The sequence below is a fragment of the Lampetra fluviatilis genome, chromosome 37 (assembly GCF_964198595.1).
Source record: "Lampetra fluviatilis chromosome 37, kcLamFluv1.1, whole genome shotgun sequence".
Classification (NCBI taxonomy): Eukaryota; Metazoa; Chordata; class Hyperoartia; order Petromyzontiformes; family Petromyzontidae; genus Lampetra; species Lampetra fluviatilis.
In genome coordinates, this window is record NC_136311.1 from 11,410,476 (window position 1) to 11,516,038 (window position 105,563).

General features: G+C 51.8%; 5 protein-coding genes across 6 annotated transcripts in view; 4 read left to right on the forward strand and 1 right to left on the reverse strand.

The window, feature by feature from the left end:
• The window catches only part of LOC144945467 (uncharacterized), a 16,912-nt gene extending 13,517 nt beyond the window's left edge, over positions 1 to 3,395 (reverse strand). Inside the window, exon 1 of the mRNA XM_078873985.1 lies at positions 3,217 to 3,395. The gene's annotated coding sequence lies outside the window, so the exon portion shown is untranslated. The remainder of the gene's footprint in view (positions 1 to 3,216) is intronic.
• A 3,360-nt stretch (positions 3,396 to 6,755) lies between these two features.
• Positions 6,756 to 23,688, forward strand: ARMC5 (armadillo repeat containing 5). Its single transcript, XM_078873986.1, has 7 exons — positions 6,756 to 7,019; positions 7,175 to 7,205; positions 10,015 to 10,122; positions 11,320 to 12,523; positions 14,223 to 15,490; positions 17,544 to 17,676; positions 18,516 to 23,688. The coding sequence occupies exons 1-7, from the start codon at positions 6,756 to 6,758 to the stop codon at positions 19,492 to 19,494; spliced, it is 3,987 nt and encodes a 1,328-aa protein (XP_078730112.1). The 3' UTR covers positions 19,495 to 23,688.
• Positions 23,689 to 29,665: 5,977 nt separating this feature from the next.
• On the forward strand, positions 29,666 to 39,378 carry LOC144945469 (tudor domain-containing protein 5-like). Its single transcript, XM_078873988.1, has 11 exons — positions 29,666 to 29,903; positions 30,185 to 30,291; positions 32,122 to 32,352; positions 33,710 to 33,859; positions 34,120 to 34,191; positions 34,850 to 34,906; positions 35,444 to 35,594; positions 36,568 to 36,677; positions 37,585 to 38,141; positions 38,507 to 38,716; positions 39,273 to 39,378. The coding sequence occupies exons 1-11, from the start codon at positions 29,669 to 29,671 to the stop codon at positions 39,376 to 39,378; spliced, it is 1,986 nt and encodes a 661-aa protein (XP_078730114.1). The 5' UTR covers positions 29,666 to 29,668.
• A 514-nt stretch (positions 39,379 to 39,892) lies between these two features.
• On the forward strand, positions 39,893 to 45,830 carry LOC144945379 (uncharacterized). The gene is made up of 6 exons (XM_078873875.1): positions 39,893 to 40,056; positions 40,707 to 41,812; positions 42,683 to 42,818; positions 43,455 to 43,579; positions 44,080 to 44,206; positions 45,319 to 45,830. Exons 1-6 carry the CDS (start codon positions 39,913 to 39,915, stop codon positions 45,412 to 45,414), a joined length of 1,734 nt encoding a protein of 577 aa, XP_078730001.1. The 5' UTR covers positions 39,893 to 39,912; the 3' UTR covers positions 45,415 to 45,830.
• Positions 45,831 to 50,571: 4,741 nt separating this feature from the next.
• Positions 50,572 to 94,907, forward strand: LOC144945376 (paxillin-like). 2 transcript variants are annotated; one of them, XM_078873872.1, is made up of 12 exons: positions 50,572 to 50,810; positions 65,902 to 65,952; positions 77,306 to 77,592; positions 78,245 to 78,333; positions 80,265 to 80,398; positions 80,985 to 81,240; positions 81,818 to 82,268; positions 84,072 to 84,236; positions 85,068 to 85,241; positions 85,896 to 85,977; positions 86,996 to 87,144; positions 87,935 to 94,907. In XM_078873872.1, the coding sequence occupies exons 1-12, from the start codon at positions 50,798 to 50,800 to the stop codon at positions 88,199 to 88,201; spliced, it is 2,118 nt and encodes a 705-aa protein (XP_078729998.1). In that variant the 5' UTR covers positions 50,572 to 50,797; the 3' UTR covers positions 88,202 to 94,907. The 2 variants fall into 2 exon arrangements, with proteins under 2 accessions (XP_078729998.1, XP_078729999.1); XM_078873873.1 differs by lacking the exon at positions 65,902 to 65,952 and having other exon boundaries at positions 87,935 to 94,906.
• The last annotated feature ends 10,656 nt before the right edge of the window (positions 94,908 to 105,563 follow it).

A 105,563-nucleotide genomic window follows, 5' to 3' on the forward strand; every position in this document is an offset into this window, starting at 1 on the left:
GTAAAAAAGGTGTCAGTTTTGTTGCCAGATAGAAGGGTAAAAAAAACAATTATCAGTGCCATACCTTGTTACAGACCAGCTCACACCGTACTGGCCACCCCGTGCCCCTTATACAGCTCAGCGTTCATCCTACAAAGTGGACGTGAACATTCAATTTTCCCTGCACAAGAACACGGGTAAACCGCATGGCTTCACAGCTATGTAGACACATGTTATAAGACGCACAAAGTACATCTGAAAACTACTGTGTGTGTGTGTTTTTCAAGGTTCGTCAAGACGCAAAACATGCATAAAGGATGAAAAAGCCTAAATCGCGTGAAAGTGTTAACTTGAATTAAAACCAGAAAGTATTGTACGACATAACACTCTTAAGCATTCAAAATGGAATGAAGGCTGAACCATTAAGAACTGCCCACAGACACACACACACATAGATGATTTGTACATTACAGTATTATGATTACCTTGTTAATGGGATGGATTATGTCATGTAACGCACTGTGAGGCCTTGCGAAAATGTCGCCGTGGAGAATCAGAATTCAAGTTCTTTATTTCGACACACGTGCCCAAACACTCAAGAGGGAATTGGCTAAAGGGGCCGTCCATAAATGACGTCACGCACCTGGGGGGGGGGTCAGAAATTTGTGACGATGCGTGACGAGGGGGGGGGGGTTGAGAAATGTGACGTCACATCAAAATGCGCAACTTTAAATAAATATAGACAACACGTTCTACTTAATTAAATAGACGTTTTAATAAATGTTCTCTCCTACAACATCAGAATGCAGCGCCACATTAAATACGCACTACAATGACAATAGTTTAAAGCGATTTGAAGCATGTTTTTTTTTGGGGGGGCAGAGCTTTGTGACGTCATATTTGAGGGGGGGGGGGTCTGACTTTTTGTGACGCCGTGTGACGAAGGGGGGGGGTCAAAAATCGTCCAAAATCGCGTGACGTCATTTATGGACGGCCCCAAACAACATCAAGATCAACAACTTACCTTCGTTAGGCACTCATAATGTATGGAACATCCCACCCATACAGGTTCCTCAGGAGCTGTGTGACGCACAGCCCTCGTGGGTGCACTACGTGGGACTTCTTTTGCACCGTACCGTGCTCATCGGAGGAGCCTGGGAATCGAGGTCACCGGGTTCATAGCGCGGCGTGGCGCTAACCACCTGGCCCACCGATCCAACCACACGCAAAGACAAAGATCCCCCCGATAGCCTCGCACACTGCTGGTGGCAAGTGCTGTTTGCGAGCACCTATGAAGGCCGGCACGTACACGCGTGGCCAGCACCACGCCGCCCGGCCGCCTTTGTCTCCCTCGTGGCAATGTTTTTGTTTTTACACATAGCACTAGGGTACGCAATTGAGTCTGAGTCGACTTAGGGGAGGCCCAGGACCGATTCAGATAATCGTCACCGGTGTTGGCCGTGAGGGGGGATCACAGCGCCCGGACATACACACCCACACACATATGTGTCCACACATTTATACACAGCATACACCTGGACACACATCGACACATTGATACGCACGCACATGACATAAGTAGCGTGCCGTGTTAACACAATGCACATTGATACATATACACGTTGACAAGCTCTGTGTGCATTGCGTACACATGATGGTCCAGATGTCTTGTGACCCCCAATTAATTTACCAATTTTTTTTGTTCATCCCTTTACACGACGTTCATTTCTGTTTTAAACAACCCTTATTTCAAACAAAAATAATAAGTTTCATAGAATTAAATGGGGACCACAAGACATGTGGACCCCCCCCCCCCCCACAGTACGACTGTATTGTTGAGTCCAGCTCTTGCACGTTGACGTGTCCCGCAGAGTCGCGACGGGTTCACGCAGCAAACGCCACTCACGCTGCACGGAGTTGTTGTTGGTGTTGTTGTTGATGTTGTTGTTGGTGATGTTGTTGGTGTTGTTGGTGGTGATGTTGTTCTGCAATGTCCCCCCCCCCACGTCGACGTTTCCCGTGTTATGTATGCCCCGCCCCCCCGCCCCGATCGACACAATGATCCACAAGTACAATTCATGTTCCGTGCAGAAGGACCATTGCCCGAAACGTCGACGAAAACACTGCTGCGTAGAGACGCACCCGCGAGCTCTGACGATGACATCGCATTGAGAACTTCCCCCTGAGCCCCCCCCCCCAATCACGACGTGGTAATTGCCCTCATCCAGCAGTGGAGTGAACAACAGGGCATTGCGAACAACCCAGAGGGCTGGTTAAACCCACGGTGGCAACGTCGTGCCCGACGTTTGTTCCGACGACAAACGCAGTCGCCCTTCGCTGGGGAACATAAAACAACACGCGCTGTGTCACACGCACTGACGAATGCACACGGCAGCCACTCATCCAGCAGTGGATTTAGCAACAAGGAGTGGCACACGCGCGTACGTTGAGAACAATTGCGACACCGATTTGATGTGAAAACAAAACGAATTTCTTGACAGGGAAAGCTCACTTCTTGCTTTTTTCCTGTGTTTAGTTTGGTATCCTTTCTCCCCCATGAGCAACGGGGTTTGGCTACGTGCGGTGCAAAAGAAGTTCAACACACACACATCACAAAGACAAAGATCCCCCCGCCCGCCCTATAGCCTCAACGAGCTGTTGGGGCAAGTGCCGTTTAGCGATGCACGGCACATCACGAGGCGCTGCTCATGTTTCACACGCAGACACCACCAGAGAATCCCATCACTCGTTTAACGCCGAGTCACCCTAGGGGAGGCCCACGAATGAAAACGTTTCAGATACCAATCTGCGCCCATGCTTAGTCGAGGCCACGGTGTCAGAACGAGTGGCATCACCGCTACGCGCTAAGCACTGCGCCACCGCTCTCACCAAAAACAGACAAAGATCCCCCGTGTAGCCTGTAACAAACTGTTGGGGCAAGTGCTGTTAGCGAGTAGCGCCTATAAAGACTGGAACGGCAGAGGAGGGGGTGGGTGGCCAGCACCACGCCCGGCCGCCTTTGTCTCCCCAGTGGCGATGTTTAAACACCGCACCAGGTACTCATTTGAGGCTGAGTCGACCTAGAGGAGGAGACCCAGAACAGGTTCATAATAATCGTCACCGGTGTTGGCCGTGAGCTGCAATCGAACACACACACAACAACAACAACAACACATACAACTACACACAACAACAAACACATAACCACACACGCACTCAAACATTGGGTAGCCTTACTTGCGCAGAGGAAGTTCCCCTTCTCCCAGATGCTTTTTGTCCCCGAATCCCTTGAAGTCACCCCCAGTTGTGACTCGTTGGGGTCCGTTCAAGTGCCGTTGTCTTTGCTCTTCTTGTCCAGCCGAGATGGCAGCAAATTGCTTTCAGTTCCGCAGTGGAAATTAAAAAACATATAATTAAATAAGCACTCACAACCAGGAACATTGGCTCGCTTATATATATCGGCGGGGTCTAGGAAAGTACCGAAAATTCACAGTGCACATACACACACACCCACACGTGTCACTGTGTGCGTGTGGTGGGTGAACAGGCGGTATATGCCCAGAGCGGTGGCGCCGTGGTTAGCGCGCTGCACAACGAACCCGGTAACTTCGAGTTCAATTCGTGCTCACCGATCAATGAACTGGGCGGATATTTGAACCGGTACTGGGCTTATCCCCAAGGTCAACTGGGGAGACAAAGGTGGTCGGGCGTGGTGGCTGGGTCGCACCGTACAACCCATTTGTGAATCGACTCGCTAACATCAGGGACGACTCACCCTTACATGAGTACTGTACCCTGTGAAGCCGTGTAAACATCGGCCCTGGTGAGACAAAGGCGGTTCTGGCCACACAACTCCCACACCGCTAACAGGAGTTGTTTGGCTATACAGTACATCACCACGTTGGTCAGTGCGGATTGACGAAGTAAGGGGCCCAAGAACGATTTAGATATCATCGCAACTGATGTCAATCAGCTGGGGTCGGGAATTCATCTCGGAAGCTAAGCAGCGACGAGCCTGGATCGTGCTTGTACGGGCCACAAGCCCACAGTCGTGCATAAACAGGTGTTATAGTCTGCGGGATTATGTGTGGAGAGCAGCAGAAGTCCGTCCAAAAAAATCAACTGTTGCACTGTACTTTAATGTTCCCTCCTTCATAAATCCACACTGACCAGAGTGGTGAAATATGGTGAAACAATCCCCACACCGCTTACCAGCGTGGGTCAACCCTCATACAGAAATATATTTATCATACTCTGTATATGTCTCAGTCAGCCTAGGTTTATCAACACTCGGGAAATAGTTGAGTAGTGTACTGTACTGTAATGAAGTTCAACATCAGATGATGATCCAAATTAAATTTCTGTCACCCGAACACAGATACTAATTCCCAGAGCAAGTTGCAATTTAATGTGCATGTTAGCTGACGACGAACACGGACAGCTAACGCCAGTGATACTGGTAGGAGCCACCTGGTTCCACCAGCCCACAGGGGATTATTGTGTCCGTCCGTCGTGCATCCAAAAATGGGAGGGGTGGGGCTGGGTGGAGAGGGGAGGGTGGGGAGGGGCTGGTTGGGGAGGGAGGGGCGGGATGGGGAGGGGAGGGTGGGGCTGGGTGGGGAGGGGAGGGTGGGGCTGGGTGGGGAGGGGCTGGTCACCCCGTGGTGCCCTTATAAAACTCAACGTTTAACCTACTCACGCTGGCTTGTGCCCGCCCTCACAGTCGGGCATAGTTGCAGAATACACTACGCCGCCGTTGACCCTGGTCATTGACCGAGCAACCCAACGTCCCTACCAGCTCCCTCCGCAGGAATGTGTAATTAAGTGGCATTTCGCCCTCTTCTGGAAATTAAGTGGCATCGTACCCTGTTCTGGGAATAAAGTGGCGTCTGACCCTGCCCTGGGAATTGAGTGAAACTCTGACCCTGCCCTGGGAATTGTGTGACCTCTGACCCTGCTCTGGGAATTGTGTGACCTCTGACCCTGCCCTGGGAATTGAGTGGCATCTGACCCTGCCCTGGGAATTGTGTGACCTCTGACCCTGCCCTGGGAATTGTGTGACCTCTGACCCTGCACTGGGAATTGAGTGACATCTGACCCTGCCCTGGGAATTGAGTGGCGTCTGACCCTGCCCTGGGAATTGTGTGACCTCTGACCCTGCACTAGGAATTGAGTGACATCTGACCCTGCCCTGGGAATTGAGTGGCATCTGACCCTTCCCTGGGAATTGAGTGACATCTGACCCTGCCCTGAATTGAGTGACATCTGACCCTGCCCTGGGAATTGAGTGACATCTGACCCTGCCCTGGGAATTGTGTGACATCTGACGTTGTTCTGGGAAACCCCTTCGGTCGAATTAGCCTTGATGAGAATCTTAATGCAATGTGGAAATACCGGCTTATGGGGAAGCACAAATGTGGCTGGGCGTCGAGACGGCTACACCACCCCCTCATAGGTGCCATTTGCTCCCCATAATAAAGGATTCTTTATTTTTTATGTGTTATGAAAAATGGCCATTTCCCAAAACTCTCCTGTAATTTTTTTTTTACTTTTAACGCCGCAGTGGCATTAAAGAATGTGTTCGAGTGTTTTTGTTAATTGTCCTTTCGCAACACTGCCAACGCAGCAGCAGTATCACCGAAGCGTCATGCGCAAAAGACGGGTAGTAAACTGGGCGTCATGGGCAGTCGGCGGCACAGGGCAGCGATATAGAATTGCACATCAATCGTCACTCACCCATACCAAATAGCGTGGTTAATGGGGTGAGAAAGCTTTCATCTAGCAGTGGATTGGCAAAAGGGTGCACACATTTTTTTTCTCACGTAAGGGGCCGTCCATAAATGACGTCACGCGATTTTGGACAATTTTTGACCCCCCCCCCTCGTCACACGGCGTCACAAAAAGTCAGACCCCCCCTCAAATATGACGTCACAAAGCTCTGCCCCCCCCCCAAAAAAATAAAACATGCTTAAAATCGCTTTAAACTATTGTCATTGTAGTGCGTATTTAATGTGGCGCTGCACTCTGATGTTGTAGTAGAAAACATTTATTAAAAAGTATATTTAATTAAATAGAACGTGTCGTCTATATTTATTTAAAGTTGCGCATTTTGCTGTGACGTCACATTTCTCAAACCCCCCCCCTCTCGTCACACATCGTCACAAATGTCTGACCCCCCCCCACCCCATGTGCATGACGTCATTTATGGACGGCCCCTAAGTCGAGAGTAGGCCTCCTTCACGTATTTTTACGCAGCAACACGGCCTGTTGTTGTTGTAGTCGTGTACACAATCTCAGCTGCATTGCCTCAACGCAAGCAAGACGCTGGTCCCGGATTTCGATTTCGAGTTTCACATCAGCGGTGCTCAGCAGTAGCCCCCCCCCATCCCTCTAGCCCCTCCCCTCTTACACCCCCACCCCGCCCCTCCCCCCTTAAACCCAGCCCCTCCCCTCACAATTTGGTCTTCACGAGCGGGGGGGCTCTCCCGTCAAAGGCGCGCCCGCTCAGCCCCTCCCCTCACCGCCCCTCCCCTCACCGCCCCTCCCCCCACCGCCCCTCCCCTCACCGCCCCTCCCCTCACCGCCCCTCCCCTCACCACCCTCGTGACGCTCCCTGGCGCAGTGCAAACGGCCAACAGCGGGCGCGAGGCGGCGCTCTCCCGCCAACGGCGCGCGCTCGCGACCTCCCACCCCCCACACCCCCCTCCCCTCACCCCATAACCCCCTCCCCTCACAACACCCCCCCGGCCCCGCCCCCTCGCCTCGCCCTTGCCGCCATGGCGGATAGCAGTCGGACTCACGGGCCAGGCCTCAAGTTTTGCGTGGCGCAGCTCCATAGCGGCTGCACGGCCGCCGTGGTCAATGCCCTCGTCACGATCCGAACCAAATTCATCAAAGAGAGGGGCGGCATCGAGAAGTTCCGCCTGCACGGCGGCCTCAGGCCGCTCGTGGCTCTGATACAGAAGCCCAATGTGAAGATAGTTGACATTTCGCTGAGCATTATCGCCAATTGCTGCACAGAGAGCGAAGCGAGGAAGGAGGTACAACGATCGAAGGGGGCATCATTTGCGAGCGTTTGTGGTGTTTTTATTTCGTGTTCCGTTTGGGGGGGGGTGGTGGTGGTGATGGTGGTGGTGGGAGTTTGCCCCCCTCAGGCATGCTGTGTGTGTTGTGTGCGTGTGTTGTGGGTGCGCAGATCCGCAGGCTGGGCGGGCTGCCCCCCATCGGTGAGTGGCACGAACTCGCACGTCGCGCGCGCCCATTGGTTGCTCGACCCCCGAACACGTGACGCGGCTGGGGTAAACACCGCGTCACGTGGGTGGGCGTGCAGGAGGGGGGCAGAGCGCGCGGTGGAAGGGGGAGGGGGCTATGGGCCCGCGTTGTCACGTGTGCCAGGGTCAGGGGTTATAATGTAAGAGTTATGACAACAGTTATGATATAAGAGTTAAGATGATTACACTGTGTAACAAAACAATGTTTTTCCTGGGTAGTGTTATTTCCTAATTGTTTATGCCTCAAAAGTACAGCAGAAAGTGGCTATTATTCCCCACAAACTTTGCTTTTGTGACCAGGACAGTGATAGTTTTTAATTTATCTATTTTCAATGAGCATTTGTGTCATTCCTTCACGTAAAGTCCTGGTCACAAAAGCAAAGTTTGTGGGGAATAATAGCCATTTTCTAAACTTTTTAGGCATAAACAATAAAAAAATTTACCCAGGAACAAAAATGGTGTTACTTAGTGTTATTAGTGTGATGGTGATTGATGTGATGGGGCTGCAGTGTGTGTGATGGTGTTGGATAGAGTATGATGGGGATGGAGTGAGTTGTATGGGGCTGGTGAGTGTAAGTTGCTGTTGCTTGAGTGATGATGATGGGGTTGAATTGAGTATGATGGTGATGCGGCTGGAGTGAGTGTGATGATGTATTCAGTGATGGTGGATGAAGTTGAATTGAGTATGATGGTGATGCGGCTGGAGTGAGTGTGATGATGTATTCAGTGATGGTGGATGAAGTTGAATTGAGTATGATGGTGATGCGGCTGGAGTGAGTGTGATGATGTATTCAGTGATGGTGGATGAGGTTGAATTGAGTATGATGGTGATGCGGCTGGAGTGAGTGTGATGTATTCAGTGATGGTGGATGAAGTTGAATTGAGTATGATGGTGATGCGGCTGGAGTAAGTGTGATGATGTATTCAGTGATGGTGGATGAAGTTGAATTGAGTATGATGGTGATGCGGCTGGAGTGAGTGTGATGATGTATTCAGTGATGGTGGATGAAGTTGAATTGAGTATGATGGTGATGCGGCTGGAGTGAGTGTGATGATGTATTCAGTGATGGTGGATGAAGTTGAATTGAGTATGATGGTGATGCGGCTGGAGTGAGTGTGATGATGTATTCAGTGATGGTGGATGAAGTTGAATTGAGTATGATGGTGATGCGGCTGGAGTGAGTGTGATGATGTATTCAGTGATGGTGGATGAAGTTGAATTGAGTATGATGGTGATGCGGCTGGAGTGAGTGTGATGATGTATTCAGTGATGGTGGATGAGGTTGAATTGAGTATGATGGTGATGCGGCTGGAGTGAGTGTGATGTATTCAGTGATGGTGGATGAAGTTGAATTGAGTATGATGGTGATGCGGCTGGAGTAAGTGTGATGATGTATTCAGTGATGGTGGATGAAGTTGAATTGAGTATGATGGTGATGCGGCTGGAGTGAGTGTGATGATGTATTCAGTGATGGTGGATGAAGTTGAATTGAGTATGATGGTGATGCGGCTGGAGTGAGTGTGATGATGTATTCAGTGATGGTGGATGAAGTTGAATTGAGTATGATGGTGATGCGGCTGGAGTGAGTGTGATGATGTATTCAGTGATGGTGGATGAAGTTGAATTGAGTATGATGGTGATGCGGCTGGAGTGAGTGTGATGATGTATTCAGTGATGGTGGATGAAGTTGAATTGAGTATGATGGTGATGCGGCTGGAGTGAGTGTGATGATGTATTCAGTGATGGTGGATGAAGTTGAATTGAGTATGATGGTGATGCGGCTGGAGTGAGTGTGATGATGTATTCAGTGATGGTGGATGAAGTTGAATTGAGTATGATGGTGATGCTGCTGGAGTGAGTGTGATGATGTATTCAGTGATGGTGGATGAAGTTGAATTGAGTATGATGGTGATGCGGCTGGAGTGAGTGTGATGATGTATTCAGTGATGGTGGATGAAGTTGAATTGAGTATGATGGTGATGCGGCTGGAGTGAGTGTGATGATGTATTCAGTGATGGTGGATGAAGTTGAATTGAGTATGATGGTGATGCGGCTGGAGTGAGTGTGATGATGTATTCAGTGATGGTGGATGAAGTTGAATTGAGTATGATGGTGATGCGGCTGGAGTGAGTGTGATGATGTATTCAGTGATGGTGGATGAAGTTGAATTGAGTATGATGGTGATGCGGCTGGAGTGAGTGTGATGATGTATTCAGTGATGGTGGATGAAGTTGGATTGAGTATGATGGTGATGCGGCTGGAGTGAGTGTGATGATGTATTCAGTGATGGTGGATGAAGTTGGATTGAGTATGATAGGGGTGATGGTGGTGATAGTCTCTGGCCGAGTGATGCTATCATCAGATGGTGATGGGGCTGGATTGAGTAATGGTGTTGTTCAAGCCTAAGTATGATGGTGTGATGGTGGTTGATTCAGTGATGATGGGACTGGAGGGCATATGATTGGGGATGGGACTTGATTAAGAAGGATGATGATGGTACTTAAGTGTTCACAGTGTTCATCCATTTAAACCTCCGATTATCAATGTTGGCTACGTATGGTGCGAAAGAAGTTGAACATACTACATAAACACCGCCATAGGCTCAACCCTGCTTGGCTCCTGTGATCTGGTGAGATTTGGTGCATTCTGGGTGATTTGGTAATGGGCGAGTCATCAAAAACTGAAGCATAGATCCCATCCGTGTGTGTGCGCAGTTTAACACAATTTGATGTTTGTCATAACCGCCTGTGTCTCACCGAGCAGTGTTGGTGCTGAAGTCGGTGACGGTGGAGAGCATTCAGAATCGGGCAGCGCGTGCGCTGGCCAACCTTGCTCAGGACAAGCAGAACAGCGAGATTCTGCACAAGGCTGGTAAGCGCTGCAGAGAGGCTCTCGGAGTTTGCCAGCCGGGTCGGACCCCAGGGCGCCTGAGCGGGCACTGCTACGACCTTCCTGAGTTGGAATCCAAACAGCCGCCTGCGATAAGAATTCGACGTAAAAGCAGGTGGATTGATTGTCCACCACTCGCCCATTCAAGTCACTCTCTCGCCTTATCTGTTCTCTGCTACTACCACCACGGTCGCTGTTCCCGTAAACTTGGCTCATTGATTCCTCCAGTGATGTTTGGGGAGCAAGTCATATTGGGTGCAACCGATAACGATGATGTCTTCTGTTAGTTGGGAGTGCTGGCGCATGCCTGCAATTCAGCACTGCAGAGACGGGGGGACTAATAGGTTCGTGAAACTCCTGAATCTAGTGAGATGCAACATGGTCAAGGCATGGCAGAACAGTAAGTTGGTTAGAAAACCTGTCTGTGTGGCACGAACCAGTGTTACCCGCTCATATGTAGATATGTGGTCGTTCTAGTTTCTTTCATACGCAAAAGATTTGTATTGCTGTTTCATATTTCTTCATCCTGAGCACGTAACTGTGTACAGTACAACGGTGCAAATCCCATCGACTGGAGGCATGGGAAGATATGTGAAAAGGTCAGATTATGTGAACAAATATAAAACTACGGCTAACACCGTGCACAAAAAAGTTACCGGACAAAGTAAGTAGGTTATTAAAGAATACAAATATAATACTTCCATTTATATTTTACCCATGAAGTAACAAAACGTCTCGGAGGCAGCTGTATTCGCCGAGGGGACTCCGAATGGCAGCTTGTCCATTGCACTGGACATTAATATGCAGTTTATAATTTAAGACAAGATGTCGTTTCCTACCAAGAAGTTTAAAGTTATAAACGGACAGCAACTTACATTGAATGGCTTCTTGTTAACTTTAAAAATCTTAAAAAGTTCTTCGTCTTTTTTCTCTGCAAAGGATTTCTGTTGTGGAGCCATGTTAACCACTGATCGGGCCAAGTCTTCATTGCTCCGGGGCTGCCTCGGGCCGTCTCGGGCTGTCGTTTTACTCTTTGTAGCCACTGCGGATGCTGCGAACGTCGCGGACTCATTTTTCCCTGAACTGTGCGGGGGTGGGGGGCAAGCTAATCGATGAGGGCCGACACGCGACGGCCGCACACGCGACACTGTGGTGTTGCGATTTTTGTAATGCGCGCAGGCACGGTGCCGCATCTCATAGCGCTGCTCGAGTCCGGCCGTGACGACGAGTGCCTGCAGAGCGCCGTCCGTGCCGTGAGGAACCTGGCCGACTCCCCGTCTCACCGCGCTGCCATGGTGAGCCAGGGCGTGGTGGAGCCGCTGGCGCAGCTGCTGAAGAGGGGCGACCGCTCGGGCGTCGTGGGGGCCAGCGCCCGGGCGCTGGCCGAGCTCAGCCGCCAGTGCTCGACGGAGTGCGCCGAGGTGCTGTCGCGAGTCGATGCGCCGTCCGCGCTCGTCGCGCTGGTCTGTGGCGGCGACGCGGCGGTGCGCGCCGACGCCATGCAGACGCTGAGCAGCCTGTGCTCCCAGGCCATCGTGCGGCCCACCCTGGGCAGCGCCGGCGCGATACGCTGCTTCGTCGACGAAATCAGAAGCGCGCGCAACAGCGGCGGCGGTAACAGCGGCGGCACCAGCAGCAGCACCACAAACAGCACCACAAACAGCAGCACCACCAGCAACAGCAGCACCACCACCAGCAGCACCACCACCAACCATACCACCACCACCAACAGCAGCACCACCACCAACAGCACCACCACCAACAGCACCACCAACAGCAGCAGCAACATCAGCAACAGCAGCAGCTGCACCAGCAGCAGCACCAACAGTAATACCTGCACCAGCAGCAGCACGTGCACCAGTAGCACCACAAGCAGCAGCAACAGTAAGAGCTCTACCAGCAACAGCTGCACCAGCACCAACAGTTCCATGAGCAGACGCATCAACAGCTGCAACACCATCAGCAACAGCAGCAGCAGCGCTCCAGCTGGTAGCGCAGTGCTGGACGTCGTCCGAGCTCTGTGCCTCTGCTGCCGCGAGGCTGTGAACCGGGCGAAGGTTGTGGAGAGCGGTGGCATCGAGCTGCTCTTCTCGCTGCTCAAGGACTCCCACTTCAAGGCGTCCCACGACCGAATCATCTTGGCCTTCCTCGGTTTTTTCTACGAGGAGTCCGCGCTGGACGTGCTGCTCGGGTACGGGTTGGTGCCCATCCTGGTGAGGCGGCTGGAGGAGTGGACACTCGCGTCCGATAAGTTCCAGGCGACCGCTGTCGTTGCCGACATTGAGGACGAGAGGTACGCCGCCTCGTACGACTTCCCGACAGAGTTCAACCGCAAGCCGGACATGGAACCAAATGCGGAGTCCTCGAGCTTCCTCAGCATGAGGTGGGGTACTGCTGATTCTTTTTGTTTCTGCGTATTCACTGCTCGCCTTAAACACAGGTGGAGGAGCTCTTCCTTGCTGAGGCCTCAATAGGACTTTCAGATACAGTCTGTTCTTCTGTAACGCCGCGTGTTTTCGTAATGCGAATTGGATATAACGCGATTGAGTGATCGGAACTACCGCTGCAGCGCGAGTAGGAACAAGCGTTTGTACGACTGCCTCGGTGTAGCATCACACAAGGCGGGATGCTGCTGGATGCTTCTAGATGCTACCCATGCGCCTCCGTCTTTGTTCAGCCCGCGTACGCATCTCATGTGTTATTACGGACTGCGCTTTACCCTACGTGAAATATTATTTATTATAATGCAAGTTTTCCCATAACGCGATGTTCTTCAGGAACGCAGCTACCGCTTCGTAGTAGAACAGACTGTACCTTTGGCAAACAACCACACATGAACACACACATCAGTTTATACTGTCACTGCAAGAGGCCCCTGCGGTGATGAACGGACTAAAATTAGGAATGCGGTGTTGCCAGGTCAAATACATTCCCGTCTGGTACCTAATTAGTGCATCTAAGATGCTTTGAACGACAAATAAATCTATTTTTTGAAGGCTGTTTCAAAGTCATTAGCTCTTCGTGTGGCCACGGGGCTGTTCAGAATTAAGCTGTGGGCCGTATGTTCCCCAGCCCTGCCTTAAAAGCTGATCAGGTGGCACTGTGGGTAGAGCACTTGACACAATTGTAAGGCTGAAAGTTCAAATCCCTGTTGGTTATTAACTCAGCCAATCAGCTGTTTGACATCCATAACACGAGTCATACTGTGGGAGGTCTGCAGTGATTGTCTTGTTGAGAGACTCTTTTCTACCATGGAAATGTGGAATTTCCATCACGGGCTCAGGACACTGGCAGGGATTAGCGCCACTCGTGGGATGAAAGGCCAGGAGGGGAAATTATCGATTTGACATTGTGAAAAGTAAAACCGTAATATAATTCAGTGTGAACACAAATTATTACTATTTGGTTACTGCAACTTTTATGAGCCTCATGGCTCCGCTATGCTCTTTGCGTGTAACTGTCCATTCATGGCAGTTTGTAACGAGGCGTGGCTCACCGATGTGCCCTAATTAGAGGAAAACGTGTCCACGTCTCCCATGCTGTGCACTGCCCTAATGAGTTGAAGCCCGATGAGCAATTTGGATAAATTGAGTGAAACCCACTTTGTGCTACAGTGCTTTTGTAATTGCTGTTCTCTGTTTTGCTGTTGCCATTTTGGTGACCCAAGACACAAATGAGAGTCATCCTGGTCTCTTTTAAGTTCTCACCTGATTAAATCAATTTAACTTGTCCTGCTTGCCAAAGCAGCATCATTGACCCTTTCCCGTTCCGAGACCCCTGCAAGTTGCAGGATGTGGGTCCCGTTGACCGCTGATTCTCGGAACGCGCGAGCGGTTTAGCGTTAATTTGATTTCGAGAGGCGTATCGTCGCTGTTTTTAAAGACATTCACGGCGGAGAACTGTAGCGACACGACCGCCGCACTCTATGATAGCTGACGCCAAACTGTGCCACACGCCCTCCTCCCGCATTGGCCTTCTACTTCCGATTCCGTTTGTAATCGATTCGACGTCATTCGGAGTCGATTCCGTAACACATTCTGCTTGTCCGTCATGCTTTCTCACTCGTGCTTTTGTGACGACAGGTCATGGCTTCTCACGCAGGGCTACATCGTGAGCCCGGGCGACATCTCCCCGCGTTGGTGTCCGGACGGCAGCACGGGAGACACGGAGCTGGAGGATCTGGAGGCGGTGCCGCGGTGCAGCAGCCTCGTCGCGCTCCACTCCTCCGTGGCCGACGCCGAGGCCGAGGCCGTGGAGGAGCCCGGCAGCCCCCGGGTGGCTCGCCCTTCCGGCGGCGACGTCGACGGGGCGTGCGCCGATGCCAAACGAGCGAAACTTGACGACGAGGACGACGAAGACGATGGACGCACGGCGACGGGTGCTCACGCGGGTCGTTGCTCGGAGGTCGAGAACACGGGAGGAGCTCGGCAGCAAACTCTGCCGGCGCGCCGACGGAAACGACTGCTCACCCACCCTCAAGACCAGCGGCAATCCCCGCAGGCCTCCTCCACCCGTCTGCACTTCAGGCTCCTCAAGTTCTGCCAGAACGCCCGATCGGAAGCCACATCCGTCAAACACAAGAAGGAAGCTTGTTCGTCGTCGTCGTCCTCACCGGATCTGCGTGCTTCCGACCTCGCGAGCGGCGAGCCGAACCGAAGCGCCGCCACGAAACGCAAAGAGAACGACGCTCGACGACACGACCCCCCAGCGCCTCGTAAAGCCCCCGCCCAGGGAGCGGCGACGACAACAACGACGGCCGTTGCCACCACCGCCGCCACCGCCGCCGCCACCGCCGCCACCGTCGCCACCGCCGCCACCGCCGCCACCGCCGCCATCGCCGCCACCGCCGCCGCCGCCACTGACAAAAACTCTATCGCCGCCGCCGCCGCCGGCAAAACAACGACGAGCGGCGCGGCGGGCCCTAGCGGCGCCGCGTTCAAACCGGAGCAGGGGCACGGGTCGGAAACGCAGCAGGCGGTGGGGCCCGACTTCGCCATCCTCTGGCTGCTGTCGCGCTTCTCCATGTACGTGGACCCGAGCTTCCTGGTGACGACGGCCGTTCTCCGCGGTCTGCTCAACTACGTGCTGGGCGCGGCGCGGCCGAGCCCCCGGGCCGCGCGCATCCTCCTGCGCCTCGCCGCCAACCCCAACTGCCTGGAGGCGTTCGTGCGCACGCACGGCATCTCCACGCTGCACCTGCGCCTCTGCCACGGCCTGTGCCCCGACGGGGAGGCGGAACGGGCGCGGGGCAACCTTTCCGCGGGTGACGGGAGCGCCGGAGGAGGTGTCGAGTCTCTCGTGCAGAGGACTGCGAACTTGAAGCTGACCACAGCGAGTAACCGCGAATTGGGTAAGGGCGGTGTGATGTTTCCGGTTGGGAGGAAATGCCGGTAAATGACAGTAAACAACTTGTTGAGCGCAGCCGGCTTTGTTAACCACATGAGGGCGTTTTACATCAGCGCTATACGTGGGGGACACCGCTTGAAAACTGTCGCCCGTGTTATGGCCATGCCCAGGCGGTCACACGTCAGCATTACATCGTTGCCCTGTTGACTTGGACTCAAGCACTCTGTATGTGTATGTGTGGCCTTCATAGGCGCTCACTCGCAGTAGTGTAATGGTTAGCGTGCTGAGCTGTGAACCCGGCCACCCGAGTTCAATTCCGCCAACACCAATGACGATTATTTGAACCTGTACTGGGCCTCCTCTAGGGTCGACTTCGCCTCAAATGAGTACCTGGTGCGGTGTGTAAACATCGCCACTGGGGAGACAAAGGCAGTCGGGCGTGATGCTGGCCACCCACCCCCTCGTGTGCCGTTTCAGCCTTCATAGGTGCTCGCTAACAGCATTCGCCTCAACATTCTATTTAAGCTACACGAGGGATATTTGTCTTTGTATCCTGGTAGTGGTTGGCACACTGTGCCACGATTCCGGCGACCTTTAGATTTGACACCCGCTCACGACCAACATCGGCTACAAATATCTAAACCTGTCCTGGGCCTACCCCCCAGGTCGACTTGAGTAGCTAGTGCAGTGTGTAAACATCAGCATTGGGGAGATAAAGGTGGCCCAGGCATGATGCAAGCCGCACCAGCCATGTATGCGCCATACTCGCCCTCATCGGTACGAACAACACTTTTCACAACCGCCTGTTCAGGCAACCACGGGGATCTTTGTCCCAGCTAAGGGTCGACTTGGCTGATCATTGTAATAATTTCTTCAAGGTCGACAAAACAAGTACCGCTTTGTGGAAGGCCGGGCGGCTGCACGTACATTTCAATATGTGGGTAGAGGTCTGCGTATAATTACCTGATGGGATTTTTTAATTATAACTGTGAAGTTGTCTGAAATGTCTGGGACACGGCCCATTGCGGCTCCCCTTTCCGACGTAGGATGTGGAATTTCCACCGCTGCCTCTGGACCGCCGGTGCATTTGCTCCCATGCCACGCATGCACTCTTTTACATTTCGTCATTTTTTTTTTGGCTTTTGCATTTATTTAATTTAAACATATTTCGAGTTCAACTTTCAACATTGCACCAGTCTGAAGCAGACGACTGCAGCCTACGGCAGGATATTTTCAGCCACAGCAAAAATAAGTTATATTTAGTGCTGCCATGTGTTCTGCCCATGCCAATGATGACCACCCATCTTTGGCCACACCCTGCTGCAGCAGTTATTGATTGCTGCAATGCACTTGAAACAGTTATTGCAGACTTAAGTTAAATCTGCTCGTGCGGTTGCTGTATTAGAATGGAGCGGCCGAACGTCGCTCTTTTAAACACTGCCCTGTGTATATGTGTAAGCCTCTGCTTGTATGCTCATGTGTGCTTGAGTCTGTGCAAATGTGTTTGCATCTGTGTGTGTGCTTGTATGTGCGGGGTGAGTGGTAGTGTAGCGGTTAACGTGCTGCGCTATGAACCCGGCGACCCGAGTCCGATTCCCGCTTATGGTGAACACCAGTGGCAATTATCTGAACCGGTCCTGGGCCTCCCCGAGGTCGACTTAGCCTCAAATGAGTACCTGGTACAATATGTAAACATCGCCACTGGGGAGATAAAGGCGGCTGGGCGTGGTGTTGGCCACACACCCCCTCGTGTACCGTGCCAGCCTTCATAGGTGCTGCTCGCTAACAGCACTTGCCCCAACATTCTGTTAAAGGCTATACGGGGGATCTTTGTCTTTGTGCGTCGATGTGCTAGTTGCACGTATGCATATATTTGTATCGGTGTGTGTGTGCGTTGTTTGTGCTCGCACGTGCATGCCTGCATGCACACGTGCCTACATGCCTTTCCGCGTGCATACCTATACGTGCATTCGTGTGTGCGCATGTGTGCGCGTATATTGTGTTTACATACTTTCCCGCACGTGTTTTTGCACGTGTGTCTGTGTGTGTATCGGCAGCATGGGGAATGTTGCGGAGTCTGCGTGTTCAAGCCGAGTCGGGGTTTGGAACCGGAACCCTGAACCACCTCCTGCTGTCGACCCGACAGGGAGACAAAGCTGCCTGCGCCCTCGCATTGCTCTACCTGTGTCGGTAAACGATGAACGCTCACAGCCATCACTACCCCCTGGTGCTCTCCCAGTTCCACACGTGTAGTCTCTCTTGTTGTGGTACAGTGCTAGTGGGCAGCCCTTCCTGTGGACAGCGTGACGTGGCACTCCGGTGACATTCACCACTCGGCTGGCACGTCTGTGATCCAGCCAGCCTGATTGAGGCAAGGGTTGGTGAATCACACAGAATTTGTGAGCCTCCCATGCCCACGAGACTGCAATGTGGTGATGCGGTGGCAATATAGCAAGTTTATTGGGAACCCATCTCCCAAGGGGAGTATTATTATTATTGTTGTGCATACTCTTTGGTTCTTTTGGTAAAGTCATGTAGGTATAAAATAAAATAAATCACGACGTTTCGATCGCAACACAAAAATATAATGCAGCAGCTGAACTGCTGGATTATATTTTTCCGCCTGAGGACGACCGCTTGTGTTGCGATCGAAACGTCGTGATTTATTTTGTTTTCTACCTACGTGACTTTACCGAGAGAACCAAAGAGTATGGATTCCTGCAGTCACGAAAGCTTCAAATCATCATTGTGCATGTGCATATTCAATGCGCTTCCAGATAAGCCTGGATTTTCTTCCGGGTCCTCCGGTTTTTCTCTCCACATTTAAAAACACGCGTTGGCTGATATAAATGTCCACGTGATAAGCCACTTCGTTGAGCTATCACCTGTGGTGGCCAGGTCGCTTCTGAAAAAGAGCTACATGGCTCAGTGGGGCCTTATCTGGTAAAATACAAAATGGTTTAGTTTCATCGCCCTCATCATCGTTGTTATTGACGCGTGTTGCGCGTGACGCGACTATGACGGCGCAGGAATGAGCCACTGCGGCGAAGGCTGCTGGTGGACCAGTGCGGCCTACAGCTGCTGGTGTCGCACATGCTGCGCTCCCCGGACCCCAGCTACGTGGTTCGCGCCACGGGGGCTCTGCTGGAATTCTGCAGCTTGGAGGGCAAGGGCGGCACCCCCTCTTCTCCTCCTCCTCATCCTCCTCATCCTCCGCCGGGAGAATTCAGGTCGGGAAAGTGGCGCGAGCCGCCGTGCTCGGAAGGCGGAGCCGCCTCGGCTCGGAGCGAACTGTCGGGCGCGCCGCCGTGGGACGGAACCTCGTCCTGCGGCTACGCGCGCTGCGTGGCCGACGGCGCCGCGGACGTGCGGTTCGTCCTGGACTGCGGCGCCAAGGTGTCCGCGCAGCGCAAGCAGCTGGTGTCGCGCTCCGAGGTGTTCGGTGCCATGCTGCAGGGACACTACTCGGAGGCGCAGCAGTCGTGCGTCGCCGTGCGCAACGCGTCGGACGCCGCCTTCACGCTGCTCATGCACCACCTGCACGGCTGCTGTCTGCCGGCGTGCCGGGCGCTGCGGGCGGTGTACTCGCCCGGCTGCGTGACGCCGTTCGCGGAAGAAGGGGCGACGGCGGCGGCGGCGGTGGAAAGCGCCGACCCGGGACCTGCGGGGAGCGGCGAGCGGCGCGGGAAGCCGGGCGGCTCGCTGGCGGGCAGCCTCCTGGGCGAGCTCATGGCGCTGTCCAATCAGTTCCTGCTGCCGGACTTGAAGCGCGATCTCACCGCGGTGGTGCGCTCGTGCTGCCTGCACGCCGAGTCGCTGCCGGCGGTCTACGCGTTTGCCGAGCGGCACTGCTTCGGCGAGCTGTGCCGCCAGTGCCTGGAATTCCTGCTGACGGCGCCGCTCACGATCGCGCAGCGCAGCAGGGGTTTCTGGGAGCTATCGCAGGTGCAGTGCAATGGCAGCGAGATGGAAGCCACCCTCCACTCCGTCCTCCTGTCCTTCATTTAGAGACACGCGCGCCCAACAGCAGATGCGCCCATGATGAGGGTTGACATTGTGACTTTGTTTGTTCACGCCGCTGCTGGCACAAGGGCCTTCACTCCGCTAGAGGAAGCTCTAGAGAGCCCCGCCCCCCCCTCTGATGGAGGATATTTGATCTATTCTGTCACGCTGGATAAATGTCTTAGAAGAGGTGGGAAAACCAACACCCGCTGGCCGACTAACTACGGTGTAAACCAATTATACTGCTCGGTGGACAGAGGTGCTGGGAAATGGAATTGAACTAGCACCCTCTGGATTGGTTCCAGCGTGCTCACCATTCCACCGACAGCAGCGATCCCTGCGCTGATGGACGCTGATGTTTAAAACTGACTTAACTTGACGGGACCTGCATCACGTTGACTTCACTCCACAGGTCGAGGCATTTCTGAATGGAGTTCATAAGTACGGATATCATGCCTTCACATAGCAGCGACAGAAATATATTTAAGTATATTGCAAAGTGGCGCTTGAAATTAGTCTCGAGGTGCATTTGCTCTACAAACAAACAATACCCCACCTCGTTCCTTTGAATTAGTGGTATTTTTTTTTAAAACCGGAGCAACGTTTGGGACCATTGAACCATCATCGTTAACGTCTTAAGCCGTTGTCCGTCGACTGCTGGATAGACAAGGCCCACCTTAAGCCATTGCTGTCCCTCGTGATCACGTGATGCTGCACTGCCAATCTTTGTTATTGACGTCGCGAGCCCTATCCTACAAGAGAAGCATAATGACTACTTTTTAAAACATCGCTAAAATGTCGATAAAATCCATTCTCTCAAGCTACATCTCATCTGAGCGATCGGTAGTAAACCAAGTAACCCTTCAATATGCGCGACTTAAATCACCTGCCGCTTTGCCCGCATCAGAGCAAGCATTTGGTGGAACGAGGGGAAATTGAACCTCGTATTCAGGGTCATAACAAATAAAGCGCAGCTCGCAAACTCGCGCTCCCGCGCAATCGTGGTTCCCGGAATACGTCGCCACAAATCTCTGAGCAGATCGACGCCTCTAAAGCCGAGTCTGTCTCTCCCCCGCAAGCAACCAGTGGTGCAACTGCTCGCAACCGGTTGCAGACATCCACGTGGAAGCGGTTCATTTGTTGTGTGTGGACGAAGTTGCATGGAACCGATCGCTCGGCTGTTGGACGGGCGCTTGAGAGGTCGATGTTTTGTCAAACTCTTTTTGAGGGGAGCGAGGGAGGACGGAGTCAATGGGCACCTTATGTTTGTCACGTTGAGCGATCCCTTTGCTGTAGTGAACGACATTTACACTTACATTTCATTTGCAGGACTCGTGGCTATAGCACAAATGAATAAACTCGCAACCGTTGTCATCACTCCAGTGCCCTACAATGGAGAATTAATTAATTCAGTAGCCTCAGTTTTCGAGTAGTTTGTGTTAAGGCGGTGACAATGGCAAACACGGTGAGTGAAATTAGTGCTTGTGCAATAATAATTGTAATGCGGTCCCTTTTGTTTAATTGACCGCGCTCTTTATCATTTTGCTTTTCGATTTCATTTTGTCTTTATACCCCCACAACGTTTTCCCCGATTGCGCCACCATCGCTGCCGTCGCCACGTTATTTGATGAAGATTGAACTCTCGCAGAGCGGCGCAACGATTCGTTGTTAGAGAACGGCGCACGGAAGCGGATATCACAGAGCTAACTCTGCAGTGAGTCGGTGGTGGGGGGTGGGCATCACCCGATTTCCATGCGAGAGTAGAGTTCGACACATAGCGGTTTAAACCAATATTTATTTAAATTCTTAGAGCTGGAATTTAGCCAAATTAAATACAGAAACAAATTTAATGAGGTTTTATGTTGGTGCTTGGGCTGAGGCCCATAAATTCGCTACACTTGACCCGGCGACCTGGATTTTAAACCATGACCTCAACTCTGCCAGCTCGGTGCCCTTTGATCTATGAGCCACCTCTTCACTCGGAAATTTTTTTGTTTCGTAAAACTCGGGAAAAAAATATCTGGCGGGATGATGCTGTGATCGGAGTGCCCGGCTCGCAAGCATAACCTTCCCATTGGGAGTTGGCCAACTCGTACCGCTGTGTGGAAGTCGGCAACGGCGATTGACCGATGGAGGGTCTGACTCCTTCTGCGGAGATTGTGGATTCCCACCAACGCTAGCCTGAGGAGAAATTCGCACAATATCTTCACTGGTTGAGAAGGGAAACACCTTGGCTTTTCTTCGTGAGAGGAGAACGGGCCAGTTCTCGTGTTAAAACTCGGGCGAACATATGTATGCGTGCGTCCTGGTGAGTTAATCCATTCGTTCAACTTCAATAGTCTTCGCAACGAGAGCAGAATTGCCAAGTTTGATTTTTTTTCTCAATCCAAGTTGTGGATGGTAAGGAGTGTATTCAGCATAAATCGGTGGTCGCTTACCGCACTTGCCCCAACAGTCTGTGAAGGCTATACAGGGGATCTTTGTTGTTTTTCAGTACGATTCATAACCTAGTCTTAATTACTTTTTGGTTTGCCGTCGAGTTTTCCTTCATCTCCCAATCTTAATTAAATTGTGCCATTTGACCTCGTGTTACGGGACAAATTTCCATTCGGAACAGCAGCACATCAACCTTGCGTTGGAGAACGACCCAGAAGGTGTCACCCAAAACTCCTAAACTACATAATTTCTGGGGGGGGGGGGGGGGCAGGGGGTTTGGGTTAGTTCGCGTAAATATAAATGTGTCGTTAAACCCGCCACCAACCTGGCACAGCCAATTATTAAGGTTTGTCAAGTAAACTAAACATTTTTATTTAAGTTACCAATTGCTAATAAGCCTACGCGTTATCCCCAATTCCATTCGGTTGGCTTCTTGTACGCAACGAGGCGGTGGCACATTGCATGCGACGAGCGTTTGTCGATGCGGCAGTCCACAACGTACCAGTCTCAAAAATGGAAAAAAATCTGAATAAATGAAGAAAACTATTTTTATATTGGTTTCTTAAGCAATTCACGATACAATCGCAAGCGGCTGAAACTCGGGAATCCTCAGCAGTGCCGGTCTGTTGTTTCTGGAAAATGAAATGCATTCAAATATAAAATGCATTTAAAATTAAATATAAATCAAGACTTACGTGGAATCGTACAATCCTGAGAAATAAAATAATGGTCCACCATTGCATGATTTCAGGACAATTCCGCGGTATTTATTTCGATATGTGGATCCGTTACCATTATTTAATCATTTGAAGTGTCTTTGTGCTCACAGACGTTATGTCAGCCGAGGCAAAGTGACACCACCTTTGGCAAGAAAAGCACAGAAGTGATGTAATGTGACAGAATACTTTGGAATATATCCAAAACTATTTTTTTCTCCAATCCAAAAAATCGTATCGATGGCTCTTTGTGATTTTTTTTGTTCATCACAAATGTTGGACCGTACTTAGACTATGATACGCAACGGCCTTTTGGGGCGGAGGGGTGTGGGGGGATATTGCCACCCCCACCCTTCCCAGGGTGCACCTCTGTCTCTGACACCATCCCCAGTTCCCCAAACCACTTCTGCCACTACCCTTCCCGCATTTTGAATAGCAATTCATTGCCCGGTTTAACATTCTTTAATATTTCACTCCAGGCATGTCACAAAGTTCTCCATTGCAAAGTAAAACAACAAAAGTCAAGTCTTCTAGATGTGCTAGCTGACATTTTATTCTCGGGTTGTGCTGAAAAAAGTGAAACAAAACCCGATTTGGATCCTGCTACGTTTGGCCCCCCACGGAAGTTTTTGCCCATTTATCTCGCATCTTCTAAGAAAGGTCCTCACTACGGACAGGAAACGTGACCTGCATTTACTCTGCGGGGAATAGTGGGTGCCGTGCCGTCGGCTGGCGCACTACCACGACGAAACCGGCGGCGACCCGAGATTGAGTGCTGGTCGCAGCAAACGGTTCTGCCTCCCGCCCCATCTTCACCAACCCACACTGGTCGATGTGATGAAGTGTGGTCAAAACGACCCCTATGACTAACAGCGTGAGGGGTGGGGGGCCTTGATCCAGCAGTAGCTTGACATGAGGGCAGAAATTTTGAATAGCATTCTGCAGTACTGTCGAGGCTGTGTGAGGATTATAGCATTACATTATATCGCACTATAGGCTCTGGTCAGTGTCATATATCGTGTCACGTGATATCAGGTAAATATCAATAAAGAGCTACTTCTTGCATCATTTTTGTCACGTGACTAACTCATTGATCTTGCACTTCAGCAGTCTTGCTACCAGATGGAAGGGTGTTCCCTTACCTCTCGGCGTCGTAGACATTACTGTGGGGGAAACGAGTCGAGGGGATGATCAGTCAAGTCGAGCAATCGACTGAAAGTTGCAATTGCTTTTTATTTGGACAATTACTCGGGGGGGGCGCTTTTAAACACATTCCTGCGGAGGGAGCTGGTAGGAACGTCGGGTTGCTCGGTCAATGGCCACGGTCAACGGCGGCGTGGTATATTCCGCAAATATGCCCGACTGTGAGGGCGGGCACAAGCCGGCGTGAGTAGGTTAAACGTTGAGTTTTATAAGGGCACCACGGGGTGACCAGCCCCTCCCCACCCAGCCCCACCCTCCCCACCCAGCCCCTCCCCTTCCCACCCTCCCCACCCAGCCCCTCCCCACCCTCCCCTCTCCACCCAGCCATTTTTGGATGCACGACGTACGGACGGACAGAATAATCCCCTGTGGGCTGGTGTAACCAGGAGGTTCCTACCAGTAAAATTGTCGCTGCACAGATTCCCTGCCTCCCGAACGTTGGAAACCCCCTACAAGCCACGCCCAGCGTGACCGTGGCCCATGATGTCCATGCTGTCACTCAAGTCCCGCCCATCACCACCCGTCCAGCGGCACGCACAGGTTCACAATTCAAATCCAGCGGCTGCCCCGCCTTTAAAGATCCCCTGACGTCATTCGCTAGAGTAGGCCATTGCGTGCAAATTAATCTATTGGGTTAGGGGCCTTCCATAAATGACGTCACGCACCTAGGGGGGGGGAGGGTCCGACATTTGTGACGAGGGGGGGGGGGGGTGAAAATAGTGACGTCAGCAAAATGCGCAATTTTAAATGAATATAGACAACACGTTCTACTTAAATTTCGATTTAAAGCTTTCGTGACTGCAGGGATTCATCTTCTTCATCTTCTTGGTTCTTTCGGTAAAGTCACGTAGAAGGGAAGTAATAAAATAATAAAAAATAATTGTATTATGTTTTATTTTTATTATTTTATTACTTCCCTTCTACGTGACTTTACCGAAAGAACCAAGAAGACGTTCTACTTAATTAAATATACTTTTTCATAAATGTTTTCTCCCACAACATCAGAGTGCAGCGCCACATTAAATACGCACTACAATGACTAGTTTAAAGCGATTTGAAGCATGTTTTATATTTTTTTTTGGGGGGGGGGGGCAGAGCTTTGTAACGTCATATTTGAGGGGGGGTCTGACATTTTGTGACGCCATGTGACGAGGGGGGGGGGTAAAAAAAGATCCAAAATCGCGTGACGTCATTTATGGACGGCGCCTAGGTTATCGGTCATTAATACAAATGTTACCAGTCCCCGGGTTGCGGAATACCCGACTTACGTAAATCCGACCTTGCGTAAATGCTCCCATAAATCAAGTAAAAATTAAACACGCGGAAATATTTGCGTTAGTTACGTAAGCGCAAGTAGTGTAGCTCGGTGAGGTTGCGGATGAATACCACGGAACGAGGCGTGATCGAATAAAAATTTAAGGCGGGCCGCCTTACGCCTCAATCGAGCTTTACTAGGATTATCGTTGATTTGGGGGGGAAATTTGTTCCGTTTCCGACATACGGAAAATTCGGGTTACGGATCGTTCTCGGGAACCTAACCCTTCCGTAACCCGGGGACAATTTGAATAACCAGCCCGCTCACGTGATGCAATTTAAAATATAAAATACATGACGTCATTCCACAACAAAGTGACGTTTACAGCCACGCTCCACCCCCCTGTCTCGTGAGCCATAAACACTCAAGACCCACACATTTATCGATTAGTAAAACCGAATCATATTACATTCGATTAACATCGAAAATCGATAGGTTTGCAGTATTTTCCACCACAATAGATGCTATATGCAGACGTCAGATTGACGTGACGTTGCATCACAACACCCGCCACTAAGTGGCGATGACGTCACCACGGCGCGCCGGTGCCAGGCTAGGTGCGCCTTGATGCCACGCGAAGTGTCGAAGTCGTCGCGAGACAGAACGCAGCAGCAGGCGAACGTGGGGGGGGGGGGTCGACTCCCCGAGATGACCGGCAAATTCACGTCAATAAATAATCGATAACGCCATCGAATCAAAACGATTTAATCGAATCGATAAGGGGTGGGGGAAATTGTGTCGTCACGTGGGTTTCGCCTCACAAGGTCACGTGACGGGCCGGCGCCCATTTTAATCGCATCCTGAGGTGAGAAGGCTCTTTTTTAAATTGACAGTAATCGAATCTAAATGTCGTATTTATACGTTAATCTGAACCTACATTTAATGTTTGCTGCAGCTTACATAACGGCGGCGATGTATGATTTAGATGGCAGGAGCGTGCTACAAGATGGGGCGATGTTAACTACCTCGCCTGGTCTACACGAGGTTGTTTTGTTAATTAATTTCGGGATTAGTGGTGCAGTTTAGCATTATTAATAATAACAGATCAATTCTAGATTAGAAGTTTTCGTGACTGCATGGATTCATCCTCTTTGGTTTTTTGGGTAAAGTCACGTAGGTAAAAAAAAATAACATCAAATACTAACCTAAAAAACTTGTTTAAATGCTTTAATGCCGGTATTAAAGTAAGTTAAATAACCCGATGTGTCCTCACTTTTGGGCCACCCTGCATATGGAATTTGGCTTTGCGGCGACTGCAGATTCCAAATAACCCTGAATGCCTTAATAGAGCGTGAGGGCACCACGAAAACCCTCAACTGTTAACGACTAATCGAGTGCCACACTCGGGAGTGACTTTCACTCCCGTTTACATGCAGCCGTGCAGAGCCAGTGGTGGAAATTCGACCTTCCCATGGCAGGGCCAAGTACGGTTTGTTACGTAAGCTGCTGTACATGTCCACGTGGTGGTGGCCAGGCGTTGCTGAGAAACAGCTTCATAGCTCTGATATAAAGTTTAGTTTCGACTGAAAAACAATTGACAGCGTATAGTGTACAGGTTGGTCTAGATGTCTTGTGACCCCCATTTACTTCTCTAAGACACATTAAAAGAATGTTTCTTTCAAACAAATGAAAATGCAAAGGAAAAATTTTAGGGGGTAAATTCATTGGGGGTCACAATACATCTAGACCACCCCACCCTGTCGTAGACTTAAGAGGCGAAAGGGAAAGAGGTTTGGGGCTTTGCGAGAGGGCACGTTGACGATCTCCAGTGGCGGCAGCTCAAGGCGTGCGCTTGTACCAGCGTTGGCAGGACGTGCCACGTTTCACTCGCCATGCCACGTGCGCCTCGTTGCCGCCAGGCCCGGCCAGGCCGTCAGCGAGGCCTGCCGCTTGCCTGGAGAGCCGAGCCACGTGGCGACGCTTGGGATCGGCCTCCACGTGTCCCCCCCCCCCACGTGTCCCCCCCCCCACGTGCCCCCCCCCCCACGTGTCCCCCCCCCCCCACGTGTCCCCCCCCCCCCACATGTCCCCCCCCCCCACGTGTCCCCCCCCCCCACGTGTCCCCCCCCCCGCCACGTGTGTCCCCCCCCCCCCACGTGTCCCCCCCCCCCCCCACGTGTGTCCCCCCCCCCCACGTGTCCCCCCCCCCCCCACGTGTCCCCCCCCCCCTCTCTCTTGATGCCGGCCCCACGTGGTCTGAGCGCGTCGGGCACCTTTCCGTGATCGAGTTTGTTGATGATTGGCGGCAAGCTGCTCTTGGGCGAGTTTGTGTTAATTCAGAGTTTAGAATATTTATATTTGACGAGGAATCCGATGAACTGTGAAGCTCTTTCCCCCCTATAGAAAGCCAGTAAGGGGCACGGCGGGGGTCGTAACGTTACAACAATGACAACCGCCATTCGTCACTAAGTGGCGGCGACGTTACCACGATGATTGTGCCAGGCTAGGTGCACGTTGAGGCCACGTGAAGTGTCGAACGCCCGCTGGTAGGAGGTCACGGGGCAGACCCAGCAGGTGCCACGGGTCGACTGACTGAGATGACCGAGATGACTGGATGATGCACCATCTGTGCCCCCTACTGTGCCAACTTGCTGTGCTTTAGGCGCCCGGTGCTCCGCTCGTTGTTGTGAGCGTCACTCCTGTGCCCCTTCTGTTACAATAGCAAACACAATACACGACTGCAGTGCAAAGTATAGGAAAGGTTAACAACTCACTTTTTAAAAATGTACAAATAAACTAGTTTTATCTTACCAGTTCAAGGCCACCGATGTATTAAACTTATTTTTCAGAGGTGACCTGGCCACAAATGATAGCTCAACAAAGTGGCTTATCATGTGGAAGTATGTACCAGAAAAACAATCTAATGCACCACAATTGAGGCATGCCAGTGACGACTAAGCCTGCCACGCGTTGAGTGAGACATGCCACCCACCACATTCTCTAACAAAATCTGAATATTTAGACTGGGAGGAATCCGATGAGCTATAAAGCTCTTTTTCACAGACGTCCAGTATGGGCATGGCGTTAGCGAGTTACAACAACCAAACTATACAACAGCAACACGATAGGAGTGAAAATTAGAAAAAATGGTAAGCAAAGTGACTCAATATAAATAGATGTATTCATAGAGGTCAGATTCACCAAGCTTGGGCAAGGCAGCAGAAACATCAACACAACAGTCGCACACCAAGGTAACCAGACCCTTTTGCTGCGTCTACCTACATCTGAACCTCATGGTGGGACCCCGGGGTCCCATAAGCCCCCGGCTCTCGCATAAACTGTGTTGCGACGTCTTTTAATGTCTGTTGAAGGCGATCGATACGGCGATCTATTCCTCTCGACGAGCTCTACATGATGCGCTAATCAAAGTTTACAAGTTTTGTCGGAAAGACAGCGTCTGAAAGGGACGCTGTTTTTCCGACAGACCTTTTCTTCACCTGAGGGACGGCTGCTTGCGTTGTGGCCGAAACATCGTGAGAATTGTATTTTATAATGTTTTATTTTATTATTTTATTATTTCCCTTCTACGTGACTTTACCGAAAGAACCAAGAAGATGAATCCCTGCAGTCACGAAAGCTTTAAATAGAAATTTAAAAGTTTTGTTTACGGCTACAGCAATTTTGGCAACGACGGGTGCTTGGTGAAGAACGAGATGATTGATTTCTGGTGGGTCGCGGCGTTGATGTGCGCGGTGCGGGACGGAGTCGCCATAAATAAATTAATTACGATTTTGACTTTCGTTTATTCGGGACCCCGGGGTCCCGCCATAAGGTTCATCTGTCCATTTCTACCGTCTGTCTCCCTCTCCCTGGATCGCTATCTCTCCCTGGTCCCCTCCGCCGCCTGCCTGTCTCCTCTCTCAAGCTCTGTTCTCACTTTTCCTGGTCTCTTAGTCTCGCCATCGCTCTGTGTCTCTGTCTCTCCCTGTCTCACTCTCTCTCTCCATCCACCTGGTTACATCTCCCTGTCTCTCAACTCTCCCGATCCATCTGTCTCTCCCTTCCCCCTCTCTCCATCTACATGCTCCAACTCTTTATTTCCCTGCCTCTTCATCTACCTCGCTGTCTCTCTGTTCAACACTCTATAGCTCCATCGCTCCGTGTCTTCCTCTCTCCATCTACCTGTATTTTTCTCCGTCCCCCTGTCTCTCCATCTCTCCCTATCGCTATCTCCTCTATCTCTCCCCGTCTTTGTCTCCCTGTTTCCTCTTTTCTTCACCCTATCTCTCCTTATTTCTCCATTTCTTCCTGTATCTCATTTTGTCCCCGTCTCTTCCTGCCCATCTCATCGTCTCTCCCTGTGACCCCCTCTATTCAGCTCCCTATTTCCTCTCTTCATTGCCCTGTATTTCCAACTTTGCCTATCTCTCCCTATCTCTGCATCTCTCCCCGTCTCTCCTTTCCCTATCTCTCCCTGCCCCCCCCTCCTCTTCATCTGTCTGCCCCCCTCCCCCCACTCTCTTTATCTCCCCTCAGTCTCTTCCTGCCCCTCCTGCTCAGGCCCGGCACGATGGCGGAGAAGCGCGAGGAGCTGCTGGTGAGCGTGAAGCGCCTGCTGCGCTCGCTGCTGCTCTCGGAGAAGGACGGCCTCACCCCGGAGAGGCTGCAGCTTGACTACCGCACGTTCACCGGCTCCGCGCTGCCCTACGCCAAGCTGGGACAGTCCTCCACGCTGGGCCTCCTGCAGTCAATGCCCGACGTGGCACGTATGGAGATGCACCCCACGCGGGGGCTGGTGATGCACGGTACGTCCGTGCCAGCCGAGTGCTCTGACCTTTGAGCCACGTGGCCTCCTCTCGATCTGCTTCTCCTTAATGCTGCTTTGTTGAAGGAGCGCAGACTGTAGTGGTTTACTTTTTGGTCCAACAGATGCGGTACTATGTCTCTCCGTGTCTCTCCCCGTCTCTCCATATCCCTGTCTCTACCGTCTCTCCCATCTCTTTGTCTCCCTGTCTCTGTCAACCCTTGTGGATAAGCTCCCTGCGGTGACGATGCTCGCGGGTTGACTTTGCGTTCTCTTTTGCAGCCATCTCTGTTGATGTCACCAATGGGATGTCACGATTGATTTCCAGCCACAAAAGGAGGAAGAGGGGGAGGTCGCGGCCAGCCGAACGTGTGCGCTGCGTCCCTGCGGTGAGCTCGTCGCGTGCGCTTGCCATTGGCACCCCACAATGCAAGGCGTGTCTTGATATCGCTTTAGTGTCATCTCCCACAATGCACTGCGTATAACGATTTTGCTGTGGTACCGGCCCCGACAATACACTGCATGTATTTATGTCACTTTATTCCCGGCTCCCACAGTGCACTTCATGTCTTGAAGTTGCGGCAGTACCAGCTCCCACAATGTACTGCGTTTCATAATGTCACTTTAATACCAGCTCCCACAATGCACTGCGCGTCTTGATATCTCTGCAGTACTGGCTCCCACAATGCAGTGCGTGTCATGATGTCGCTTTAGATCCAGCTCCCACAATGCACTGCGTTTCATAATGTCAATTTAGTACCAGCTCCCAAAATGCACTGCGTCTCTTGATGTCCCTTTAGTACCGGCTCCCACAATGCACTGCGTGTCATGTCACTTTAGTACCGGCTCCCACAATGCACAATGCACTGCGTGTCATGTCACTTTAGTACCGGCTCCTGCAATGCACAATGCACTGCGTGTCATGTCACTTTACTACCAGCTCCTGCAATGCACAATGCACTGCGTGTCATGTCACTTTACTACCAGCTCCTGCAATGCACAATGCACTGCGTGTCATGTCACTTTAGTACCGGCTCCTGCAATGCACAATGCACTGCGTGTCATGTCACTTTACTACCAGCTCCTGCAATGCACAATGCACTGCGTGTCATGTCACTTTACTACCAGCTCCTGCAATGCACAATGCACTGCGTGTCATGTCACTTTACTACCAGCTCCTGCAATGCACAATGCACTGCGTGTCATGTCACTTTACTACCAGCTCCCACAATGCACAATGCACAATGCACTGCGTGTCATGTCACTTTACTACCAGCTCCTGCAATGCACAATGCACAATGCACTGCGTGTCATGTCACTTTACTACCAGCTCCCACAATGCACAATGCACTGCGTGTCATGTCACTTTACTACCAGCTCCTGCAATGCACAATGCACTGCGTGTCATGTCACTTTACTACCAGCTCCCACAATGCACAATGCACAATGCACTGCGTGTCATGTCACTTTACTACCAGCTCCCACAATGCACAATGCACAATGCACTGCGTGTCATGTCACTTTACTACCAGCTCCCACAATGCACAATGCACTGCGTGTCATGTCACTTTACTACCAGCTCCCACAATGCACAATGCACTGCGTGTCATGTCACTTTACTACCAGCTCCTGCAATGCACAATGCACTGCGTGTCATGTCACTTTACTACCAGCTCCTGCAATGCACGATGCACTGCGTGTCATGTCACTTTACTACCAGCTCCCACAATGCACAATGCACTGCGTGTCATGTCACTTTACTACCAGCTCCCACAATGCACGCCTGGCTGCGAAAGGGTGAAAGAGGCAGCAAACACAATGAACGGCTCTTCTCTCTCGTGGACACTGGCGTTGGGCGATCTCGTCATTGAACCCAGCTTGTGTTTACACGTGTTGGCACATGCATGTGCACGTGCGGTTAGCGCGACGTGCTATGAACCTGGCCACCCGAGTTCGATTCCTGTTCACGGCCAACACCAGTTACGATTATCTGAACCGGTCCTGGGCCTCCCCTATGTCGACTCGGCCTCAAATGAGTACCCAGTGTGCGATGTGTAAACACCACTGGGGAGACAAAGGTGGCCGGGCGTGGTGCTGGCCACCCCACCCCCTTGTGTGCCGTGGCAGGCTTCATATTCGCTCGCTAACAGCACTTGGCCCAACAGTCTTTAAGACTATACGGGGGATCTTTGTCATTGTGCGTGTGTGCCCGCGCGAAGCCTCTGCCGTCGTGGCTGCGCGTGATGCTGGGCTCCGTGCTGCACGCCCACCCGTCCGGCCTCGCCGTTGCCGATCTGCCCGACGCGTTCATGCGCCGCACGGGAATCTTCCTCAACTGGCGCAGCCTCGGCTACGACTCCCTGGAGGCCATGCTGGCCTACACCGCGGACATCGTCGCCATGGAGACCCTGCCCACGGGGCGGGTCGTGCTGCGCAGCGCGGTCGACGCGGTGCGTCTCGAGGGCCGGGGTCACGACCTCCGTACGGGTGCACTCGCTCGGTCAAAGGTGGAATCCTGCCTCGCCGTCCGTGGTGCCCCGCCACCCGGCTCCCATCTCGTCGCCGCGCTGGGTAGATTTGGGAGTAAAGCGGCCGTCCGCGTGCTGTCGTCATCGTGCGCCCGCCGTGAGGTGGCGACGAGACGTCACCGTTGTATTCCCTCGGGGTGCGTGGCCAGCAAGTCCACGTGCGAGGTGTGCAGAGTCCCTCGGCGGTTAGTTGGTCCGCTCGGGAGCCTCGTCCAATCGGTTTCCGGCCCTGCTCTGCTACTCATTGTATCTGGGTCTGAATGAGCGCTGAGCGTTTCGCCCCCAGGTGACGGTCATTAGTTGCATCTAAAGGAGCATCGGTTGTGTCGAACGTCACGGTAAGACGTGTGGCGGGCGGGGGCCTCGTGACCGTCACCGCCTCGCAGCAGACAGAGCCCAGGCCACCGAAAACAAAAACCGCAGCCAACGCCGTGGGGTTCCCACGTGCAGCGCCTCATCGGTTCGCTCCGCTCACTCGCCGGCGGTCAGCCGCCTCCTCGTCACTCTTCTGTGGCGACTAGGAACTGCCACTGGTAGTTTCGCCGTCGCCGTTGCCGTGAGCTTGGCTCATTCGTTCCTCCACCCATGTTCGGTGGTCGGTGCCCCCCCCTTCACCCCAACTCCTCCCCCCCTCCTCTTCCCCCCCACCCCGACATGGGTGGCCGTGATCACCCGCATGTCCAGTTGGACTGCGGCGCACGGAATGTACTGGAGATGTGGCCTCCCTCGCCTGGAGCGCAAGAGTCTCCATGGGTTCGATCTCCGGACCCTGGCGACGCCTGCCGTTGTATATCTGGAGTCTGTGTGTTCTCTCTCTCCCCGTGGTGGTCGCAGCGTGGATTTTCCTCCGGGTTCCTCCGGTATAAGAATAGGTGTTTACTCTTTCTGGAAATAAAATAGGAGTTGTTTTAAGATGTTCAAACACCAAGTCTGCATAAACCACACGTACCTGTGGAAAAACTAACCTGCTCTGACAATCATGTACGTATTGTTTTTGAAACTGATTGGCCTACACCAGACACACAGCCTTCATTATGGCCTTGTCTCTGCACCGATGTTAGACCAGAGAACAACGGCAAACGGCGACCAGTACCAGGGCAATGCCAAGTGTCAGGGCACCTCTCGCTCCCGCGGTGCAGCCGACGACCGCTCGCGGCGTCGTCGTCGTCGGCGCGTTGCCCTTCCTCGGCCGCTGGCGAAGTCGCCGCCGCTGCGCACGCAAGTCGGGCGCGCGGCGTCGTCGGCGACGCTCTTGACGCTCGACGTGTGCCCACAGCAGAGCCGGGGCGCTCCCAAGCGGAGAGGGCAGCCCACCCAGCCCACCCAGCCCACCCAGCCCACGCGGCCCACCCAGCCCACGCAGCCCACGCGGTCTACGCAGCCCACGCAGTCCACGCCGTCGCCACAACAACAAGAAGATTCCGGGCAGGTGTGTGCGCTGCGTGTGCGCTGCGTGTGCGCTGCGTGTGTGTGCTGCACGTGTGTGTGCTGCACGTGTGTGTGTGCTGCACGTGTGTGTGTGTGTGTAGCCCACACAGGCTGCTGCTCAGAGTGTTAACGAGCAGCACCTGCGATGGCCGGCACACAAGGGGCCGGTGCGGTAAGCACCACGCACGGCCGCCTTTGTCTTCCAACGCACGCACGAGCGTACTTGCTGCTGCGTGTGTGTGTGCCCGCTCGATCGCCCAGGTGAGAGCGACTCCGGAGAGCAGATCGTCGCTGGGCGCCGTGGAGCCGTGGTTGAGGGTGCGGATTTACAAAGTGAGTGCCCCTCACAGCAAAACGCGACCCCCCCCCCCCCCCCGCCACTATCACCCCCCACGACCACCCACCCACCTCCACCACCCCCCGTCACCACCCCCCCACCACCACCACCACCCTCTCTGCCACCCCCCGCCACCACCCCCCCCACCACCACACCACCACCGCCCGCCACTCCCCCCCACAATGTGCGGCCATCGGAACATCTTTTAAATTTCCGCGATCTAACCCAAAAACACCTGCATTATGGATGATATTGGTCGCGAAAGCCGACGTGTTAAATGGAACATCTTTGGGTTTCAATTACGATGACAGCGTTCATGATTTTGCCGCAGCCAGCTAAAGCTAGGAACAAATCGCACGGTACGGTGTGAAAACATTTCAACATTGTGCACACTTACGGGTCGAGTACAAAGTTGTCAATAATTGTAAGTAACAACATCGCCCTTGCCTGCGAGGCCAGCGTAGCCCGGTTGGGCTCCGGAGCGGCACATGGACGACAATCGTGTCGAACCCGCGGCACGTACCCGCGCGGTGAAGTATGATCAAACAACAACCCCCGGTGACGTGACACGGCGCGGGGAGGTGTTCCTCCGGCCAGGTGAGACACGCGACCCCCCCCCCCCCACCCTTCGTGACGCTGTGCCCGCGTTGACAGGTCGTGTCCGAGAGTCGGGACGGAATCCTTGCCTCTCAGCTGCCTTCCAAGTTCAAGGTAATTGTGTTGTGCGAGCGTGCGTAGTTGTAAGTGTGTGCGTGTGTGTGTGTGTGCGTGTGGGGAGCCGTAGTGTAGCGGTTAGCATGCTGTGCTACGAACCCGGCTACCCAAGTTGGATTCCCGCTCACGGGCAATATTAGTGGCGATTATCTGAACCGGTCCTGGGCCTCCCCCTAGGTCTACTCAGCCTCAAACGAGTACCTGGTGCGGTGTGTAAACATCGTCACTGGGGAGACAAAGGCGGCCGGGCGTGTTTGCTGGCCACCCACGCACATCGTGTGCCACAGTGCCGACCTTAATAGGTGTTCACGAGCAACACTTGCCCCAAAAGTATGTGAAGGCTACACGGTGGATCTTTGTCTCTGTCCTTTATATGTGCGTTGGACATCTGTGAGAAAAAAATCTCCATAGCTCGGATTCCTCCAGCCGATCCTGTCTGTCGGCACAGGTATCTGTCCGCACCGTCCGATTTAGCACGGTTGGCTACGTACCGTGCGAACGTACACGCTTACGATATCGTGTGCGCGCGTGCAGGCTGCCTATGGCTCCGAGCTGCCCATGGTTCGCCTGGGGTTCACGAGCGTCTGCGCGCTCGTGTCCACGCTGGGAGCGGCGTTCGACCTCGCGCCCGCCCCCAACGGGGACTTCGTCGTCAGGATCGCGCAACATCCCCGCCACCCCAAGAGTGAGTCCCCCGTTCCACGCACCCCCCCCTCCCCTCCTCGCGGGGTGGCTCCGCTGGTAAACTTCCTCCTGCACGGTGTCCACGCCGCAGCCTGCGCGGCACCTCTTGGGCCCACCGCCGCCCACTCCGATGAGACGAACACACACACACACTTATTTAACTCGTAGGCTTTCGCCTGCCAATATTATTCGTAACAACGTTTTTTTTTTGGGGTCCGATCGCGTCATTTGTGAACCTACCTCCACCCGCACCTCCGATTAGCCCCGCACCTCTGATTTAGCACGGTTGGCTACGTAAGGTGTGAAATAATTTCAACGTACACGATTGTTAAGGTTTGTCTTGTGAAGAAAACGTGCCGATTGGTGGCTACTCGGCACATCTGGTGTGTTGGAGAGCAAACCCCCAACGTCTACCATTTGAGTTAACGGCGCTTGACCGTCCACGGGCCGCAGAACGAGCGCCACCTTGCGGAGAGAGTGAAACTCGCTCCCGCCGTAGGAATGTGGAATTTCCATCGCCGGCTCGGGGCTGTAAACGGAAGAGGGGTGAGCACCAACGCCCGCGATGGCCAATCGTGCCGGAGCTTCACTTCTAAACTATTTTCGCCCCGGACGGTCCGTCGAGATGGAACGTCTCGTTCTTTTTGCAAGGGTGTCGTGAGCGCACGCCAAGCTGAAGGTCAAGTATGGTCATTCGACCCCCATTGCCGCCGCAGCGTGGGGGAAGCATGATGCTGCCTCCGGCCCCATCTTCGGCCAGTTGCCCTTTGATCTACTGACTCTGTTCGAGGGCCTCAAATGTAACAGCGGGTTTGGACGACAGCCCCGGTGAGGTGGTTCGGCGCCTGGTGCACGGCGCGTGCTCGCGAGACCCGCGCTCGCTATGCATGGCGCCGTCACCGGGAGCTGTTCCTCCGTGCGTGTGCGTGCGTGCGTGTGCGTGCGTGTGTGTGTGCGTGCGTGCGTGCGAGTAGAGGACTCTGTTGCCATTGAGGCAAGTCGACAGGTGCCCCACGTCACCAAGGACATCCACATATCGTCGATCTGTTTTCAAAATCCATCCCAGCTGCCCGCCTGCAAAGAGGTTGGGAAACAAAACTGTTCACAATCGCACGCACAAAATGTGTTTTTAGTCATATATATAAATGTAAGGACCTGTTTAAAAAGCTTTGATATTTTTGATGATGACTTGCGTACGTACAGGCCCATACGTCATCATGACATATGGCCCCACTGAGCTATGTAGCTCTTTCTCAGAAGCGACCTGGCTATCACAAATCATATCTCAACAAAGTGGCGGCTCATCACGTGGAGATTCATAGCAGCAGCCAAACACTCTGAACGCGTGGTGATGTGGATTCTAACCGCGTGGTGATGTTGATTGTAAATTTGGAGGGGAAAACCGGAGGACCCGGAGGCAAAAATCCACGCGACCATGGGGAGAGAGAGAGAAACACAAACTCCAAATGTACAGCACCCGTCAGGGTCGGGATTGAACCCCCACGACGACCTCCTGTATACCAGGCGATGTAGTTAACATCTCCTAGCCACCATGGCGCAGTGGGACGCGTTCAAGGTCCCGTGACGTCACTCGCAAGAGTCGGCGCCATCGAGTGGCGCTCCAAGTCACGGCGAGTTTAAAAATTCTCCCCCAAAAGATGGCTCGTTGGGAATCTCACACTCGGCGGCGATCGTCGTCCGAACCCACTGGGAGAACTGTGCGCACGGCCTACCTGAAAAAGGGTCTTGAGACTCCGTGAGGCTTTGCTGGTTAAGGAAGCGTAGATCATGATCATCGATAATTGCGATGAAAGTCGTGCCAGCGGCCCCCCTCCCGCTGCGGTCGAGTGATTTGTCGCGGCTTCGGATCGCGCGTCGCCCCGGCTCGGCACGGAGGCTCTCGCAGCCGACCGTCGTTGCGACGGCGACGATGGCTTGTGGGTGAGGCCTGGTACACGAGCAGCACCCCCCCCCCTCCTCCTCCCTTACAGGAGCGCGCCGACACCGCCGATGGACGAGCCCCTTGTGCTCAACCCTTGCGAGCGAGCAATGGCTGTGTCGCCACGCACGCTGCACCGCCTACTGCTGCAAAGTCTCCCGCTGCAAAGTCTCCCGCTGCACTTTTGACTGCTGCACTGTCGACTGCTGCACTGTCTTCCCCTCCACCGTCTTCTGCTGCCCGGTTGTCCGCTCCACTGTCGACTGCTGCACAGTCTTCTGCTCCACTATCTACTGCTGCACTGTCTTCCCCTCCACCGTCTTCTGCTGCCCGGTTGTCCGCTCCACTGTCGACTGCTGCACAGTCTTCTGCTCCACTATCTACTGCTGCACTTTCTTCTGCTCCACGGTCTCCGGCTGCACCGTGTCCCGCGTGGCCGGGGGCCTGGGTGGGGCCGGGCCTGCGGTTCCGTCGGCACGCGGTGGTGGCGCGCGAGTACTCGATGCGTCCGCTCTACGTCTCCTACATGGACTCGCCAGGGCAGTTCTTCGTGCAGAGTTACGGCCTGGACACGAGCGAAGCCCTGGAGGACCTGGTGTTGGACATGAAGTGAGTGGGGGTGGGTGATAGGTTGGGGGCGGGGGGGGGTAGGTGGGGGGCTGGAGGGGTAGGTGGGAGGGCGAGAGGGGCACAGCAGTTGTAGCGGTTGTAGTGGGTACTACAATGCGCCCAAAAACGAGGAGTGAGCTTGTGACCATATAGCCAAGCCTTTGTCAGCGCCTTGTGAAGAATGCCAGTTGCAGGTTGTGGGTTCCCGTTCACCGCCAATTCTCACTCCTACCACTCACGCTCACCACTCCTACCACTCAACGCTCACCACTCCTACCACTCACGCTCACCACTCCTACCAGTGACGCTCACCACTCACTCTCCCCGTTCTCCTGCTCGCCCATCGCCCTCCCGCCCCCGCGCAGGCATCTGTACGCGAGCCCCGACGCCGGCGCTCTGTACGCGCTGCCGGCCGCCATGGCGCTGGAGGGGCAGGCGTGCGCCGCCCTCAACGACGACGAGTGGGACCGCGCCGTGCTGCTGGGCCCGCCCGGCGCCGACGGCGCGGTGCCCGTTTACTACGTGGACTACGGCCAGACGGGCGCCGTGCAGCTCCACCACCTCCGCCTGCTGCCGTAGGAGACTCACGCAGAGCGCCCACCACGACCCCCCCCCCCACCACCACGCCCCCCCCCCACTCCACGCCCCCCCCCACCACCACCACCCCCCCCCCAACCACCACGCCCCCCCCACTCCACCCCCCCACTCCAGGCCACCCCCAATTCACGCCACCCCCCCGCAAATTCCATGCCTCCCCACAGCACCCCCCCAACCAGTGTGGTTGTAGTGTGGTTGTTGTAGTTTGGTGGTTGTGGCTGTGTGGTTGTAGAGTGGTTGTAGAGTGGTTGTAGAGTGGTTGTAGAGTGGTTGTAGAGTGGTTGTAGAGTGGTTGTAGAGTGGTTGTAGAGTGGTTGTAGAGTGGTTGTAGAGTGGTTGTAGAGTGGTTGTAGAGTGGTTGTAGAGTGGTTGTAGAGTGGTTGTAGAGTGGTTGTAGAGTGGTTGTAGAGTGGTTGTAGAGTGGTTGTAGAGTGGTTGTAGAGTGGTGGTTGTAGAGTGGTTGTGGTCGTGTGGTTGTAGTGTGGTTGTAGAGTGGTTGTAGAGTGGTTGTCGTGGTCGTTGTGCGGTGTGTAGGTGCGCCTTCTTCTCGCTGCCAGCGCAGGCGGTGCCGGCTCGACTCGCCTGCGTCGTGCCAGCAGAGGTGCGTGTGGCCGCGGCGTCATCGCGCGGGGCGCCGTAGGTCCACACACGCACACACACACGCTTACACACGCACACACATGACCACACGCATACACGCACACACGCACACACACGACCACACGCACACACATGACCACACGCACACACACACGCTTACACACGCACACACATGACCACACGCACACGCCTCGGTTCGCTCGCACGCTCTAACGGCAGCTAGGGCGGCCAAAGCTTGCGCCGGGCTAGGTGCACCTTGCGGCCGTCACGTGTAGAAGGCTCCCCTGCTGGCAGGAGGACAATAGATTAATACGTTCCCTCGTGTCCCCTCGTGTCCCCCGCGTGTCCCCTCATCAACCTTGCATCCGCTGCGCATCCCCTCGTACCTGCCATTAACACGGTCGCCCACGTACGGAGCGAAAGAAGTTCTACGTACATACACACGTACACACGTACACACGTACATATGTACATACGCACGTCCCCCCTCGTGTGTCCCCCCCCCCCCCCACAGGGCTCCTGGTGCACCACCTCGCGGCGCCTCTTCCTGCGGCTGTGCCGTGACCGCGTGCTCATGGCGATCGTGTGTTCCGCGCGGAACGACGTGCTCTCGCTCTGCCTCTGCGACACGACGCAGAGCGAGGACCTCCACTTCAACGACCTCTTCGTGAGCCTGGGCCTGGCGCTCGCCGTGCACCCCGACCATGACTGCTACCAGGTGAGGGGGGGCGGGGGGGTGGGGGCAGTGGGCGCGTGGGCCGGGCTTCACGTGCGTGGTGTGGCCAGAGAGAAACTCCACCTGGGGTGGTGATGCCTGAACCACGCCACCCCCACCACCTCCAAACCCACCCCACCCTCGGCCGCGTGCCGTGTGCCGTGTGCCGGTCTTCTTCAGAGGAGTTCTCGCCGACAGCTCTCGCTCCAACAAGCCCGTCGTTCACTGGGCATCGGTGCAAAGAGCTTCATGGCTCATTGGATTCCTCGTGCGGTATAAATGAATATTCCTGTGATGCAAGGCCGTAGAGGGTGGGGGGAGGAGGAATCTTTGTGTTTGATTGTGGGGAGCGGTCGGCACGCTGCGCTACGAGCTCGGTGACCCGAGTTCGATTCCCGCGCTCGCAAGCAACGCCGGTGATGATCATCTGAACCGGTCCCGGGTGTTTCGCCTGTCGTGTTGTTGTTCTGTTTGCTGTTGTAACGTTCTGACCCCGTGACCCTGCTGGACATCTCGTGGTGCTGGCCACCATCCCATCCTGCACCGTTCGGGCCTCAATAGGTGCTCTGGAACACCGCTGTCCCCAGCAGCCTGCGTAGGCCGCACACAATGAATTTCAACGCCGATTCTCTCTCTCGTCTCTCTCCCCGCAGGGCCTGAGCGATGGTCACCCCCACTGGAGATATTTGCAAGAGGCCAGCGATCGCGCGGGCCCGGGGGAAACCGTCCCCTACTGGGTGGGCTCACGACCACCGTTTCCGCCGCCACCAACATCACCACCATTGCCACCGCCGCCTCCGACGCCAACACCACGTGCTCCCATTGCGGGTGCGGCATTGGACCCGGTTCTCTGGAACCGTTGGTACGACGGCCTGATTGGCGCCCCCGTCTCGTTAGACCGACCGGCGGCCCCTCTGCCGCCTGGCGCCGGTACGTCCGGCACACCGGTCCCCGCTGCCCACGACCACGAAGATGAACACACCTTTGTGGACTCTGCGCCGACCCCCGTTGGCGGGCACGGCACCGTGGCCGTGCCGCCGTTCGGCCACTCCGAGATTTCGCCGCCGCCCACCACCGCCATCGCCGCCACCAATCCCCCCCGGTCTCCGGTTTCCCCTTCGGAACAAAACTACCGACTCTCGGCCTCGGCTCCCGGTCTCAAGAATTCCACAGCCGTCTCTGCGCTACGTTTCGCGTCGCCCCACGCAAGCGCGCCCACGTCCACCCCCTGCGGTGGAGGCGGTGGTGGTGGCGGTGATGGCGGTGGGAGCTCCGGCTCGAGTGGGCGGGGAGCGCCTGCAGCGCCAGGATTCACGGAGACTTGCGCCCGGTTGGCAGCGTTCATCGCCTGCAAGGGCCCCGGCCTGTGCAGCAGGCGGTCGTCCGGCCCGCATCCGGTGGCTCGCCCGCCAGGCCGGGACGACCACCAGGCCGTGCTCCGGCCCTGCACAGAGGAGCCTGTCGGCTCGCTCGCGGTTGCTTCATACGATGGCGCCCGCGTGCCACCACCAACAACGGCGCCGTCTGTGTCGTCGTCGTCGTTGTCGACGGCGGCTGCGACAGCCCTGCCGCCAGGCTCGTCTGACGAGTCCAAAGCCGCGTGGCTCCCCGTCGCTGCGGAGTCCACAGGTCCACCCGCTGCGCCGCCACCACCGCCGCCTTGCGTGCTTGACGGCTCGCCACTAGCCAGCACCGACGGCGGCGGTGGCCCCGCGGCCCGCGCGGACGCACCGCCCAGCGCGCCGTTCAAGGTCATAAGGTGAGTGTCCCTCCACGCGCGTGTGCGCTGCGCAGCGCGCGGGATCGCGCTCCGTTGCCAGCAGCAGAGGGTGGTGGAGCAGCGGTCGGCACGCCACGCCATCGATGGTGCCGAGATGTTAACTACCTCGCTTGGTGTACAGGAGGTCGTGGTTTCAATCCCAACCCAGATGCCTGCTGCTGCTGTATATTTGGAGTTTGCGACTCTTTCTCTGCCTCTGGTCGCGTGGATTTTTCTCCGGGTCCTCCGGTTTTTCCCTCCACATTTAGAATCAGCATCAACACGCGTTCAGAGTGTTTGGCTATTGCTATAAATATCCACGTGATCAGCCACTTCGTTGAACTGTCATTTTTGTGGCCACTTCTGAAAAAGAGCTGCATAGCTCAGTGGGCCTTACGTGGTAAAATAAAAAATTGTTTAGTTTTATGTTTATTTTTTTAAGTGATTTGTTTACCTTTCCTCTACTGTGCACTCCTATCGTGTGTTTGTATTGTTGTTTTAACGTTCTGACCCGCCCCTAACAGGAGAAGGATTTATCCGCAAATCTGGCCGTCGCCTGATGATGCTGCTTGTTGTTGCTTGTTGTTGTTATTACCGGGGAAACGTCACGGTAAATGTTGTCGTGAGTTTACTCTCCAACACACCCGGTGTGCTGAACTCGGCATTAATTGGCACGTTTTGGTGGCGGGTTTAACGACACATTTATATTTACGCGATCCCAACAAAAACCTCTGGTGGGTACTATTAGTCGCGAAAGCGTGAAAAAGAGCTTCATAGCTCATAGGATTCCTCCAATGTGAATAAATATTCTGATTCTGTACGCACGTGCGTCTGCTGCGTGGCCCCTTGTCCCTGCCCGCTCCTCGCCAGGGTGGAGCTGGGAGGCACGTGCCACGTCCACGTCGTCTTCTGGAAGTCTCAGAGCTTCTGCGTCGAGTCAGAAATCTCCTCCGTGCTCTTCCCGGAGCGCACATTCCCCATCGCACAACTCGGGGACTGCAAATCGGTAAAAGGGCAGTCGCGGCCCACCGGCCGCTTGAGTTGACGGCACCGGCGACGCCGATGCCGCCGCGCCCGTTGCCCTGTATGCGAGCCCACCTTGTACGTACGTGTGTGCACGTTGAACTTCTTTCGCACCGTACGTAGCCAACCGTGGCTAATCGGGGAGGTGTGGGGGAAAAGAGAATCAACTTAACACAGAGAAGCTGTTCTAAAGAAATGAGTTGTCAATGTAGTATCGTGGTGTAGTGTATGTTATAGTGTAGTGTATAAAAGTGGAGTGTATAGTGTCACGTGAAGTCTGCTGAACTTCTTCCGGGCACCGTACGTAGACAACCATGCTGGTGAGAGGTGCGGGGGGAAGGACAACAAGCCAAACACAGAAAATCTATTCTAAAGAAATGAGTTTGTCAATATAGATTATTACATAAAAGTACAATTACAGTGGCTTCGTTAACAGCTTAAGCGGAAGAGGCGTTCCAGACGGCCGCAGAGGCGGCGCATCTTGAAAGCGGCGGCGGCGACGATGATGATGATGATGATGCGGTGACCGCCGTCCCCGTGCGAGGTCTGCTCTGCTCCACGGCGCGCTCCGTCTGCGTGCGCCAACGTCGTCCCGTTGTCGTTCACCGCTTGCCCGCAGCCACAGACGGCGGTGCTGGCGCTGCCACGGAGCTCGTGCCCCGGTCTCTTCGAGGAGATGGCGTCGCGCGGCGTGGCCGGGGTGGCGCCCGACACGTCCTCCGTGGAGCTCTACCCCGTCGTAGAGTGAGTAGTGCGCGTGCCCTTGTGTGTGCCCTTGTGCTTGCCCTTGTGTGTGCACGTGCGTGCCAGGCACGGTGGCCGCGGGGGTCGGTTGGAGGAGACCTCGGATCTTGCATTGCGCTGCTTCGTGTAGTTCGTTTAGACGAACATTTAGACTGGGGTCTTGCACTGTTTGTGTGTGTCGGTGTGTAGTGGAGTGGTAGTGCAGCGGTTAGCGCGCCGCGCTACTAATTCGGCGACCCGAGTTTGATTCCCGCTCACGGCCAACACCGGTGACGATTATCTGAACCCGTCCTGGGCCTCTCCTAGGTCTACTCAGCCTGAAATGAGTACCTGGTGCGGTGTGTAAACATCGCCACTGGGGAGACAAAGGCGGTCGGGCGTGGTGCTGGCCACCCACCCCCTCGTCTGCCGTGCCTGCCTTCATAGGTGCTTCATAGCACTTGCCCAACAGTCTGTCAAGGCTGTACGGGGGATCTTTGTCTTTGTGTGTGCGCGTGCAGCGTATGCTCGCTCCTCTGGCGGCTGGGACCGCGCCAGTGGCTGTCCTACTGCCACCTGCTGCAGGCGGCCGTCACCGCCGAGCTGTACCTGGAGGCGGCGGCGGCGCTGGCGGCGCACCCCGCCGCGGTAAGCGAGCGGCGCTACGCCGCCCCAGGTTGTCACCGAAAGACATCGCCACTCCCCCCCCCCCTCTTCTCGTTCTCCGGAGTCCGCACCTCCCGTTAGCACGGCTGGCTACGTACGGTGCGAAAGAAGTTCCACACACACGCACGCGAGTCTCCCAAACGAGCGTTGAGAGGCGCGGTTACTCGTCTTTCGTTTTACGCTACCCCCCCCCCCCGCACTACCCCCCAAAAGGTCCGATTTTGTTAATTCTTCAAAATTGTATGTTTTATTTTTTAAAATTGTGCGTTCTTAAGCATTTGTAATTGTTGTAAGTGTGACGAGTCGAAGGGCAGAGTGATGCTACCGTGTCCTTGCCCAATCCTGGCGCAGTCACACTCAGGAACTCAACAAACAATTAATTATACTGTTTGGTTTTTTCGGTAAAGTCACGTAGATTAAAAAAGAAAACAAATAAATTAAATCACGGCGTTTCGGAGGCAACACAAGCTTCCGTCTTCTGAAGATGTCTTCTCATCGGTAAAAAAAATTCGAGCTGTAGGTCACGCATCTCCACTGGAACCATGTTGTAGTGACCTCCTATAGCGCTGTTTGCTATAGCGCTGTTGGTAACGCATTTCCATTGAAACCGTGTTGTAGTCACCTCCTAGAGCGCTGTTTGGTACAGCGCTCCGTTTACCCAGAATGCACCCTGAGCGCTTTATGCTGTGTGTGCCTGTACTTCGTTATTTATCTTCTCCGATGCAACATTTTCCCAGATCATTGTCAGCGTTCAATTTTTTTGTATAAGTCGCCCACGCAACGGACAGCAGATGAAAGTTTTTCCCTGCGTCGCTCGCGGTGTTAAAAGAGTCGCTGGGCTTAACGGGCAAACGGTTTCTCCGAGGCCCCTGTGGTCCAAGGTGTGCTGGCGGTTCGGGACGCCGATCGGTATTTGCGAACCGAGGACTCTTTCGCAACGTGAACCCTGCCAAGAGCAGACGAACTCGCGCGCACAGCCAACCAGCCCTCGTATCGAAAACTTTGATGATGGTGACGTCACGCTGACAAAATATTGGCACGATGTTGGAGCGACGTTGGCCTGATTGTGGTGATCTCGCATCCTCCGTCCGCAGGATCTGGATTCCACGGACGATTCCAACGACTCGGATGTTGAAGCGGAGATGGCATTGATGGAACAGCACACCAAGTACCTGCAGCTGAAATGGTGAGGGGTTTGAAACTTGATTTGGTTTCACTCGGATGACAACTCCAGTGGACGGCCGTTCGAGTCTCGTTGGCAAAGGGTGAGCGGGAGGTGGGGGGGTCGCCAGACAAGAGGGAGGAGCGATAACAACGAGCACGACAGTGAAGCGAACGGCAACCGGGGCAAAAGCAACTGCAGTGCACGAAGAGAAGTTGAAAACGGTGCACAAATATAAATCACCGTTAGTTTAAGTGAATGTCCTCGCTTCTGCCGGTCTACTTGGCAAGAGCTCTTTGTTTTCAATTCTGTACCTTAACGGGTCTACTTGAGCCCACTAGTTGGGAGCTTCAGGAAGAAGGGAGAAGAAAGAAGCTCCCAGCACGTGGAGCGGAACGTCCGACATCGTGCTCAACAGTGCCCGGCAACAAACAATAAAGCACGTTTGAGACCTGTAACGCTGTGTGTCTGATTGTGTGTCTGATTGTGTGTCTGATTGTGTGTCTGATTGTGTGTCTGATTGTGTGTCTGATTGTGTGTCTGTGTCCGTGTTGTTCTTTGTGTGGGCAGAGCTGGCGAAGCGGTTAGCGCGCTGCACTATGAACCCGGCGACCCGAGTTCGATTCCCGTTCACGGCCAACACCAATGATGGATTATCTGAACCGTTCCTGGGCCTCCCTTAGGTCAACTCGGTCTCAGATGATTACCTGGTGCGGTGTGTAAACATCGCCACTGGGGAGCCAAAGGCAGCTGGGTGTGGTGCTGGCCACCCACCCCTCGTGTGCCGTGACGTGCCGGCCTACTCGCTAACAGCACTTGCTCCAAAAAGTCTGTCGACGCTATATGGAGGATCTCTGTCTTGTGATGTGCGCAGGAGCTTGGAAGACACGGGGAGACTTTCGCCGGTCTGATTCGAATGCTCTTGACCAGATCATCTACTCGTGTGCCCGTGACGTTTGCCCGGGCAGTCCTGCCAAAACAACAACAACGACGACAACAACAACGTGCCGTGCCGATACCGTTTGGGCAGCAGGGTCGTGGCGGTGGCGGTGCGGTGACACTTGCGACTCGCAGCGCATGGATTGCCGAACTGGTGGCCGTAGCGTCGGCTGGCTGCCGAGTGGCCGTCCACTCCAGGGAGTCGACGCGCCGAGATTAAAGCGTCAAAGCGCCCAGTTGGATGTCGGCCGTTCTTGTGGGGTTTTTTTTGCGAGTTTTTCTCGTCGCGCTTGTTTTAATTGCCGCACCTTTGCGCCCCTACGTCTCGGCCCCAGCTGCGGGGGCTCGCAAGGAGCCGTTGATTTTTTTTCCCACCGCCTCTTTTTCTTTTGCCTCGGCGTGGCGGAACCAAACCCAGTCTGGCTCGCCGGGAGGGTGGGGGGTGGGGAGTCAGGCAGGGCCAAGGACTCGTTGATTGTGTGCGAATGTTTTAAGCGGCACGACTCTCGGCTCTTGCAGTAATGTTGCCGCGTCTTGCCTGCCGGGCTGGGCCGGGCTGGGCCGGGCTGGGCCGGGCTGGCCTCGGCACGGCCCCAGCGCGGCTCGACTTGTGCAGTGGGAAAAGAGATGAAACGTTGTCCTCCGTGCTCGCAGCAGGTGGTGCGGCCTGCACTCATCTACGGTGTCCGCCCTGCAGCCACCCATGGCTGGAGCCAGTATTGCCGTTTAGAGGATCACTTGACTTACCATGATCTGTCGAGGGATAATTAGGGTAGTAATGGTGAGCTGAGTTGACCCCGACTGAGATTTACAACTTGAGTCCTTCCAGCTGGGGGCGGAGCACTCTGACGTGAGGGCGCTTGACTCAAAAGTAAAAAATCGATTTCCCGCCTCAACATTCAGTGCTCCGACGCGGTGGTGAGAAATCCACGTTCCTATGGCGGATGCCAAGTCTCCCCCCCCCCCCCCTCCCAGAGGGCAACTGGCAGAGAGTTGTGATGGGTTGAGTCAACCTCCGACCGGGAATTGAACTCGCCACCTCCGATGGCGAGCCGCCCGCTCTCCTGCCGCTTGCGTTGACGTGAACGAGACGCTTCGTCCGGAGGAACGGCACTCGAGAGAGTGAGATGGTTCCTCCTCGAGAAATGCGTCTGAGCTTGGTGCTATCGGCGGTGTTGGTACCACGTGGTGGGCACTGCTGGGGAGAAGGAAGAGCCATTGTTCTGTACCAGACTGGCACGCCGATGCTCACTGATTTAGCTCACCAGCACGGTGAAGTAACCCCCCGCCCCGTGACCCATAGTTGTGGCTACCCTGCCAGGTGGCACGGCGGGAGATTGAGTGGCCTCCAATCGTGGCTCGCTATCAATGGGGATTAACTCGGAGCCCATCCTGCCTCCGGAGTCAGTAAGAATGAGTACGGCTTGTGGGGTTGTCTAATTTTGTTTTACTATCTAGATTCGAATCTAGATTTGAAGCTTTCGTGACTGCAGGAATCCATACTCTTTGGTTCTTTCGGTAAAGTCACGTAGGTATAAAATAAAATAAATCACGACGTTTCGATCGCAACACAAGCAGTCATCATCAGGTGGGAAAACCACAGCGAGAATTGTTTTATTTTACGGAGTAAGGCCCCACTGAGCTATGGAGCTCTTTTTCAGCAGCAACGTGGCCATAAATGATAGCTCAACGAAGTGGCTTATGTCGAAATGTATATCAGCCAGATACCGTGAACGCGTGTTTCTAAATGTGGAGGGGAAAACCGGAGGACCCGGAGTAAAATCCACACGACCACGAGGAGAGACACGCAAACTACAAATATATAGCAGGTTTCGGGGTCGGGATCGAACCCACGACCTGCACACCACAACCGAAGTCGTGCAACTGAAAGACTTTGTATGTTGAACTTCTTTCGCAGCGTACATTACCAACCATGCTTGACCCTGCCATGGGACAATAATATGGGATTATTGTTGATGGGTGTACATTGTAGTCTCGTGTTAGGAGTACCATACTTACAATGATTAGGCATGTAGGCTGTACAATAATATGGGATTATTACGGATAGGCGTACATTGTGATCTAGTGGTATAATAGTGCTGTGAGCTGATTATCCATTCTCTAAGCCAGTCCTCGCAGCGTGAAATGAATCCCTGGGGTATACTGGATGTGGCGTGCCGGGTGTTTGGTTTCGAGGGGGTTTGCTGTCAGTTTGTCTCTTGTCTGAGCTCGAACGTCGAGACAACGTCTGTCAACGTCTGTCGCGCTGAAATGTAAACATCTGCCGGTCAGTGATTGGTGAGTGTTACACTCGGCTCTGCAGGGATATTAGGTCACCCAGTGAAACCAAAACATCCGAGGGGAAATGTTTGTCTCGATTTGTATTTTAAATCCGTACATGGGATATAAAAAACCCCCACGCAATCGTCAGCAACACCGTGGTATTTAAAATATACTTTTGAAGTGGCGACGTTTCGGGCAATGGCCCTTAACGCAAGGAAGGGATTCGTCGCGGGGCTCGTGTCCGATGCCGTTGCTTGTTCTTGTTTTTCTGCGTTCGGTTTAAAGTTTCGTATTTTTAAATCCTTTATATTAAGTTCGCTTGCTTGCTTAGGACCGTGCAAATCTTTCGGTCGTTTTTTAACCCACTTCCCGTGATCCAATCGAGCTGACATTTTGCACACAGACTCGTTGTGCGTGACAATGCATTTTCGTGAAAAAAAATTTCCTAAATTTTACACTGTTTAGGGAAATTTTTTTAAATATTTAATTACCAATTGTTTAATGCTGCCAGACAATCATCTGACCCATAGGTGGCAGCCATCTCAAGCCAGAGGACGAGAGGACTCTAGCCGCCCCGATGCCACGCATATAAAGGATTTATAGTGAAAAACTTTGTTTTTACGGGTTTACTTGTTTGCAATTGAGAGCCGTGTACAATTTTTCAAAATTTGTTTGTTGGCCCCGTTCCGTATCATAAAGGAAAATAAACCGATTTATTTCAACCAAGTTTTGCCTCCACACGTTTTTTCTTGTTGTAACACCGAGTTAAACAATATGACGAAAAGTTATTTTTATTTATAGTTTGGCAAAGGCGCCCCGCTGGTGGTGTAACGGTGAGCGGCAGCTGAAATCGACGATGCAAGCTTCTTTAATTCCCCCGCCACTGTCGCTATTTTCACCCAACAGCAACAGCAGCAGCATTAAATTGGTTACACGAAAACTAAACTTTTTTTATTTACTTCGCTGGGCTGTTATCTTAAGTGATATTTCCCCCTCAGTTTGCAATGTGAATCCGTGTGAGCTGACGGGAAATGCCACTTAGGGGCCGTCCATAAATGACGTCACGCACCGAGGGGGAGTCAGACATTTGTGACGATGTGTAATGGGGGGGGGGGGGGTTGAGAAATGTGACGTCACATCAAAATGCGCAACTTTAAATAAATAAGGACAAAATGTTCTAATTAATTAAATATACTTTTAAATAAATGTTTTCTCTTTTTTTTATCCTACATCAGAGTGCAGCGCCACATTAAATACGCACTACAATGACAATAGTTTAAAGCGATTTGAAGCATGTTTTATTTGGGGTGGGGGGGGGCAGAGCTTTGTGACGTCATATTTGAGGGGGGGTCTGACTTTTTGTGACGAGGGGGGGGGGGTCAAAAATCGTCCAAAATCGCGTGACGTCATTTATGGACGGCCCCTTAATGAATTCTACGGCACTAGCAACAAGTTAAGCATTTTCTGAAAAACATAAAATTATGTTTCGGCCATTTACCTATATACAGATAGCCACAGGTTATTATTACATAATAGTCCTATATGCAGATAGCCACAGGGTATTATTACATCATAGTCCTCCCCTTCGGTGTGCAATGTATATAGAGTGTGAGCCCGTGGGAAATGTGACTTCAATAATGCTACGCAGCTAGCCTCAGGGTTTAACAAAATGTAATTTAAAATGTGCATAGCTAATCTTATGAGGTGATATTTCCCCTCAGTTTGCGCCGTCAATCACTGCGCTGCTGCTGCCGCTGCCCCCGCGGGGGTGGGGGCGGTGTAACGGTCGCGCCCACGCAGGCCGCTTCACCCCCTTCTCACCCCGCCGCCACCAACCCCTCCACGCCCCTCCCGCGCCGCGCACTACTTCCCCTCCCGCGCACTACTTCCCCTCCGCCGCGCCCCCGCCTCTGGGGCTCGTTGGCCGCCGTGTATCGCTCCGCGCGCGATTCCCCCCCCCGACTCTCCCCCCCCCCCACCAAGATGGCGACGCTGCGGTGATGGTTCGGTCAACAGCAGCAGCAGTAGGACTGTGATTTCGTCTCCTCCCCGCCACTAACGAGGAGCCACTCGCTCGTAGCGACGACAACGACGACTCCACCTGCAGCAGCCGCCACCACCACCACCAAGCTCTCTCTTCAAGGAGCTCTCCCGCCCGCCTGTCACATCTCCATTCCCCGTCGTATCCAATGGACGACCTAGGTGAGCGAGCGAGTCGCGTCTTCGTCGTCGTCCCCCGCGATGCCTCTCCGCTCCCCTCACTCTCCCCTCACTCTCCCCACACTCTCCCCTCACTCTCCCCACACTCTCCCCTCGTCCCGTTGTCTCTCGCTCCGCCCTCGCCGTGCACCGTTTCGACGTCTCCGCCGTTACCCCGGGACTCCGTTACCCCGTTACCCTGCCCGACTCCCTTGGCTGCCCCCCCCCCCCCGACTGCCTGAAACTCCCCTGGACCCTGACCGCCGCCTTGCCCCCCCCCCCTTGTTGTTGTTTGCTCGACTTCTTCTCTATGTATTGACTCCCTCCGGCGATGAACTAATGACCGCCACCATCCACTATTCCGACTCCCGTCACTGCCATGCCTCCTTCACACTTTGGAGACTTCCACCGCTGCATCGAGTCCCATCATCTCTCATCATCTCTCTTGCTGTGCGCCGCCTTTGCCGCCAGCCCCGTGCCGTGACACTCCCCAAGTTGCTGCTTCTTCTTCTCCTGCACACGTTCGGGTGTTGCCCTGCCACTTGGTCGTGTGTTGCGAGTCGCGCCCCGTGCCATACGAGGCGCGGACACCTTTAAACGAAGTCACGGACGCACGGACACCGCACTCGGAATCGCCGCACTCGCGGGAGTGCTTCTCGATTGGCTTCACGTTTAGTTACCGAGTTCGCGTCGGGGCGTACAGGATTCGAGCTGATGGAGGAGTCACTCGGGGTTAGGATAACGCGTGGCAGGTCCTAAGGGGGGTAGAGTCGTGAAAGTGTGGCAAGTTAAAGTACTGGATCACTGGGGTAGGGGAACTTGGGCTTTAGGTACCGGAGTGTACGAAGTAGTGAAATGTTGGTGGGTCGAGTTCCTGTAAACTTGCAGAATCTAAGCGCCTCAGTTATGCGCTGGAGAGTATTGGGTTGTTAGTGACCTACTGGGGAGATCAACACTCTCATATGAAGTATTTAAAAGTCAGGTATTAGTTAGTAAGTGCAGCATTTTATAGTATTGGGGAGTGTGGCACTTCTGTGTGTGAGTGGTGGTGTGGGTGGTGTCACTGCTGTGATTGTGTGAGTGGTGGTGTGGGTGGTGGAACTTGTCACTGCTGTGATTGTGTGAGTGGTGGTGTGGGTGGTGGATGTTGTCACTGCTGTGATTGTGTGAGTGGTGGTGTGGGTGGTGGATGTTGTCACTGCTGTGATTGTGTGGGTGGTGGTGTGGGTGGTGGATGTTGTCACTGCTGTGATTGTGTGAGTGGTGGTGTGGGTGGTGTAACTTGTCACGACTGTGATTGTGTGAGTGGTGGTGTGGGTGGTGGATGTTGTCACTGCTGTGATTGTGTGGGTGGTGGTGTGGGTGGTGGATGTTGTCACTGCTGTGATTGTGTGAGTGGTGGTGTGGGTGGTGGTGCTTGTCACTGCTGTGATTGTGTGGGTGGTGGTGTGGGTGGTGTAACTTGTCACGACTGTGATTGTGTGAGTGGTGGTGTGGGTGGTGGAACTTGTCACTGCTGTGATTGTGTGAGTGGTGGTGTGGGTGGTGGATGTTGTCACTGCTGTGATTGTGTGAGTGGTGGTGTGGGTGGTGGTGCTTGTCACTGCTGTGATTGTGTGAGTGGTGGTGTGGGTGGTGGAACTTGTCACTGCTGTGATTGTGTGAGTGGTGGTGTGGGTGGTGGATGTTGTCACTGCTGTGATTGTGTGAGTGGTGGTGTGGGTGGTGGATGTTGTCACTGCTGTGATTGTGTGGGTGGTGGTGTGGGTGGTGTAACTTGTCACGACTGTGATTGTGTGAGTGGTGGTGTGGGTGGTGGATGTTGTCACTGCTGTGATTGTGTGAGTGGTGGTGTGGGTGGTGGATGTTGTCACTGCTGTGATTGTGTGGGTGGTGGTGTGGGTGGTGTAACTTGTCACGACTGTGTGTGAGTGGTGGTGTGGGTGGTAGAACTTGTCACTGCTGTGATTGTGTCAGTGGTCCTGTGGGTTGGTGGAACTTTTTGGGAGTTGTGGTCAGGGCGTGGCCCCGTCCAATCCCACTGCTGCCGAAGCGGGGAGAGGAGACCCATACCGCGTTGCCAGATGTGGAGAGTAAAACCTTCGAGTTCCTCCTGCCTTGTGAGCAGAAGTCGCAACCGGATACCCGTACCCTACCCGATACCCGGCTACCCATACCCGGCCGGGTACGGGTACCCGTTTGCGACCCTGGTGCGGCCGGGTACGGGTAGACCGTGAGTCACTGGTGAGTAACTGTTTGTCACTCATTTCCCAACGTCTTGTCTCTTCTCACAATTCAAGTTCCTAGAATCAACCCACCCACGCCTGCAACATGGCTTCATCCCAGAGGTCGCAATCAGGTACCCGATACCCGTACCCTACCCGTACCCGGCTGGGTACGGGTAGAGTATGGGTACGGCCGGGTACGGGTACCCGTTTGCGACCCTAGTGCGGCCGGGTACGGGTAAGGAATCAAAACCCGTTTGCGACCTCTGCTTGTGAGTGAATGAAACCCTCCAGGTCCTCCTGCCTTGTGAGTGAATGAAACTCTCTAGTTCCTCCTGCCTTGGGAGTGAATGAAACCCTCCAGGTCCTTCCGCCTTGTGAGTGAATGAAAAACCCTCCAGGTCCTCCTGCCTTGTGAGTGAAAGAAACCCTCTAGGGCCTCCTGCCTTGTGAGTGAATGAAACCTTCCAGGTCCTCCTGCCTTGTGAGTGACTCGAGATTGGTGGGGGGGGGTAATAATGGCCGTGTCAGAGCACCTAGCTTCCTCCAGCCCTGAGAAGCCTTGGTTAAGGTCTGTGGCAGGGGGCGGCCAGTGAATTTAACCTGAAAAAAATAATTTCATAGCTCATGGGATTCCTCCAGTCTTAACTCAAGATTCTGATTCTGAACAATGTGATGGTACCTGCCTGATCACCAATTACTGCACAAACAAAACCATTGTTCAAACATTTAGAAAATCTGGTTAATTACAACTCGGAATATATAATAAGCAATTGACATGTTACGTGAAAAGGGTGTCATTGTAAAAACGTCTGCAAATATGTTGGCGCACGTAGCCTCTCCGATGTATTTTCGGGTTTGCCACGTGTTGTTCAGCATAGTCAATGAGAAAGTTAATTCATTGGACATGGAACGTGATGCAAGTGCAACCCGAAAAACTCACGACTCGGTTCCACCGCACAACAGCTCTCGGCAATTGGAGTGAAGCATTGAACATTCCAAACAACACCCTGAAAAACATGTCAACTGTACAGCAAAAAAAACGTGACATCCTACGCGGTAGCTGTACTTCCCTGAGTTCAACGTAAGACTTCCCCCATCGCCTACAGGAGCTGTGAGCATGAAGCCCGTGTGTAGTGTTCCAAATCTAGAGAATGGAAACGTCTTGGCCGGTGATTATAAACAAAACAACAATTTTCTCTCCTTGTTAGTCTCCCGGTGAAATGGAGCGTGGGGCGATGCTCATCTCTGCTGACAGCACAGAGCCGCAGGGCAGAAATTCCACATTCCCATGGTTGGGGCAAGTGCCCTTATCTCATTAGAAATGTCACTGATGACTTCCCGCAAAGTGTCTGTTACTTGTGAAGTGAGAAATCTCATGAGATAGTTTTGTACAATTTCTCCAGATTTTGGCAAAAATGTCTAAACTTTGTGAAAACAGTGGATTTGACTGAACAACCTCTGCTGTTCCCGCAGCCCTGTGCGGTCACCCAGTCACGCATGTCCCAGGCTCAGGCTTGCTGAGCTAGTTTATGTACATTACCCACAATACCTCGCTGATTGAGCCACAATATCTTGCTGATCTCGTCAAGGAGCATAAACCATCATCACGCGAACTTCGCTCATCCTCGGAGCAGCGGCTTTTGGCTAACCGTCGAACAAAGGCGGTGGTCACCGCATCGCTCGCTTTCAGATGCGCTTCTGCGGCCGTCTGGAATGCCCTTCCTTCCGATATTAGGAAGGCGCTTGAGCTGTGCACTTTTAAATCGAGACTGAAAACTCATTTCCTTAGAGCCGCTTTTTGTGTTCAGTTTGTTGTCCATCGCCGCACCTCCGGTTAGCACGGTTGGCTGCGTACGGTGCGATAGAAGTTCTACGTACACACAGTACACGGATAAGTTAACTTCATATGGCCAGCCCAGAGAACACAAGGCACTATTACAATATTTACTTCTCACCGTGTGAATACCTCAAATGAGAGCACGTGTAAACTTAAAGCTCACCTCAGCATTTAAAAACGACTTGACCTCACTTTAACCTCTGCATCTGGAGGTGTAAACCCTCTCGCATGCCAATTCCTTGCCAAGCACTTAGCGGTTCCTAGGCCCTTTTTGTCAAAAAGGGAAGTCTGGTTGAAGTTCTGTGGTTTTTTTTGTCGCGCTTGCAAAGTTGTTGCCAAGGACAGAAATTGTAATTGCTGAGGGGGGGGAGGGTGCGGTCAGGCACGTACGTCCGGGCAAAGTTTAAGCTGCAATGAAAACCTCTTGAGAAAGACTCCGTGTATCGGAAAAAGGTTGCGGCCACTGCACCAGACGTAGTTCTCGAGAAGCCTCCTTGAAAGAGGGTATCGTGACCTACTTTTACACACTGGCCAGACTATACGAGAACAAGTTTTTATGGTACCAGGTGTAAGGCCTACTGAGTTACGTAGCTCTTTTTCAGAAGCGACCTGGCCACAAATAACAGCTCAGCGAAGTGGCTAATCACGTGGAAATGCATAGCAGACAAACACTATCACGGAGAGAGAGACACGCAAACTCCAAATATACAGCAGGCCTCGGGGTCGGGATCGAACCCACGACCTCCTTGGAAGAGGTGCTGTTAGCCAGACGTTTTACCCCACCACACGGAAACGCTGCCAGTTGACTTGTCTGGTAAGATCAATGCATAACTTGCTTTGCTGAAAGAGAGATGGTCGTGTGATTTAAGAAACTTGCCAATTGTTGTTGCAACTTCCGCGCCGGGAAGATTGCAGTGGCGGCCTAGATTTGTCGAAGCCTCGGTGCTGTGCCTTGTGTGGGTGAGCGAGCGAGGGTGTGGAAAGGTGGACTCGGTGCTGTGCCTTGTGTGGGTGAGCGAGCGAGGGTGTGGACAGGTGGACTCGGTGCTGTGCCTTGTGTGGGTGAGCGAGCGAGGATGTGGAAAGGTGGACTCGGTGCTGTGCCTTGTGTGAGTGAGCGAGCGAGGGTGTGGAAAGGTAGACTCGGACAAGGTTAAGCCGCAGAGGTCCTCTCCTTTGTATCCATTTCAGTGGATACCTTTGAGAATTTTAAGAGCCCACTTTGATGCACATCTCCTGACAAAGGAGAAATTGAAGTCCCGATGAATGGAATCGCGAGGAGAAGAGAACACGTGCAATACAAGTACTGCAATGCATAACAATGACAACGAATCGGCGAAAAGGACATTCATTATATTAATGCCTTTGCCAACCCCGCACTGACCGGCGTAGTGAAGTATGCTCATTGAATTTTGATTTAAAGCTTTCGTGACTTCAGGGATTCATATCCTTGGTTCTTTCGGTAAAGTCACGTAGAAGTTAAACAATAAAATAAGAACATTTTCTTGCTGTGCTTTTCACACCTGATGATGATTGCTTGTGTTGCAATCGAAACGTCGTGATAATTTTATTGGTTTATATTTTTATTATTTTATTGTTTCCCTTCTATGTGACTTTACCGAAAGAACCAAGAATATGCTCATTGAGTTTAGGTGCCACCAACTGCTCTTGCCCTCTGAGCCCCAAAACCAAGCAACCTTTCATTGCTCTTGTGTGGAGCATATGTATGTTAAACTTCTGTCGCACCGTACGTAGCCAACCACGCTCATCGGAGATCTTGCCCATAGTATTGATTCGCCCAGAATTCTCTCCGTGACCGCACTCCCCCTTTACACCGGCGCACGCGGCGGTGGCCGGCGGCGTGCTCATGTGGATACAATTTCACACCCGCCAGCCGTGAAATATTCAACGTGCCTGAGAACCATACATGCCGTACAATTACGGGTACACATGTTTATTTTACTCTTTGAGTTGTAAAGTGCCCCTGCCCCCCCCACTCCACAACCCCCCCCCACCCAGCCCCACTGACTTACAGTTCGTGTTTATTACGGGAAGGGAAGGGAGTGTTTGGGCAGCTTACTTTGGTTGGGCCACTGTGACGCATATCAGTGGACTGTGCAGGAAGAGGAGTGGCTGGCTGCCTGGGGAATTGTGCTCAAGAGTTCGTTTTTTTCTGTGTGTGTGTGACAGGATGTGTGGCAGCCTTTCCTATCTCTCCAACCCGCACTCAAAACAAGACTTGTACATTTTGGCAACGATTGAAAAACATAAAAGAACGTAATCGTGAAGCATCGTTATGGAGAATGTTAATAACGAAATATAACACTTTTTTTCCTTACCTTCCGGGAGTGCATCTTAGCAGCAGCATTGGTTTGTTGCGAGCAAACTCTGGAACGGTTTTGAAATGCAACTGTCGTCAGCAGAGTCGGGCTTATCTGAACGAATACTGGCGAAGTGCCCCATGTTTATCGACATATCCCCTTTACGTAATCAATGGGTCCCCGTTTTACCCAAAACTTCATGATAATGCGCAACGCAAAATTATCATCGTACCTCGCGGGGAATGTTAATAACAAATAAATAATGCCTCCTTCCCATATTTGTCTCTCCTTATGCAATATATGGCCTTCTGGGAGTGGATCTTATCAGCGGCATTGATTCAATACAAGCAAACCCCTCGCTGGAAAGCAGAGGTGAAGACGAATTGCGCACAAATCCTTACTAACGAAGCCAATCGCACAGCTCTTGTGGGAGACTGTTGCGTGTATATGTAAAAAAGTAAAGTTATCGCGCGAAGACATTTTCAAGCGCAGCCCTTTAGTCAGTCCACTGCTCGATGGGGAGCCTTCGTATGCCGTAAGGGTCGTCGTATTCATGATTCGACCATCCCTTACCATGCCCGCCAGTGTGGATTGGTGAAGGCGGGTAGCATAGATGCAGTAGCAGCGTGTAAGTACAGCCCAACAATGGATTTAGCTGCACTGGCATCTGCTGCCCATCACATAGCTCCCGCAACAGCTGATAACAACCCGTTGTGCATGGTGGTCCCTCATCCAGACACTGCCCAGACTTCAAATTCTTGCAAAGCTTCTGAGATCTGATGAAAATCGGGCACATTCCAGGTGATTTTGCTCATAGGCCTGGGTGTTGCAGTGGTGAGATTTAACTACCTCGCCTGGTATACAGGAGGTCGTGGGTTCGATCCCGACCCTGACGCCTGCTGCTGTATATTTGGAGTTTGCAGTGTCTCTCTCCCCGTGGTCACGTGGATTTTTCTCTGGGCTCTCCGTTTTTCCCTTCACATTTTTCCCTCGAATCAACATGCGTTTAGAGTTTTTGGCTGCTATAAATTTCCATGCAATAAGCCGCTTACTTGAGTCATCTTATGTGATTGCCAGGTCACTTCTGAAAAACAGCTATGTAACTCAGTGGGCCTCACCTAGCAAAATACAAAGTTTAGTTTATGAACGAATACACTTTTCCCCTGGCGTAGTGGGTCGCCACGCGGCGCGTTCAGCCAGTCGTGTCACGTTTGCCACTGTTCACACTTATCAGCTCACTGTCCGCCTTCGACGCTGCCTTTTGAGTTTGTTATAATGGGCTGCACTTGTATGGCTTGATGACGCGTGGGAATGCGACCACATGTAGGCCACGTCTACCGAGGAGGAGAGAGGGCGGGTGGGGTGAATTCGACCGCTCTCATATTCCTACTGCTCGGCACGTAATCAATATCAATAACACGCCACCAACAGGTTCTCCTAATTACGTTGTAGTTTATTGAACGCGGTGATTGTTAAGGGCATCGATTGAAACATTGTGACTATGGGGAATCAACGCATGCTGTGTTTATTCCCCTCGGTGATAAATTGCCTCGCTGTGGATGAACATATCGGGCCCAGTGGTTGTTTTGCACCAATTTGACAAATGGTGCAATTCTGAGAAAGACTGTATTGCTAATAAATGTAGATCTTTTTCTACATTATACATTAGCTGAATCTCAAGAGGGGTGATTCAGGAGGATCCTGCAAGTGGGATGTTTTGGTTGTTTCCCAAGAGAGAGTTTTGCATCCGAGAGGAACCCAGAGGGCCCAGATAAAACCCACGCATGCGAGAGGGGCAACACTTAACGTCTGCAGATGGTCAAGAACCCAGATGATACTTTCAACAATTTAAGAACATGCAAACAATATACTTTTAAGAAATGTGGAATTACTTAAATTTGTCATAGGGTTCTGAATTAATTATTTTGGCCTCTGCCATAAGAGTGCAGAATTCCCACCACTGGCTTTCGGCTGTCAACGGATATTGGCAATCCGACAAATAAAATTGAGCGGGAAACGCTTTTTACTTATTTTATAAAACATTTCCCCATTTTAACAAAGAACTTTGCAATGTTCTCATTCTTTGAGGAGTAAATGTGATTTCATCGTTGGTATTCCATTTTAGGGTGTGTTTAAAGCAACGTTATTTTATCTTTGCATAGTTTGTGAGCTCGTAAATTATGGGAAGTGTAAACAAACATATGAGGAAGCAGAGTCGTAATAAAAAAATTATTACGTACTCGTGGAATTTCCCGTACCCCGGACAATACTTGTTTATGTTTAAAAATTTACACGTGTATCAGAAATGCATTCACATATGCATGCCGGCAATTTCTCTTTTGAAAATGTTAGCCGTTTTGATCTACACGTGTTTATGGCCAAAATATGGCATTGCTGAGTTTTTATACTTCGCTGAACTTTCACATTCCACACGGGGTTAAGTTGTGATAATAATGAAGTGTTTTTTCCCCATCCCCGAGAATCAAGAGTGATATCTTCGTGTCATAGCCCCGAGGCCGGAACAGAAGATAGTGTTTGTACCTCGGTAAAAACTTGTTTATCTAGTTAACGCCGCCGTTAGGGTTCACTGTGATGCAGAGATAATGTTTGGGAAGGCACCATAATGCCCGTCCCTGCCACCTTACTTACCCAGTCCACTACCCCACTTATCAGCCAATTTTTAAGGTAGAGGAAAACGCAATGATTGTCACATGAGGAAAAAGACGTAGAGAAGAGCAGGCGAAAGAGAAAAGTCTTGACACTGCAACGGAGCAGTGAAGACTCCCGGAAGCGTTAAGTGTCGCGAACACTGACAATTGATTTAAGGACACGAACAGAACCAACGCGTGACTCCTGATCATCAACAGGTGATGTGTTCTGACACAACTCTCCCGATGGTTAGAGGATTAGCCTAACCAGGGGATGGATGGCGATGAGACCAGTAGATGGAGGCATGGACTTGAATTTTGTTTTCAAGTCCATGCCGTTGTCCACTGGTTACTCAGATGAGCTTAACAATTAGCAAATAGCACCAAAGCTGGTAATCTGGGGAGGTAGGGCCACTCCTCAAATGGCAGCAGACCGAAACCGGTGTCCAGCCTATGTGGAGCTTTGCAAATGTATGTGGCGACTTCCAAGTTGCCACCCTGCAATTGTTGGATTCTCTGGCCCACCACCACCACCACATAACCACCGCTCTGATGGAATGGACCCTCAAACGCCCCTGCCGTAACTTGGGACGTGAAGAGGACCTGGTCAGAAGGGTGCCGAGATCGGGATACATGTGGTTACCCAGTTTCCTGATTGCTGCCACGAAAGCCACCTGAATGTTTGAGAAAACCTTTGGGGCCACAGCGCCCCTCCCTCGGGCGTATAAATCGGCGAGGATGCATCGGCATGTGGAGGTAAGCATCCTGAAGATCTACCAATGTAATCCAGTCTCTTTGTTGCAGGGAGCTCCTGATAGAGCCCAATGGCTCCGTTTTGGGACTTGAGATGTTCCACCTTGAGGAAAATGTTGAGTTTCCTTAGGTCTTTTGCCCTCACGCCCCAAGAATGTTTCCTTACTACGGAACATCTGGTGTAGAGCCCCTAACTATGGAACATCTGGTGTAGAGCCCCTGACTTTGTTGATGAACCGGTGGCACTGATTGTATGGCCTGAATGTCGAGCAGCCGTGAGACTTCCTGGGTGAGAGCCTGAGAGAGTTCTCTGGATCCTCGGATGGTGGCAATGGTCGAAATCTGCTGAAGGGAGGTAGCCCTTGCACGTCCAACCGGTAATCTTGTTCCACGACGCTACTTACCCATGCGTCTGTTGTTGTGAACATCCAGAATTATCGCCCCCTTTTGGACTCGGGGGGGGGGGGGGGGGGTGTATGGGGAGGCCTGGTCGCTCTGCTGTGCGTCGTCAGCACTGCTCACGCTTGTGCGTCGGAGCGGCTGCGTCGTGCTGGCGCTGGGGCCACTTCGGCATGTCCCTCGCCTCTGGCGAAGCGGAACGTGCATGCCCGTCTAGAGGCGGGTGTCCTGCTGAACCACTGGGTCAGATGTCCAGGGGCGCGAAACAAGCGAAAGGACTTGAGCGGCTCTGTTTTCTTGGTATCGTCGACCTTCTTTAAGACGCTCCGGCAGAAACAAGACAGTGAGCCTTATGAGACGTGGGCGGAGAAAGCTTCACGTTCTGTGACCCTCGCGGGAATTGCTCGTAGTTACAGAATAATAAGTGACCCGTGGACGGTGGCATGGACGCAGACAAATTGTTACCATCTAAGGATAGCGTAACTTCAGTGACATATTTTTTAATGCGGCCAGTACGAGTGAATTACTTGGTAACCATAATCATTCCTAATTATCACATAATTCACAGTTATTGGCCACATGAAAGAAACTGGAACCACTAAAGTTACGGCACCCCGGGTGGTACCGACAAGTGAAATATCTGCCCTAGCCTCGTCGACTCTCATCCAACTCTCCTTCAGATAGCACAGAGGTTGGGGATGGTAGAATTGTGAATGCACAGGATATGGTTGGCCAGGTTGCGTCAATGCTGTTGGTACAGCACCGGTTATAGAGTGAGTGTGTGGGGGCGGGGGTGTGTGGCGTTTTGGAGTGGCCTCTGAGTAATGATTTCCATGCACACTTGCATTAACGTGTGCACACTTGTCACGCTCAACACACATGTTACGACCATTTGGCCAAATAATTTAGGCATCAAGTGTGGCGGGATGTTTCAAGTATGCGGTTAAACACGTTTAAGAAAGTTTTACTTTCGTCAAATGTAACCGTCCTGTCCGTGTTGTGTAAAGCAAAAACGCCGTGACGTGAATGTGTGTGCCGTTAAGGTCACCCATGGCCAGTGCAGCTGATGCCAGTGGAGCCGATGCCATGACATGAAACCATTGCTTCCTTCCGTCTGATAGATCCCGCAGCTGTTCCCGTCGTCCATACCGGACCTCTGAAGGCCGCACTGATCGTCCAATCGACCCAACCATCTGGCGTTAGATTTTCCCCTTTTGTGTCCTCTGGCCTCTGGGTGCTACCCCATCCTCAGCTCGGTCGCCTGGCCTCCTCCATCCTGAAACGCTTTCCCCACCTCTCTGCAACGTCCTCTTCCCAATTGCATCTTGCGTTGCTTTTCCGACAGACACGCTCTCTTCACAAACCTCCACGTTGCGCGCCCCCATACGCCGCTGTGATAATTCCTCAAATTCTCCGCGTGCGTCTTGTTTTGCAAAGGCCAGATGCTTTGTGTACCGAGCTGCTTCATTAGAGGCCCCCCAACCCTTTGATGTGTCCGTTTCCATTTGTGGCTGTAGAGAATTAGATGAGAAGCCAAGTTGTTTTAACAGTTGACCAACGGGTACCCTTTAGGGGATTTGCTCGTTGTCATTTTTTTCCAAGTACAGGCATCGGCAAAATAGCATGTCGTGCGGCAGGTGGCCGCTGCAGAGTGACGCCAAAGAGCGCTTTGCTCTTTGAACCCTAACGCGTGGCTTTACAGCTACGAAATGCCCGAATGGCGTCTTGTAAAGGCATTGAAACTCGCCCGTCTAAATCAACGGCAAACACTCGGTCGTAGCCGCAGCACAGCCATAGAATATCCACCTCCACTTCAGGTACCCTGAGGTCTGTAGCAAGCACGACTTGTTGTCGGGTGTGTGTGTGTAACCTTTTAATTTAGTGAGGAACAGAGTGTGCCATACTCTTGCTCCAGCTCAGCAAATCCAGTCAAGTAGTGCTTTTGGCAAGAGGGCTCACCTTGCAAGAGAAAAGTTGTGACTTCCGATTCTTCTTGGGCATCAACTCGGCTTTTTATCCATCTGGGGTGGATACAATGAGTCGCGCTTTGCAGGAAGCCCACAGTGGTAATCCTGTGGGAAGACTAGAACTCGGCATAGGAATGTGTAATTTCCACCGCTGGTTCAGGGCTACCGATGGAGATGAGAATCGGTGTACTTTTCGCTTGATAAGTAAATTATGATGGAGAGTTAAATGCTTGGAAATTACAATGAGAACCACGATAGAGGAACATGTGGATTACAGAACGTAAGAAAGTTATAGAGACACCATATCGACTACGCAGACTAGCGGGTGAACTTGGGCAGGGCACTCCCCCTGGAATGGATGATGCCCAGCGGTCGAGATCTAACGATGGTCGAGAACTAACGACGGTCGTGACTTAGCGGCAGTCGTGACTCACGCCTGAGAGGGATATCCACCGCGCAGTTAAACTAAGCTCGTGCACAGCGGTGCTCACATGGATCGTTGCCGTCACGTGACGGTGGGTGATGGTGACGGCGTTGGGCGGAAGCCTTCATCCAGAAGTGGACGTCGTGGCGCCGTGGCATTTGTGTTATCAGCAGGATAACGAGCTTGGGTTGAGTCACACTGTTTACAACTGTTTGTGTGTTGCAGCGTTGGTTCTAGTTTCTGGATTTGGTATTTAAAAGTCAATGTTGTTTTCCCCATTTTTCCAGTTCAAGCGCACGTTTGTTTTAATTGCATTCTCCACAAAATAGACTGGCACTTTTTAATTTATATAAATGAAAATGGACTGTTATTCTAGACAGCATCGGATGCCCCATAACACTGTTATATTAAATGTGGTTTATCTTGTGCAGTCTGCGCACTAGTTTTGCCACACAACTTCATCTACACAGCCTATTGTGACCCATTCATTCCAGGAGAGCCTCTCTGAGCCTCAAAACCCATTTTTCCACGAGGGTATTCCATTGGTATGTTTGGCCAATTCCATCTTATGGAGTATTTTGAATGGCTATTGTGCTCGGCTCACAATTGAAAGGAAGTGAGTTAAAATCACTCTGCAGGCTTGACTCAGTCCTTCCTCCTGATTCGAGTTGGACTGTACCAGTGGTGAGGTGACAGCAGAGACAAAGATCCCCCGTATAGCCTTAGCAGACTGTTGGGGCAAGTGCTGTTAGCGAGCAGCACCTACGAAGGCCGGCACGGCACACGAGGGGGTGGGCAGCCAGCACAGTGCCCGGCCTCCTTTGTCTCCCCAGTTCCGATGTTTTTACACAGCGAACCAGGTACTCATTTGAGGCTGAATCGACCTAGGGGAGTCCCAGGGCCGGTTCAGATAATGCCCACTGATGTTTGCTGTGAGCGGGAATTGAACCCGGGTCACCGGGTTCATAGCGAAGCACGCTAACCGCTCTCCATAAGAGGTGACACCACGATACACGTGTGCGTGCATGTGTGCGCGTGTGTGTGTGTGCGTGTATGTGCGTGTATGTGAAATGTGTGTTTAAGATCTAACGTGCTTTTTTTGGAGACGCGGTTAACGTCTTGTTTTTGTAGAGAATTGCCGAGAGTGGTGGCGACACGTATGGGAATCGAGTCTCCTTACAAGCGCTGAAAGACCGCTGCGTAGTTGCCACGCCTCATCGGGGACTGAGCGGAGCATAAGCCTCTGAGTGCTTGGCCACACGGAGAGGAGTGGGAGACAGACGCAGCGTGGGGCGGTTGTGCGGAGGTGGGAGAAGATTCTGTGGGACGTGTGGCATGAGGGATGGGAGATGTAGGGCGTGAGCGAGGTGGAGACGGGCACGGTGAGGAGGATGTGTCGAGCGGAAGAACTGGGGACAGCGTGGGGAGAAGCAGAGACACAGAACTGCATCGCGCGCTTTCAGATGCGCTTCTACGGCCGCCTGGAACGCTCTTCCTTCCTATATTAGGAAGCCACTGGAGCTATGACTTTTAAAAGTAGATTGAAACTATTTTTTTGAGAACTGCTGTCTGTGTCTAGTTTGTTGTCATTCACCCGGACCTCCGATTAACACGGTTTGCTAATGTACGGAGTGAAAGAAGTTGAACATACACACATGTAGTACGGAGATGTGGTGTGCGTAGTGGGACGGGTGAGGACAATATGGGGAGAAGTGGAGATGCAGAGTGGACATTTGTGGAGGAGGAGGTGTGTAGAGTGAGAGGTGAAGAATTATGTTGCGTGAATATGCGTGGAGCAAAAGGCAGATGATGCACGTAGTGACATGAGGGTGGCGGCAGGAAAGGCACGGGAATTGTGCGGTGGGGGAGAAGCCAGGAGATGGATGGAGTGAAGGACATGGAGAAATGCAGCGCGAGAGAGATATGGAGTGAGAGAGCGTGCAGAGAGATGCCCAGCATCGTATATACGGTGAGAGAGAAACAGAATAATGGAAACACACAGCATGAAATGCATGCTTATTGTTGGAAGAAGATAACATTTCCTGTTCCAACATGTACGTGCTCTCTCATGTTAAATTTTAGTCTGGTCCTCTGAAGGGCATAGTATTGAGGTTTCACCGAATTCGCACACGCGTGCACGTACACGCTCACCGTAATGGAATAGCCATTTCACTTTGAAGCGGTGATCGCCCCACCCCCCACCACCGTCCTTTGGGAAGTGCCAAAAGGCGCGGCCACGCGCCGGCCGTGATGGGGGAGAGGGACGGGCAGCGTTTGGTTGATTTGCGGGGACCGTTGGCAGCCTCCGATGGCAGCCTCCGATGCGGTTTGACGTAAAGAGAGAGGGCGAGAGAAAAATGCACGCTCGGCACGCGCAGCCCTGCCGTCGGCCCCACCGCCGCGCCCCCAGCAGCACGGCCTCCCGACGCGACCGCCGGTTTACAAAGTGTTGCATACCCAACGGTGTTGCGGTTGTTGTGTGATTCATTGCTGTCTTTTGCCTGGGGATTTCTTTAGGTGAGAAGTCAGAGGTTTACTCCCCGCTCAGTCCCAGAGTCGTTGTTTTTGGTACGTATATAGTCGGGCCGCGCATGCCTCTCCTAGCCTCTCGGCCGCACGCCCCATGCGCCTCTTGCAGCCTGCATGGTACGCTGCGAATCTTATTAACCGTTGATTGCCTTGCCCCCACGAAGTCCGCCACCTTGGGCTGTGCGCTTTGTACACGCGTTTGCATTGTGTCCTTCCAGTGGCACATTGAGCTTGTGGTGAGGCACGGTTGTGGAGGAGGAGGTGGTGGGGGTGTCTGTAACGCAGAAAATGCCGTACTGCCATTTTGGCTTTTCCGGTGAACTCGTCTAATTGTGAAAGTTGACATTCCAAGCACAGAAGGGTTTGCCCCCAGGACTCACTCTGAGCCACTCTGTCCCCCCTTCCTTATCTCTGCATGACTCTGGCCACACGAAATGTCTGCCCAACTCTTTCACCTCTTTTAATATTTCAATTATATCTCGAATGCCTGCAAAACTTTTGTTAATGTGTTTTGAGACGTCGATTGACGGGCACACTCTTTACTTATCCAACCCACTTGATTTGTTTGATCGGAGCTAGCTCAAATTGCAAATGCCTACTAAGTATCACCCGCTTTGTGTCGTGCATTTGTGCAGATGATTTAGAAAATTGTTTACATTTTAAGTTCTTTTCATTTTATTAGAATGAGTAAAAAATGCAGTAAAAAATGTATCCAGTGCCAATGCATCAATGTCCCATTTGAACAAACTATTTTGTGACGTTACCAGTGATGGACGCACACAAATAACAAAAGCTTGATAAGTTTGTCCGCAGCACTACCTTGAACATAAACTATTTTCCAGACTGATTGTTGTGTTGGTAATAAGATGTTTTTGGTGTAAAAAAAATGGCAAAATGCACAAAAGTATTGTGTGGAGACTGATGTTAGATATTGGAAATGGCCTTCCACCAACATAAGTTAGATCCCAATCTCCATTTCCAGGCATTGGAAGGGCCGACTCTTCCACATCCGTAGATTTAACCACATTTCACCCTGCTGGTCATTGCGGATTGAAGGCGGGGAGCATAGACGTTGCAGCGCAGAACGGCACAACTTTGAAGTTTTTGTCACGTAGGCCCCTTTCCCCCGACGACAACGACATGATAAGCGGTTTGCGTCCCAGGAGAACGATTTGGCAACAGCCGTAGAGGACTGGCACACCGCACTACCACAGCGCCGTAGAGGACTGGCACACTGCACTACTACAACATACGGGGGGGGGGGGGGTCGGCAAAGTACCAGGGCCTGCTGTGTAACTGCGCAACTTTGAACATCGCAATAGGCGCAGCTGCAATGGGTGAGTGTTGGGGTAAGAGTACGGTAAGTCCTCGCTTAATGCGTCTCCGCGCATGGTGTTTTTGCTCCAACACGGTTCTTTTTTTCCGAAGGGAACACTTTTTATTGCACTGCGCGGAACGCGCGTCGTTATACAACGCCGCTCCTGAGCGGTCGACGACGAACTACTTTCGTGACTTGCTAGGCCGAGCGGTACGGGAGCTTCAGGGTGCACGTAGGTAATGATATGGTACCCGGCGACTTGCCCTCATCTCGATTTGTTACCGCACGTGCGTTCACCGTATCTCGCCACAACTGCACCATTGCGTTATTTCTTCCGGGCAAATTGTTTTCGCCCGGCTCGTTTTCGCCAAACGCGGCACTTTTCAGGGGGACACGTCAACCGCATTGAACGAGGACTGCCGTGTGTTACTTTTAGGAAGTATAACCACGTTTCGCGCCGTTAGATAAAACACCGTCGTTTCTTTTACGAAGGAAGTATTTGGCAGCACCGTGTTTGGCGGCTAACACGTTCCTCATTAACCCGAACCCTAAAAGTGGGAGGGAGAAAAAAAAACCCCAAAGTTATTTAATTTAAAAGAAAAACTTTTGCAGCGATTTTTTTTTTTCTCTTTACACAAATGTCAGTATTGCCCAATGCATTATTGCTTTCATGAAACCAACCGCGTTTTCCTCTAACCTCACTTTCTGCAAAGGGCGAAGATTAAACGTATATGCCAGCACCCTTTGTGGATTTTGGTTTGCTAATAATTTAATGGCACCATGAGAGTTTCCACTACTTGCGATGCACAACGGGGGATATTTTCAGGTAACATGGAAACTCGTTTGAGCGTACGAACGCTGCTTAAAAGGACGAGATTAGTACTCTGAACATTTTAAAGCTCCGAGTAATTGACGGATGTTATCCAGAATACAATTAATCACGCTCTAGTTTAATAGCAACAGATTTAACTGTCGTCGCTGCTTGTTCAAAATAGTGGTCGCCCACACCGCCCAGTGGCCCCGTGTGATTTGTTTCTGCCAATCAGAAGCATTTAAACGCTCAGGTCTAAACCCTCTCACGTACCACTGCAGTGGGCTGCTGTGATGCATACAACTTCCACAAACTTACACTTTAAAAATATTTATACGCATTTGGGGGTTTTTGTTGATTCCTACAATCACGTAAAATATTATTTGGGCCTTTCGGTAAATTCACGTAGATAGGTTAAAAGAAAATAACAAAAAACTACGACGTTTCGATCGCAACACAAGCATTCGTCATCAGGAAAAGGGGGTGAGAAGCTAACCCCCCTTTTCCTGATGACAACCGCTTGTGTTGCGATTGAAACGTCCTAGTTTTTTTTTATCTTTTTTGTTATTTTTTTTTAACCTATCTACGTGAATTTACCGAAAGACCCAAATAATATTTTACGTGATTGGGAAGCCAGTACGCTGATGGATTCAACATTTGTGTTTATGTGTTCAGACAGAATTGGGTTCATCTTTTTATTTGATCACGTGTAGCCCTTTTGAGCTTGATTCAACTCGAAGAATCGGTTTCCATCCCGAAGAGTCGGTTTCCATCCCGAAGAATCGGTTTCCATCCTGAACCATTGGATTCCATCCTGAGCCTCTTGAGTTGACCCTCCTACGGAGGAGGGAGGGAAAGGAGGTAGTAGCTCGGCAAGTCTCAACAAATAATTAAAACTAAAATGAAAACATTTTCTTCTACCAGGTAAGGCCCCATTGAGCTATGTAGCTTTTTTTTAGATGTGACCTGGCCGCCACGAATGATAGCTCAACGAAGTGGCTCATCATCATCATCACGTGGAAAGTTTAGGCAGCCAAATAGTCTTAAACGCGTGGTGATGTTGGTTCTAAATGTGGAGGGGAAACCCCGGAGGACCCGCAGAAAAATCCACGCGACCACGGGGAGAGAGAGAGAGACATGCAAACTCCACATACACAGCAGGTGTCAGGGTCGGGATTGAACCTACGAACTCCTGGAAACCAGGCGAGGTAGTCAACATCTCCTAGCCACCGCAATACCCTGGCGATGCAGCGGTGGAGAGCGCAGAAAAAGCATCGAATTGTGAAATCTCGTAGCCAGTCACCGAGTACATTTTACGGCGCTGTGCGGTGAAAAGCGAACAATCTGGTCTTGCGTTCGGTAAGTTGCGGTGGTTATCAGGGCACACAGGTGCCTGGTCCTGCACGCGCTTCGCTTTTTGTAGCTGCATTCCAGAGATTCTATCTGGGGACTTCTGCTGCACACACAAAAAAGATTCTGCCCAGAAGATGTTGTTAGTGGTGCAGTGGGCTCGAGTAGTGGAATGGCGGTGATGCGCACACACACAGGCAGGATGCCCACGCATTTTTTCTTCCATTTAAGGGCAAATAGTGCTGCGCCAATGTGCCCGTCCACATAAACAGTTCTGCCACTCGTAGAGGCCAGAAATAATTGTTTGGTCCAATCTCTTGAGAGAGAGAGAGAGATTGTTTAACACGTAGGCTTTCATGACCAATGTTATCCACAATAGAGATTTTATTTGGATTTGATCGCGTGAATTTAAATGTGTCGTTACACCCGCCACCACCCGACACGGCCAATCAGTAAGGTGGTGTCACGTAAACGTATTTAAGAACGAAACGGGAGAAAGATGATGCTGGTTGTAATTACACCACAACACTCCAATTGTAAATGTTTTAGAGGGTTTACTCTCCAACACACAATCGGTGTGCTGCTGTACTCGTAACGAATTGGCCATTTTTTGTTTACGTGACAAACCTTACTAGTTGGCTGTGTCGGGTGGTGGCGGGTTTAACGACACATTTATATATTTACGCGATCTAACCCCAAAAAAAAACCTCTATCAAGTAGAGCGACTCTGTTGGCAGCATCTGTGCATTCGTAATGTTCACGCGGATCGCATGTAAGAGGAAAACCGGAGTGGGCGCTCCTTGTGGATAAACTGACCCTGCCTTGGGAATGTGGAATGTTCATCCCCATGTTTTCAGGGATGCCGCCAGACGTAAGTGCCACCCCTCTTCCCCCCCCCTCCCCAATTGCTCAGTTAGAATCCACTTTCACTCTTGTCGTAGCTTTTTTTTTGCGCCGGTCAATCCACTGCTGGATGAAGGCGTCCACAATCCGTTACCTCTTCTCACAAACGTAGGATGCGACATTTTACCCATTAATCTCTTCACGGTTGTTTTTTTACCTGGGAAAGCCTCGGACGAGTCTCTAGACTTTTTCAGACAGGGGCCTGCAAAGTTGTTGCAGTCCGGGATGATGCTGCTGCCGCTGTTACCGCTGTTGCCGCTGTTGCCGTGTGTAATCTCAGTTGAGTCGTTTTGCAAGTCAAATTCAGCATTGGGATGGATGCGAAATACCAGTTACATTGAGTGAAACCAAAAATCTATATAAATCGGACTTCACTCTTCATAATTTGTGAAGTATTGATCAGCAGGTGAGATATTGTCTGGTCTATCTTAGCGGGTGGAATAATGGGGTTTGGACTGAGCCTTGCGTTATTGGGAACGAGGATTTATAAAGACACTACAATCTTCTCCCGTTGTTGGTGAGGGATATGTTCCAGAGGTGTTGGTGAGTAGCACATTTTGCGAGAGATGATGATATTGGGCTACAAAATTTTATCTTTTAAAGCTTCGAGAAGTGATCTCTCTATCTCTCTCATCATATCATCACTTTCTCTCTCATAACTTTTTCATTACTTTATATCTCTTAACTTTATCTCATCACTTTCTTATCACCTTATCTCCCATCACTTTATCTCATCTCTCTCTCCATGCAGCCGTCGTGTAGAGTTCTAGATGCGATTCGCGGATAGCCAAAATTGCGGATAGCAAGTTCGTGAATAACGAGAGAATACCGTCTTTGAGAAACGGGTTGGTTTCACTCAGATATGCAAAACTCATCAGGATGCAAGGTTCACCATGAGATGGTCGTGCACCAAATAGATTTTAAAATCTGTCTGTGCAGATATTCGATGTTATCTCCTCGTATTGCGTTGTTTTCTCCAGGCACTCTGATTTTCTCACACTTTTTCTTCACTCATTATTGAAATTGTCCAAACCATGCAAATGCAGCCCTCTCCTGAAGAAACTCCAGTAATCTTAGGATTCAATCAGGTTTACTGGATAGCACTTTATTTTAAAAATACATAACGAACACACTAAGGCAGCTCGCGATCATTTACAATACACGATATGAACATGTTTACGTGCAGTAATACCCCGATTTACGTCTCCTTTACGTCGTTAATACACAGATACGTCGTCGCTTTATTACTAACACCGCTACCCGATTAGCGTCGCCTCGACCCCACACGCTCACGTCGCTGGCAGCATCGCCGGCCACCCTCGTTATCCGTCACCTTAAGCCTCCCCCACCACCACCGTCCTCGGTAAATCGCTTCTTTGGTTGACGTCGTTTCCCTATTCGTCGTCGCACCTTTCAGGAACGCATCCCTGACGCAGACCGGAGTATTGCTGTCCTATACACCTGACCGTACAAGCACAATAAACAATACTTGACCCGTCGCAAGCGGTGGGCGCACCGCGCTTTGAGTCCGGTGTACCGGAGTTTGATTGTTCTAACTGTTGGCTAGCATCGGTGGCGCGTGGCATCGTGGACCAGTCCTGCCTGGGCTCCTCACTTCACCAACCTGCACCGAGCTCACAAGCTCACAAGCGCCACGCCCAATGCCATGGAGAGTGAACGTCACACGGCGCACAGCGGTTTTCGATGCACACTGCATAAGCATAACGCGAAAATGAACACAAATTCGTTACACGTTGCACAATAAGCACACAACCCAGCGGGACACGTAATAACTCGACAAACAAGTGAATGTGGCCTTTGGACTTGGTCAATCAAGTCTGCCGAGATATTTTTCACTTGTGCAATCTCGTGAGATCAGAAGAAAAAATGTAACTCTCCCCACCCCCAGCCATTCTTTGCTCAGTCTAGCGGCAAGATTTGTGCGTTCTCAGAACTTGGGTAGACAGAGGCGGCGGTGGGTAGGTGGTGGGTGATTTAGAAATGTATCCGTGCCATGTAGGTGGTGATAACTGAAATAAATATGGAGGATATATCAGAATCAGTATTTATACTTCGGGAGGAATCTGATGAGCTATAAAGCTCTTTAACAGATGTAATAACGTTACAACAAACAGTACAAACACGAGAGTAGTGCAAAGTACAAGAAAAGTAAACTAATCGCCCAAACACAAACAAATACAACTAAACCACCCCCATCCTACCAGGAAAAGCACACTGCGGTTTTAACTTATTTTTCAGAAACAACCAGGCCAGAAATGATGGCTCAATAAAGTGGCACCATCACTTGGACATTTATAGCAGCGAAATAATCTAAATGCATGTTTCTAAATGTGGAGGGAAATACTGGAGGACCCGGAGAAAGAATCGACGTGACCACGGGTAGAACGTGTACACTCCAAATATACAGCAGCAGGCTTCAGGGTCGGGACCGAACCCACGACCTCCTGCATACCAGGCGAGATAGATAACATCAACATACATACGTACGTACGCGAGGCAATTGGCGGCAGGCACTATTTGTCTTGTCTTAACCCCCCCTCTTAATTGTCCAATTGAAAGTTGAGTAAGGGCTCAGCACCTCGGCTGCAATATGCTTTCGGAAATGCCGAGGATTATGTGAACACAGTTGTGCGTGTATGTTTAGTAGAAAAAGAGGGGATTGGTTTGTCAATGGCAGGCTGGGTGATGTGAATCAGTTTTTAAATTCAGTTCACCAGACCGTGAACAGCTGAATGCGGGGGGGGTAGTCTTGTTGAAGATGAAGCACAAAAGATACGCTCAGCCATCGTGTCGTGCCTTCCTGCACGTGAATAGGACTGTGCTCGAAGCCATCAGTAGATTTTACTGTGCAGGACGCCACTGTGTCCAGTGTAAATATTGTTACTGCGCCAAACGTGCACCGCTCTGCCTGTCTTATTATGTAGGTCTTGCCACTGTGCACGGGAGAGCGATGACTTGGCCTACATTGCCTCGCCTGGTTCACGGTTTGACTCCAGTGGCCGCCCGATTTAATGCCGCGTGTTTAATGACCATAATACTACTCCTACTCTGACACGCTATCCGCTTCACAATGGACTTCAAAGATCCCGTGACACCATTCGCGAGAGCGGGCCGCTTCGTTGTCTGCGTCACGGCCCTCTAGAATCGGCAACATTGCCCGGCAAATGGCACAATTGGGATTATATACGTACCGGCGGCAGACTTGTGCCCCAGGTCGCTCTTGCACTTGAGACTCATTCCGGTCGCTTTCCGTTCCTCACCGGGTTCAACGAAATCAACTTGACGCTCGACATCTTCGGCACGAGGCGCGTTGTGCTACGTTTGCCGCGGCACGCGCCGACGCGGTCGCATCGGCCGTGGCCTTTGGGTTTTGCCATTGCCAACCTCGGTAAGCCGGTCGCGAAAAATGTCCTATCCACATGACCATCTGTGGGCCCGTTGCATAACTTGGCTTTTTTATCGGAAGGGAGAAGACGCGAAATTTGTTTTCGAAATTAGAACAAACAAACACTGTGGCCTGAACGCGCAGCTTGACCTTTGGTGACCCCCTGCAGTGTGTGATGTTTCTGCAGGCATACCACGCATGGTTATTGTAAATCTAGAGTCTACGCGTGCGTGCGTGCGTGCGTGTCACAGGCATATGCTGTGCATCGTATATGTGTGTTGCGTGTTATAGAATAATGACCTTCGTGTGTGTGTGTACACGTGTGTCCCCGACAACACTTTGTACACTGACATGCTCAAGTGAAAGGTGGAGCCCTGCAGTATCTTTCTCACGTCACTGCCGACGGAAGACGCTCCGCTAGACGGAGCTCTAGAGCACCTCTGCCGGGGGTATTTTTGGCCTACTCTTCCCTGCCGGACCGACTGTTTTGAAGGAAACGGGCCTGCCCAAACTTTGCTTCGCCGCACGGGAGCTGCCGATCGGCTGACTGTGGTGTAGCCGTTTATCCAGCTGGGTGGACGGAGGCGGTGGTGGCGGTGGAGGGTATTTAAGAAACGTGCGCCGTTGTTTCAACTTCTGTGTCTGTAGATGGAGCCGCCGACCTCTGGAATGCGAGCGCAGGGCGGTGCTGTGCAACCGTTGCACCACGTGGTGCAGTCGTGTAGCATAAAATCAACAGTTGGATTTCGGACGCAGCCCCATTTCACAGTGGACGTGAACAGGACACAAAACCTTCACTTGCATTATTATAAGGTCGCAATCATTGCACACACAAAGTGCTTGCCACAATTGAACCGCAACACCTAGCTGAGCTCGTCAAGGAGCATAAACCATCATCGCGTGAACTCCGCTCATCCTCGCAGCAGGCCGCTTTTGGCTAACCGTCGAATAAAGACGTTGGTCACCGCATCGTGCGCTTTCAGATGCGCTTCTGCGGCCGTCTGGAACGCTCTTTCCTCCGATATCAGGAAGCCACTGGGAGCTATGCACTTAAATCATCATCGAGATTGACAAACTCATTTCTTGAGAACTTCCACTTTGTGTTTAGTTTGTTGTCCTTCCACACCTCCGATTAGCGCGGTCAGCTACGTCCCGCGCGAAAGTAGTTCAACACACAAATGTGCATGCTAGTCCATCTTCAAACAGGCCTCCCACATTCATCACTGTTCACACACTGATGAATTGCGTTCCAAAAGGAATTTCTATCCGACCAGCCGGTCCCAAACGCCGCCACCCTTCCTGCCAATGAACGTCCGCGTTTTCGTAATCCTCGCTATTTCCTTTTAAAAGGCCAGTCGGCCAAAACGTTGCGATTTAAACCTTCTCTCAAAACAATTTAATTTTACTTAATCAGATTATGTACACGTTCACTGAAGCAGAAACTTGATAGTATTTGTTTATGTCTATATTTGTGTGTGTGTGTGTATATATAGAGTATATGCGGAGTGGTAGTGTAGTGGTTAGCGGTAACCCGAGTTCGTTTCCTGTTCACGGTCAACACCAGTGACGATTGTCTGAACCGGTCCTAGCCCTCCCCTAGATCAACTCGGCCTCAAATGAGTACCTGGCGGTCGGGCGTGGCACTGGCCACCCATCCCCTTGTGTGCCGTACTGGCCTTAATAGGTGCTCGTTAACAGCTCTTGTCCCAACAGTCTGTGGGGCTATGTGGGGGGGGGGGGATTTGTTTGTGTTTGTCCGCGTGATGCTTGCACGGCAAAGATTGAGGTGGGACCGACTGCCTCGCGTCAATCGCGCGCCCCGCATCACGGTGTCGGCCACACAGCACCGTCACTCGAGATGCTTCTCGAGGGATACTTCCGTGTACACCCGCGGAAGGCCAAAACTAACCCCTGCGATAACTAAATCGGTGCACAGAGAAACCGCGAATGATAAACACGCAATGTTCAAGGGTTTCCTGTAAGTTGTGTGTGTGTATATGTGTACATGGTGGGAAAGTCAATGTGGTTACAAATATGTGTATTTGTTGAGAGGGAACGACTCGGAGGTATGAGGAACTATAGGTGGTGATCTGGAACCAAATCTCCCCCCCTCCCCCACTCCCTCTCCAAGCTCTGCTGTTCCTCTAGATATGAAGGTGTTCATAGCCAATTCATGAGTGCTTACACTCGCATGGCTGTTCGCGACAATCGACGCTCCTCGGTGCTCGGCGCTATTCCAGCGGTGGGCAACCTGCAGCCCGCGGGCCGCATGCGTCCCGTGCAGCCCCTCGTGGTGGCCTGGTCTCGGTGTGTCTCTGGGGTGATGCGTGGGCGTCACGATGAGCGCACGAGCGCGGGGTCAAGCATGCAGCCCACGGAGGTGGAGGAGGGCCACTCACGTGGCCCACTGACGACAGTCTGGGGTTGTCCATCGCTGCCCTAGTCCCTGCACTTTTTTACTAAAATGTATTGTCCATTACAAGGCAATATAAGCATCTTCGTGAAAAAAAAAAAGTAGAAAAAATTTAAACCAGATGCATCGGTGCACCGTAAACGGTGACGTTGCATTGAATTAAGAATTTTAGCGGCGCCACGGTGGCGAGGTGTTAACTACCTCGCATGGTATACTGCAGGTCGTGGGTTCGAACCCGAACTTGACGCCTGCTGTATATTTGGAGTTTGTGTGTCTCTCTCCCCATGGTCGCGTGGATTTTTTTTTACAGATTCTCCGTTTTTTCTCCCCTCCACATTTAGATTAACATCACGTGTTTAGAGTATTTGGCTGCTATAAATTTGCATGTGATGATAAGCCACTTCGTTGAGCTATCATTTGTGATAACCAGGTCGCTTCTGAAAAAGCTGCATAGCTCAGTGGGCCTTACCTGGTAAAATAAGAAATAGTTTAGTGGAAAGACGCTGGCTTTGAAACACTCGCCTGGGTCAGAAGAAAAACCGATGATCGTGCATTGCCGAGCGTGTTGCTTTCGTCGTAAGGGTCAGATGAAAACGGCTGGCTTGGGCTTACAAATAGACACGCTCCATGAGAGTTACATGCACCACAATAACTGGAACGTGACCGGGAGTACGTCCACCGCGGAGTGTGGAGTGGTGAAATCGGCTCGTGTTCTAGGAGCTAGATGGATCATTACATCCCAGCACTGTCATTCTTTTGAGTTCTTACCCGATTAAACAAAATAAAACTTGACTTGGAGAGATGGCGATGCCTTCAGGAGGCCTTCATCCAGCAGAGGATCGATGATGGCTGATGATGATGATGAATCAATAGGACTAGTACAAATGTGAATGTGTAAAAATTATTATTAGCTTTTAAAATGAGGTGCTAAATAAGTTCAACGTACACACAAGATGCAGCAACTTGGCTGTGGAGGTTACCAGCAGCTTCTCAATGGCGGCAGTCGCCGTGTGGCCACCTGGTGAGGACCCCCCGAGCATCGACACAAAATCATCTTCTGCGAGGGAGACCTCAGGTCCTTTTCCTCTTATTCGTAAATGCACCGCTCTTGACGGTGTCTGTCGACGGTCGTGCAAGGTGGATTCAAATCTGCCCTCACCAAATCGCGTCCCTTCGTGTGCCCGCTCGCAGACGCCTTGCTCGCCGACCTGGAGTCGACCACGTCGCACCTGTCCAAGCGTCCGGCGTTCCTCCAGGAAGACCCGTACACCGTGCCCACGGCATATCCCGGGGACGGCGGCGCTCCGCACGCCGCCTTCGGCAACAGCTACGCGCAGCGCGCGAGGCCAGGGGACGACGTGCCCCCTCCCATCCCACCCCCGCCGTCCCTGCAGGCGCTCAACGGCGGCGGCGACTCGGACGACTTCCACCCTCGCCCGCCGCCACCGCCCGCCTACGTCCCCAGTTACAACAACCAGGTGCTTCATCCCGGTCGCTCCAGACGTTTGGCTGGGTCGCCGCTAGCGTGTCGGGTGTTTTGTGGTTGTGCTCTCCAGCTCTCTCCGATGAATCGGAATATGTATTTATACTGGAGGAATCCGATGAGCTATAAAGGCTTTTTTTTTGTACAAATGTCTGGTAGGGGCATGGGGTAAGAACGTTACAACAACAAACATTGCAAAAACACGATAGGAGTGCAAAGTACAAGAAAGGTAAACAAATCACACAAACAAATACAACACGAAAGCATCCGCATCCTACAAGGTTTCCCTCCACGTTTAGAAACATGCGTTTGAAGTATTTGGCTGCTATAAATTTGCACGTGATTAAGCTGCTTCGTTGAGCTATCATTGGTGATAGCCAATGGGGCCTTACCTGGTAAAAACATTTTTTTTAAAAAAATAGATGTCGATATTTATAATTTAGGTTGCTATTCACTACGCCATATACAAGAAGAAGAATACAAAAAAAAGAAACCACAAGCATTGCGTGACAACATTGAGCGTGGCTTGTGTGGTGTCGCACAGCGCTAGTCCAGCAGAGTTTGCGAGGCCACGGCTTGGCTCGAGTTTTGTTTTTATTGCACCACTTTGAGAAGCCGCGTCTTGTATGTCCTTCTGCGCCTTCAAGGTGGCGGATAGCAAGGGGCAGGCGAGGCCTGGCGCTCCCGGTGCCCCACGTGTGGTGGCTGCGTCCGGAGACCACGAACACATCTACAGGTGAGTCGCGCGTCCCGCTGGTTTGCTCACTCGTCTCATCCACTCGCGTACGGTCACGTACGCTGTGTCATGCGTTTAAGCACAACTGCAACATTTCTAAAGCACCTCATGTACATACTCTTTGGTTCTTTCGGTAAAGTCACGTAGTAGAAATAAAACGAAATAAATCACGAAGTTTCGATAGTAACACAAGCCATCGTCTTCAGGTGAAAATCGCGACAGGCGCGATGTCTGCTGCGAGCAGCACGATGTCTGCTTACCAAAAGAACCAAAGAGTTTGGATTCCTGCAGTCACGAAAGCTTCAAATCAAGATTGACACCTCGTGTAATTAGATGCAAACGTCTACCCTGCGGCGAGATGTTAACTACCTCGCCTGGTATGCAGGAGGTCGTGGGTTCGATCCCGACCCTGACACCTGCTGCTGCTGTATATTTGGATTTTGCGTCTCTCTCTCTCTCCCCCCTTGGGAGCGTGGATTTTTCTCCGGGTCCTCGGGGCTTTACCTCCACATTTAGAATAAACATAATTTGTTTAGAGTTTTTGGCTGCTACAACATTTCCACATGATGGTAAGCCACTTCGTTGAGCTATTATTTATGGCCTGGTTGCTTCTGAAAAACAAGTTAATACCTCAGTGGGCTTTGCCTGGTAGGATGGGGATGGTTTAGTTTTATTTGTTTGTGTTTGGGTCATTTGTTTACTGTTCCTGTGCTTTGCACTGCTATTGTGTTTTTGTATTGTTTGTTGCTGTAACGTTCCTACCCCGTGTCCCTACTGGACATCTTTGAAAAGAGCTTTAAAGCTCATCGGATTCCTCTAGGATAAATAAATATGCTGATTCTGATCAACTCCTTTTAAAGCCACGTTAGTATTGATTCAGTGGCTTGAGTTTTGTGTTTTGTCCTTGCGTGCCACTGCCAACGCAGCAGCAGCATCACCAAAGAATGTCTTGACACACTGTGTAATTGTCATTTACGACAAGCTTGGGACAAAATATTGCTTTTCTTTGCGAAGTAACGCTTGACGTAAATCTTGGTGGACATTACTGCACGTCTGTGAAAAAATTACTTCACAGCTCATTGGAATTCCTCCTGCAGCCCAAATAAAGATCGTGATTCTGATAGTGCTTGTGCGATCGGAGCATCCGTGCGTGCAATGCATAGTCCACGTCTCTACCGTCTTTCTACATTGCCGTGCGCAAAGCCCTTTGCACGGTTCAATCTGCTACCAAAACTCCCTTCGTGGACTGTTTTTGCCAGGTTCTTGATCATACATGCACACTCTTGAAAATTCGTTTCTTAGCTCAATGGAACTTACCCAAAATAAACTGACCGACTAAACACACATCGTGCGTGGGTTCCAGCAAAAACAATTGCCCGCAAATTAACCAATTGGGATTATGCATTGGGAGTATCTCCCCCGATTCGCAGACCACACGGCTTGGGCACTCGTCGGCTGGGGTTCCGTGGCTGTCTCCCCGTTACGTCTGTGACTTCCCGCACCTCCGCGGATGCCAATTGTACAGCGTTGCGAGATGGAACTTGGTAGGAATGCCGCGATGTTAAAGAACGGTGTAGCCAGCATTATGTAAAACACTGCTGGACGCAACCCCCACTATTTCACTTGGCACGTCACAAGTCGTTGTTCCACTCGTTGGCCAGCGTTTCACTAGTTAACTCTGTATTTCACCAGCTGATTTTTGCCTTTCACCACACGTGGTCCTGTATGTGACTAGTTAAAGCTGTAATTCACTCATTGTTTTTTTGTTTCACTAGTTGCCGCTGTTTCTGTAGCTGGCCCTGTATTTTACGAGTTGTGTGTAACTCGTCTGGCCCTGTGTGTTTTCTCCAGCTGCCCTCCCCCCCATGAGCCCCGTGACGAGTGTATGCGCTGTGTGGTTTTTTTTCGTGACTGGACGTATTTTTTCCCAGTTTGCCGAACAAGCCCAAGTCGGCTGAGCCGTCGCCCTCCTACACGTCGTCCTTCGGCCTGGGCAGCAACCTGTCGGAGCTCGACCGCATCCTGCAGGAGCTCAACTGCGATCAGTACTCCTTGCCCGGCAACGGTAAACCACCGCGAATGCCGCGCTCCGCAACCGGGCATGAAGTTGTCGTTGCGCACATCTAAATATGTAAATTACGCCGGTTCCTATTTTGCACGTGGGGGGGAATATAAGAGCTTCAAGATGTACCTGTGGCAGTGTAAACCGCACGTTAATATTCAAGTTTGCGTTATCGACAATAATAATAATAATAACGTATAAAATAATTCTGTTTCGCCTCGGCGGAGCATGCCCATATTGGAGACAGACGGTCGTTGTTGCCAAGTTGCAAAAATATTCCGCCTCGAGTGTCCCATTAGTGAGTGGGCCGAGATGCTCGCAGTGATGAATAATAAATATCGATTTTGAGCCGTTTCCAAATGGTAGGACTTGGCTAGCCATGGTCCATATGAAAGCAAGGCCTGCAGGCCACAGCAGCAGGCGTCGGGGTCGGGGTCGAACCCACGACCTTCTGTACACCAGGCGAGGGCCAGCCGTGCTAATCGGAGGTGCGGTGGGGAAGGACAACAAACTAAACACAAAAAGCAGTTGTAAAGAGCTTTCAATCTAAAATGCGTGCACGTGTGTGTGTGTGTGTGCGCGCCCACAGATGTTGTTGCCCCCACCGGTCCAGTGGCGGGTGGCCACGACGCCGACTTCCCCAGGAAGGAGGGAGGGGCGGCAATGCTGGTGCTGCCGGGCGGCCCGGGGGGGGCACCGCTGGCCGGTGGAGCGGCCGGGGACAAGGGCCTCGGCCCGGCGGGGGCCGCTGGGGGGGGCCGCGGTGTGCAGCCCCAAGCGCGGCCCAGCGTGGAGAGCCTCCTCGGCGAGTTGAAGGGCTCCGGGCCGCCCGCCGATCCCTCCAGGTGTGGCGGCGCGCTACACCGCGGTGTTATTGGTCAATGTGTTGACTTTTGTGTGATTTTACCACCTCCCTGGATCTGGCTATTTCTCGCTTTCTGTACGTGGGGGGCGCTTTGGGATTTATGGACAAAATGTACCTGATAAGTGTAATTGATTATTATTACAATAATGGAAAAAGAAGAAGAGGATTCACCCTTTTCTGTCAATAACACAGGAGGTGTTAAGATGTGCAATACCAAATAGACACACCTATTGCAGTGCATCAAGTCTGCAGTAGGTGCCTATTTGGTGTTTGCACGTATTTTTATACTGGCAAAAAAAGGTTCCATTAGATATGATTAAAATGTATAATACAGTTCTTTTATCAATCCATTGTTGACTGAAGATCTCCACACTGCTCGTCCGTCGTCGTGGGTGTTGTATGACCTTATTTCTTCAGCACACTGGTCGATGAGAGTTGGCGAGTGAAAGCGTAGCATAGCAGTACAGCACAACACAGGATATTGCTCTGCCGCCCCCTGCTGTCTTCCACTTGGTCGAATTAACAATCGCGCTTAATGCTGTTCGGTTGTTCGTCAGGACGGCTGTCACCGCGCATCCGGTGTCGCAACCGTCGGTGAAGCTTTCCGCCGCGGCCGGCCACGGCACAGCCTCCCACGCCGCTCCGAGCCTGCAGCAGCAGCATCAACAGCAGCAGCTGGCACAACAACAGCAGCAGCAGCAGCATCAACAGCTGGCACAACAGCAGCAGCAGCAGCCGGCTATGAACATGGCCGCGGGTCAAGGCGGCGCGATCCCAAACAGGCTCCCACCGGGTGGCGGTGGCGGTGGTGGCGGTGGCGCTCCGCTGCTGCAGCAGCAGCAGCAGCCCGGCGGCCAGTGGGAGGGCCCCGCAGCCGGTGCGGGCCAACCGCAGATGCTGGGGGCGCCGCTGCCTCAGCCGCAGCAGGCTCGCATCTCGGCGTCGTCGGCCACGCGGGAGCTGGACGAGCTCATGGCGTGTCTCTCGGACTTCAAGCTGCAGAGCAACGTGAGTGGGGGCGCCCCCCCCAGCCCCTCCCTCCCCTCCACCCCCTCGCCCCCCCCCCCCCCCCACCAGTGTGAGTCGTGCGCCGCAGGCAACCGTTTCAGTCTGAAAATCTGCAACGTCGGAACAGGCATCGGAGAGGCGGGGCCCATCTCTCCGTTGCCAGCGGTGGTAACGCCATGCTTTGATATCGGTGTCGCCGCCGCACGGCCCGGACATCCCTTGTCCATAACAGTCGCGTATCCCCATTGGGGTTCGTCAGGGTGTAAGAGAGGGGGCCTTTTTCCGGGACGAGGCAGCAGTGGAAGTTACCTCACTTCGCTGGTGGCCACCCGTCTCTCGCTGTCTCTCCTACGGGCTGCCGGGCCGCATCGGGTCCGTGACTTCATTTCACACTGCGCGCAACGTGATGCCTACCACTTGAAAGCAGCCCGTAAACAATGTTTACACGTCGCTGCAAGACATCTTAGCCGCACTAATTGTCTACTTGGAGGGGGGAACATTTTCAACCCGGCTACTCTGCGATTTCTTATTTCAATGGGCTTAGTTATGTCTGAGTTCCGATAGTATACACTCGATGGTCCAAGACACTTTTCTAAATGTATGTTGAACTTCTTTCGCGCCGTACATAGTCAACACGCGCTAATCGGAGGTGTTTGTTCAGGTCGTTGGTTGCACTTTTAGTTGGCCATTATTTGATTCCGTGCGAGCTTTGTGAGTAACTGAGCTTCTTCCCTAACAAGCGTCTTCATATCACTTTTGTCTCCCGATTCCTGATCACTGCTACCATCTGTGGAGATTGAATCTGAACGGTTCCTGGGCCTCCCATTGCTTGACTCAGCTTTAACCGAGTAAGAATTATAATAATAACCTCCAATTTATTCTGCGCCTTTTCACATTGAAGTATCTAAAAAGTCCTGGACGTGAAAATAAAACTACACTCAGGAATATCGATCACATCTAAGCGACATGGAAAGCTGACGATAACAATATCAATGACTACTCTCGAAATTCCTATAAAATGAAGAACTGTGATGAAAGCGACAAATAATAACAGTTGTAGAGTAATCCAGTCAGACAACAGAATTGTCTTTAAAATCTGAAGTTACAGGGTTCGGATTATTTTGAGTAACTGACTGCAGTTTGTAAATATCAGCAGTGTGGAGACCAAGCAAGCTGCACGTGGTTCTGGCCAATCACCACCCACCTGCATGTTTCTCTATGCCAGCCTTAACAAGTGCTCACTCATGGCACTTAAGGTGCACGTCCTCCTCTAAGGCTCAACGTTGAATCATTCTATGGTGTACTTCTTTCGCACCGTACGTAGCCAACCGAGCTAATCGGAGGCGCGTGGTTGTGTGCGCGTGTGCTACTACTTGTGTGCGTGCTACTGCTTGTGTACGTGCTACTGCTTGCGTGCATGTGTGTGTATTTTGCATGCGCCAATGTGGAGAGCGGTAGCGTGCTGCGCTACGAACCCGGTGAACCGAATTCGATTCCCGCTCGTGGCCAACACCAGTGATGATTATCTGAATCGGTCCTGTGCCTCCCCGAGGTCAATTGTGCCACAATTGAGTGCCTGGTGTGGTGTGTAAACATCCCCACTGGGGAGACCAAGATGGTTGAGCTTGGTGCTGGCCTCCCACCCCCTCGTGTGCCGTGCCGACCTTCATGGGTGCTCGCGAATAGCGCTTGCTCCGACAGTCTGTTAAGGCTACACGGGGGATCTTTGTCTTAGTGTTTGTGCGTGCACGTGCCGATGCGTGTGCGTGAACGCGTGCCACGTGCGTGCCGCCGTTTTGACAGATCCCTGGGCAGGCCGGCGGTGTGATCCAGAACAAAGGTGGGGCCCAAACAGGCGACCAGCTAGACAGCATGCTGGGCAGCTTGCAGTTTGACCTCAACCGCCAGGGGGTGGCCACCCTGGCCAAGGGCCAGTGCGCCGCCTGCAACAAGCCGATTGCCGGACAGGTAAGAAATATCTATCCATAATAGAGGTTCTTTTGAAGAAATATTTAGATCGAGGCTCAAGGTTATTTTGTTTTATTTGGGTGAGAGTTCGAGAGAAAAGGATGAGCGTCTTACTGGGGAGGGTCGCCTGGGTCACGACGAAAGCAAAAAAAAACAAAGAGAAAGCGGAGCTCAAACGACCGTATCGTGTGAGAATAGAATATACGTTTGCATTATCCGCGATTGTTTTATCTACGCCAGGCCCCATTACCCCCCGATAATTTAAGAGTTGACCGTGTATCGTATCTCTGTTCCCAAAAACACCGGTGTACTTATGCAATTTGAACTTATATACGTTTATCTGTTTTGCGTATTTATTTTTAGCGATTTGCCTACTTGTCCTGTACTTGGCACTCCTATTGATGTTTTTGTCTTGTTTGCTGTTGTAACTTTCTGAACCGCGCACAGCTGGACATCTGTGAAGAAAGAGATTTATAGCTCATCGGATTCCTCCTGCAGTATAAAGATTGATTGTGATTCTGGATTTGTCGAGATCCGGCCCCCTATGTAGGTTGAATGTGGTCATGGGAAGCCATTTTACATCAAATAAAATTGCCTTGGTGCACGCTCAAGTGACTTTATTTGAAAGTAATAATTAAAACGCGCCCTGGTTTCTTCTGCGTTTGCTGTTAACGGGCAATTACAGGACAAACGAAGGTACGCTTACCTCGTAGGTAACAAGATAAAGGTTTCTGATTCCGATCGTGGGGCACGCTTCGCCCTCAAGCCCTTATTAAACGCGAGCGACCGCGTCGCCCGATACCAACGCCGCCGCTGCCGCCCCCTGTGCAGGTGGTGACGGCCATGGGCCGCACGTGGCACCCGGAGCACTTTGTGTGCACCGAGTGCCAGGAGGAGATCGGCGCTCGCAACTTCTTTGAGCGCGACGGCCTCCCCTACTGCGAGAAGGACTACCACTTCCTCTTCTCTCCGCGCTGCGCGTACTGCAGCGGCCCCATCTTGGATGTAAGTGGAGGGCGCACCCCCTTGCCCCTAAGCCAGAGGTCGCAAACGGGTTTTGATTCCTTACCCGTACCCGGCCGCACCAGGGTCGCAAACGGGTACCCGTACCCGGCCGGGTACGGGTAGCCGGGTATCGGGTAGGGTACGGGTATCGGGTTCCCGATTGCGACCTCTGCCCTAAGCTCGTGGCTTAAACGTTCTGTGCCCGCACGGGGGCAAGAAGGATCCTACGTCGCTGTTTCCACGACGAAGGGGGTTGCGGTTCGCGCTGTCCTCACGGCGGCGAGGCTGTCGTCGCAAAGGAAGGGGGCGCCGCGGTTTGTAGATGATCGTCGTTTGCCAGTCGGGGCGATGTCGCCGTGCGGTTTTACCCAACTCAGTAATTCTGCCGATTCTTTTTCTGCGGCCCCTAAACAAACGTGGCCTACCCTTCCGAACGACGCCACGCGGCGTTCGCTGTCCGCTGCGAAGCAACGTCCGTGCTTGGTGTGCGCCGCAGTGTTGACCGGGATTGTGGCCGCCAGGTCTCTAAAGCCGCTGAACCTAAAATAAAACGCAAGCGGTGAGCGCGGTATATATGCCACCGCTCGGCCACGTCGCCACCACTCGACCATGTCAACCCCACTTATTGCGCACGCCGGCCTCTGTGTGACGCAGAAAGTGGTGACGGCTCTGGACAAGACCTGGCACCCGGAACACTTCTTCTGCGTTCAGTGCGGACACTTCTTCGGAGATGAAGGTGAGGGCAGCGTTCCGTTCGTAATGAGAGAATGTCTAAATTATACGCAGGTGATTAAAAAACAATTTTATTTAAATAGGAAAGGTGCAGCCCTGCAATCGCTTGCTTAGCCGCTGCTGCAGAAGGGGCTCCATGAGACCGAGCTCTTGCTCCACAAGAGCTCCACAAGAGCTCCACAAGAGCTCCACAAGAGCTCGGAGCGCGATGGTGGCTAGGAGATGTTAACTACAGGAGGTCGTGGGTTCGATCCCAACCCCTGACTGCTCCTGTGTATTTGGAGTTTGCGTGTCTCTTTTTCTCCCCATAGTTCGTGGATTTTTCTCCGGGGTCCTCCGGTTTTTCCCACCACATTTAGAATCAACGTCACCGCACGTTTAGATAATTTGGCTACTATAAATTTCCACACGATAAACCACTTCATTGATCCATCATTTGTTGCCAGGTCGCTTCTGAACAAGAGCTATATAGCTCAGTGGGCCTTACCTGGTAAAATAAAAAAAATAGTTTTTAGTTCCCGTTCATTCTTATGAACGAATGTCAAAAATGTTTTCTCAGTTCATTCATTATATATACATTTGAAAGATTTTTTGTTTTGGTTACACCTTGTTCTTGTGTCGCTATTCTGTCTGAGTTTCTGATGAGAAAGTTGTGTTACGTGGCCTGTGTGTGTGTGTGCGCGTGTCTATCTGGTGGGGAGCGGTAGTGTAGCGGCTATCGCGCTGCGCTACGAACCTGGCGAGCAAAGTTCGATTCCTGCTCACGGCAAACACCACCAGTGACGATTATAATTATCTGAACTCGGTCCTGGGCCTCCCCTAGGTCGACTCACCCTCAAATGAGTACCTGGCGCGGTGTGTAAACATCGCCACTAGGGAGACGGTCGGGCGTGCTGCTGGCCACCCACCCCCTCGTGTGCCGTGCCGGCCTTCATAGGCACTCCTCGATAACAGCACTTGCCCCAACAGTCTGTTAAGGCTATACTGCGGGGTTGTTGTTTTCTCTTTGTTTGTGGTGACAGGTTTTCACGAGAAGGATGGCAAACCCTACTGCCGCCAAGATTACTTCGAGATGTTTGCCCCCAAGTGCGGAGGCTGCAGTCGGGCGATCGTGGAGAACTACATCTCCGCACTGAGCGCACTGTGGCACCCAGAGTGCTTTGTGTGCCGGGTAAGCGCGCCGCCCTTTCTTCAAGATTAAACGCAAATAGCTCACGCAGGGAAACAAGGAGCCGGGGAAGAGACGAAAAACCGGGCGATAGATGCAGTGGCAAATGATAGAATGAAGCAGTAATCCTCGCCAAATCACGTGCTGTTTAATAATCGATTGTGTTTGTCTCTTTTGTACCATCTCATGTGAAATATCTGGCTCGTATCATTTTGTTCTGTTTGCCTAATTTGCACGAATCGGGTAATTCATGAGCGTGGACAATGCAATGTAGGGTGAGTCCTCGCTTTAAGACGTAGCGTTCATTCGACGCGCTTTTGCTCAAACGTTACAAAGCGGAATGCGCACACCGTTGTAACGCAGTAGTACGCGGCCCGCCATGACGCGGAACGTGCCCCGTCATCACGTGGTTCCTGAGTGGTTGACGGCGGCCGACTTGAGCTGCGCTGCTGAGCTCAGTGATACAGTACGCGGAATGATACAGTACGCGGAATGATACAGTACGCGGAATGATACAGTACGCGGAATGATACAGTACGCGACAGGGTACCCTTGTCTCAGTTGTTAGTGCCGCCATCTCACCGCGCGCGTGTGTTCGTGTCGTCTCTCGCCAGAACGCAACAGGTTCCACCGCTACATTTATTCTCATGGGCGGGGCGGGGGGGAGATTGTTTTCGCTTGACGCGTTTCTACGCTTAACACGGCGCTTTCTCAGCAACGCCATCCACCGCGATGAATTGAACTGTGCTTACGCGCGCGTCTTGTGGCGCGTGTGCGTGCGTGCGCCCACCAGGAATGCTTCACCCCGTTCATCAACGGCAGCTTCTTCGAGCACGAGGGGCAGCCCTACTGCGAGGTGCACTACCACGAGCGCCGCGGCTCGCTCTGCTCCGGCTGCCAGAAGCCCATCACGGGCCGCTGCATCACCGCCATGGCCAAGAAGTTTCACCCGGAGCACTTTGTGTGCGCCTTCTGCCTGAAGCAGCTCAACAAGGGCACGTTCAAGGAGCAAAACGACAAGCCCTACTGCCACCCCTGCTTCATCAAGCTCTTCGGGTGATGCGCGCGTGCGCGCGCCACCGAACCAACGGCGTCTCCCGAGGCCCACAGTGTTCTGGACTTCGCCAACCGAGAGGGTGATGAGCGGAGATTCAGTTTAATGGGGGGTGTTGCTGTTGATGTTTGGCGTAAGTGACTTTAGAATGTGGGAAAGGCTAATTTGACGAGGCGTACGTATACCCCAGGGGGCATTTATAACCCTTTTTTTTAATTCTCCACTTTAAATATCTTCTGCAGGCTTGAGCAAGTAATTGCAGAGCTACGCATTTTCTACTTAAAAGTATAACTCCCGAAAATATTCGACCGCAGTTCGTGCGTCCCGTCTTCTTTAATCTTGAGACTAAATGTAATATTTGTAATTCGTGCCTCGGTTCTCAGATGAGCTCTTCCATTGGCTGCGCAGAGCTGTGGGTGTAAATTCCACATTCCATTAGCAGGGGCCAGCATCTCCATCATCGAGAAACCACATTTGGCTTCTCGTAGAAGTGGTATTTTATATCGGTTTTGCATAGTCGTTTAGGGAAACTGAAGTCATACACGAGAGATGATAAATTGGAGTTAATGTTAACATTCTTGCCCTGAAAAGGTTACTCAAGCCAACAAACCCTGTTGACTGAACCTCTTATTACACGACTCGGAATGGGCAGAGGGATTATGGGCATATAGCGTGTCCAGGGATGACCTGTATACCCCTCCTTGACACGCTCGGAGATACCGAGTCACAACGCGTTTTCACGGGCGCCTGTCCACATAACGGCAGGTCCCGTTGTAGTGCTGCGACATTTAAAACATCACATTGGTTGTAGTACTGCTGAATTTAAAACATCACATTGGAAGAAAGGGGGTCAGGCTCGTGAGATGGGCTACATTTCTAAGTGTGGTGGTTCTTTTGGCCACAGGTCAATAATGTTCGTTGCAGTCAAAACTCGTCATGGATTTTACTGGGGTGGACCTTGATAACCTTTGGAGTTCATGGAAGAGGTTGTGATATGGGTGGGACACATGGGCAGGATGGCGGGGAGGGTGGGTGACTGAGACGGGCATTGCAGCGGCAGCCAGAGGTTGGTGTTCAAGGGGAAGACCTAAAGCCAAATCGTGGTGGTGGTGGTTGTGATGAGACACGGAGTAGAACCTGGAGGTGAGGTATTGACTCCAATATTTGCAATTTCTTAACAGACAGGATAAAGTGGTGGTAAGGTGGTGGGGCCTGAATGGCATTGGCTGTGGTGGCATCTTGACCTCTGCCTTTGAGATAATGACATTTCTAACACAACTTTGTGTCCTTGAGTAATTTGCTTAGTGACACTGCGTTTGATTTAGAGTGGTTGACACGTCCATCAAATGTCTAGCGCCAGATGAACTGCAAATTGCATTTCAAGGGTTTGACTCGCATTTGGGATATTCTGGGTTTAGCATTCAATTTTAAATTAAAACGTAAACGCCCTCTCTGTGAGTTGCCATCGCATGCACCCGCATTCGGCTTCAAATGGGACTCAGAGCAATAGCAACCCCATTCTGATTCCACTTACATTGAGGTCACAAGCGTCATTGCTATCTTCCTGCTGTGGGTAGCATCATCCCATTGTGTCTCTTTCGACAGACAGGGTGCAGGTAACATGTGCCAAAACGTGTCGCGCGGGGCTTGTTGGTCATTGCCGTGCGGTGATTACTCGGCCTGGTGCTATCGGTGAAGTGTAAGAGACTCCACAAAGCATGAGGAATGGGACTGTTCATCCCAAGATTCAAAATAAGAACATTTGGTATTCGCGCAATTCTTGTAGCGTAAGGTACTACGCTTCGCAGACGAGTGTAGCCTTCAGTAATTCTTCAAATTCGGCATATATGGACCGTGACGCCCGGCACACGCGGCTTCCTACTCGTCTTCAAACAGCGTACACGGATCTCGGAATCAGAATCTTCTTTATCCTGGAAAAAGCCGACGAGCTCTGGAGCTCTTCTTCACAGATGTCCAGCAGGCGCACGCGGTCCGAAATCTCCAACGGCCGCCGTGATCTCCGATGGCCGCTTTGAAGCGGACCGCGCGTGGTATTATATATATTTTTTTACCGTCAAATGCGCCCGCGGTATTAACCGGGTGGGGCGACCGCGGGGCTCGAACCGCGAACCCTACGCGGCAGCAAAGCGCGGCCGCTCTCCCTCTGTGCCGCGTCGCCGCCCCCCCCTAACGAGCGCCACTGCCCCCCCCCTCCCCCCTGCGTCGTGGGGACGCTCCGCGCCGCCGTCGCCCGCCGCCGAGTGCCGACTGCAGCGAGAGGGCACGAGTGCGACGCCAATGGCGATCGCAGGCCACAATTTCACAAGATGCATTGTCCACCAGCAAAGCAGGGCCTGCGTATGGCTTCGGAGGCTTAATGTCATTGGATTTTACTCTTATATCGCATCCTACAAATGGCAACATTATCAGTGTTTCTTACATAAAAAAAAATATGACGTACAGTACTCGGGGAAAAAAAACAAGGTAATAATCATGCAATCGCCAACGGTCCTTTAGGCATTCACAGTTATTCGTTTGACAACCACAGCAATATCCGATCCTTTTAATTATTCGATTATTGACGGCACGGACGACTCGCTCCACTTGCTCTTTCTTTTGTCCAGTGAGCTTTGGCGTCATCTCGTCGCCGATGTTTAAGTGTTCCGGCGTCGCGAATACTGCGGCACGCAGGGGTGGTTTCTGCACCCTGTCACACAGAACCAGTTTGTACCGATTTAACCACGGCATATAATCATGTGAAGACGGGTTTAAGGATTTAAAAGAACAGGGTTTATGGAAAAGTGCACACACCAGTGAAGTTCCTTCCGTTGGGAATGTAAAAAGAGTTATGGACTGATAAGAAAGAGGCGTTTCTTGAGGACTATTAACCTTTTGTTTTCATTTCAAGCGACGTGCATGTGACGCTTAAAGAGCGTGCACACATCACACGCGACGGCGCATCACGCTGCCAACATCGGGCACTGTGTGCGGATGGCAAAGCGCGCGGGGCCCTGAAGATATTTTATACATTGCGATGTAATGGGAAGAGAAGGGCCCCTTTATTTTTGTAATCCAGTGGCGTCCGTGTCAGAAATGCCGGCGTCTCCTCGCTCAACAACGTGCACGGGAAATTCCGCTCCCCCTTTTGTCACACTCCCTGAGCCCGTCTGTGAGAAATTCCACGTTCCTGTGGCAGGGCCTCAAATTGTTATTCGTTCTGTTGATGCCCGAGAGATAACGGTATTGGGGTGAGTTGAACTCCTAACCTGTCCTATTGGGGGGGTGGGGGGGGGAGTCGGGTGGTCTTGTGGCGTAGGAGGGATTGGGGTGCTAACGTGGCGTGCTCACGATGCCAAGATCGAGGATTTGCCACAGAAGTGGGTCGTCGGTTGGCAGTGCCTTGGGGTAAATGTTGAGGTTTGTCCAGAAATCTAACGAGGTTTTTGCCGATCTCACGTCGGCAAAAGTTGGGCCGGCAGACGGAGCAGATGTGGTCAAAAACCACCCCCCTCTAATCGCCACGATGTTGGGTGGCATTCGTACTGAACGTGTCAGAGTCTGTGCCTTTTTCTTTTTACTCGGTGGTGATTTCCAAGTGAGGGTTTTTTGTTTTATTTACATTTATAGACTGCCACTTTGGCGCATCGCATCCTGGTTTAGCTGTTTGGAAAGGCCGGGAACATTCGAGTCCCATTATCGGTGCAGTCTTCCCTCGTTGTTTGCGGAGGGATACGTTCCGGAGATGTTCGTAATTAGCATTTTCTTTGGCGCATGATGAGAGTGGCTCTTCAGATATCGTACGTCTGCAGGTGCTTCGAGAAGTTCTCTATCTCTCTCATCACTTTCTTCTCACATCAAATTCTCTCTCATCGCTTTATCTCTCATCATCACTTTATCTCTCAACACTTTATATCTCTCTTTGGTTCTTTCGGTAAAGTCACGTAGAAAGAAGAATAGAATAATTAAATAATGGCATACGACGTTTCGATTGCAACACAGGCAATCATCATCAGGTACAAATGAAAGAGAAGACAAACCTAGTAAACTTAGAAATATAATGTAATACAACACAGAGAGTCGGCTAACATAACAGTCAACACCCTACCTGGTTGATTTCGTTCTTCCAAAGATTGCTAAATTTGAGAGAGACAAAACACAGACACGGATACGCATAGACAGACACATCATCACTTCATATCTCATCACTTTATCTCTCTCTCTCGATGCAGCAGTCGTGTAGAGTTCCAGACGCGATTCGTGGATAGCCAAGATTGCAGATAGCAAATTCGTGAACAACGAGGGAATGCTGCAGTTTAAATTCCCCACATCCAGGGTGAACTTTGTCCTGTGTGGGCCCCGCTGGGTTGAGAGACTGCTGTTCCCCTCCTTCGTAACCACCGTGTTACCGTGTTGACTAACCAGAGGTTTACTGTTTGCCAATCTATGCAAAAATAATCCGATATGTAACGTTAATTAACTCGATAAGATTGGTTCATTCCTTTAAAACTATGGTGTGCTGTTTGCGCTGAAGATGTTTGGTCATTCATGTGTTAATGTACACACAATATTATTTGTCCCTAATAGAGGTTCTTTCGGGTTAGATCGTGTAAGTATAAATGTGTCGTTAGACCCGCCACTACCCTACACATTTATATTTACGCGATCCAACCCAAAAAAACACTCTTGTGGTTAATTTTGATCGCGAAAGCCTCCTACGTGTTAAAATGATTTGTCCCGTTTGTAATGCGTTTGTCAATTGCTGCTGTCGCATTTTGTAGTCATTTCATTGGTGTAGATTAGATTGGTGAATTCATAAATAAGTTTGTTGTACGATACACAAATTAATGCTTTTTTTATTTACATTATATTTCAAAATCATCATTTGGTGCACTAACAAACAGCTTCTTTTGTCGGTGTAGAGTTTTGCATTTGAAATAAACAAAAATCTGGGGATATATAAATATAAAGTCTGGTATGCAAATGAGCAAAGTTCTGATGACTTGCATGGTTTTCGTCAAATTAATTGTCAGAGTTGTTGGGTGGCCCCCAAACGATGAGCTAATCCAATCGGAGCGTTGAGGCAGCCACCACTAAGAGGATGGGTTTGAATCCAGGTTCATTTCTACATCATTGCCGCCGTTCGCCACAAGCCTTCTCATTCGTACATTTAGCGCGGTGGCGAGGAGATGTTAACTACATCGCCTGGTATACAGAAGGTCGTGGATTCCATCCCGTCCCTGACGCCTGCTGCTGCTGTATATTTGTAGTTTGCGTGCCTCGACCCGTGGTCGCGTGGATTTTTCTCCGGGCGCTCCGGTTTTTCCCTCCATTTGGAACCAACATCACCACGCGTTTAGAGTATTTGGCGGCTGCTATACATTACCACGCGATAAGCCACTTCGTTGAGCTATCATTTGTGGCCAGGTCGCTTCTGAAAAAGAGCTACATAGCTCAGTGGGGCCTTACCTGGTCAAATACAAAATAGTTGAGTAATCCCGCAGGGCCACGGGAACGTACCCAGAGAGGGATTCTGAGAAGGGCACCGGGTTGCCCTCCCGCCGTGCCACCCTCCCGCCGTGCCACCGAACTTCAACGAGTCATTGATTCGACCTCTGGAGAGTTTAGAGAGTTGATGGTCACAGCTCGCTCACCAGCGACCGAACAAAACAAAAACCATGACGTTCAGCACCACAGTTCGTTGGGTTTATTAAAGCTCTGGGAAATAAACATTTTGGTTTTGATTGCCATGCAACAAAGCACCCTTTGGCTTGGCATTTCAAATGTTTGTCCCCTTTAGTGTCCAATAAAGGCCCTAAAATCGTTCTGCAATGCCTTTTTCTGGGGCCGGCTATAACACAACGGTGCTTCACTGCCGGTCGCGAAGTGTCTTTGTACCCGTGACACCGACACGGATTGCACAAATGTACTTGCAGCAGAAATGTGTTGAACGCTTTTCTGCAGTCCTGCCTGTGTTGAGTCAACGTTGCTGTGACAGCTGAACATATCGGGGGCGCAGTGTTCAGGAAGAAGGGCGCCTGGCTCCGTTGTATATTCAGAATGCTCCTGCAGCGAGTTTCAAAAATAACTGATGTCGAATTCACGTGAAGGAGCTGGGCAAAAAGAGCCATGGACATGTGGAATACAGATACCGTATTGTGTGGGTTATCAGGCACTTCTGGAAAGTGAGACTGCACCACACGCGTGTGCCCGGTGACAATAAGGTTGTGAAAAGACGAAGATCAACCTCTCTTATAGCCTTCACAGACGTTTTGGGGCAAATGCGGTTCGCGAGTGGCCCCTGTGAAGGTCGGCACCACGCCCGGCCGCTTTTGTCTCCCTTCGTGGCAAGGGTTTAGAGACTGCACGCCCAGCTTTGAATCTTAAAATAAACGTGAGAAACGTGTTTTTAGAATCTGGAGAATACGGCAGATGGCAGAAATGCTCATTTAACATTTTATACCATTTCATATCGAATGTTCCGCATACACCGTGATGAGAGTGCATTGCCAGGTGTCTGAGTTTCGGTTATAAAATCCCCTCTGAAGGAGCAGGGCTTCTGAAAGAAACGCCCAATGTTTACATTTGTACTCAAATGTTTGACCCAGTAGCCGCAAACAAGTTAATAAGTAGATTCTATTTTTGTTACTATTAAAATCCGAGGTTATATAAAATGTATTTTTTAATAAATGGAAATGCATCGGAACTCTGCGTTATCGGCTACACCCTTTTATAAAAGATCTCTTTCGATGTTTTGATGCGATAGGTTTTAATAATAATGACAAATGTAAAGCCGTATCGACATTTGGCGACTTTGCGGAGCCCCCCGAGTGTTTTAATTCGTGCACGGGACGCCAAATTCTGTTCGTCACGAACAGCACTCCACACGAATCTGAGCCATGGTCGTGCAACGGCGGCGTCTCGCTGATTAACACTTCATCCCATCCGAAGTATATGTTTACATTCTAGAATGGAACGCTCCACCCAATTGTGTTCATCACAAGTTATTCATTAATACGTAAACTAACTTGAATAACAATCTGTAGCTCTACACACTCGGAATACATAAAAGGGGGGTTTCTGTTCTCTAAAACTTCACTTATTTTTCACGTTGCTACCTAAATGTGTTTTTAAAAGGCCGGTGTTGGTGCAACGATATTTATTTTGCAGAGCAACATCCACAGTTACTCGCGATTGATTCTCACCCAGCCAAAGCATGGACAGCTTAACACGCAGTTGGCTTTCGCGACAAATATCATCCATAATAAAGGTTTTTATGGGTTTAGATCGCGTAAATATAAACGCGTCGTTCAACCCGCCACCACCTCCACCCGACACGGCCAGCTAGTAAGGGGTTATCCACAAATCTGGCTGCTGTCCGCCTAATGATGCGAGTTGTAATAACTGGCGAAACGTCGTCCTCGGATTGTAAATGTCGTGGGTTTACTCTCCAACACAACCGGTGTAGCGCTGTACCAGTCACGAATTGGCCACGTTCTGTTTACGTGACAAACCTTACTAATTGGCTGTGTCGGGTGGTGGCGGGTTTAACGACACCACATTGATATCTACGCGTTCTAACCCCAACAAAAGCCTGCATCGAAGCGTGGCCGCTTTGCGTCATCTCTTCACTCCGATCACCCAACGACGACGACGCAGCCCAGGTGCAAGTTCCCTCTCCCAGGTGGCTGTAGGAACGAGGCGGCCGCCACCACCACCACGTGCAGGGTGCGCCGTGCTGGCTGCAGGATTGGGACGGCATCGCAACTGTGATTTGCGCGTGGGGTTAGGCCTCATTTATGGCGACCGCCCAAGGGGCAAGTTCATATGAAGGCGGCAAGAAAGTGGCTGCCCTGAACGGTGGAGGGATACTGTGGAGGGATATTGTGGAGGGATTCTGTTGCACGAGAGTGGCGCTGTCTCTCGTGCAGCAGCAGCCGCTGCGGGCTCTGGCGGGAGGGTAGAGAGAGGGTGGTGAGATGTCGATGGCATCGGCGGCCTTGGCCATGGTGGCATCGCGAGCTTCAGCGTCGTCTCCCCGCTCGAACGAGGCGGTGGCGACGGTGGCACTCATCTCCATAGGCAGCCCTCAGCCAGTGGCGGTGGCTCATTCCCTCCCCCGGCCCTCGCCGTCCCCCTCCGTCAAACCAAACGCGGTCGCCTTCCCGCAGAGCCACGGTCCCCCCCCCCTCCTACCGAACCCCTCTGTCCGCGCTCGTGACTTTTCAACTACGAGTCGCGCGTCCCAACCGCAGTACTTCTTGCTCGGATAGGGACGTTTAATGAACCAACACACACACACAGAGTGTCGCGTGGGTCCTGTCGCACGCTCTCGCGAGGCCAGCTCGTGGCGAACGCGCGCGGAGCTCCCAGCCGCGTCTCTACCCACGCCGTGTCCACGACCCCGCCGCACGGAGGGCGCCCGTCCGCCTCGCACCTCGGGGAGCTTGTTGCGGGGTGGAAGCTTTGACGGCGCTTCCTGGACGGGCGAACCTGCAGCGAGCATCGCCAGGTTGCCGTAGGCGGCTGTCCGGGGGCTGTGCTCAACGCGGCGCGGGTCGCCGTCATCCAGCAGTGGATCTACGAAAGGGGCCGCTGCTGCTGCTGCGTCTCTCGTGCAGCCCACAGGGTCCGAGGATTGGGGAGGGTGGTGGGGGGAGGGTACTTGAATGCGATGGAATGGGCCACGTTGATGCGGTGCAGATGGGGCCTTCTTTTAACAAGACATTGCCTTTGTCGTAACTTTGTGTCACGAGAGGAACCTTTTCGGCAATGCGCTGCCTTCCGTTGGCTCGGCCCTGATTCATGCCACCAACGCCCCCTCGCCACATGGCCTCCTGCAGTGCTGCAAGCCGGTGGCGTTTGCTTGTGAAACCTGCTGCTGTGACAATGTTGAATTGATCATCGTAATAACAAGTTCCGTAATGACCCAGTATGGATCCTTTGCGTCTGCTTATCCTCACGTGCCGGGTATTTTACCGGTTACACGTTAAGGATTCGTGTGATTATATTTTGATCATTCAAGTATTTTCTTTTTTTTTTAATTCCTAATTCACTTTAAGTATTGGGCAGCATTGTTCACTTTGGACACGCTTTTAGGAATCTCGTTTTCGGGGGAGGAGGCGGTGGAGGCGTGATGTGTGTATCACATTAGCTTGGGAGTTGAACCTTCAATCCATTGACTAATCAGGAGCATGCTCTGTGTGCTCTGCTGTCCGATGTGAGAGATACTACAACGCTGCACCACATTTGAGTGGCATTACAGCCGTGTTCTCCCGTCACGCGGCGGTTGTATCTTTCCTGAAGACCGCCGCGTTATGGAAGAATCGCGTTCTAACAAATAATTCGAGGGTGAATCGCAGTCCGCGATAACTCGCGAGGTGCGTACGCAGGGGCCGAACAAAGACCGAGGCGCGTGTTGGGCAGCATCCAGCAGCATCCCAAGGCCTCGTGCGATGACGCTTCGCCGAGGCAGCCGAACGACCGCTTATTCCTACACGCACCACGACGTCGTTCTGGCCACTCGATCGCGTGAGATGCAATTCGCGTCGTGCAAACACCACGCGGCGCTCTAGGAGAACCATCACAGACTGTGATTGTGTCGGGGGGGTGGAGGCTGCCCTGCGGTGTCACGGACAGCGGCAGCGGGCTGGCGACGCGCAGCTCGCCGCCTCGGTGGTTCTATCTCCCGGCACGGCAGGCGAAGCGACCCAGCGAGCGCCGCTCTCTCTCTCTCTGCGTCTTCCACGCCGCCTCCGTCCACGGCGGGCAGGACGTGAGGTCAGGTTCGGTGTGGGAGCTCCCCCACCTCTTCCAAGACGAGGTGGCTCCCCAGAGCTCCCTTTGGTGGAGGTCCTTTCGCCCAGCAGTGACGCGAGCAGGCAATTGCAGGGCCGCGCCTTTAGCTTTTAAACGGAATTTTGTCAGCAGGATGCGAAAAATTGCTGACAGATTACCCACGCAATTAATCCTCATGCTTCGTTAACAACAAATCCCAGTTTTATTTATTGACAGCAATAAATAGTTCATCAATGCCGTTTCATGCCAGGCTAAACGTAGAAAGCATGCACACAATGTTTACGCATTCACCTACGTTACGTAACGTTCCATCAAATTGTAACACGTTTCCACACCAGCTGTTTCCTCCCGTTCAGGATGCCAGTCTTGGCTTTTGTGGCTGCGGCTGTTGCAGCTGCAGCTATACATCAGTGGATTCGTTCGCTGTGTCGGCTGGTGCATAATTTCAGTCAAGAGTTTATATCCTTCTAGATTTGAAGTATATATAAGTAGAAATCCTTCGAGCCATTGGCCAAACGTGGCTTTTTGCTACTCCTTTGGGTGGCAAATGCCAGCAGTGCTTTTGTTGGAGAATTCTATCGCTGGATGACAATGAATTACGGTGGCGAGGAGAGGGCGGTAGCTGCATTCGAGAATCGCCGTCGTTAAAGAGAGGAGGGCACTGGAGCACGATTGATGAGACAGTTTCAGGAGCGGGAACGATGTGATGGTATGAAACACCTACAGAACATGAGAATAAATTATGCCCGTCTATAAAACAGCCAGTAAATATAAACACGCTTATAGCTTCTTTTTTTAACAATGGTGAATACAGCTCGCGTTGGGCAATGGTGGCATTTGCCAGCCCTGAATGATATCAAACCAACCCCCCCCACCCCCATTTCGCAGGTTATTTTTCTGCAGCTTCTTCTTCTCGTTGTTTAAATGGCTTTATTGACATTTGTGAACAATTGGAAGACTTGTGGAGTGGGGGGGGGCAGGGGTGAAACTGGGGGGGGGGGGGGGTGAGAGTGGATGTGACGAGGGAAGCGGCACTGCAGCAGCACGAGCAGCTCACCCCGGGCACACGCTGTCGACACTCGGCTCGGAGAGGGGGGGGGGCACGTGGCAGACTCTGCCCCCCCCCCCGTTGTTGTGATGTCGCCACGCCTCCGTCGGCTCGTCAATCACAACATCGGTGGCCGTGCTCAGGATGCGCGCGTCGAGGAGTTTAGTTTAGTTTTCATTTATTTAGTTTAGTTTCATTTATTTAGTTTAGTTTCATTTATTTAGTTTCATTTATTTAGTTTAGTTTTCATTTATTTAGTTTAGTTTCATTTATTTGGAAGGAACGTTTGGACGAAAACGGGATGAGGTTCAACATCAAAAAGACGGAGTATATGGAGTGTGGCCCCCAAACCGACGGCACCATCAGTATTGACGGAGAAGATCTGAAGAAAGTGACGGACTTTAAGTACCTGGGCTCCACCATCAGCTCAGATGGTAGCATCACGACTGATGTGAGGTCACGAGTCAATGCGGCGTGGATGAAATGGAGGCAAGTCACCGGAGTCCTCTGTGATCGGAAAATTCCGGATAGGCTGAAGGGAAAAATATACAAGACCATCATCCGACCGGTGGCACTCTATGGATCCGAGTGCTGGCCAGCCACAACTGTACACGAACAAGCTCTCCACACCATGGAGATGAGGATGCTCAGATGGAGCCTCGGGCTCACTCGATGGGATCGTGTCAGGAACGAAGACGTTCGGAAGAGACTTGGTGTGGCCCCCATTGCGGACAAGATGCTTGAGGCAAGGCTTCGGTGGTACGGCCACGTGATGCGAAGTGAAGAGTCATCAGTGGCCAAGACTGCCTTGCGTATTGAGCCAGAGGGCCGCCGTCCACGCGGGCGTCCGAAGAAGCGATGGATGGACCGAATAAAGGAAGACATGAAGACGGTCAACGCATCCCCTGAAGATGCCCTAGACCGAGCCAAATGGAGAAGACAATGCCGAAAAGCGGACCCTGCGCCACAGCGGGAACAACGCTAGGAAGAAGAAGAAGAAGTTTCATTTATTTAGTTTAGTTTCATTTATTTAGTTTAGTTTCATTTATTTAGTTTAGTTTCATTTATTTAGTTTAGTTTTCATTTATTTAGTTTAGTTTCATTGATTAGGTAGAGCCCCGTGAGCCATTCGGCTCTTGAATCAACGGGTGTAACCGCAACAAACAAAAAAACAAAAACATGAACAAGAAAACATCTTAAAGTGACTATGTGCAAACAGAACAATCCAATCGTCGAGGGTCGTGGCGAGGTTGAAGGTCTCTGCTGCCCATTCACGTCCTCAAGGCTGCTCAAGAAAACCCCATCGCTTTGAAATTGGTCCTGCACTTGATTTGGCTAAATCCCAGCTCCGAGAATGAATGTTGTTGTTGTTGTTGTTGTTTTTCAAGCAATGGACACTTCTCTCTGTCGTAGAGCAAATGTACTGCTCCACAGTGTGGATCAGTGGCTAGGAGATGTTAACTTCCTCGCCTGATATGCAGGAGGTCGTGCGTTCGATCCCGACCAAGACGGCTGCTGCTGCTGCTGTATGTTTGGAGTGAGTAGCTACATCATGGGACATCCCTTGCCAGAATCAAAATATAAGAATAGGTTTTCGGGGGCGTCCATAAATGACGTCACGCACCTAGGTGGGGGGGGAGTCAGACAGTTGTGACGATGTGTGGCGATGTGTGACGAGGAGGGTGGGAGTTTGCGAAATGTGACGTCACATCAAATGCGCAACTTTAAATAAATATAGACAACACGTTCTACTTAATTAAATATACTTTTTAATAAATGTTTTCTCCTACAACATCAGAGTGCAGCGCCACATTAAATACGCACTACAATGACAATAGTTTAAAGCGATTTGAAGCATGTTTTATTTGGGGGGGGGGGGGGGCAGAGCTTTGTGACGTCATATTTGAGAGGGGGTCTGACTTTTTGTGACGCCGTGTGACGAGGGGGGGGGGGTCAAAAATCGTCCAAAATCACGTGACGTCGTTTATGGACGGCCCCTTACCCTTTCTGGCAACAACACAGGAGGTATTAAGACGTTAAAACACCAAACCGAAACCCGTTTGTAAGGAGTCAAGTCTGCATTAACCACAGGTACTACTTGTGGTGAGCCTGCAAACGAAGGGTAAAACCTCTTCTTGTTTTTCACTCTTTCATCCCGAGATTGCTGCTCACCCCCAGCTATACATGCTGATAGTCGATTGTTTTACTGGTAGGAACCTCCTGGTTACACCAGCCCACAGGGGATTATTGTGTCCGTCCGTCGTGCATCAAAAAATTGGGAGGGGTGGGGCTGGGTGGAGAGGGGAGGGTGGGGAGGGGCTGGGTGGGGAGGGTGGGGCTGGGTGGGGAGTGGGAGGGGTGGGGCTGGGTGGGGAGGGGAGGGTGGGGAGGGGCTGGGTGGGGAGTGGGAAGGGTGGGGCTGGGTGGGGAGGGGCTGGTCACCCCGTGGTGCCCTTATAAAACTCAACGTTTAACCTACTCACGCCGGCTTCTGCCCGCCCTCACAGTCGGGCATATTTGCGGAATACACCACGCCACCGTTGACCCTGCAGGCCATTGACCGAGCAGCCCACCGCAGGAATGTGTTTGTACCGTCCGTCTTGTGGTGTTCTCTGGTCTGACACTGACGAAACTCGGCCATAAAAGGCTGTCTCCGATGTAGGACACTCAGTTTCAAAGACAATGGCATCGTCCCCGATCAGAGCCACGTGTGTTTGCCTGTTCAACACAAGCACCGTGTGTGGTTAACGCAGTAACTCGATTCCTTGCGAAAGGTGCTTGAACATCTGAACACACTCTGTGTTATTGCCAGAAGGGGTAAACACCTATCATTATTTGATACTGGAAAACACAACCCATGCCATAGCACATCGAGTTCTCGACAGCACTGAATGGATTTTTGCTGCACCCTGCCACCTGCTGTCCTATGTGCAGCCTTACAGCCAACGGCACAATTGGAAATACCGATGGGGAGGGAATACGACAAACATATTTAGATTTAAGATACTGGCCTGTGGATAAGGAACCCACTTGCTGTACTGACATCTCCTGGTCACTTTGCAGGCCTGCAGGTTTGAGTGTCGCGTCACATCACGTGTTGATGATCGTCAGCTAACTCCGCCACCAGAGCACGTGGCCTCCACCGCACACAAATATTGGGGTTGACTTTCATGAGGCGATAACAAAAAACATGGAAACAAAAACGAGTAAATTGCAATGTGGGGCTCACAGAGAAAATCAATAAGTTGATGTTTCCGCTGCCTCTGCTCCATACGTCCTCACGAAGGCCAGTCGCCCACACGCCGTTCACAGCAAACTGCGGCGTTCATTTTCACGAACCCATCGTATAAAACAATCATTTGAGCGGTGACTGTGGCTGCCGATGCTTCTCCATCCCCTCGCCCGCAGCCCAGAAACCCCGCGCTGCCAACAACCCCAACTCGACCCGAGCCGCAAGGAGCCAGAGAGCACGACACGGGCCCGGCTCCCGCAACACGAGGCGCTCGATGATCCTCACGACTCGATGCCGAAGAGGTTTGGGGGCCACTCTGCTGGGCGAACGGCGACGTCCCCAACAGACACCGTGGCGACGACAGCCTGATGAGACTGCTGGTTGTTGTTGTGGTTGTTGTTGTTGTGGTGGTTGTTGTGGTTGTTGTTGTGGTTGTTGTTGTGGTTGTTGTTGTGGTTGTTGTGGTTGTAATCACCGGCGAAACGTCACGGTGCTCGAATAGTGAATGTGGTGGTGGGTTTACTCTCCACGCACCGCCGCTTCGTGCTGCACGAGTCATTAAGTGATGACGCGATGAAGCTTGCTGATTGGCTGTGTCTGGTGGTGGTGGCGGGTTTAACGACACAATCATATTTATGCGATAATACCCCTCAAATCACCTCGATTATGGACACTATCGGTCACGAAAGCCTACTCCTCCTACTACTACTACGCCTACGTGTTAAACTGAACGTCTGATATTCGTTTGACATTCGCAACGAGAATTAAAAAAAACTGAGCTACACCATTCCAACTGAATTAGGATGGTGAGAGATTGTGAACACGTGGGTCCACTGGTTCCCCGTGAATGGGATGGAGAGAGATTGTGAACACGTGGGTCCACTGGTTCCCCTGTGAATGGGATGGAGAGAGATTGTGAACACGTGTGGGTCCACTGGTTCCCCTGTGAATGGGATGGTGAGAGATTGTGAACACGTGGGTCCACTGGTTTCTCTGTGAATGGGATGGTGAGAGATTGTGAACACGTGAATGGGATGGTGAGAGATTGTGAACACGTGTGGGTCCACTGGTGTCTCTGTGAATGGGATGGTGAGAGATTGTGAACACGTGGGTCCACTGGTTCCCCTGTGAATGGGATGGATAGAGATTGTGAACACGTGAATGGGATGGTGAGAGATTGTGAACACGTGTGAGTCCACTGGTTTCCCTGTGAATGGGATGGTGAGAGATTGTGAACACGTGTGAGTCCACTGGTTTCCCTGTGAATGGGATGAAGAGAGATTGTGAACACGTGGGTCCACTGGTTTCCCTGTGAATGGGATGGTGAGAGATTGTGAACACGTGTGGGTCCACTGGTTACCCTGTGAATGGGATGGTGAGAGATTGTGAACACGTGAATGGGATGGTGAGAGATTGTGAACACGTGTGGGTCCACTGGTGTCCCTGTGAATGGGATGGTGAGAGATTGTGAACACGTGAATGGGATGGTGAGAGATTTTTAACACGTGTGGGTCCACTGGTGTCTCTGTGAATGGGATGGTGAGAGATTGTGAACACGTGGGTCCACTGGTTTCCCTGTGAATGGGATGGATAGAGATTGTGAACACGTGTGGGTCCACTGGTTTCCCTGTGAATGGGATGGTGAGAGATTGTGAACACGTGGGTCCACTGGTTTCCCTGTGAATGGGATGGATAGAGATTGTGAACACGTGTGGGTCCACTGGTTTCCCTGTGAATGGGATGGTGAGAGATTGTGAACACGTGGGTCCACTGGTTTCCCTGTGAATGGGATGGATAGAGATTGTGAACACGTGTGGGTCCACTGGTTTCCCTGTGAATGGGATGGTGAGAGATTGTGAACACGTGGGTCCACTGGTTCCCCTGTGAATGGGATGGAGAGAGATTGTGAACACGTGTGGGTCTACTGGTGTCCCTGTGAATGGGATGAAGAGAGATTGTGAACACGTGTGGGTCCACTGGTTCCCCTGTGAATGGGATGGAGAGAGATTGTGATTACGTGGGTCCACTGGTTTCTCTGTGAATGGGATGGAGAGAGCTTGTAAACACGTGTGAAGTCCACTGGTTCCCCTGTGAATGGGATGGTGAGAGCTTGTGAACACGTGTGAGTCCACTGGTTCCCTGTGAATGGGATGGTGAGAGCTTGTGAACACGTGTTGGTCTGCTGGTTTCCCTGTGAATCCCATACAAAAAGAAGCATCCTGTAACAACACTTATAATGCTTTTAATACCATAAATATATCCTATAACACACTATAACAGCAAATAACGAAGCACTTAAGCCACACCATTCCAGCTGAGCACGCGACTCGAATGGAATCCGCACGACCCCAGGACCCACGCCAGATCCGGGTCCACATGGTTCCTTAGCAAGTGGCCAGGCACACATTCAGTTCTGTTGAGCCAGTGGTCTGGATAAAGCCGAGTGTTTTTGCACATGCAATGGTGTCCAAGTTGCTGTTGGAAAACAAGAATTAGGTTTGACCCTTTCTGGCAATACAACAGGAGTTGTGTTTAAGATGTTCAAACACCAAATAGAAGAAACCTTCTGCAAGGAACCAAGTTACTGCATTAACCACACGCAGTGCTTGTGGTGAACATGCAAACCAAACATGCTCTGGAAATCGACGCATTGTCTTTGAAGCTGATTGGCCTACACCAGAGGCAGCCATCTATCTCTTCCTGCTTTGTAACTGGCAACAAGGTGACATGATGGTGCCGTTGTTGGTGCTGTCAAACTCCTCCTTCGTATTCTGATGTCAAGGCTCCGATCCTGGGGGTGATGGGGCTTTAGCCAGTGCAGCTCCAAGGCTATGGAACGCTGCTGGCCTCTAGATAATAAGACAAACATAATATTTAGAGCTATTTAAATGTTTCCCTGAAAACTCACCACTTTAAAATGGCCTCCCCCCCCCCCCCATAGTTGTGGTCCTCTACGCCGCTGGCTCTGTCTTATTTCCCCACTTTCCATACACGGCGGGGCATTGGCATCATTGGGTGAAATGCGCCTTACGAATGTTAATTATCATTGTTATTAGCAATAATTAAATAAACATCCGGAGCTGATGAGCCCCATAGGTTCAAAACCAGTCGGGAGTTTGCTTGCTCAAGACAAGTGACATTGGAAAGCCAACAGGCTGATGGACTAAACACACATTTTATGTATTCATTTTATAATCGGGGAGACAGGTTTAGGTGGGTTAAACTTCGTATTTGGCACCGTTTTTTTTCCACGAGGTTTGGTTTAACCCGTTCCCAGATTTGCGCTCCACCTG

What these genes read in the sequence shown, in the direction of transcription:
- ARMC5 (XM_078873986.1), top strand. Translation starts at nt 6,756, where the DNA reads ATGGCGGATAGCAGTCGGACTCACGGGCCAGGCCTCAAGTTTTGCGTG. An exon ending in AGAGCGAAGCGAGGAAGGAG is followed by an intron (nt 7,020 to 7,174) that starts GTACAACGATCG and finishes GTGGGTGCGCAG; the next exon opens with ATCCGCAGGCTGGGCGGGCT. An exon ending in TCGAGCTTCCTCAGCATGAG is followed by an intron (nt 12,524 to 14,222) that starts GTGGGGTACTGC and finishes TTGTGACGACAG; the next exon opens with GTCATGGCTTCTCACGCAGG.
- LOC144945469 (XM_078873988.1), top strand. Translation starts at nt 29,669, where the DNA reads ATGGCGGAGAAGCGCGAGGAGCTGCTGGTGAGCGTGAAGCGCCTGCTG. An exon ending in TGCGCAGCGCGGTCGACGCG is followed by an intron (nt 32,353 to 33,709) that starts GTGCGTCTCGAG and finishes TGCCCACAGCAG; the next exon opens with AGCCGGGGCGCTCCCAAGCG. An exon ending in CACCACCTCCGCCTGCTGCC is followed by an intron (nt 38,717 to 39,272) that starts GTAGGAGACTCA and finishes TGCGGTGTGTAG; the next exon opens with GTGCGCCTTCTTCTCGCTGC.
- LOC144945379 (XM_078873875.1), top strand. Translation starts at nt 39,913, where the DNA reads ATGGCGATCGTGTGTTCCGCGCGGAACGACGTGCTCTCGCTCTGCCTC. An exon ending in CCGACCATGACTGCTACCAG is followed by an intron (nt 40,057 to 40,706) that starts GTGAGGGGGGGC and finishes CTCTCCCCGCAG; the next exon opens with GGCCTGAGCGATGGTCACCC. An exon ending in AACTCGGGGACTGCAAATCG is followed by an intron (nt 42,819 to 43,454) that starts GTAAAAGGGCAG and finishes GCTTGCCCGCAG; the next exon opens with CCACAGACGGCGGTGCTGGC.
- LOC144945376 (XM_078873872.1), top strand. An exon ending in GACCACGAACACATCTACAG is followed by an intron (nt 78,334 to 80,264) that starts GTGAGTCGCGCG and finishes ATTTTTTCCCAG; the next exon opens with TTTGCCGAACAAGCCCAAGT. An exon ending in GCAGCGGCCCCATCTTGGAT is followed by an intron (nt 85,242 to 85,895) that starts GTAAGTGGAGGG and finishes TGTGTGACGCAG; the next exon opens with AAAGTGGTGACGGCTCTGGA.